This window comes from Centrocercus urophasianus, unplaced genomic scaffold, assembly GCF_019232065.1.
Source record: "Centrocercus urophasianus isolate 14NV4802_14NV808 unplaced genomic scaffold, USGS_Curo_1.0 seq_26, whole genome shotgun sequence".
NCBI lineage: Eukaryota > Metazoa > Chordata > Aves > Galliformes > Phasianidae > Centrocercus > Centrocercus urophasianus.
This window is the reverse complement of record NW_024884822.1, coordinates 10,987,509-11,100,118: the sequence shown is the minus strand read 5'-3', so window position 1 is coordinate 11,100,118 and position 112,610 is coordinate 10,987,509. Positions and strand designations below refer to the sequence as shown.

Below are 112,610 nucleotides of genomic sequence, written 5' to 3'. Positions count from 1 at the left end.
CCCCCCCTCGGCCCCACGGCCCCCAGCCAGGCACTGGGACCACCAACACATGGCAACAATGCTCCTCTGGGGGACCTTGGAGCGGTGGGTTGGTTGTTTTTGGAACGGGGAATAAAAGATAACATGCAACTGGGATGCCCTGGTGTGGGATGCTGGGGATGTGGGGATGGTGGTGGCCGGATGGGGTTCATTTGGGTGCTTAGGGGTATGGATGTGTCCTGTGCTGCTCTGTGCCCCGGGAAGGAGCCCAGCCATCCTGACATCTCCCTGTCGTACCTAACAGCTCCCACCTCTGCCATCCCATCCCCTCAGCACCCTTGTGCTGAATGCCCATGATGTGCATGGTAATGTATCTGCGCAGATCCCTCCACACACTTTGGTGAGCTCAAATCAATTTTCTGGCAATCTCTTGATGGACACAAATATAGTTTGTCTGCACTGGGATTTTTAGCAATTTGTTTTGCCTTTTTGACAAAGTATAGAGACCTTCTGGATGGAAACTGTCTTCTGAACCACCCAATCTTGTCTTGTTTCTGCCTTGGAGATGTGCTTTATTCTGATCCAAGTATAAAAATACTATGAAAATGCAGCATCTCTCATGAATGAGTTTTCCTGAGAAGATGCCCTTCTTTCTCCTTTTTTCTCTTCCAAGAATGAAAAGCCCTTCCTGTAAAGACAGCACTGCTGAGATCTGATGTTGGATTGTTTGCAAGGTACCATCCCCTTCCATCCTGCTGGTCCAACGCGGCACAATGGGCACAGCTAATGATTGCCCAGCCCTGGAGATTGCTGCTTATCTCCACTTATCTCAGCACTCACTCTTCACTGATGAGCAGCCAAATGGAAGGGTTTTCTTTGGAGATCTCTTTCATTTGGCAGAGGGCAAAAAGATCCTGGCTGGTGGCATCCTCGGTTGTTGGCATTCAGTGGGGATCTGTCTTCAATTATTGGCATTCAATGGGGATCTGCATTCTGGTGGGGCTCACAGCCGACGCTGGCGCTTTGCCATGCAGAAGAGTGCCCAAGAGATGGCTCATATGGGCATGTGGCTCTTTGTGAGGCTCTTCTCAAGGGATAAGGACATGCAGGGTGGGTCCCTCCTGGGGGGCACGTGTTCTGCTGGGAATAGCTCAGCAAAAAGCCATTTCCCAACAACAACCCCATTCTCGGAACAGAAGAGGGAAAAACCTGATGGTGCAATCCTGTGCTGGGTCCTCTGTGCTGGGGATGGGCTCCAGGCACAAACAGGTCACGCAGATCCCCCTTCTCCTGCCTGCAAATGGACGACCCCGTGAACAACGCGGGCACTCAATCTTGCCAGGAATCAGCCAGGGTCGAGCAGTGATGCTTTGGGATGCGGCGAGCGCACGGCGCTGCACGTCCCCAGCCAGCAGCCGGGGCTGGCGCTGAGTTTGGGGTCACAGCAGCTCCTGGGAAAGGCCAACCCAAAGGAAGCCCCAACGCCGGAGGGACTCGCGCCTTGCGAGCGTGTGGGTGGAGGGGAGCGGCTCGCTGACCCCTGCTTTGCTCACCTCTATTTTGGGCTCCTGCACCTCCGTTCGTGGCACTTGCGGGACTTAGTGGTTCCCCCGGGACTGGGACAGCTGCAGGGGAGGCTGCCAGAGTTGCTCTCTGCGGGGGTTTGCAGACTGCAGCAAGGCCAGATAAGCAGAGTTAGTGCTAACGAGGGAGAGGAATGTTCCGTGGGGTTTGCACTGCTCAGGCATCACCAGGATCACAGCATCTTTGTGACCTCCATCGCAAGTTGAGATGGAAACCCAAGAAAGAAGGGCCACTTGAGCCAGGTGATTTGGCGGAGTCAGCAATGAGTTCCCTGTGCCCACAAATGGGAGGCAGGTAGGGAAGAAGCAGCAGATGATAGACTCATCGAATTATTTGAGTTGGAAGGAACCTCCATCTGGTGCGACTGCCCTGCAATGAGCAGGGACCCACAGCTCCATCAGTGCTCAGAGCCCCGTCCCTGCAGACACTCAGTGTCAGGCTGCACAGGCTGTAGGTGTCCCTGCTCGCTGCAGGGGAGTCAGACCAAATAGACTTTAAAAGCCCCTTCCAACTCGATTCTATGATTCTATGACTCGCACTGATGTAGCGGAGATGCAGTGTTACGTTCCTACAGCCACTATCTGTCACCTCCCTGGGGTTCAGGCACTGTGATCAGGCAGTGGCAGAGGATGCTGCCCCACTGCTTCCCCTCCTCGCAGCCTTTCCGCCCCTATCCCACGCACTTTCCTCACCCCCACGATGAGCCCCAGTATTAAATGTGCAGCACAGAGCTCTGGAGGCAGCAGCAGGCCGGGGGGTGAATACTAATAGCAGTGAGTCCACTCGTCCCAGACTTTCCCACACATCTGCAGCCACTTAATGTGGGAATCGTTAACCCTCTGCTGACAGCCTGAACCAGGAGGAAGGAGTGAGTTTCCCCCACCTCCAACCACTTCTGGGACACCACTTTGCCTCCTCAGGCATCTCCCCATCCTGCTGAAACCACAGCAGAGATTCCGAACAAGCCAGGTGCAATGCAGGGCTTGGCTTCCTGTGGAGAATGCCTCCTCCCCAGAGCAGGGGCAGTACTCTGCCCTGCAGAGCTCCATTCCTGACAGCCTGGCCCTGGGAACCTCCCTTTCTGGCCCTCCTGCTTCCAGGAGATGGCATCACTCGATCATGGATAGCAGTGCTGAGCCCTGGGGAAATCCTGGCTGCTCCTCTTCTCACTGCATCAGTTTGGTTTCCTCTGGGAATCTCAGGTAGGGAGGGCTGGAAGGAGCCCCCCCGGTTGGGTTGGCACTGAGGGTCTCTGGGTGGGTGCAGAGGGTCCATGTGGGGTTTTGCTGCCCCTGACCTGCTCTCCTGTGGAACCCCAGTGTGGGTGATGTCCCACCAAGCTGAACACCAAAGGGCCCCCCTGTTGTGGACAGTGGTCCCAAGGTCTCTGCAGGGCCACCCTCCACTCACAGCCATGAAAGGCTTTTCCCTGGCATCAGTTCTTCCAGCCACAATCCCCTCCAGCAATACATAGGCCAAAGAGGAGGAAAAGAGGGAAGTTATCACTGGTGGATCTTTATGGCCCAGTTGTCATCCCCAGTCCACCCTGGAGCTGGTGGCACGCTGCTAGCAGGCACCTGGCCGTGCTGCTCTGTGCTGAGCCCTTCACCTGTTGCAGGAGGGTGCAGGTAGGGTGCTCATGGACCCATGGAGCCCTGCACCCACAGCCCAGCTATGGCTGGGACATGCCCAGTAGCAGCAGGAAAGCGCTTGTGTGCTGTATGCACTGAGCTCCTCAAACACAGCAGCTTTGCTGGCTTTGTTACCATTTTCCTTTTAACCCCATGAATCTGGAAAGCAATCCCACCTTCAAACCTCTTCACAGATTCATAGCTACAATTGCAAAAAACTGTGAAAGTTTGCTGTTTTATCCTCTTCTCTCAATTGCATCTTAAATCCTTTTTCCCTTCCCTTCCGCATACACTGGGACCATGCTGAGGTGACCAGCAATGTGCTGTGATGGCACAGAGGTGACCTCAGTCCCTCACCCCCTCTGGAGCAGAGGTGTGCCTGGCCTGCCTGGTGACAAGTGGATGGCCTCTGCTTGGGGACAGACGTGCTTTTGGGGCATGCATCCATAGAATCATAGAATATCCCAATGGAATGAACCCATAAAGATCATTACTTCTGGCTCTGTCTGTCTGTCCATCCTGCTTTCTGTGGCTGGGCTGAACCTGGCTCCAGGGCTCCAGGGATGGGTTTGCCCCCAGATGCTATAAATGGAGGGGGACCCAGAGCCACCTGTTCCCACCAACCCCATTTCCAAAACAGACAAATGCAGTGGAAAGCAGTGCTGGGGTTTGGTGTCCCCATCAAGGGTGATGGGGCAATTCCATTTGGCGGTTTATGGGTGATTCAATCCTTCAGCCAGGATTTGATGTGAGGGCTCAGCCCAAGCTGCCCTTCTCCTGGAGCACAAATGGCTTTAAGGACAGGGTGACCTCCTTTGGGGCATCTTCAAACACAATCCCAGCTGTGCCACACTGTCCCCAAAACCAGCTGGCATAAAGAGACCACAGCTGGTGGCATGGGGACAGCCCGATGCTGGTGACCACAGAGGGAACGCGGGGCGGTGGGAGGTTCGGATCGCCCCGCACCGCCGGGGTTCCTGCACTTTGAAATGCAACCCTGCCTTTCAATGCAAATGCTGCGAGAGGTTGGGCCCAATAAAAGCCTGTGGGCAGGGAGGTGCCTGGCCCCGGGACACAGCTCCCCAAGGCGCCCAGGTGAGCGCGGCGAAGGAGGGGCAGCCGCTGCGTGACACCCGGCCGCTTCGGCACAGAGCGGCGCAGCGCATCGGCACAGCATGAGCGCAGAGCCAGGTAGAGAAGATGTATGTAGGCTATCTTTTGGATAAGGACACCAACATGTATCCCAGTCCCGTCCGGCATCCCAGCCTCAACCTCAACCCCCAGAACTACGTGCCGGGGCCACCCCAGTACTCGGACTTCGCCAGCTACCACCATGTGCCAGGGATTAACAACGACCCGCACCATGGGCAGCCGGCGGCCGCCTGGGGCTCACCCTACACCCCTGCCAAGGAGGACTGGCACTCGTACGGCACCGCTGCCGCCTCTGCCGCCACCAACCCGGGGCAGTTTGGATTTAGCCCCCCGGATTTTAACCCCATGCAGCCCCATGCGGGCTCTGGACTCCTGCCTCCAGCCATCAGCAGCTCGGTGCCACAGCTGTCCCCTAATGCACAGAGGCGCACCCCGTACGAATGGATGAGGCGCAGCATTCCCAGCACCAGCAGCAGCGGTAAGGAAACCCCCAGCCCTACACCCGGACTCCTTCCTTCACATGGGAGCTCTCAGCTTGGAGTCCTGCAGGGCTTGATCCTGCTCTGGGAACGACCCCAGTGGGGAGAGATGTGGGGCTGGCAAGGTGGCATGGACTGAGGATGAGCGTGGAGAGCATTGGTGTACGGGTGACCCTGTTCTGGAGAATGAGAACTCTGCTCTGCACATGGGAAGTCCTTCTCATGGCCAGTCCAGGGTATTCCAGGCTCATTGTCGTGGTGGTGGGGTTCTCCTTTTGGAGGAGTGCTGTGCTGTGTGTGTAGGGTGCTGCAAGCAGTTCATGTGCACAGCTCACTGCACAGTCAGCGAGCACATAGGGGTGCTGCTGCATGCTCAGGGTGCATGCAAGCTGCGGTGCACTGGGGATGGTGCCACATGCAGGGTGTGTGTGGGTGCTCTGGGTGTTGCATGGCACACAGCATTTGCACAGATCCTGAGCCTGGCACTGGGCAGCCATACTGTCCCTGTGCCCTATCTCCTGTCCCCATGTCCCATCCCCTGTCCCTCTGTCTTATCCCCCGTTCCCTGTCCCTGTACTCTGTCCCCTGACCCCGGGGTCTTGTCCCTGATGAACTCCTGACCCCGGCGGGGTGGGGGGAGGTGGAAGTGTCTGTGCCCCGCAGCCCTCCGCCCGTGGCCGCCCCAATGCCCACTTCAAAGGCGGTGGGCAGTCCCCCCTCGGGGCCAGTCCAAATTGACACGGGCTTCGCTTTGTCATGGAGATGCTGCCGGCTCCTTTGGCATTGAGGAGAGGTGCGGGGAGAGCCTTTGTCCTGCCCTGCTCGTGCCCTTTCATGTTCCCCTCCGAGGTTCCCAGCCCGACGGCCGTCCTCTCCCTCTTCCCCTTGTCCGGGGCTCCCTGTTTGAAAATGGTGTAAAATGCCTCATTTGTTAGCTTGCTTCTTATTTCCTGGCATCACTGCTTTGAGTTGTCCCCATGCACGGTGCTGGGGATGCGATGGCCAAGAGCCACACAGTGACCTCATGATGCTGAAGGGTCTGGGCACGGCGATGCGCAGCGGTGCCCACGTCCTCACTGTCCCATCCCCTGCTCCTCTGCCCCATCCCCAGGCCTCATTCTCTGGAAATTGCGTGGAAATTGCTGTGAGACTGTGCTGGGTGCTGGGGTTGTGATCATCCTGGTGGGAGCAGGGGTTGTGGTGGGGCTGAGCATCCCAGGAGGTGGAAAGAGCTCTGCTCTGCAAGAAGGAGGGAGAGGCAGGGTGGCATTTCCTGATTCATTTTAAGCACTGAATATAACTCTTCAGGAAAATTGCCCTCCTTCCTCCTACGCATTGAATGGGAGCCCACAACTTCTGTGGGATTTGTAGGTCCAAACGTCTCAGTTTCTTCTGGGAAAGGTGAGAGGGAAAATGAAAGAGGGGAGGAAGGTATAAGAACACCTCTGGATGAAGGGAGTGAGAGGTAATGAGGGCAGAAAAGTTCCCCTGATTGAGTCACACAGCAACAGAGTGATTGAATTCTGGAAAGATCAGTTGTTGAGCAGTTTGTATCTCTTAGATTAAATGCATACAAAGGGACAAATGAGCCAGCTGTTCTTCCCTGCACGTGGAGGCAGAGAGGACTGGCAGGAGCAAAACCCCGTTGGTTACAGGGGACACCTCTGCAAACCCCCCCAGTCCTGGGGTTTCTGCTCATGAGACTGTGCAGCTGAATTCAAAGCCACGGCGCCTGCCCAGGCTGCCTTTACATAAACCAGGAGGTGGGTTTGACATAGATAAGGGTGAAATGTTTTATTGGAATCAATAAACTGTACATTAATCAGTCTGGATGGGTTATACCCCTCTCCACGCTGTGGGAATAGGAAATGAATGCGCGGGCTATAAATACAGAGAGCTTCATTGCGAGCGCTGTAAATCATCAGAGGGCTGTAAATTACGGTTCCCTCTGTCTTCCCTTGTATAAACAGCCATCAGCCATGGCGTGAAGGTGCTCAGAAGGAGCTGTGCCATGCTTGGAAGCAATGTCATGCGGGGATGGAGCGTGCCAGGGGGTTCTGCTGGCGTGATGCAGAGCTGGGAGAAATTGATGAGAAGTCTCCCGGTGACTCAGTGCAGAGTCAGACCTCATGGGGCGATGAGCTGATATACCTGCTGCTAAGAATGTGTGTGCCTCACCCAGCAGGGCCAGCCACGGCGCAGGGCAAAGCTCAGCCCAGGTAACGGATGCTAAGTGCCCCAAATTGGGAAACAGAAGGAACAAGGTGTCCCCATGCCTCCTTTCTTCCCAAGCATCAGCCTTTTTTTGCTCATAAAATCTTCACGAGCACAGTGTCAAACCCTCACGCTTTCTCCTTATTCGTAATTATTTGCAAACTTCCTTGTGAATGACACCCCTGCTCTATAAAAAGCTCAGGAAGGCGCTGGAAGCGGCAGTGTGCTGAACTTTGAAGTTCACCCCCCCCTCCCCCCCACCTCGTTAGCTATGTAAATGCTGTGTGCAGCCTCCAGGTCACTAATGAGCCTGATTGCAGCACTGTGTTGCAAGGGAAAGTGTGCCCGGACATCCCTGGGGAGGTGAATGTGAATAGGGAAGTGCAGGATGAGCAGCCATGGTGGGACCATCCCGGGGTATGGATGCCACAAGCATGGGCAGAAGGCAATGCACCGAGTGTGCAGCTCTCCGCTCTGTTCCAGCACTGTTTTCACTGTTTCTGGCTCGGTTTTCCAGCTCTGCTTGTTCAGCCCTAGGAATGCTGGAGGAAACATAAAATCCCCATAAATGAGACACCAGTCCAGGAGAGGTTTGAGATGGGTGTCGGGGGTGGCTGGAAGACATGGTCCTGTTTTAGGGACACAGCTGTTCCCCAAGAAACCCTCTGCTCTCTTGGGTCACCTGGAGTGCTGCATGCCACCAGGGTCCCTATTGGTCCTCTCCCCTTAAATTATTAACCCACAGCCTGCTCCTGGCCTCTGCTGGGGTTTGCTGAGTGCTTAGCCTGCTGGCCAAGGTACAGGTGGTTTGAACTTTCTTAGAATTGACTTTCCTTGAATAAAAAGGTCTTCCCTGGGGGTACCTACGTGATGGGCTTGGCTGGCTAATACCCCAGGATTAGCTGTGGGACACTTAATGCTCTGGCCAATGGCCAGTGCTTCCTGCAGGAGACCCTTCAAGGACGCCCACCCCAGTGCTATTAGCTTTGTGATTCTCCTGGATAAGGGGATGAATCCTTCCCCTAAGGGGTGTGAAGAGGCAGAGAATCCCAGTGCCCACCTGGGCCCCCCACAGTGCCACCAGCTTAATCTGGAGTGGGGTGGCAGCTTTGTGCCCTGGGTCTGGCTGTGGATCCACACCATGCAGGCGATGCTCCGTGCCTGCAGCCCACATGTCCCTGCATTGTGGTCTTTGACCCAGCGCTGCAGCCCGGCTGGCGGCACTTGGTGAGGTGCTCATAAAACCAAGGAGCAGCCCCTGGAATGCGCTGGTTGCCAAAATAAAGGCTTGAATCACTGCTCTTCTGGGAAACGCTTGTCCCAACACCCAGCCTGGGGCTGCTGTTCCTTGGCTGGGGAGTGGGTCTGGGCCGGGGATGCTGGGCAGGGCCAGACTGCCCTCCCTGGCCCTGGGGGTCTGAGGTCTGTGGACTCAGCTCTTCCCTGCCTGCTCTGTTTCTTCCCAATCTCTTTAGCCTGGCTGCCGGTGTCCTGGTCTATCCTTTTTGGATTTGCCCTCCAGCATATGGGCCCTGCTCTTACCGATAGCAAAGCCATGGGGCTATTTCGAAGTGCAGAGTTTGATCCTCTGTGCAGAAGACTATAAAACCACTGGGAACTGTGGTGCGGTTTTGTAACTGAAACATTCCCAGTGTGTGACATATCAAAGCCAAATGAGTTTTTATTGCCAGTGGGGTGGCACTGCTGCTTCCTCCGAGATCTTTGGCACCAGGAAGATCTCCCTGGCTTGGTTTGGTGTTGGCTGACAGCCCTGTGAGCAGCTGCTCTGGGGGCTGCAGGGCTGCCTGGCAGTGGTGGCCACAGCGAGCCCTTCCTGCAGCCCAGCATCTCACAGTGCCCATTTGTGCCACCTGGAGCAGGAGCCAGGGCAGCCTGGGCAGGGCCATCGGGTGGGGGCTCAGCCAGCAGTGCAAACAGAAAGGGGCTGGGGTAGATCCTCTCACATGGTCTTGGAAACCCAGCAGTTGTCTAAATCCAAGGGAAAAGATCTTGGCAGGATCTCATGGAGGTGGGATGTCCTCTGGTTGACAACAATAAGGGGGCCCATGTGGCTGCAGTCCTTCATTCCGCGCTGATGGCCCCATCCATCACACCACGCTTCCTGAGGTGGCTGGGAAATACTTGAAAATACTGCATGGAAAGGGGAAGTGAAAGCCCTGCCCACTGGTTCCCAGCAGGCAGGGGTAGCGGTGGGGCTTAGACTCCAAGAGTGTGGTGAGCATACTTGAGATGGATCTTAGGGGGTTCAGAGTGTGCATGGGGTGCTCAGGCTTTGGGGCCGCTATTTCCAGAAGGTTTGGGAGCAGTAACATGTTCTGGGCTGTCTGAGCTGAGAATCAGCACGGTGTGGCTGTGGTCCCCTCTGCTCAGCAGAGGGAGCATCGACCTCTCTGTGCAGGCACAGCTGGAGCACATCTGGCTGCCAGATGATGGTGACCCAGCAAGGAGGGTCCTGAGTGCTGGGAACAGACCCCAACCCTTGTTCCAGGGCTGCATCATGCAGCATCGTTCCGCTGGCTGCCCTCCCTTTTGCAGTGGGAGACGTGAGAGGGTGGAGGGGCAGTTGAGTTGCCCGTGGCTGTGACCCCACTCTGACTCCGCTCTGATTTGGTATTGCTTCTGTGACTCAGTTTCCCTACCCATATCATTGCCCAGGCTACACTGGGATAGGGGGAAAGTTTTCATAGAGAATTTTCCTGGGAAGAAATGGGAAATAGGGCTCTCATCCATGATATGTTCCATGCACTGCTCTCAGACCACTTGGGACAACCCAATCTTTCCGTGCCAGTCATGCGAAGAGCTGCTGGGCAGCAGGGCGTGCAGAGCCTCAGCTCCATCCCCACCAGCTCCTCCCATGCTGAGTGCCCTGCACAGTGCCTGGCGCCCGGATTGCCATGTGCCTGTGTCCCCAGGCCTGGGGACCTCTGCAGCTGGCAGCGGCACGGCTCTCATCTCTCCAGCTCCACAGCCCCGCTTGCTGTACTCTGACCTGATCGGAGCCCTGATGGCTGCGGTGGTGCTCAGAACGGAGCCAGGACTTGCAGCCACTGTAATTTTGAGCTGCTTTGACCTGTGAAATGGAGACCTTTGGGGAATAGCATAGGATTATACTCTTGCCTGTTTTGATCTAGCATTTGCTACAGCTGCCCTGCATCAGCCTCAAAACATCCCACCACTCCACTGCCCACCTCTTTTAGGGGGTCTGTGTCTTGTTGAAAGCCATCCTTTACACAGTCTATGGCTGGAGAGGGTGAATTATAGCCCCCTAACAGCCTCCGTCATCCTGTGGTGCCTTCCTACGCCTGTTTGTGACAGTAGCCCTGTAGGTGCAGAGCTGGAGACAGAGAGCACAGAGCTGGGGTTGGGTTTTCCTCTCCTCTGCCTCTGTTCTGGAGGGAGGGAAGCAATAATGCTGTGTCACTCAGGCTGCATGACCTCAATTTGGACACCCCAGAGATGCTATTAGTACTGTGGTCAAGGGCAGGGAACTCCTGTCTCCCTATCCTCGTCCCCATCCCCATCCCCAGGGCTGCCATGTGGAGCAGATCAGGGCAGGGGGTCTCCCTTAATGTGTCTGTGAGTGCGTGTGCACACACACTCAGGAGTGTGTCCTCTGGGGCCTGTGCAGCACATTGAAGCTATTCCCTTATCTAATCGTGGCTCAGGTGAGTGCTATTAGGGTTATACATTAACAGCAGTAACGATGCCCTCTCCCCAAGCTTTGGGCCCTGCCTTGATCCCAACGCTGGAATCCTTCCTTCTGGCCCCACGGATGGCTCAGTTTGGCTGCTTGAGCTATTCCTTTTTTCTTCTGGGGACAAGAAGGAGGAAGTTTGAATGTGTGTTGGGGCTGGATGGTGCTGGCAGCAGGAGGACCCTTGTCCCATCCATGCTACCACCCATGGCCCCCTCCAACAGCCGTGGGCCACGTCCTGGCACAGCCCCAACCCCAGATTGCCCCATCCCACTGCTCCTCAAGATCCCTGCAGGCATTGGGGTCTTACCCACAGGTATGAGGGGTCACCATGAGGAGCCATGATGGCTCATCCCAAATTTCCTCTTTCCTTTCCCAGAGCCATAAAAGGGCCACCGAGGGCGAGTTAAGCGTAACCCAGCATTGATATTCAAGGTAGCCGCATTATTCATTGTCAATAGCATTTCTTGCAAGTCCCTTTCTTCTCCTTGTGAATCGCTCACAATACATTCCTGAATTCAGCAAACATTACTGAAAACTGCAATTAGTCAAGGCGAGGAAATCTCCATCTCTGGGTTGGTGGCGAGCAGAATCTTTGCTCCCTGGTATTTGCAATGAGCACCCAGGGCTGCGCCGGGGTTCGCCAAGGACGAGCAACGACAAGAGAACAACAGAGCGCAGGCAGTGATGGATCTATTTACGGCTGCAGCAGGAAATAATAATCCCTGCTAGAATTCCTGGCAGATGCAGTATCCACAAACCGCCTTGTTTCGTTACTCTTTAATTTTTTTAACGTTAGCTGTCAGTTCCATTGCGTTCCAGCTGTTTTTTTTCCACCACGCAGTGGTATTTAAATTGCAATATCGCAAATAAGATCACTTTTCAGTCATTATCTCTTCAGAAAGGGTATTGCTTCCAAATGAAAAAGGAAAAAAAAAAAAGAATTCATATGCGAAAGAAGATATCTTGAGCCCTGGTTCCAGGGGATGCAGTTTTCATCCCTATCCATGGCACAGCCTTGCTGTACCTCCACCTCCTCAGATCATGGAAATATGCACTGTGCTGGGGGCGTGGGCAGGGCTGGACCACTGCTACCCAGTGCTGTTGCCCACTGTGTTTTTCTAATAGGAAGCAGTATTCTTGGCACCATGTGCCAGCTATCTTCTTGCTCAGGTGAAATGCGGGGTTCAGTGGAGCTCTGATGACACTTGGGGAGACCCTAGGGCAGGTTCAGGCTGGTTATGGCCAAGCAGTGCTGACTATTGAGTCCACCACAGGGAATGTTTGTGTTTACTGTGGGCTCTCCCCATCATATCTTTAATAACTACGCCATTCTTTTCTGAACACAGCGTGAGCTGATGAAAACCTCTCTTGGTGGCAGAAAAATGCTGTCACTCCTGGGTTTTCCCTCTTTTCCTGTCCTGATCTGTGTGCCTTCAACTGATGGCACTGTGGGTTTGGGCTCTGTGGCACAGAGCTGGGCTTCCTGCAGCCCTCTGGGCTGGACTTGTCCAGGCAGCGTGTCCTCTGCCTGGGCTGCAGCTCTGCTCCTCTTGAGGTGATGATCATGGCGCGTAGAATGTGGAGACCATTATCTTGGGATGTTACTGAACACCTCCTTCCCTTCCTACCGTGAACAGCCCCTATCCCCCGGTGCTTTCCAGCATGGAGAAACACCCTGGTGCTACCCAGGATAGGTATCAAACTCCATATGAGCCAAGGACTCCTATCCTCTGGTCCCACGTTCCTCCAGAGCTCTCTGTGTGCTCATGCAGTTCCTCCATGCAATCAGCGATGCTCCTGTCCCCCAGCCCTATCATCTCACCTCACTCTGCTCTCTCTGCCAGGCAAGACGAGGACAAAGGACAAGTACCGGGTGGTGTACACGGACCACCAGCGCCTGGAGCTGGAGAAGGAATTTCATTACAGCCGCTACATCACCATCCGCCGTAAGGCCGAGCTGGCCGCTGCCCTGGGGCTCACTGAACGGCAGGTGAGTGCTGGAGATGGATTTGAGAGAGGGCAATGCCATTCCCATTCTACTTCCAGCTCCCGTGGTGCCCCTGGGGTGCTCTTCCTTGTCCACGTGCCCTTTTTTTCTGCATGGCTATCTGTGTATTTCCACAGGTGAAAATCTGGTTTCAGAACCGAAGGGCGAAGGAGAGGAAGGTGAATAAAAAGAAGCTGCAGCAGCAGAGCCAACCCACCAGCACAACCACGCCAACCCCCCCAGCCGTGGGCACGCCGGGGCCCATGGGGACCCTCTGCAGTGGCAGTGCCCCAAGCCTTGTCTCCTCGTCTCCGCTCACCATCAAGGAGGAGTTCATGCCTTAGCCCCCTCCACCAGCCATAGACACTGAGAGATAAGCACTACATGGCAGAGCTTGTTGCTGAGCACCCAAAGACACCACATCCCCTGGGGCACGGTGGCTCTGTCGCCTTCCCAAGAGGCTGATGAGCTCTGTCCTACACAAAGCCCCTATGTTAGGTAGTGCTGTTCTCCTGTAGGAAACATGCGCTGGTCTCTGGCATTGGTAGCCCAAAACCAGTGGGATGAGTCTTTAGGTGATGGTGGAGGACCCTTTCTGTGGAACATCAGAATGAGCCGGTGGGTTGCTTCCTGCGCGGTCTTCCTGGTGGTCCAGCTGCCTGCTGCTTTGGGGCAGTTCTAGTGAGGCTGAACTAAAGAAAAGGCTTGGCTGGACTCAAAGCAGACAAATCTCAACTGAGATTGTCTGTGGAATCTGCCATGCCTGGAGCGAGTTGGACAGCAGGAGCTGGGTAGGACCCTCAGCACTGGGACTGGAAGGGGAATGGGGGCTCCTTAAACTGAGACAATGGCAATGAGCGTCCCCCATGTCCCCCAGCTACCATCCCCAGCTCCATCCCTGTGGCAACAAAGGACCATCGTGAGACCTGCAGACATCTGTCCTACAGATGGACCTCCCTATGGAGGTTTTGAGACCACCTTCCAGCGTGGAGGAACAAGAACAAGGTTGGCAGTTAGAACAGTGGACAACTCCAGGTTGCCCAGAAGGGCCACTCACCTACCCATGGCATTGCAGAACCTGCACAGCTCCGTGCTGCATCAAGGCACTACCAGCTGCCAGGACCATCATGGTGATGGGACATGTCCTGGTGCAAGATGATGGATTGCTGGCTTCTGAAGAGAGAGATGGGTGGGTCTGTGCTGTTTACTCCAAAACAAAAAAGGCTCTGAGTTTTGCCTGCTTTGTACTCCTCCATCTGCTGCACCATTGGTAACCAATGGCTTTTTTTTCCTCCTGGAAATCAGAGTTAAAATTCCCCTTAATCCTTCTGAATCCTTGGATCTCTACTGCCTCAGCTACCTTACAGCCCAGTTTTGGGTGCCCCAGAGGGTGTGCTGGGACACAGGAGGGTTTGAGGCTCCTACTTGGGGCTGTGGCTTCCCAAGACCAAGGTGAGGGTTCAGCGGCCCTCATGATCCTCTTCTAGCACCATCACTCTGAGCCCCAGCAGGAACAAGAAGTGGAGATGTCCCTGTTGCCTGCAGAGCCCCTTGTCCGCTCCCAGCCCATTCTGGCCTAGAACTCACAGTGTTTGGGGTTTCATACTGCACAGGTCCTTGACACCCACTGCACCTACAGCCCCTTAATAGGGTCTGCATCCCCCACCATGGGGACCAGTGACATCTCCCTGGGGCCATCACTGCTACTTTACACCAAAGGCAGACGCTGGTGTTGGCCTGGGACTTCAGCTCACAGCTTGTGTACAGAAGGCAGAACATTTTATTTTCTAGGCTTTGGTAAAAATAAAAGCGAGCAGGAGCCCTGTGAGCTGTGGGTGTGTTGCTGCCTCTCCCCATGTGCCCACATTGATGTCCCCAAGTGTGATCAGACCAGTGCCATCAGGGAGGGCATGGACAGATACCTGAAGACAGCAGCCTGGCCCCATAGCCTGATTGCAGTGTGCTGTGTGTCCATCTCACGAGGGCAGCATGGCTGCAATGTGGCACGAGGCAGCCATGTCCTGTCCCTTGGGTACAGTGGGGATGGCTAAGGGATGGATGGTTTCCCGAGGACAGCCGGGAAAAGGGTGAGGCTGGGCCTTGCTGGTGCTGGAGGCCAAAGAACAAGGCCAGCTGCCCACCGACGTGGCTGCTGCTGATTGGTGCCTGCCCGCCTCTAATCTCATTTTATGGCTGTTGATGGGCTGAATATCCTCCTTGTCCAAGAAGAGCAAACAGAGAATGAGGATATGAGATAGAGCTTGGGACAGCTGGCATCAGTGCCTGGTCGTGACAGAGCTGGCACAGGTGGTCCCCACTGCCTGTGCTGTCCTCTTCCCCATCTAATCACTGCCTATCTCCATCTCAGCCACATCAGATTTGGGGCTGCCATTAAATTCCTGCCCAAAACAGCTTCTCCAGCCTCAAAACAAACAAAGATGTGCTGGTGGGGCAGGTGGATGTGATGAAGGGTGAAGTCCTTCTGGGTAGAGGAGACAGAGGAGCAAAGGAGGGATGGGGCAGAGAGAGGGCAGAGCAATGTTTTTTTTTCTGTGACCTTACAGGAGTTGCTGTGCCCAGTGTTGAGCCCTACTGAGTCTGGCACATGGCACAGCAGGGCACTGGTGGCTAAAACAGGCTGGAGAGGCAATGGGAATGGAGCTGGTGCCATAAAGGGAAAGGCACCAGGGTGGGTGGGTCTCCTGCCCAAGGAGCGGTGTGCCATTGGACACTTTGGTGCCTGCAAGAAGATGAGAGCCACACAGAGGGAAGATGCTCTGTCACACCCTGGAGAAGCTCCCGGTGCCGTTGACAGCATGAAATTCCAACTGATACCCTAATCAGGCGCCTGCCTGTTTGCACAGCGGGGTAAAAGTCCAGCGAGCTGTGGGCTGTGCCCTTGGGTTGCTGCAGCCTCTGTGTGCACAGGGAGCAGGCGCTGGCGAGAAGAGGCCATAAATACGCCCACACAGCCAGCACCCCTTCCCCCAACACACACACAGCCCTCAGCCCCGCTGACAAAATGCATCTGCTGTGTCCCCGCTCCCATGTCCTCCCCTGACTCTCTGCCATCATGCTGGCAGTGCCGTGTCCCCGCTGGCTTTGGCATGCCCACTTGTTGGCTGTGCCATACCCATATTTGCACCCCTGGCAGGTGACAGTCACTCAATTTCAGCAGATATGGCACCTACCCTTTGAGTTGCACAGCCCAAAATTGCACCATGGCCATATGGGGACACTGGGTGGCACGGAAGAGGGACCCTGAGGGTTGTCCTCATCAAGCCCCTGTGCTTTCTGCCCATTACTTCCCCTGTGCTCACACCGCCTGCTTGCACCCTCCTTGGAGAAATCTTGAAATAATCATCAAAATAAGGCCACGCACAACAGGTGGCCAACAGCATGGCAGCCTCCGGCATGGCACAATTCCCAGCAGTGACGAACCGGAGCGCTGCTGCGGCTGCTGCCTTCCCTGTGTCCCATGGAGCAGAGCTGGGCACGGCCCCATCCTGCTGTTGGGTAACTCCCTGCCCGCCCCAGTGGAGGGCTGGGCTGTTTGTGTAGGGCTCGGCCTCTGCTGGTGATACAGGGCTGGGGCTGAGCCACGCTGCCAGCAGCTTCCCACCATGAGACTCTTCTCTCTAGGTAGATCCCAAGGGGAAAAAAAACAATGGGCTGGTTCAGATCACACAGGCACGAAAGGCAAACAAAGCATCCCTGCCCCAGCAGGAAGGGTGAGGATGGGACAATGCGCCATGCAGCTCGGCGCAGCATTCCCCATAGCATCCCAGGAGAGGGAGAAGCAATGGATCACCCAGAGGGAAGTAAAAGCTTGGAGGCTTCCCAAAAGCTATGTAAAAAAAGAGATGTTTGTTGGATGATGTATTTCGCTCCTTCCTCCTTTCCCGCTGGGAAACCCAGGTAAATGTTAGCTCTGAAAGACCCACTGTGCAAACTCAGAGGCACTTCATCTGTGCTGGGTTTTGCAGAAATGTGTTTTCATGCTCACAGCCTGATTCCTTTGGGGGAATTTTTACAAAAGTGTTTGGAGGGCTGTAGGAACATGACTCCTGTTAGATAGCAGGGAGTTTCAGGGCTTCAGTCCTAGCTCTGTCTCTCTGCATACCTCCAGCAGCTTCTGCTCAGCCTTAAAGTGGCTGGGGACACGTTTGGGTCAGGCTGAAGTACCACAAAGTGTTTGCAAAGAAATGGGGCATACACACTCCTATGGGCACAGCACAGGGAAAGTGAAACACAAGAAGGAAAGAGGCATTGCCCTGAGGCAGCCAGCAGCTCTCCTTGTGGCCCCAGAGCATGTGAGATCATCCCCTCCTGCAGTCCTGCTGGGGACATTGATACCAGAGAAGGAGAAAAAGAGTCAGGGACCAGCTCCTTGCCTCCTCACCTGGGGTTTGACTGAGCACAAAGGGGAAAAATCCCAATCTCCTGAGCTCTGGGTCTGTGGGATCCCACTCAGCACGAACATTCACATTCTAGGGAGATGAGCCGTGCTGTAGGACCTGTGCCAGGATGGCTCCAGCCCCCAACACTGAGAGGCACTGGTCCTGCCCAAAGGGACTGAGGGCTGTCCTGGGCTGGGGGCTCCAGCTGTGTGCTGCCTGAAGGAAAATCAGTGCAGGGCTGGCCAGAAAGCTGCTGGGAGCTGCTGCACTTGCCTTGCTACCACCACCCCTTGGGACATGTGGGAGCCCCGTGCTCCCAGCAGCAGGCTGTCTGAGACCTTACACATTCACGGCACATGTAAAGCAGCATCCTCTCCTCCTCGCTGCTCTGCTTAGGGCCGAAGCCCCAGACCCCCCCCCTCCAGCAGGGGTACGTTTGACAGACAGCCCTCCTGCAGCCTGCCCAGAGCCGTCTCCTCCCTCCCTCCCCGCTCAGCGTGCAGCCAGCCCCAACTCCAGGCAGAGCCTTCTGCCGGGCTGTGCCCCCCCTCCGCCCCCTGCATCCATCCACCCCGGCACCCCCCTCTGCCCGCCTGCTCTGCTCCCCCTTCTCCCTCCCTACCTCCGTCTGCGGAGTGAGAGAACAAGTGTCGGATCGGGGAGCGCATAGCAACAGGATTCTGGGATGAAGAAGATTCGGCAGCAGCAGCTCCGCAAGGTGAGAGCCAGAGTGGGAGCGCGGGGACATCGCGTGCCATCGCCCCATGGGGTGCATGGCTGGGGGCACGGATTGCAAATTGGGTGAGGGGCATTTGGAGACGGGTGGGGTTATTTTGTAGGGACTTGGTGAAGGGATGCGTCCCCAGCCCCTGCCCCAGGCAGGTGCTGCTGGCAATGATTTGTGCCAGGGATGCCCGGGAGGGTGGGCACCAGGTGCTCGGTCCCACAGTGCTGCTCATGAGGATGCTGCCCCCTGATGTAGGGAGCTCGGGTGCTCCGGGTTCCCCCATGGGATCAGGACACAGCTGGGCTGCTTCCTCCCTGCTCAAGGCTGGGGTTGAGGGTCTCAGGGGACCCAGGTGGTGCTGGATCCTGAGCTCCCCTTTTACCCTTTGGAGGCCAGTGGAGCTAGGAATCCTGATGGGAGCTCTTTGAGACCCAGCTCTCAGACTTCCCCATGCCAGTCTTGCCCTTCCAGTCTTCCCTCTGCCCCTGCACCAGGGACAGAGCCCCTTGCATTGCCCTTCCCACATGAGGCTGGGTGCTGTGGAGTGGCTGAGTGGCAATCCCAGCTCTCATGCTGCTGTTCCTGCATGTGGGTGCTGCCCAGAGCACGCCCAGGCACTGCTCTTCACCTTTTTGCTCTGCCTGCTAACAGCAGGGTAAGGATGGCTCCAGCCCGTGCCCTGCCTCCAGCTGCAGGAATGAAAACCCTAAGAGTTTTGTCCATGACAGGAAATTCCTGGGATGCTGAGACATGATATAAAAAGCCAGTGCTGGCCTGGCACAAGGCAGCAGCTCTCTGGCAGCCTTCTGCTTTGCTCCGTGCGGCTGGGAGGCAGCTCTGTCCTCTTCCATTTCCTACAAATCGCTTTTTCAGATCACTCAGCAACTGCAAGAACCATTCAAAGTTCTCCTTGTCCCTCCAAAGGCCTTTCTGAGATGTGCAAAGAAATTTCTCTGCTGCTCACGGTCCTGTTTAGCATTTACTCAGGAATCCATTTAGTCCCACAGCAATCAGCCTGAATGGAAAGCAGATGACTCTGGAGTTATTTCCCCCTCTCCGGTGCTGCTCGGGGCCCTTCACCATCCCAACCACTCAGAGCCCTGGGTGGAGGCAGTAGGAGGTGTCCCCTTCAGGTGGCAGGATGCCATGCCTGACCCTGGGCTGAGGTTTCTCTGGAGCTGTTGGAACCACTCACACAGCCCCACAACCCCAGCAGCCCCTCCTCACCTGCATCCGCTTCCTATTTGCAAGCCGGGAGTTTCAAGCCTTTCTACCAGACATATGGAAATTCCTCCTTAATAGAGATCTTTCTCAGGCTCTAAGGATTTTTGCTTTTGCATAATAGTATTTCCGTAAGGGCTGAGTGGATTTGATTTTATTTTTTTCCTACACGGGATTTCTTACATGCTTCAGGGATTATTTGGTGCAAGGGTGGGAGCCTGGCACTGGGATGTCCCCATTCCAACAGGTGCTGGGTGCAGAGCCTCCTTGTGCCATGCCACAGCCTGGCCCATTGCAGCCAGTGGATTTTTTTTCTGCAAGAGATTAACAAGCAATTCGAACTGATCCGGAGTGACTCACATGGCACAGACGCACTGTGCTCACGGCACAGAAATCTGCCTTTGGGTGGCATTTCCTCAGCCAGACGCTGTGGTTCACACACAAAATTGTCAACAAATCACGGACAAAACAACAAAATGATGCCAAAAGTATGAATCGAGGCAAAATACGATGAAAAAATCAACCTGGAGCTGGCTGGATTCTCACAGCTCCAGCTTTGTGACTGTCGAGTTTTGTAGAGGTTGAATTTAAGCAAAGCAGTTTGCAGATAGTAATTAGCACAGGATGATTTCACTGTGGAAGCCAGCTCGTATCTTACCAGAATCTCAAACACCTTTTCTTCTTGGTGCCCTTTACTTTGCTGACCTCTTGGGGGCATCCCCTGGATGCAGAGTGGTGCAGTGCTTGAGGACAGCGATGCCAGGGGAGCGGATGGTCCCTGTCTGTCTGTAACAGGTCTGAAAGATGGCAGCTCTGCATGCAAAGCACTTGCACAGAGCTGTGTGTCAGCCTCTGCTGGGAGAGAAAAGCCCTGTTATGAGAGAGGCTGAAAGAGGTTATTAGTCTTAAAAAAAAAAGGGCTGAAAGAGAGCCTCAGCGTGAGATATCCACCTGAATCAGTGAGGTGTGCAGCTCTCTGTTGTCTGGGACAAAGGTGGTCTGGAATCCTTAAATACTGCATTTTGCAATTTGTTTTCATTCAGATATCAGCCCAGGCTTTGTGTGGTGGGTGAGGATACGGGCAATCTGGGTGATGCAGTCCCTTCTGTGCCTCCCCTACCCCTGTGCTCCCACTGCCCCACCTGCCAGTGACCTCAGGGAGCACAGCTGATGTCTCAGCAGGGATGCTGCGGCACAGTCTGTCCACCGTCTGCAAACATGGTTTGCTGTGGGTTGTGGCTGTTCACTGGGTTAATTAGAGGGTATGGCCAAAATGAGGAATTGCTTAATCAGAGAGCTCAGTTAAGGAGCTGCAGGAGGGCTGCCAGGTGGCAGCGGTGTTTTGTAGCGATGGTATTATATTTAGGTCATGGTTTCACTTTGCAGCCTGAAGCTTTTCCTCCAGCCCGTACCCTGTGGTTATGGCATGCAACAGGGATGGGCTTTTAGGGGTGGCTTCTATAGCCAGGGTTGGGTTTTGATGCCAGCCTTTTGCTCAGGTGAGCACCTCAGGTTGGCTCTGGGAAGAGCTGCCGGATCACCCCACACCAGGTGGATTCATTTGGTGCTGGTGGGCAGGAGCAGGGTGAGAGCGTGCAGCCATTGCAGAATGGCTCCTGGTCTCCATGGGAACTGGCAGCAGGATCAGCCCAGGCTGGACGGAGAGGAGAAGAAGGATGAGGAGGAAAGGGCTGTGCCACCTTGTACAGAACACTGCATCCCAATGGGAAGGAGGACCCACAGTTCTGGACTTATCCTCCCACATCTGCACCTCAAAGTCTGGCTCTCTATGGTCTATGAATTCAGCAGAGATGGTTGTTTTTCCCTTTTAAGACTCCAGAAGAAGGGGAATCCTCCTGCCCTGGTCCTGGTGTCCTGTTTGCAGGGACACCTTCTTTCCTATTGCCTCACTGGAGCTGAACCCAATGCACCCCACAAGGAGAGGGCTCTTCCCATGCCATACTCACGTTCGTGTTTTGAAGATGAGAAAACCTTGTCGTGGCCCCTTGAGATGATTTCTTGACGAAACTGCCTTTCCCAGGGGGCTCTGGCCATGTGGGATGGATTTGATCCCCTTTCAAAGGATGTCAGCTTGCTTTAAAGCCATAGGCTTGATGGCGTACAGAGAACCACCAGAAAGGTGACAAACATCATCACTGTGACTTAGTGGTCGTGAATTTACACCTCTCAGAGATCCTTCCTTCCCTTCTTCCCCTGCTTTACCCCTTCCTTCCATCCCTGGCCATCCTCTCCTATTCCTGCACCCTCTCTCACTCAGCCGGTGACACCAGAGCTCCTGGTGAGCCCCAGCAGCCTGGACGGAGAGCTGGGCTCCCAGTGCCCAGAAGACAGAGGGAACTGGACGGGACGTCTGGATTTCCTCCTCTCCTGCATCGGGTACTGCGTGGGCCTGGGAAACGTCTGGAGGTTCCCCTACAGGGCTTACACCAACGGAGGAGGTACTCATGCATCCTTCCAGCCACGTCCCCTTATCACTGAGTTGGGCAGGTCCCTGAATAGACAGCCCTCGCCCATCTCGGGGCTGAGGAGCAGCAATAACTGGAGAAGATCGTGGTGTTTGTGAAAGATTTGAGGAGAAAACATTTTGTGTATGTGGGCAAAGCAAAGCAAGGTGCGAATCACACACCAGGGGCACAGTGCCCTCTGGGATCTGGGGTGGGCGGTATCGTGGGGAGCTGCTGCTGCCCCTGTCTGCAGAGTTAATATTCTGGCCCCTTCCTGGGAAGGCAGTGGGAGGTTGTGGTAAGGATATTTTCCTTTTACTAGGTGGGCTTTAGCTGTTCACTCCGCATTAATTTCGGGGTTGTTTTCCTTTCTGCTTCCCTTAGGAGCTTTCTTGGTTCCTTACTTCATCATGCTGGCCATCTGTGGGATCCCCATCTTCTTCATGGAGCTGTCACTCGGGCAGTTCTCCAGCCTGGGGCCGCTTGCTGTCTGGAAGATCAGCCCTCTGTTTAAAGGTGCGTGAGTGAAATCCAGAGCCCCCGCGGTGCTTCCATGAGAGCTGCTGGATGGGGCCATGGACCAGAATCCTCTCCCACTGTCCTCAAAGGTTAAACTCTGGGGGAAAATGGAGCTGGTCAGGCTGCTGGGTCAGTCATTTGGGTAGCTGCAAGATACGTATAAGCTACCTGTCGTCAGAGTCTCTGCATGTCCTCATCAGCTCTAGAAATTATATGAAATTGTATGAAAAACTGAGTCAGACAGTGTACAGAATACAGCACTGAAGCTAAGCAAAGGCTGTTAAAAAGGTAAGAACAAAGTGTTCAAAAAAGTTCAGATCAAACATTGAGCTGGAGCAAAACTCTCTGTATAATGCCTGAAAGAAGGTTGTAGTGTTGCAGGGGTTGATCTCTTCTCTCAGGTTGCCAGTGATAGGACAAGAGGGAATGGCCTTGAGTTGCACCGGGGGAGGTTCAGATTGGATATTAGGAAACATTTCTTCTCAGAAAGAGTGGTGATGCAGTGGCACAGCTGCCCAGGGAGGCGTTTGAGAACTGTGGAGATGTGGCACTGAGGGACGCGATCCGTGGGCATGGTGGGATGGGCTGGGGTTGGACTTGGGGATCTTAGGTCTTTTCAAACCTTAATGATTCTATGGAATAGATTATCAATTCACATGCAGAGAGGTCAATAAAGGAGATTCCCCAGCAGGTGAACCTCTGCCTTGGAGCTGGTTAACCATGTGACTGCTGAACCCCAGTGTCTGACCCTGGATATGGATGCACTCTGCTCCGGAGAGATGGCTCACTTCTTCTTTACCCTCTCCTTCCTCCAGGCATTGGCATGGGCACCATCCTCATCGTCTCCCTGGTGGCCATTTACTACAATATGATCATTGCTTACGTTCTCTTCTACCTCTTTGCATCCCTCACAAGCGACTTGCCCTGGCAGCACTGCGGCAACTGGTGGAACACTGACCTGTGCCTGGATCACCGCATCCTCAAGGTGGGGAACACCACCCTCCCCGTCAACATCTCCAACACCGTCAGCCCCAGCGAGGAGTACTGGAGGTGAGGAGGTGTGGAGAACAGGGAGAGAACAAGGATAGAAGGTGGGCACTCATATTGTGGGTGCGGTGACGAGCTCACTGTCAGCATTGGGTGTTCAGCCATTGGGACTGTGGGATGTGTCCACTACCTGGAGTTGCTTTGATGGCCTGGAAATACTTTAGAAGGAAATGTATCCCACAGCTGGACCAGCCAGGACTCACTCATAGCCAGGCTTCCCTCGCGGCTCAGCAGCGCACTGTGGACAAGTCCCACCGACTGCTCAGCAGCCTTTCTCTTTTCGCCCTAGCCGCTACGTTCTGCACATCCAAGGGAGCTCCGGGATCGGGGATCCTGGCAGGATCCGCTGGAACCTGTGTCTGTGCCTGCTCCTTTCTTGGACCATTGTGTACCTGTGCATCTTAAAGGGAGTCAAATCCTCCGGCAAGGTAAGGGCTGGATGGTCTCTTCAGGGATGTCTTCCTGTGTCTGCATTTCTCCTTGCATCTGGGAAGTGAGAGCCATAAACATTTGCTAGACATGGGCTATTTGGGGGTGGCTTGAACACCCTGACACCAACGCCGCTGGCCATGCTGCATCCCAAGGACCTCAGCACTGCAGGTGATTCTGGGTGACCCAGTGTCCCATCCCAGGATGTGCTATAGGGGATCAGGTGCACTGCTCTAGCTCTGCAGCCAGCTCTGCTCTCCCACAGGTCGTGTACTTCACTGCCACCTTCCCATACCTCATCCTGGTGATGCTGCTTATCCGTGGTGTGACACTGGAGGGGGCCTGGAAGGGAATCCGCTTTTACCTCACGCCCCAGTTTGACCACTTGCTGTCTTCCAAGGTGAGCAGGGCTTTCAGTAATTTGTCCGAGACACAAAAATGAATATTCTCCTGTCATCTCCAGCGCACAACAGAGGCAGTTCCCCTGCCTGTAGGTCTTTTCTGGCCAGCTTCTGGCCCAAAGTTCTCCCCCTCCTCCACCAGACCTAAAACATTTCCAGTCAGCAGCTTGTCTCTGCTCCACACCTTACCTGTGCTGTGCTTCCCACCCCTATGTCTCCAGGGGGTTTCCAAATCCAGGCTTCCCTTCACTTTGTTTCCCCTCAGGTGTGGATCGAAGCAGCCCTGCAGATTTTCTACTCCCTTGGGGTAGGCTTTGGGGGCCTCCTCACCTTTGCCTCATACAACACCTTTCATCAGAACATCTACAGGTAGGAGCCAGATACCATCTCCTCAAAATCGTAGCTGGGGAGCCACAAAAGCTTCAGCTGTTCCCCACTGCAGCCACAGGCAGAGAGGAGACTCTTGGTGCTGGGTTGATTCCCTCCACAAGGGAAAGCAAGTTTGGGAGAAACCCCACAGCATGACCTGTGTCATTAGATACAGGTTCCTGGTACCTCTGGAAAGTACCCACTGAGGGAGGCCCTTGGGAGAATCGCATTGCAGCGAAACCAGGGCTGGCAAGGCCACCCCAGCATGGGGCTGCTATGTTCAGAGCATTTGCTTTCTTCTCTGTAGGGACACCTTCATAGTCACCCTGGGCAATGCCATCACCAGCATTCTGGCGGGGTTTGCCATCTTCTCTGTTTTGGGATACATGTCCCAGGAGCTCGGAGTCCCCGTCAACCAAGTGGCCAAAGCAGGTGAGGTCAAACAAGGACCTGTTTTCCCGGAATCTCTGCCAGGGCACAGCAAGGAGCTGGGAAGGGGAGGTGTGGGGCAGATCTTTCATTCCCTGTAGCACCTTTAGCTGGGATGGGGATAATGGGAGACTTCCACCCCACTCAGGCACGGGGATGAAAGGCAGCTGAGGATGTCAGTGTGAGGGATGGTTGGCCCGGAAAGGGAAGGAGGAAGATTGCTCCCTGCCATGCAAATCTTAAACAGCACTAAGTGATGCCTAACAATGGCATGAACAAGAAACAGGCTTATTCTGCACCTCGACACCTTCTCCTGCCCATCTTGCAGGGCTGTGGACAAGTCCCCACTGCAGTGTCATGCTGCTGGAGCCTTCTTTCCTCCATGCCCTGCTCTGTCACCCCCTTTTCACCCTGCTGTCCTTTACCTCCCCTAGGTCCTGGCCTGGCTTTTGTGGTGTACCCCCAGGCCATGACAATGCTCCCCCTTTCTCCATTCTGGTCTTTCCTCTTCTTCTTCATGCTGTTAACCTTGGGCCTGGATAGCCAGGTAAGGACAGAGCCCAGCAGGCCAGCTGCAGTGCCAGGCATCCCAGGAGGATCAGGGAATCCTCTTTTCCTTCCCATTCAGTTTGCCTTTATGGAGACCATCGTGACGGCAGTGACAGACGAATTTCCCTACTACCTGCGACCAAAGAAAGCTGTTTTCTCAGCTGCCATCTGCATTGGCCTCTTCCTAATGGGACTGATCCTCACAACAGAGGTAAGGTGAGGGGATGGATGCACTGGGGACTGACCAGGGGTTCATCCTAAAGACAGAGACAAATATGTCAGCTAAAAAGGTGGGAGAGAGATGACTGATGGGGCTGGGTTCCCTGCGGATGTGAAGTCCCACAGGGAGTAATGCAGCATTACTGTCCTTGTACCAACCCCAGAAGAGAAGTGATGTCTCCTGAGGCTGCCAACATGGGGCAAGGGGTGTATGATCCCACAAGTGGGAGGATGTAGGTAGGATTTTATTGGGGTGCTGGTCCCAGAGATGCTGGTCACTGTGCTTGGACTCTGCAGGGCGGGATGTACTGGCTGGTCCTGCTGGATGACTACAGCGCTGGCTTTGGTCTCATGGTGGTGGTGATCACTACCTGCCTGGTAGTGACACGTGTCTATGGTAAGAGGGTCTGTCCCATGGGGACGTGGGGAAGAGCGGGTATGACAAAGAGGGGGGGTAGAGTGACAAAGAGGTATTTGGAGGGAACAGGACGGGAGCCAGCAGCCTCACAGTGTAACATGAGGCACCTCTTCTTGTTTCTCTTTCACTGGATTCGCTTCCCAGAGATATCTGTTGGACTGAGCCTGGTCCCTCAGACCAGCTGGGTCCTCCTTCCTGCATTTCCAGCTGGGAGGAGAAATGCTTCTTTGCTTCTAGAGGAAAATGCTCTTGCCATTATGGTCCTGGGAGATGGCAGCTGCTGAATCCTTGTCCCTGTCCCTTGTCCCTGTCCCTTCTCTAGGCATGAAGAGGTTCTGCAGAGACATTCACATGATGCTGGGCTTCCAACCAGGGCCCTACTTCAGAGCCTGTTGGATGGTCCTGTCACCAGCTACGATGATGGTAACCACCGGGCTAGATGGTGCTAGAATCCCTGGTGACCTCCCCTTGTCACAATTTGCTCCACTGACCTCTCAAAGGACCGCTCTGGTTCTGCTGAGACCTTTGGGGAGCTCTGAGCTGACTTGCTTTCCCCCCACCCCACAGGCACTGCTGGTGTACAACATCATCAAGTACCAGCCCTCTGAGTATGGCAGCTACCGCTTCCCTGCCTGGGCTGAGGCCCTGGGCATCCTCATGGGACTCTGCTCCTGCCTGATGATTCCTGCAGGCATGCTCATGGCTGTGCTGCAAGAGGAAGGGACGCTGTGGGAGGTAGGAGGCCCTGAAGCACCCCAAAAATGTGAACAGCTGATCCTGAGCCCCTGCCCATCCTGTGCTGTCTGATGATTTGCTGCCTGTGAAATGCATGGAGTGTTGTTCCTTTCATGCGGGGAATAGAGACATGTGGGACTTCACAGCCATTTTGCAGTAGAAAAGGCAAAACAAAGAAGCAGTGGTGCAGAAAGGCTTTGCCCAGGGGCAGGCTGTGTAGCTGCTTGCAGCATCCCAGCCTGGGTTTTACCTTGCTGCTCTCCCCTGGCTGCTATGAGCAGAGCTGCAGCGCTTGCTGCCCTCCCCAGGCTGCAGCCTTTGGAAGGAGGAGCCTGGTCCTGGGCATGATGACGTGACCAGGAACCACCTTGATGGATGCTAACCCATTACCTAGAAGGATCTAATTCTACACCATAGCCCTGCACTAACTCCCAGCTCCCACAAGCCTTCCCCACCATCCCATGCAGACCAACAGACCGCTGCAAAGCACAGAAGGGCAGTGAGGCACTTTTGCTTTCCCCAAATGCTGCAGGATAGTCTTTCGGCCCCTTCCCACCCACTCTGGAGCTCATCCCACAAAGGATATGAATGATAGCGGGGAGCACAGCAGGTGCCACGCCACAGTGAGCACCCACACCCCTCTACTCATCCCTTCACAGCGCTTCCAGCAAGCCAGCCGTCCCACCATGGACTGGGGCCCATCGCTGGAGGAGAACCGGACCGGTACATATGTGGCCAGCCTGGCTGGCAGCCAGTCCCCCAAACCACTGATGGTCCACATGCGGAAATACGGGGGCATCACCAGCTATGAGAACACGGCCATCGAGGTGGACAAGGAGATCGAGGAGGAAGAGGAGGAGTCCATGATGTGAGGGGATAAACTCTCCTCTTTACACTTTAGCACTTCAAGCTGGCTCAGGGCTGGGGAGGCTTTTAGGATCTGCTGGCCCTGCTGGACCCCTCACCACCACCCCAGCCCTGCCAGGACAGAGATGCTGCCTGTCCTGTCACCCCTAAGGTGTTTGTGTTCAGTGTGGCAAGGTGTGCAACGAGTCCATATGTTCATGTGACAATGTCTGTGCAAGCATCTGGGTTGCCCCAAGCCCTTGGCCCCAGCCCAGGGATGCTTGGTGCAGAAGGAGGCAGTCCTCTGAGTTTGTGCGTTCTCTGCTAATATGTGTTTAACTCCAGCAACCCACAAACACATGTGAGAAAGAATTTCAATATCCTAAATGCCCTGAGGAAGGTCTGTGTCAGTGCCCTCAGAGACACCCCGGCAAAACCAGGGTGCATCAGCATCCTGCTGAAATCTGACCTAATAAATGAGCAGTAAAAATAGTAAGAAGGAAATAAAGTGCTTTATAAATAAACTGGCCTGGGACATCCTGAGATTGTAGGTCCATACAGGGACAGGGCTCAGGCAAGCTGAAGAATGGGAAGAGGCTGGATCTCTGGTTCCCCATAAATGCAGGAGCTCGTGCACAGGGGTCAATTGGATCCAGCAGCAAAGCATGCAAGTGCAGCTTCCCCAGGGTACCTCCTGCCTGGGTAGAGGAAGAGGAGCTCACACAGCAACCGTAAAGGCACATCCAGAGGGGATTCCAGGTACGTGGGGCACAGACACCTGCTGCGTTGTCCAACGCGTCTCTGTTCCACTAAGGTAAAAACCACAATGAAGGATAAACAGAAAAATGAGGGCTTATGTCTGGGTTATGCCTGTAGCCCTGATGTACTGGGCTCTCTCCAGGGCGAACCTGGCACGAGGCTTTTCTGGCATGGCCATGTCATCACGTCACCCACGTGTGCCAGGCTCCACTGTGCTGCGCAGCACATAGCCACCTCGGGGAGAAACCAGCCAGCCCTCCAGCAGCACCCAGCAGCAGTCTGTGCTGCTCCTCAGTGTCCCTTCCCTCTCACTGTGGGGGATTTAATTATTGCCTTTGCACCTCTGGGTCTGTAGGGATGTTCTCCAACGTGCCTTTCTCCTGCTGCTTTTCTCTCCACGCTGGAGGCACTGAGCACAACTCAGCTTGCTTCCCAGCTGGCTCTGACCTTTATTCTTCCTCATCAGACCCCTTCCCTGGGCCCGTTGGGCTGTGGCAGTGCGACCGTGCCGCAAAGCACCTCCGTCCGCTATTCCCTGGGTTAATCATTAGAAGCCGGCCATAAAAGTGTCGCTGATGGAAAGTTCAGGCTGTGGCGGCTGGGGAGCGGGGAGGGCCTGCCATAAACATTTATGGCCCCAATGAATCCTCGCTCTAACCTTGACACTATTTGCTGAGCGGGAGGCCTCGGGAGGTCACGGTGCTGCCCAGCCACCGTGGTGTGCGGGCTGGGGGACCCCAACCAGCCTGGCCCTGTTGAGAGATGGATGTGATGGAGCAGGAGGTGGGCTTGGGCACTTCATGGCATCACTGCTGGCCATGGAGTGCTGGAGGCACTTGGAACACCCTCACAGGATGTGGAGATGGAGAATTTTTGAGCTGGGCACTCTGCTCTGGGCTCTGCGTGGCTCCATGGGGTCCTGGCCCCACATTCCCCTATGGAATCCTACAGGCTGCATGCCTGCCATCGCTTGGAGGTGCAGTGTGAAGGACGGGGCAGGGACACGTCCCCTGGGCACAGCGCACTGGGACACAGCACTGCATCCATCCCTACGCCTCCACGCGTTCCGCCCTCTGGGGAACACCCTGCTCTGCCACTGCATTGACCTTGCAGCAACACTTTTTGGCACGGAGTGACGGAAATACTGCCAAGGGGCAGAGGTTGGCCTCGGGACAGGCGCTGCCTGCTTCCCGCAGCACAGCCTTCTGCTGACACCTCGTGGGACCGCAGCACCACTGCAGGCGCGGAGCCGAGCCATGCCACGCCGCCCCACGGCTCCACATCACCCCTGAGTTCCTCCTGCTGCCCTCAGAGCAGCCCAGCGCTGTGTTCCCATCACCCTGCAACGGGGACAGCCAGGGCTGGGGGTGACGTGAAGCTGCCACGGTGAGCCCAGGAACCCAGGCTTTGCTCTAAGCCTCACTGCTTTTATGGGCAGCAACGGGGGGATGCAAACGGCCTGAGTCACTGCAGTGACGGAGAATCACCCGTTTCCATGCTCAGAAGTTGTTAGCTATTTATTGCACTTGAACACCAAGAATAAAACGGACAATTGCCCTCCCGCCCCGCGCCCGGCCCCCCCGCTGCCCTCCCACGTATCGCATCCGAGTCGAACAGTGATCGTTCCGTTTGCAGCCACAGGTTCTGAAAACAAAGGACAAGGAAACGATACCGATCCCTCCCCCCCCGCATCGAGAGCCCACAGAATCCAACGTGGTCGCACTGCTCGAAGGATTGAGAAAGCATACAAAAGGATAAAGGCTTCAGCTGCAACCGTATGGACTTACAGACACAGGGGACGGGCAGCCACCCCTCCCCAGGGCCTGGTTTATGTTGCTTGACAAAGCTTAGTATACTCTTAATTAATATATATATATATTTGCAGTCATCTTAAATAAATATTTCCATAGAGAATTCCTGTATGCATATATATATATTTTTATATATATATAATATGAGAGAGAGATCTTGATTTTTTTTTTTCTTAAACCACTGTGAACATATTTTCCCTGCTTGTCCAAAAAAAATGTTACAAAAACCCTAAAATTGTGCAACAGTTAGAAAAAGGGGACAACAACTCAAGGAAGGAAGGAGCCACTCGATACGGCCCCTCCGCACCCCCTCGTCTGTACCTAAGGGCAGAAAGGACTGTCTGCTGAGGAGGGTGGCCTCTGGGGGACAGATGGCACAGAGGCCACTATCCCCTACTGCGATGTGTCCACAGCCTGTTCAAAATCTGAGTTTCCCTGTCTGGAATGAAAGGGCTGGGGTCTGCACTTTTGGAAATGGCAATGGCAAAGTCTTCGTCCAGCTAGCAGGAGTGCGTTGTTTGCATCAAGACGGTTCTGTAGACCATGAGAAGTGTCCTGTGATGGAAGATGAAGGGTTATAGCCCAGCTCCTGGGATGATCAGAGAATTTGGTTATGGGATTTTCTGCTGGCAGACAGCTCTTGGTCCATGGGGCTACACAGAAAGTGTAGCTGCCCTTTGAAACACACCTCTGCTGTTTGCTGGTGTTTCTCAGAAGTCCATGAGCTTCAAATGCTGCCAGCTCCATCCTGCATGCCTCCACAGGGTCATAAATTCATGTTGGGCAGAGGGAGACGAGGCAAATTTGTGGGGTTTGGTGCCTGGAAAGTGGAGAATTTATTCGGGAAGGGGAAAGAGCTGTCCTGGCTGTGCCTGCCTAGAGGGAGGAGCGGAGCATTTGCTCTCTCCAGCAAAGAGCAGAGGCCCAGGGGTGGCTTCTTCTCCTTCCAGAGTGGATATACCAGCAAGACCTGAGAAATGAAGGTGTTGCAGCTGAAACTGGACCTTGGCAGTCCAGAAAGGAAAAGGAGCAGTTCCCAACTCCACCTGTGGGTCTGGGAGCCTGAGAACGCCGTAGCAAGTCCTCAGATTCAGTTATCTGCAGTGGTCTGAGAGATGGAAGAGATGACAAATTGGAGGACTTCTGAGTTTACACTGACCTGGATGGACAGACAAGTCAGGCTGTACCTGCACTAGGATATTAGGTGATCTCTGGCCTTGAGGATACTGAGGACAGGAAGACCATGGCAGTGAACTCCCTCCCAAGAAGGTGGCATCATCCATATTGCATATTGTAAACATCTCCTGGACCTTGTCATCACTTGATGACAGAACTGTGGTTGTATTGCTGGGGCAATACCAGATAGCATGCAATACAGTTGGTGCCAACAGCACAGTCTCTAGCAAGAACATCTGGTACAGATGTAACTGCAGCATCCCTTGTTCTGCAAGCCAAAAAAAAGGCTGTGGCATATGATTATGTTGATTTTTTATAAAGTTTTCCTGTAAGTTCAGGCAAAAATCAAGAAATGCAAAGGAAGACAGGCAAAGTTTTTCGCAATGGCTACTAAAAGAAAAGGTGTTGGCTTATCAGTGCTTGTTCAGAGATGTTCTGGGGAGACAGAAACCTGCTCTGGAGAACCAGGGTGAAATGGGGAGAGAAACCAGGCAGAACAGACCTCTAAAGTGCAGGTGCTTAATGCTGCCAACTTAGGCAGGTTGGGAAGTTGGGTCTTCCTTGGTCAGGCGTTGGCTTGACTGGAAGACTAGAAACAATTGGAAAAAAAGACTATACTTCCCTTAGAAGAACTGGGAGCATTTTGGGTGTTGCAAAGACATCCAGATGCCTCGCAAAGAACCTGTCCTTGGAGAGATGGCGGTAGGGAAGCCTCAAGGAAGAGAAATCACCTCCAAAAAACAGCTCAAAGCCTCTCTGGAAACCAAGATATTCTCCTCAGCCAGCAACTGCTTGAAGTGGGCTTCTAGTAAAAGGGCACTGCATCTACCCCACCATCCCATCTGTCAGGCCCAACAAACCCTACACAAGACCTGTCCCAGCCCTTTCTCCAGCACTGTCTGCTGGAGCAACTTCCCAGAGCTGTTGGCAGCTCCAAAACTAGGCTGAGCCCCACAGCATCCTGCTTTCTTGTCAATTTCACACCCATCTGCAGTACAGCTCTGACATCAGGAGGTGGGTGAGACCTTTGCCATGGCTGGCTTCAGAGCCAGTGCTGGGGAGGAGGGAGAACCGTGAAAGAGCTGAGTCCTTCCTTTAAAAATGAAAAAGGAAAAAAATAAAATAAATCAGCACTACGCAACTACAGGAAGAAAAATGGGTCTGTGAAAGCACCCCAACTCTGTCTTAAAAGCTTGTTCTCTCCCTGAATAGATATCCCTGCTTTGGGGGCAATTCTTGCAAGCCAACATAGTTCCACAGTCAACCAGCAAAGGTCCACCAAAGGCATGGGGACACACACTCGCATCCAAAGAGGACCATTGAGATTTCTTTCCAAAAAAGTCTCTCCTATACAACATTGCCAGCAACAGTCACGGTCCCTGCACAGTGAGACACAACAGAAACTTCTCACAGCCTCTCAATACCCCAACAGTTTGGATTCCTGCCCCTCCATCCAGTAGGAAAATATTTTTGCAGTCTGCAAGGACGTGGCTGCATTTTGCGAGGCAGCCATCCCTGCCTAGACAAAGAGCAAAGCATTCAAAACCACAGAAAAGGCAAAATACACACCCAGAATTTACATGGAGAAAACATTTCCTTTTTTTTTTTTTTTCCTTTTTTTCCTTTTTTTTTTTTTTTTCAATGTCCAAAACAAGTGCTTCTTTTGATAACTTCTTTGTTTTTCAACACACGCACCGTCTAGAAAGATAAACGCCATGCAGATGAAGAGAGTGCAGCTAGAAAGTCCTTGGGGCAGCAGCACTGCAGGAGCCCCATGTCAACGAGAAAAGGGCTTCCATTGGAAAAAGACAACAAGAAGCTGAAGCATTGCTGGAAAATCCACCGCCCTCACGTCTGTCAAACCTCTACCTGATGGCAGAGGGGCAGGACCAAAATTCCCTGTCCTGGCCCTGCCTTCCATCCTAAAAACCATACCTTGGTGGCTCAGAAGAGTCTCCTTCTGGGTTTGCCATGCAAGCAGCCCCCTAGGTGCAGAAGCCTGGGGACACTGGTGTCCCAGGGACACAGCTGCCCTGGTGTCGTTGCCTGCTGGCAGCCCCGGTGGGAGCAGCATGGCGTTGCAACCCCTCTCCAAATGTAAACGCAACAGAAAACAGCAACCCCCCAAAATCCCCCCACCCCCTGACCCCAAACAGTTGAATGTTTCTAGATATTACATAAAGATCCATTTCAGCAAATACTCAAAATCAAGTTACGAAATACACAGTAGGTTGTTTTCTTTTTCCTATAAAAAGGCATGCGCTCAAAGTAGAAGATAGCTAAAGGCTTGTTTGTTTCTTCAAAGCACAACCAGATTCTGCAGAGTTTTGTCACTAAAGCTTGCATTCCTCATCTTCGCTGGAAGGTGTCGTGTGGGCAATGGTGTCTGTGTCTCCAATCAGTGGCCATCTCAGCAACCTCAGCCTTTGTGCCATGGGGAGCTGCAGATGCTGCATGCGAGGGGTTGGGGGCTAGGATCCAAAGGGATGGGAGCAGGGTGTGGAGAGATTTGCTGCCCCGAGCCCACTGGGGCTGGGAGAGCTCTCTGGGCTGTGGTGATAGACAGAGGTCATCTTTCTCCTCTTTTCTCCCAGCTTTGCCAGTCCTCACTCCCAGGAGAGAGGGAAGAAAGGAGAGAGAACATCCTGGTAGCTTGCCAAGGCGCAAATCTACTTACCCTCCTGGGAAGAGAAAACACCAGGACACCTTTACTCACCCATCCACGTATTCCCCTCCTCACCCAAGATGCACAGAAGCTGAATTTTGCAAATGGTTTAAAACCCAGGTTCCCCAGCTGAGGCTGCCGGGACGCGTGAGCTCAGGGCAGCGGGCAGGGACCTTGATAGCAGCAAGGCAAAATCCACCGGCGTGCGGAGGGTGTGTGGCACTGAGCAGCTCCCCACAACCTCCTCTTCTTTGGGGAGCTGCCAGCAGAAGTGGCAATGGAGGTGGATGAAGAGTCCTGTCCCAATCTGTGGGATGTATGGGACTGCAGGGCTGTAGGGGGGCCTTTTGCCCTGGCAGGCATCAAGTGCTCAGATTTAGGTTCATGGTTTTTCTTTTCTTCGTTCATGCAGAGGAAGGGGTCCTGGTGAAAGGGGATGGAGACGGGATGTTTGTAGGTGCCGCTGAGGCCGTTGCATGTGTGCAGTGAGAAGCGAGGAGCTATTCCAGCAGGAACCAAGCAGCAGAGCCAACAGCCAAAATCCTGTAGGTGAAGAGTTGGAGGGTCTCCCCTGGCAGTCAGTCAGTGACAAATCCAGCACGGGCCATACCACACTTCAGCTGCAAAACACCAACAAGCAGAGCAGGACGTTGATTCAGCCATCATTCCAGCAGAGCATCCCTCTCCCACTGCCCTCTCATGACCACTGCCCATCTCCTCCCCACCGCAAGTCTTACAGCTATGCTCTTTGGGATAGGATCCCACCCTTCCACCTCATCTGCAGCCCCTGGATGCTCACAGGGCTTACTGCGGTAGGACAGAGGGCGCGCCAGATCTGTGGAAGTGGACAATCTGCCATTTGCCATCCCGGCGGTGCCAGATGCGGGTCTCTTCAGACTGGGCAGTGCGGGGGATGCCCCCTGCGTCCACGTACTGCGTGATGCGGATGTAGGCGATGCAGGCGGACTCATCTCCCATCAGGTGAATGTGGGGGTTCAGGATGGTCGTGTGCACAGGCTTGCTGTTCCGGGACCACACTAGAAAGAGGATAATCAGGGTAGCCTGAGGCAGGGGAAGGACTTTGGGTGGCTCCTCAGTGTGGAAGGGGAGGTCCTGGGGTTGGAAGACTGAGGACATAATAGGCTCAGGATGGGTGCACCTAGGGAGCTAGGACAAGTGGTAATGGCCTTAAGTTGCACCAGCTTGATTACTAGGAAAGTTTTTTCTTGGAAAGAATTACAGTGCATTGCAATAGGCTGCACAGTGAAGTGGCAGTCACCATCCCTGGAGGTGTGCAATAAATATGGGGACGTGGCACTGAGGAACATGGTCAGCGGGCATGGTGGGGGTGGGTTGGATTTGGTGACCTTGGAGGTCTTTTCCCTCTTTACTGATTCTATGACTAACCAAACAGCTCTTCATTCACCATCTGGGATATTCCAACCTAGCCTAAATGCTCCCAAAGCCACCCTTTCCCTCCTCTCTTCAGCAAGCTGCTAAAGGTAGGGATATAGCCAGACCATGGGAGGTAGGAAGGGTTTCTCAGGAGGCAAGGGGCAGCTTACGGTTTTCAAAGTAGAATCGGTGAAAATCCAGGCCTTCCACAAGGTTCCCCAGAGCCTCAGGCTCAAAAGCAGTCATCCCAGGATCACACATCTTCCTGCGGAGGTGGAAGGGAGAGGGAAGGGAGAAATCATCTCATTGCTTCCAGCAAGACAGACTGTCTTCAAGCAGAAGCCTGGCCTGGCCCTGCAGGAAGCCAATACACCCTTTGCCCCCAGCCCCACAAGTTCAGCTGGGACCCCGATGACACAGGTCCCTCCATCACTCAACACCTCCTGTTAAGTACTGCCGCCTTCTTCATAAGAGGTAGGAGAAAAACAGCAGGGAAAAATCAATTCTCTCTGCTCTGTATCAAAATATCTCTGCTGCTGTCCTCTGGGGCAGGGAAGCAGACCTGCACTCACTCAGATGCACTAATTAAATAGGCCTTGGACACAGAAGAAGTGTAGTCTGAGGAGCTTCAAACTCAGCAAGTAGAGAGCAGTTCTGCTTCCAAGCAGCCTGAGGCGGTCTGGGTGTAGAGATGTAATGTTCCTTCTTCCACCATAAATCACACTTGCAGTTATTCATCTTTCTGCAAACCCAGAAAATGGGCACATCTGTGCTAACAAGACCAGAGAAATGTGGTCATCTCAGTGTGAGAAAGCACGGGGTTGGGAAACCAATGTTTCCTGTGTCTCTTGGATGGTGTCCACGTCCCTCTGCCAGGTCACCCTGCCCTTGGCAGCAAGGTCCTTTGGCACTTGCTCTGGGGCGCTGAGCCCAGCCCACAACTGAGCACACTCACGTGTAGGACTCGAAGTCGCCGTTGCTTATTGCTTCGATCAGCTGCTCTGTCACCTTAATGATTTCTTGCTTCCGTACTGTTGGTTTAAAGAAGAATAAAAATACAAATTAAAATAAAAAACACCGGGATTTTTGTTTGGTTAGTTTTTTTTTTGCTAAGATTATTGAAAAGACACACAAAAGTCACTCCTAATAGAAAGGAAGACTGTCCTGTACAGAGCATCACCGGGAGACCTGCCTTGAGAGGACACGTATCCAACTAACATATCTGGCTATAGCCTATCTTGTGTTGCGCTGAGATCACTTAGTCAAGAGACTTTACAAATTAGCACCAATAAATGATTCCCTGGGTTATTCTTAGAAAGCTGATTCTAGTGGGCAGGGAGGAGAGATTTCTCCTGGAGTCTTTTCTTTGAGGGACGTTGGTCTCAAAAGAGCCCAGACCTCAGCAAGGATGCAGGAAAGGAATGGTATCATCCATTTCCAGTTTTGTGGGCCTCCTCTCTTCACCAGCAGTGTCCCAGATACTCCTGGTGGTGACCCAAAGGTGAAGCCACCTATGCTAGCAGTGCACTCTTAAGGAAACCCAAGGCACTGTGCTGATGCTGGGCTTTCCCATAGCCAAGACCTCATTAGGGGCTGCTAGGCTAGTGACCTTGGCGTACCCCCACTGGTGTACCTTTGGTGTCTTCATCCTCAATGGTGGTGTTGGTGCTCTCCGACGATTCCTGAGCAAAGAACAGAGAGGAGACAGCACGGTGAGCCCAGTCTTCTCCCCATGCCAGGAGGAGCTTGTGTGTCCGACAGCCCCCCCGAGTCCGACCCCACAGCGCTCGGCTGTGCGACTGGACGGCAGCCGAGGAAAACGCCGGCAGCTCCAACCCGTCCTCCACCACAGCTCGAGCGCAGCGCCGCGCTGGCCGAGCCCCCCCGGCCGTGTGCCAAGGGAGCATGGACTGGGCTCGGGAGGGTCTTGCAGGCACGGCGCTGCCTGTCCTACCGACGCCTGCAGGGACACAGAGGTGGGGCAGGTCCGGGGCGGCTCGGCGGGGTGCCAGGAGGGCAGGGAAGGGGCTGCGCAGGGGTGGAAGACACCATGTTGACTGTACGATAGAGATGTACAAATTAACAGCGAGGAGGAGCTGGGATGAGAAAGAGGGGACTGTGCAGGAGTGAGAGAGACCACACTGACCGCAGAGTAGGGAAAGAAATGTACAATACAACAGAGTGCTTCCAAGACCCACATGGACCACCGAAGGCTGAGACACAGCTCTTTCCATCAACAGCTGAGCACTAGACAGATTTGGGGTGGAGGGGGTTCTGACCCCCCCGTCTCTCTCCAGGAGCCCCATCAAGGCGACTCTGCTAGCGGAGCTAGAGCAATGGCTCTGCTAGCTCTTCCCAGCAGAGCCTTGCTGATGTATTACCCATAGTACCCCGATGTAGGTTGGCAAGGTGTCCCATGACCATACAGTCCCCGCAGAGGCATGGAAGGTGTTTCTCCAAGGCTCCTTGGACCGATGCAGCCTGCAGACCTGAGTCAGGAGAACTGGGAGAAACGGCATGAGAACCCATCAGCAAGAACCAGGGCTGGTTTCCCACCAGCAAGTGCCAAGTGGCCAGCAAGTGCCTGCACCAACCCTGTGAATGGGGACTGTGGGTGATACGGCTTTGAGGATGTTCCCTCCAACCCCGGTGGCCCTTCTTCCCTACCCCGAGGTAACTTCCAAAAACGGGGGAAAGCTGGAACATGTGGAGAGGCCCAGCAATATCGGCATTGAGGAAGACGAAGGACACTCACCATTAACTGAACGCTGGAACTGGACTTTCTTTTCTGGAAAAACAAGGAGAAGAGATGGAACAGGAAGAGACACAGAGTGAGAAAGGTAGAGAGCAGCACGAGAGAGGCAGCAGCTCCTGAGCCACTCTTCATGGTCCTCACGGAGGGGTAACCAAAGGCACGAGGCCAACCTGGTGCTCCTGGAGGGACGTGCCACCACACAGCGGGGCCGTGCCAGCTCCTGCCCACATTTCCACTGTCACCTTTTTCTCCTGACCTGCCACAATCCCTGCTGTTGCTCACCCCGAAGACCTGCCTAGCCCAAAGGTCTTGCAGAAGTAGGTGACTCCTCTGTTGGCTTTCTGTCCAGGCTACCAAGCCTACAGGAGCAATATGAGATGCCTAAATGCTCTGGCAGCTTTGCCACCCTCACAACGCTGTGGTTTGGTTATGAGCACCAAAATGAAGTTGTACTGACTCTATCCATGTGATGACCAGTGTGGAAACACCCAGTTGTCATCCTGGACCTTCACTTGTCTTCAGCACAGAGCTGGCTGGTTTAAAGCCAGCACGGCTATCGCTTCTTAACCCTGCGAGGCAGACACACCATAAGAAGCTGTCCTGACACAGCTCTGCTGCCCTGAATCAAATTTCCTCCCAAGAGACAGTCTTGTATATGCACATATTCATCTCCATCCTTGACCACTACCACTAGGCACTAATGCTTTGGAAAAGAAGACTCTATTGCTGCATCGCCACTTGCAATCCCAAATTAGTTCTAGATACTCCATATTTTTCATGCAGTGCTCCCCTCTGCACACTGGCCTTTCTCCACCTCCAGTTTGCAGGGTACAAATCACAGCTGGTGACAGGAAGCACCAATGCAAGAATTAGGAGCTGCAGTGCCAAATAAGCAGCATTTTACCAGCACATTTAACAAGGCACCATTTCTGCCTGTCTCACAGAGATAAAAGCAACATGCACTGTGCCTAACTCTTGGAAAAACCCATGCAGCAACACATTAGGGTGAATAAATAGGCTGCAGTAGGAAAACTAACATCCATCCATCCTCACTGCTCTTTTCACTTCCTAAATGGCTTCCACCAGCATCAATACTGAGGTTCCCCCACGCCAATGCACTGTCCTCTCCTTCACTGAGTCCTCTGTCATTCCTAACCCCTTCTTCCCTGGGACGACAGGTGTCCCTGGGGCAGGGCACGCTGCTGTGCTTCAGGAGGAACCTCAGGGGGACGTACAGCCAGAGACAGCTCCCAGCCTCTGCAAATCAAGGACAGCACACGGGGCAGTAAACTGCAGAAATTTCAGACGCAACAGAATGCAACACAAAGCAGTGACTGCGTCAAGTCGGGACATACAGTAACAGAATGCAACACGGGGCAGTGAGCTCATTAATTTTGGACGGGACAGGATGTGACATGGGGCAGTGATTTCATTAGTTCACAACGTGACAAGATGGGACACTACACAGGGCAGTGAAGGTATCGTGGCTGCTGGGACCAGAACACCTCCTGGGGACCCCAGAGCAGGGGTGGAGAGGAGTTTTTGATCCTGTGAGCGCTTTTTGTAGGGGGAAACCTCCTTGGGAGAGTGCTTTGAGCTCTCCAAGCCTGGGCTAGCACCCTCCTGGTGCCTGCTCTCATGAAGGCTGGCCCAGGTGATATCTCCAGGTGCAGACAACTCTTCCGACGACAAACCCCCCCATATGACTGGGCCCTCAGCCCCCTCCCGACCTGCCCACCCATCCATGCAGGATTCCACATCCCTGCCTTGCTTTCCCAGCGAGATGGAAGGAAGTGACAAGCTGCCAGCAGCGCACTGCCATATGCCAGGTACCTGTGCTGGGCCACCAAACTTTGGCCTCGGCAGCCAGTTTCCCAGGCTAACATTCACACTCAGTCTACTTGGAAAGCCAAGAGAGATCTCTGTTAGGATACTGGGTCAGCAAGTGGTCTTCTATCATGACACCTAGAGCTGAAATCAAGGCAATTCCTTTTTGCTGGAAAACATAATTCAGGGCTGTGCCTGACGAAGTGTCTGCAGCCACCAGTGCTTTAAAAAGCTTCTCCCAGTTGAATCAGCTATGCTCCAGCAACTCACACTGTGGCACCTCTACCTGGGACCACTGCTCAGGTGGCTGCAGAAGCAGCAGATGAGGGCTGGCAGGCAGCTTGCTGGGACTCCCGTGGGGCTGTGCAAAGCCAGCAGTCCTGCCCTGGGAGCCATGTGACATCCCACTGCCCAAGGCAATTTCCTCTCATAGCAATGTAACCCATCAGCTTCATGTTGCAGAACAATGCTGCGTGGACAGAATATTTGATTTTGTGGAGCTGCGTGCAGATTTTGTGTGGTCTCAAACCTTGCAGGCTTGGCATGCCGCAACTAGTGGGAGGGGAACAAAAAGCCATCCCCAGCCCTTTGGGGTTTTGGGCAAAGGAAGGAAGGAAGAAGGAAACTTTTGGGCAAAGGAAGGAAGAAAACAGCTGAGTGCACTGCTCTTCCAAATCCTGCAACCCTCACAACAGCAGAGTCCCTGCAAAAGGACCAGAAGAAGAAAAGAATCTGTGCTGCAATCAGAGTCCCAGAGCTCTGCCTCACAACTTGCATCCCTGCCCTGGAGCAGAGGATTGTGATCATGCAAGTTCTCCACTGTTGAGCAATAGTTTGTATCCAACAGGACAAGAAAAAGACTTTTGCATGGGCCGTTCTTCCTGCAGCCCTTCCAGCACCAGCTTGTTCCCAGCACATTGCCAAGTTGGAGTGCTCATTTTTTCCGTCTACAGCAAGCACAGGAGATGAGAACGGGGTCGAGAGGGTTAAACATCTCCATGGACCACTGTGGGGATAAGATGGTGCTGGGGGACCCTGGAGCAGCAGGACTGCTCTGAGATGGGGTGATAAGCCCACCACCAGCCTGAAGCCCCAGAACAAGCGTGTTTTTGGGGCAACAAAGCAGCAGTGAGACTCCACTATGCTCTGTTGTTCCTGGCTGCAGCACCAACCCCTTCCCTCACCATGCTGAAAAGCTGCTCCAGTGGCTCAGGAACACACCAGGAAAGCAGTGCCAACAACTATCCTTCAAAGCACAGGGTGCCTCAGGGAGCACTGGCATAGCACCAGGACCCCACTGCCAGCGCCAGGGAGCGGAGAGGCAGGCAGGAGGGGACTTACCTTCACGCCGTCATTCTTCTTGTTGCCACCGCTCTTGCCTCCTGGAGAGAGCAGGAAAGAGGTGAGCAGAGCCAGGCAGGGCACCAGCACCAGGAGGCCGAAGATCAGCAGCATGATGCCGGGCAGCAGAGCCGAGTAGCGGCTCTCGTCCTCTCACAGCCCCTCCGGCGCAACCCTGCGAGCTCAGGGATGACCTCTCCAGCACCGGCCCGTCCCACCAGAGCGGCTCTCCATGAGGGACATCAGCGTCCCCAAACGTCACAGCGAGGCAGTGGGGTGCCCCATAGGGAGCCCGCTGGCTGCGGGCGCTGTCGGCGCGGCGCTGGAATGGGCCGCCCGCCTGCCGCCCCTCTAATTTTAGCCCCATGCTGCTGGGATCATGTGCTGCCGGCCCGCCGGCCTGACAGCTGCAGCCCACATTTTGACAATGATGAAAAGCAGATGCCTTTCCAGTGCCCACCTCCAGCTGTTGGCCAAGCGCCGAACCCCCCGGCTGAACCAGGGACCCCACATCCTGGAGCGCCCGTAGGAGCAGCCCCATGCTGGTCCTGTTGCCTGCTGGGGTGGGCAGGGGGCACGGGCAGCCCCTGGGTTGCGTGGATGGGAAGTGTTAGGAGAGAAGCTTTTGGGTTTCCTGCCCTTTGATGCTTTGCGCCTTCCGTAACCGGATCCGTGCCAGCTGCTGGACTCCTCCAGCCCCACACACGCTGCCCACAAGTGCTAAATATGTCAGCATGATCTCCCCACCCCCCTGCGACAAATGCAGATGCCAATCCTGACTGTGGCCATTTGCTCCTGGCTGGGCCAGCTGCCCCTGATTCTCCCTGTCCACACCAAAACCCGGCTCCTGGAGTGTCTCAGCAAAGCACTCCAAAATTCCCATCTGAAAACAAGCCAGGCTGTGCTGAGAACTCTGCAAACTGCCACGCTCCATCCCTGCCTCTCAGTGCAGCCCTGGGGATGCAGGGATGTGGGAGAGGAGCAGCATCTCTGCAGGGTCAGCATCCCAAGGTGGGTGAAGTGGGGGGACCCTGTGCTGCTGGGGCATCTGGAGGATCCACATCACAAACATCTCCAGGAGAGAGGGCGCCAAATCACCACCTCCCCAGAGCACACAGCTGCAGTTTCAGCCCCACTGTAGCTGCTCCCCTCCTCCCCCAGCTCTGCCCTTAGGGGAGAAACCCAGAGACAGCACCTACCGGAGAAGTTCCTGGTGGCCAGCATGGTGGTGAGGATGGCTCCCTGCAACACACAGAAGGCAGAAAGGAGGGGAGTGCGCAGAGCCACCGGGTCCCCATGCTCCCAGCTCTGTGTGTCACCTGTCCCCCACACCCTTTGCTGGAAGGAAGCTGGCCCACAGGCTGACCCGACTTCTTATCCTTAACGCCAGGGCATTGGGTTGCAGGCTCTGAATCTTCCCTCAAAGATTAAAGGGATATTCAATAACCCAGGGCACATTTCAATCCCATTCTTTGCTGGCCGGGGTGGGCAGCTGGTGGCAAGGGGAGCCGCCGGGAGCGGAAATGGATGTGATTGAAATGAAAGGGATGGGGAGTTTTCATGGAAGCCACCCATACAGCAAGACTGCAAAATAACACCCAGAAAAATGCTGCTCCTTCTCCATCTGACTCTACTAACTAGTTGCTCAACGTATAATGAGATTACTTAGGACTAATTGCCTGCAGTAATGGATTACCATTTTGAAGTGCATGCCTGAACTAATTTGATTACTTGTCTGGCTGAAAAGTAATAACAGTTCATAGCCAGTTTCTTTTCTTGATAATCATGTTAGTAGCCTGCAGCTGCCCTGCTCTGTGTCACACTGCGTGCAGCCAAGTGCAAATCCACACAAACCCTGACTCTCCCCACTCAGCACCCAGCCCCCACAGACCCCACCAAGCATGCTGCAGCAGCCTGGGTAGGACAGCGTGCAAATTACCTTTAGTTTCCTCCGGGCGTTGAACTTCTTCAGGCAATCCACCGTCTCCTGTCTATGCATGCATGAGGCCACAGTGGCACGGTGCTGGGAAGAGAGAGACTTGGCTCAGGGCACACGTGTGCAGGATCCCAATGCAAACCCCTATGCCCACAGAGCTTGGGTCCCTGTGGGTGAGTGCCACCCGACTCACCGATATCCAGGGGTGCTTCAGAGCCTCCGCTGCCGTGATGCGTTTGGATGGGTTGATGGTCAGCATCTTGTTGATAAGATCTTTCGCTTCGGGAGTGACAGTGTCCCACTCAGGGGAGGGGAACTGCCAACAGAGGGATGGGTGAGGGATGGCAGGGAGCAAGGCAAGGAGCAGCAGTCCTCAGCAATTGGGCTGGTTCTCCTCCAGCCCCAGGTGGGAGCAGGCAGAGGAACTCATGGAAGCAAATGAGAATTGCTGCCAGCTGGGGAGCAGGGCTGGAGGGAGGACAAGACCCAGGATGACACCCATCTGTTCTGCAAAGTGGACTGAAAGGTGCCAATGTGTGCACTTGGGCACAGCATCTCAGTCAGCCCTCTACAACCAGAGCAAGGGAAGGGAACTCATTCCCGTCTGACTCATCCCAGTCACTCTTCTGGAGCAGCAGACTGCAGTGAGGGGGCAGCGGGAGGAAAGGGTGGTAGTGGAGGGGCAGAAAGAGAAATGCACTCACGTCATAAGCCCCAGCCTTGATCTGCTGGTAGAGGCGGTGCTGGTCTTCATCCCAGAATGGTGGGTACCCAACCAGCAGGATGTAGAGGATGACGCCTGTGCAGGAGGGGACATGGGGTCAGCAGGTGAGTGAGAGGCACTGCACTGCAGGTGTGAGCAGACCCATGCTAGGGGCCGGCCCAAATCAGGGAGAGAAACCGAGGACATTCTCGAGATTAACTTCCTTACCACAAGCCCACAGGTCCACAGCTTTGCCATAGGGATCCTTGCGGAGCACCTCAGGGGAGAGGTATCCTGGGGTGCCAGCAAAACCTGCAACAGAGAACCAACCCATCACACACCCTGCACGCTGCAAGCATCCCCATACATGGCTTGGGGGTGCTCAGCCCTCCAGGCCTGATACCACTGACCCAACCTGAGCAGGGCCCAGTGGATAATCCACAGCCATACTCACCAAACCAGGCTTGCTGGTCTCCCTCCACCTCAATGGCGAGACCAAAGTCAGCCAGTTTGACAGCAGCCCCCTTCAGTTTGGAGGCCAACAGCAGGTTCTCAGGCTGCAGGAGGAGGAGAGTGTCTCAGAGAGAACCTATGGGCTCTGCTATGACTTCCAAACACATCTGGGGGAAGGATGGATGTGGTCCCACTGCTCTGTGGGGCTAGGTATCCCAGCGCACCATAGAGGACCATGGTCTATAAGTACCTCTCTACCCACTCTCCCTTGTGTTGTTTTGCCCGAGAGCTGCCGAATCTTTCCAGGAGCTCCCATATGGCATTCCTCCCCACTCTGGAGGGTGCCAGGCATTGCCCCACAGGGTCTTGCACCACTGATGGGTCCCCACACCCTTCCACAGACCCATCCCTGCAGCCCATACCTTCAGGTCCCGGTGGACCACTCCCATCTGGTGGCAGTGCAGGACAGCTTCCAGGATCTGCTGTATGCAATGGCTGCAAAGAAGAGAAATCTCACACAAGTGCCTTAGTCACGTCCACGTGGCTGCATCTCACCCCCTGCCCTTCTCCCATCGCCACGTCCCACCTGCAGCCCTGCAGAACAGTGTCCCTCTCCACCACATCACTTGTTGGCCACCAACAAGTGAACAGGGAGCTGGGGCTATGCGTGCACCCATGGGCTCCCACAGAACTGGCACCAGGAGCTGGGGACTGATGGTGCAGACATGGTACCAGCCCAGTTTGGTCTCTAAAGAGGAACAGAGCAGCTGTGCCCGCTGGCCATGCAGCTGATGCTTCAGTCCCATTTTCCCAGCCCTGTCTAACATGGGTGGCTCTCGCTGTGTCAGTTTGCTTTATGTCAAGTTCATTAAACTCTAGCCTCACTGCATGCATGAGAAAGGCAGGGAAAAAGAATGAGGCTATGATCACTTTTGTTCCAAAACAGCTGTCTGTAAGGCAAGTCTTTACTTACATTTATGTTATTTGTGTGACACTAATAAGAGGATGCGTTGAAAGTGGATTCAGTGCAAGCAATCTGTTAATTATGATTGCTTTTTGCCTAGAAATAGGGGATATTTTCACGGAAGCAGAGGTAGCACAGAGCTCAACAACCCCTTAAGCATTCATATGGACTATGCCCCGTCCATGGGGCAAAGCCAAGAGGCACAGAGGTACTTGGAAACTGCACCCTCAGCCATCCTGCCCCAACAAACCCTCCTTAAGGCTTCCAAGCGGTGAACATCAGAGCAAGAGTTCGAATTGCAGAAAGCAGAGTGCAGAAAGCCCTGGGAAGCTGTGGGGACACGGGACACCTCTTGTCCTTTCCTGCCCAGATCCCTGCTCACCTGGCATCCGCTTCGCTGTAGTACTCTCTGGCCACGATGTCCTCAAACAGCTCCCCACCAGTGACCCTGGGACAGAACAAGGGATTCACACTGGGCGTTGCAGCAGGGCTGGGTGTGCTCACAGCATGCTCGGCCCTAGTAACCCATCCAAGTACTGCTGCCATGCACGAGGGAGTGGGGCAGGGACAGACTGTCATCTGCCTGGCATAGAATAGGATGGGATATGGGATGGGAGGAACTGGCAAAGAACAAGTCCAGCTGCCAACTTTAAGGACTCAAAGCTTGGCTCTTCCCTCTCTATGCAGAGAAGGACTTCAAGGCAGCCCACAGAAGTGCAGGGATGAGATGGGGGAGGCTGTGGGGCACATCACCTTGATGAGAGCATGCAGCAGATTAGAAGATGAGTTTAAATGGCACTCACAGGTCAAATATCAGGTAGTGGTGGCCCTCTTCAGAGATGCTGTCATGGAGCCTCACTGCAGCAGAGACAGAGGGTTATGGGCTGCCTGGGGAGCCTGGATGCCCTTTGGCATAGCAGGGATATCTGCTGGGAGCTCATCCTCCCCCCTGCCCCTCTTCCCATTGCCACTGACTGGCAGCAGCCCCACTCAGCCAAGGGCCTCCATGAGCCATAGTTCAGAAGTCACATCTAAACTGGGGACAGCCAGCAATTGGCTGAGATCCCAGCTCAGGTCAGGATAGTGCCAGGCTGCCAACCCAGCCCTGACTCTGAACTATCTCTGTAGTTATTTTTTCCCTCCTCTTCATGACCTTTCTTCTCTCCTTGGGAGCACTCCTGCTGGGGATGCCCAGGAATCATCACGGGATGAGATTCCTTGAGCAGGAGCACTCTGTCCCATCCCCCTGCCTGGCTCTTCGCCCTGCTCCAAGGGATGCCCCTGTGAGAGCACGTTGCCCTTCAGCTAAGTTTTCACATCTCAGCAGTCAGACGCACGGCAAAGGTGCAGAAAAAGGTGGGACAGAATCTGGTGTGCAAAACGCAGTCTGGCATTGCCTGCCCACATCTCACTTCACTCTGATTTCACTGGGGCTGTGTGTATTTAACCCCTCCTCACTGCTCACCTGACATCACTTTCAGCCCATTTCTCTGCACTACACCAGCTGTGCACTGTGTGGAAACATTCCTTTTAGGCTGTGGGTGTTAACGATTAGGATGCTCACCCCATTCCCTGCTCATTCCTCCCTATTGATGGTCTCCACTCCCCTATGCTCCGTCACCTGTGTTTGCTCAGCACTTCTCTCTGACACATAATCTCAGCTTTTCTGCCTTCCTCTGTTGAAAGCACCACATTTCCTTCTGTTTCATCTCATCTGAGAGGGATCTGGGGGGTATTGTGCTGGGATCTTGCCAAATCCTACCATGTTCAAAAGGGGATTAAGCAAATTCGGTGCGGATGGGGTGGTGTAACTCTAAGCAGATGGTCCGGATACATCCCCTGCTTGGGGAAGTCCCATTGCCCGTGGCTGCCAGGAGCCAAGGGTGTAATGAGGAGCAGCTGCTCTAAGTATAGCTCAGTCCTGTGAGCATCTGCTGCTGGTCATAGGCTGAGCACAGCGGCAGCATCAAACTGCTCAGTGCTAAGAGCTTTGGACACAGCACTGCTCCCCACAGTCACAGGGCAATGGGTACTCACAGCTAAAGCTGCAGCACTGGATGTAGCCAAAATGTCCCACTCTAGAATGCCTCCTGGGTAATGCAACCTGGTGAATCTGCACTGTTCCTGGCACAGCGCTGTGACACAGGGCTGCGGGTGCAGCTTCCCAGCGCAGCCCCTAATGCATGCATGGTGCAAAGCAGGAGCTGGTCCCTGCAGGCTCACGTCTGTGCAAACCCTGTCTGCACAGCCCGGCGTTCCTATGGGAGAGGAGGGCTGGGGAGGCACTGCAGGCGATTAGAGAGAGCCTCACAGCCCCTCAGTGATCACAGCATTCCAGCTTCCTCATGCCCCCAGCTGTGCTTGCTCTGATGGGATCTGCACATCCCATGCTGCTCGAAGCAGACAGCTGTTTTGTCCCCGTGTTGGACTCCATACCAGCACTGGGCACAGGCAGCCTGCATCAGTATCACCGTCGAGGCTAAGCTTTGGGATTTTTGCTGCAATTTTTTCCCTTCTCCTCTCTCTCCTCCTTGCCTATTTTTGTCTTTTGCAGGGGCTCAGGAGTTTTCCTGAAACAGCTTTTCTGAAGGAGGCTACTCTCAGATGGACGGCCGGTGGGAAAGTCTTCGCTTCCCCCTCTCCATCGCCTCTCCCACGCCGCTCTCTGCTGCTGCTCAGAGCTGGAGCCGCTTTTTGGAGCATGCAGAGGAACACAGCATCCGAGGAGTAAAAATAGTCCCCATGCAGCCCTGCTCCTCCCGCAGGGATGTGCAGCCAACTGGGTTAGTTGGGACCTACTTAGATCCCCCCTGCGCTTGGTGGGGGCCGTTCTGTACGTGACCCCTTTTGGAGAAACTTCTTCCTGATGAAGAAGAGGAGGGAGCCCCAGTGCCCACCCCACAGCCCCACATGAGGGGTGGTGGGGACGTGGCAGGCAGTGATGCAGGGTGTGCTTACCGATGTTGGGGTGCTTCAGGAGGCGGCAGATCCGAGCCTCTCGCTCCAGCTTCTGGTGGTCTGAAAGAGGTAATGGCCCCATATTAGGCTCTGGTTCCATGCCAGAGCTGCTTGCTGTGCCTTCCAGCACTCTGCAGGTGCTGCCTCACCACACCTCTGTCTGAAGGCATTTGGCGATAGCAGGAACCCAACAATGGGAGAGGTGAGGATATAATTAGGGCTGTGTCTCCCGGCACCATTGCAGCTACCTTGCAAGCTCACACCTCGCTGTCTCGCTCTGCATCAAATCAAATCTGCAACCACTGAGGTGTGAGGCTGCAGCCTTCCACATCCACCCCTTCTGTCTTTAACTCGCCTTGACTTTGGGGACGCTGCTCCTTCACCCTTCTTGGGTTTGCCTTTCCTCCACCGTAGACCATGTCTGTATGGGGATATGGGGGGTGGGTGGCTTAGGCTGTTCTTTCCATAGCCAAAGTCCACTGTGGGTGGAGGATGGAGGTGTGGAGGGAGGCATCACTGGGGTAAGCACTTCTCCAGGAGACAGGAGAGCTGCTTTCTGCCCCAGCCCCAAGGTGACATTGGGTAAATCACCCTTCCCCACTCTCTGCCTCAGTTTCCCAATCTGCAGATAGTTTCCCATTGGGTTTCCTCATCTGCAGAAATTGAGATTAACCAGCCAAGGGGAAGTGCAGCATTGCTGCTTTTTGGGAAGGCAAACTTGCTTGCTTAGAAGAAGCCAGTGGTCACAGAAAGGAGATGGGGACAGCAGTGGGGACCCAGCTCCACCTGGCCACAGGATCGTCTCCCCCACAAATCCAACTGCAGTCTGCACTCAAAAATCATTTCTTCCTCATCTGCAGTTTCTCTCCAAGCATGAGAGAGAGTTTCTCTCTTTGGTAGCCAAGCATGTCCAAAGGCACCCTGGGGTGTCCTGCAGCATCACTCCCCCCTGCACACCATCCCACCATACCTTCACGTGTGGCATAGCTGCTGGCATATCTCAATGGCACACATCCCTGTGGGACACATTCCCACGGGCCACCAGCCCAATGCATCCCTCTGGGGACAGCTTGCAGCCCAGGCAGTGGCCAATCCCATGCCGCAGCACTGCACAATGGGGAGAGCGTGGGTCTATTACCACCAGAAGCCACTGGTTCCAGCCAGCAGAGCAGCTAAAATAACCCTGAGGCTCTCTCCAGCTGACAGATGGACACAGAGACATTGCAAACCTGAGGAGAGGATGGAGAGCAGCAAGCTGTGGGGGATTTCCACCTCCAAATGGGGGTTTGGAGCTGAGCTCCTCAGTTAGGCGTCAGTGCTGTACTGCATTGGCACGCAGTGGTTTGATTTGAGGTCAGACAGCAGCTTGTCACCATTTTCTGTGCTTCATTTTTGCTTTCAGATGTGAGCAGTGGCGTCAAGGAGAGCAGCAGGAGCAGCGAGTTAATTACAGCCTCCCAGCAGGGTGCCCACTGGCAATGTCCATGCATTTAATGGCCATTCATCGAGGAGCTCAGGATGCACCACAGTGAGGATAGAGTGGGGCAAAGGTCTTCCCTGCCACCAAACCTTGCCAACCCACTGAGCACCCCCAGCACCTACCTCGGGCAGACAGCTTCTTGGTGTTGATGATTTTGGCTGCATACTCTTGTCCTGCCAACACCTTCACACATCTCCGGACAATAGAGAAAGCACCCCTGGGAAGACAAGGAGCAGAGGGAGGTGAAAGACTCAGTACAGGCAAGGACACGGGTCAGTCCTAATGTTCTGGGGGGCAGTGGTGAGGGATGGGATGGGATGGGATGGAATGGGATGGGATGGAATGGCATTGCATGGCATTGCATGGCATGGCATGGCATGGCATGGCATGGCATGGCTATTGAAAGAGAAACGGTTTTTGAGAGTGGGAGAGCAAAGTGGGTGCTTCCTGACACTGCAGTCCTTGGGGACATGGGAAGGCAGAGATAGCCCTGGGGATGGCTGCAGGATTCACCCCTCAGTGCTCTCTCATCCCTTTCAGTTCTGCTTTACCCACTACTGGCAGAGAAAGGGCAGAGATTTACCAGGAGCTCCTTGGGGACACTGGGAATGGACACAGCTGTTGCACTGCACTCAACCACTTCACTCCATGTGTACGAGCGTCTTTGCCAGCTTCAGAGCTCTCACAATCACTGCAGCAATTTTCAGAACCAGCTATGAGCGCTCACCATGGCTGCAGGCAACCGGTGCAAGATCCCTGTGGCTGCAAACCCACCGCAGCAGCAGCGCACTGCCCTGCTGAGCACAACCTTTGTACCAGGCTCCCTTTGCTGCCAAACCCTTCCGATCGCTGAAATAACAACTATCAAAAGCAATGCCACCTCCTGCTCCATCTTCCCCCGCTCCTGCTCCATGGCGAGGAATAAAAGGCTGCAGTTCGCGAGCACGCTGCCAAGCAGCAGTGGATAATTGATTGTAGTGGTGGAGGTGGGTGGAGATGGGCAATTTGGGGCTGAGTGAGATCTTTAGCAGAACAGGCAAGCAGCGGGGTGCAGGAGCCCCAGCAAAGCTGCCAGCCCGTGCAGCATCACCTGAGGCACGTGTCGGAGAGGAGCTGGAGAGAAGGAGAGGAAGGAGCTTGATGCTTCCTCATTCTGCAGTTTGATCCTGGCCTCTGGAGTAGCTGAGCTGTTCCTATTCCCATAGCCTGAAGGGCTTTAATTGGAAAGGAATTGAGAAATCCTTCTTATTCAGCTTGACGTGATGGGGAATCCGGAGCCGTGCTGCTCCTAGTTCTGTTCATCCTGTCCCACCAGGAGCCCCATCAACACTGGGTCTGGAGGCTCCTTCCTCCCCCGTGACCCATCTTTGCTCCTTTTTCCTAAAGATCCACCTTTGCTTTGTGGCAATGCAGAATACTCACAGCAGAGAAGTCCCAGGTGCTCGGCCCAACTCCAAACCCAATGTGGGGCTCCGCTGCACGATCCTACGTAGGGCTGGAGGGACGTGGGTGCCCCAAGGCTGTACCAGAGGCTAGAGACACAAGTCTGGGCCATGTCCCCACCCCAGGTTAGCAAGAGGGAAACAACGGTCCCTGGTTCTCCTGCATTGCTCCTGGATATTCTCAGCCACTGATGTCCAAGCACTGACAGCTATTCAGCCATTCATTCATTTGAGCCCAACTAAGCTATGGGGTTAGGTACAGATGCAGTGCATAGGCACAGGTTGCACAGCCCAGATTGGACCTCATCCCTGCCAGCTCCTGCCACTGGTTCGCAGCCCCATAGCCAGTGCCAGTGTCCCCTAGCCCAGGTGTGACCCCCATGCCCTGTCCCTAAGGTCCTGTCAGCCCCCCCCAGCTCCTCTGACATGGGGATGCTCCGTTCCCCCTTCTTCACACCTTCCCTGCCAGCTCCAGGCTGCGCTGCTGCCGCCCTCCCTCTCTTCAACACCTCCTCCTCCTCCGAGGCATTTTATCTCCTTTCTAGAGAGAAGAGTGTGGGCTGGGGATTTTTTGTTCCTCCATATCTTTTTTTTTTTTTTTTTTTTTTTTTTTAATGAAAACCCTCTCCTGCAGCTCTGGTAGCGGAGGGGCTGAGCGAACACTAATTGCCGCCAGCCTCTCCCTGAACCTGCTGTGGGGGCGGATTCGGAGGCACCCAAGGAGCTGCTTCTTGCTGTTTGTCCTACCTGGATGGCCGTGGGCAGGATCCTCTCCCTGCTGCCCCCGTGCTGCCCCTGCTTCTCGCCCCATCCCTTGGCTCCTGCAGGTTGTAGAGGGGGTGAGGGGGAATGTTGCAGCCCCTTGCCAGCTTGGCGTCCTGCAAGGATGCTGCAGATGCAGGTATCCCCTGCAGGAATGTGGGACCAGATCTGTGTCCTGTGTTTGGGACAGCCCCACGGGATGCATGTCACGATGGTTGGAAGCTGAAGGAATGGCAAAGGGGTTGGGAACAGCTGCCTGGCACCCCGCACCCTTCACTGGTCTTCTTTGGGTAGAAAAGAAACACAGGCAGCTTGGGGAAGGTGGAGGGGATGTGCTGATGCCCCAGCACATGGCACCAGCTCCTTGGGGCTGTGCACTGGGAATGCCATCACCCTTGCTGGGTTTATGGGCAGCCGCTGCCGCAGCGAGCCATGCAGCACTCCGTCCTGATTTCCCTTCCTGAGCTCACAGAGCGGAAATTTCCCCCTGGGAAACCACTGATTGTTGAAAGTGTGGGATGCACTGGAAACCATCCCGGTGGAAAATTCCCAACCTGCACCATATCACACTGACAGGTCAGCAAGGGCTCTGACTTGGGAGCGTTTCTCAGCCCTATACCTGCCTCTGCTGAACCAAGGGGAGGTGTCGTGGGATGCACGGAGCTGCAAGAGCTCTGGGCTGAGCTGCTCTGCTTCTGTGTCAGGGGATGCTGAGTGCTCCAGGCTGACTGGGGTGCAAGCTACTGCTGCAAGGTTTGCTCATTAATTAGTGAAAGTGGAGAAACACATCTGCCAGTCTGTCTCATCAGGTCTGGGTGCTCACCCCATCTGGCAAAGCCTCGCTGCCATCCCAGGCCTCCCCCATCACACACAGCCCAAAAGCTCCCCACCATGCTCCATGTACTGCACTGGGTCCAGCAGCATCCCTTGCGGGCACCGCTGCTCTCCCACAGAACCTAGAAAAGCTGGGAAACCTCTGGAAAACCAGGTCCCAAGCCATACCATGCCCCAGGTCCCGGGCATTCTGCTTGCAGCATCAACTGGGACTCTCTGCACAGCACAGAGCTGCTCCCCAGTCACCGCTCCTCAATCACAGCTGCCCACCAACCCCCAGCACCTGCCCCAACTGCAAGTAGATGTATGCGTCCATCAGCACACCCCAGGACCAGCGCTCTGTTCTGCACTTGTTTGCAGCAGTGACTATCTGAATGGGGAGCACCAGCTGCATCCCGCCTGGCACAACGTCCTCCCCTGTGTCAGCCTCTTGAGTTCTCCATCTTTGTCCTCTCCTTTTTCTCTCGCCCCCGTTCTGCACGCCCTCGCACGCATGGGTGCACATTTCAGCGAAGGCTGCCCGGCGATGCAGGGATGCGGGTCTGGAACAAGTTTTCATGCCTGCAGACTGCCACAGCCACACACCTATCTGACAAAGGGCACCTCGCCAGCAGCAGGGGCACCCGGCTCTGGGGCAGCAGCAAAAACGGGCACCAAAACCAAACCAAAGAGAGGCATACGCCTGCTTCCTTGTACACTCAATTTACAGCCACTCTCTCCCCACTGAGACATGGAGCATCTGCTGCCCAGCACTGAGGACATGTGTGTTGCTGGGACAAGCACACTGCTCCACCTCGGGGTGCTCAGTGCCCCCCCAGAACTGCTCCAACTGCTATCCTCTGCACCACGCACGCACCCTGATTTGCAGCAGGCAGTGCCACGCGGACCCACTGAGCCCTCCCTGCAGCAAAGCAGGGGCTGAGGCTCCTTATGGGGCACTCACACATGCAGATGGGATGGGGGACAGGGTGGGTAGATCCCCAGCTCCGAGTGGGATTTCCACAAGGGCTACCCTGCAGGTTGAGTATCCCACAGGATGAGTCAAACGCTGGGGAATCTGCACAGAGAAATTCCCTAAAGGAACCGGAGGGCGCCCACCACTGGGGCTTTCCCCCTCGGCTGTCCCGTCCCTCCTCCCAACGGGGGAAGTTACTGGGGGAGCCAGCAGCATCCTCTTCCAGGAGTGCTGGTTTTTCTTTTCCATAAGAGGGGCAGCCAATCCCTCCCCAATTCCAAAATGCGGTGCACTGGGTCTGCACCTATTGGCATGCATTTGAAGTCAGGAGGAGATGGAACAGGGACTAGCAGACCCCATCCCGATCCCAGTCCCCCCACTGCTCCCCGACGCTCCTTGCCCATTGCTTTTCCCCATATCCACTGTTTCCAGCTCTGCTCAGGCACTTCCCCAGCCCCGCTCCTGCTCCGAGTGTTGGGGGCGCATCCAAGCCCCTCTCCAACTTACTTGCCCAGTTCCTCAAAGAGCTGGTACTCCTCGGTGAAGCGGTTGCAGGTGATGGTGGCCATCCCAAGGGGCTGGCAATGCTCCCTCCCCGGTGCGGAGTTCGGAGCAAGCAGCTCTCCTCTCGCTCCCTCCCTCTCCGTGTGCTCCCGGGGCTCTCTCCTCGCCGAGGTAAATAAGGGAATATGTTTGATTGACAAGCCTGGAGATAATGATGAGGGCAATTTGTCTTCTCAGCCTCACAAGCCTTCGTCAGCATCCCCATCCCCATGGTGACCACCGCTGCCAGAAACGCCCTGTTTCTGTTGCCGGGGCAACCGCTTCCCAAACCCATCGCCCGCCCTGGGGACCGCGGCCCTGCTGGGGACCCGGCCCTGGGGGCTGCCTGGGGGGTCTCACAGCCACTATAGGGAGGGGGGCAACTCCAAAATGTAAATCTTAAAGGCAAATTGAAGGAAGTGGCAGTGGCAGAATAACTGGGGCAAAAAGGTTTCCATGGAAACCGTGGTTTCTATGTTGCAGGAGGATGCTGTCGCCCTGGCAACTGGTCCATTTCTACCTCCCCCCACCCCCAAATGCAGGTCCTGCTGGTACCCTGCACCAGAGTCCCTGGGGGGCTGCAGGGTGGGGGACGGGCTGCTGCAGAGCGGGGCGGGTGGCAGCAGATGGAGCAGAAGTGTGTCAGGCAAAGGCAGCAAAATGATGGCAGCTCCCCAGGTCCCTGTAAGCGCCCTGCCAGCAGCTGGGCTCTCATTGGGGCTGGCCCCAGTCACTGGCACCCGGGAGTGGCTTGGCCTAAAACAAAGCCAGAAGGGGAGCAAAGAGGGAAAAAAGCAAAAAGTGCTGAAAAAAAAAACAGGTTTTTCAGTTAATTAAAAAATAAATTTAAAAAGAAAAAAAAAAGAAACTGGAAAAGAGCACTAAAGGTGGTACTCAGAGGCCTTGACGGAAAGGTTTTCCCTTGAGCCCACTTTGCTGCCAACACCCCACCTCCAGCAGGCATCATCCCTTGCACCCTGTGGACTCCTGACCCTCTTTTGTCCCATTTCTGGTTGTTTTTGCAGGAGGAAAAGGAGCACTCAGAGCCCCAGCAGCAGGGTCTCTCAATGGAAGGCATTGCTTTGGGCAGATGAGATTGGTTTAGTTTCCTTCCGGGCTGCCACGGAAGGGTTAATAGGAAAAGAGAAGGCTCTAACCAGACAAAAATAGGGAGAAATCTTCGAGGGGAGAGAGAGAGAGAGAAGGAGGAGCGGAGAGAGGGAGAGAAGAAAGGAGGTGGAAGTGGAGGAGGACAGCAAGTGGCGGAGTGAGGAAGAGGAGGGGGAGGAGGAGAAAGGCCTAATGGCTTTTCCATTAATTGCACCATTACCTGCTCTCATCCCCACACCGAGCCGTAAGGGCAGGGGCCCAATACCCACCACTGGGGCACAGGCATGGGGTCCCCAGTGGTAGTGCAAAGGGGACAGGACTTGCCCCGATGCCTCCGTGCTGGTGTTGGTGCTGCTTCCTAAGCGGGGGTTTTCGTCTCCAAGCTGACTGACAGGTGCTGCATCCCCTTATCTGAAATCTCCTTTCCCACCCAGAAATCTGCTCCTTCACAGCTCTGGGATGCAGCCGCCAGCAGTGCTTGTGTCTGGCCACCTGATGGAGACCTTCACCCCCTCCTCTCCGTTACCCGCCTGCCTTTCCCGAAATACCTCCACGCACGTCCCTCAGCTCCATATGCAGATATTTCCTTCCTGCAGCCTGGCATGGGCTCTCCAGTTCCGGCCCAAGGAAGGATGCTCTGACTGAGGATTGCACACCGAGCCCTGAATGCATGGATAGGCAGCTGTCCAAGGGACTCAGGAGGACCCGGTGTGTGCCAGAGGGGCTGCAGAGTGGCCACCCCCCAGCACAGGGCTTGAAGGGGCTGACAGAGCCTGCAGCCATGTCTCACAGACATGCTAAGCACAGCTCCGAGTCACATCCTGCTGAGATCCCAAAATTACTGGGACAGTTTCACACGCAAGCTGGGGTCTGGGGGATGCTCAGTTGCTGTCCTCCAGGAAGCTAAATTCGTGGTTATTTTTAGGTGAGGATTATAAATACCTGGGTAAGGCGAGCATTTTTACATTTAAGGTTGTGTTTGCAAATGGCAAACGGTCTGTGGGCCCCAGCACTTGTGCCAGCAGCAACACAGAAACTGCTTTTGGTATGACGGGAGGGCCCAGGGCCACCTTTTCCCTCATCCCAGGTTCTGCAGTGAGAGTCAGCCCCTTGTCTGTGCTTCTCTCTAGAAAGAGGTGCCCAGGGTGCCCTGCTGTCCTCCCAGGTGGCAGTTTGCTGGGAGACGTCCATTCTCTTTCCTGCTGCTTGCATCTTCATCAGCATCACATCTTCATCAGCATCTCCATAGCTGTCTCCTTCACACCTCGACCCTCATGCCTATCCCATCTCTAATACCAAATCTCTATCTCATCACATCCCCTTTCCCATCCTCATTCCAGTTCCAATCTCCATCCATCCTCATCTCTTCCCCACCTCCATTCCCATCCCATCTCCAATCCCATCTCCATTCCCATCTCCTTCCACTCATGTCTCTGCTCTACTCCATCCTACCCCATCCCATTTCCAACACCATCTCCATCCTGTCACCACCATCTTCATCCCCACTCCCAACCTCAAACCCATTTCCATCCCCTTCCCTATGCCAATCCTCAGCCGTACCCCATTCCATCCCCTGCCCATCCCTCCACAGGGCCGTATTTTGCCCTACTTCCCAGCCCAGGGCTCACAGCACTCTCCCAAGAGTGGGACACTGAGCTCTTGGCATCCCTATGTAAACAGATCTCTGTGCTGCAGCATCACAGCAAGGCGAAGAGCTCTCCAAAGCCACTTCAGCAGCGTCTCGCCCATCAGCTACGTTAACCCTTTCCCACCTGGAGCCCATGAGCTCTCGCAGGGGGGATGAACGGTGTGAAAACACAAGATTTTGGCACTTCGCTGCTTCTCTCTCCTTGTTCCAGAGCTGCACTGCTGGATCCAAGCCAACTGGGACCATTCACGAGCAGCGGTGGGACAGGGGACAGGCTCTGCATTCCCCAGCACCCAGAGACACCTCTGCCCACTCTTCCTCTTTTCAGGAACTAACGCTTTTTTCTTTTTTCTTTTTTTTTTTCCTTCAATGTTTTTCTTCCTTCTAGAATTCAGAACGCTTTTTATTTATTTATTTATTTAAGAGAGAATTCAGACCCCAAACTCCGGCTAGACTGACTGTGCAAAACCAGCACTGGCCCCAGAGATCAGAGCTGGAGATGAGACACGACGAGCATTTTCAATGAGATATTATTGAAACCGTTTGGAGAAACATCAAACGTGTTTTCATGGAAATTTCCATTTTTGAAAAAATAATTAAAAAAATGAAATAAAGGAAGGACTAAACTTGGGCATGTTTATATAAATATGGAAATGAAAACTGTTCCACACGCCTTGCCACCGCCCCACAGCCAGCCCCACTCCTTCTGCCCACCCCAGAATCTCAGGTGAGTCTCAGTCCAAATGCTGATGCATAGATGTGGCACTGAGGGACCAAGGCTTACTGGGCAATAAGGGTGACAGGGTTAGATGTGTTGATCTCATGTTAGATGTGATGATCTCAGAACTCTTTTTCAACCTTAATGATTGTGTGATTCTCAGCATCCTCCTCCTGCCTTAAATTTGGCAACCAATTGCCGAGAGGCCTGGCCAAAAGGCAGCAACAGAGCGCATTGCTGGATGAGGCAGGGATGGAAATGGGACATTAGGGATGGGGAGGAGCTGAGTGCCCTATGGGTCCTGTCCTGGAGGGCATTGGGTGCCCTTGGGCCAGCAGTGTGGTGGTGGATGGATGGAGCAGCAGGGCCAGCTGCGCCAACAGCCAAGCCCCAGCATTGCAAACTCCTTCCCACCTCTACAAGAAGAGGCTCTCCTGCAGGATGCCTTGCTGTCAGCATTTTTTTTTTTTCTTTACTTCTACAGAAAATCCCAATTCCCTCAAATAATCCAGCTAAGAGTAAAAAAAAAAAAAAATACAAACGTGTCATTGCATTCTCTTCCCGTCCCCGTCCCTCTCACACACAGGGCTTGAAAGCGCACTGAAAGGTATTCAGTGTGCACGCTGCCAATTGTCACATCTTTCAATGACAGATTTTAAATGAATGTTATTTTGCAAAGGAAAAAGAGGGGGAAAAAAAAAAAAAAAGGAAGGAAAAAAAAAAAAAAAGCCCACACTGCTCATCCAAGAGCTGACAAGTCCTAACGGGCCTCATTTTCCAGAGACAAAAATAACTATTTTCAAAATTCACAGCAGGGCCTTCGCCTACACGCGCTGCACCAAGAGAAACCTGTGGGGAGAAATGTAAAACACATTGTGTAAATGGAAATGCACCGTGCATCCAAAATGCTTTTAAAGCTATTTACCCTCTTTCATCCGCGCCAGCTCCTGTCGGAGCGCACGTCCGCGGGGAGCGCGGGGGCACAGCGCTGTGTCCATGGCCAGGGGATGTGGTGGCACATCCTGCCCAGCTGCAGGAAAGGGGAGGGTGAAGGGATGGTGAAGGCAGGGTGAAGGGATGCCCCTCTCCATGACCACGGGGCTCCGTGTCCTGCGGTGATGGAGCAGATCTATGAGATCTTCCTGATGTCTTTCATCTGTCCTGGGCTTGGTTGTAGGATGCACAGAGAGGAACTTAGGGGTGCCTCCAGCTGTGCAGCTGTGGGATCCAACCAGGCAGAGCTGGGGATGAACTACTGGGGACCTTTGGGACAAAGCTGCCTCCCATGCATAGGGCTGTCCAGAAGCATTTGTCCTCTGCGTGCAGCAAGGCACTGCTTCCAACCATGTCCTTGCAGGCACAGCTCCAGGGCTGCTCCTGGCTGCCCCGAGCCAGTGAAGAGGAGAAGCCATGGCCAAAGGTGAGGACCTCATCACAGCAAGGCTGAGTCAGGAAGCCATCCTTCTATAGGGAAGTATAAAGGGGAAATGCCATTGTCTTGGGTTTGGGGAAGCCCTCGAGTTCCTAGATCAAGAGCAAACCAAGCAGCTTCTCAGCAGCATGCAGCAAGTCAGCAACATGTATCTACAGAGAAACACCAAGGGAAAAAATGCAGCCAGAGTGACTGAGGCTGGCCTGACGCCCCGCACCCCCACCCTTGTGCTGCTGCCACGGCCAGAGCTCACAGTCTGCATGGTCCTCAAGAAGAAGTGTCTGGCACTGAAGGGGCTGCGCACAGCCATGAACCTGTGCTGCCCATCCCTGCTGGTCTGTCTGCCCTCTCTGTGGTTGCTGGTCCGGCCAAGTGCAGAAGTGTTCGGGGTGAACCCCCATCCATCCCTCTCCCTCCATCCCACCCCATAGCACTGCCATCTCTATCTCCACCCTGGCCAGGCTGCGTCGGCGCTGGGGACCCTCCGCTCAGATGCGGTTGGACATGAGCCTGGTGTTCAGCTTGCGGAAGAAAGAGCGCAGTTTGCAGATCTTACACTTCTTCTTCTTGCCCCGACCCTTGGGGGGGTCCCCACCACCACCTTCCCACTCCTCCACCTCGTCCTCGCTGGCCCAAGGCCCCCAGGCACCTCCATTGAAGTCGGGGTGGGCGCGGGGGTTCTCAGCAGGGTAGCGCACTGGGATGGCCGTCTGGTTGTAGTGCACCAGACGGGTCAGCAAAGCTCGGACGATGTCGGGGCGCTGCTCCGAGAGGTCATAGCGCTCGTAGGGGTCTGCGGTGATGTTGAAAAGCCACACAGATTTTCTCAAGCCGTCGGTCAGCCGCTCCAGGTTCCACCAGCTGCCCGGGAAGTTGGTCAGCGTCTGCGGGGGGATCCAGTCGCTGTAACCGGGGTCCCCGGTGAGGAGCTTCCACTCCCCGACGCGGATGGAGGCCTGCACGGCCGTGTTCCAGATACCGAAGCCATCCTCCAAGGAGCCGTACTTGGCGTGGTTGTAGAGGGGGTCAATGTTATGCAGGATTTCAGTTCGCGGTGACTCCTTCCCCTCGCTGATGGCAGGCCAGACGTTGTACCCATCCAGGCCTGGGACGTTGCTCAGGTTGCCCCTGGCCAGACTCACCAGGGTCGGGTACCAGTCTGTGATGTGCACCAGTGCCCAGCTGGTCCGTCGCTTGCGCTTGATCAAAGGACTGTGGACAAAACCGATGCCACGCACACCCCCTTCCCAGTACGTCCCTTTGCGGCCCCGTAGCGGCCAGTTGCTTCCCCCAGAGAACGTCTGCCCACCATTGTCCGTGGAGAAGACAATCACACTGTTGTCATAATAACCATACTTCTTGAGGGCCCAGGTGATGTTCTTCACTGCCTCATCCATGCACGTCACCATGGCCGCGTACTTGCGGCGAGCGACGTTGCCCATGGAGCGGTAGCGGTAGATGTACTCCTTGGGTGACTGCAGCGGAGTGTGCACTGCCTGGAAGGCCACGTAGATGAAGATGGGCTCCTTGGGGCTGTGGGATGCCAGGATCTTGCTGACACGCTGGGCGTAGAGGAAGGTGGAGTACTTCCCGCTCTGGTCCCACGCCACGTTCTCCCCTTCGTGCAGGTCATAGCCGCAGACGCCCGGCCCGTCGCAGTTGTCGTAGGTGTAGTAGTCCACGTTGCCCGTCAGGGAGCCCAGGAAGGTGTCGAAGCCCCTGCGGGTGGGCAGGCACTCCTTCTTGTAGAAGCCGAGGTGCCACTTGCCCACCATGTGCGTGGAGTAACCGGCTTCCTGCAGCTTCTGGGGCAGGGTGACCTGGTCGAGGGGCAGGCAGTTGGGCTGCCGGGGGCGGATGATGGAGTGCTGCAGCCCTGTGTGGATCTGGTACCTGTAGGAAAGAGCCAAATCAGTGGTGATGAGAGTAATGCTGGGTGGGACATGGCGGCAGTTTGTGTTCTGGAGACCCCAGTAATGTGCAGCTCTCTGTGTCACACAGCCATGGAGCAGCTCTGTGCCAGATACAGAGAGCTCCTTATCATAGAATCACAGAAGGGCGCTGGCTCAGGAAGGAGGTGGCTCCATGTGCTCTTGCTTTTCCCCATGGAACTGTATGGTTGGAATAGTGCTCAAAGATGTCCAACTGTCAACCCACCACCCCCACCATGCCCACTGACACCTCCCCCCACCACATCCCTCAGCTCCACAGTTCTCAAACACCTCCAGGGAAGGTGATCCCCCCACTCCCGGGGCGCTGTAACACTGCATCACTGCTCTTTCTGAGAAGAAATTTTTCCTAATAGCCAACCTGAATCTTCCCTGGTGCAACTTGAGGCCTGCGTGCAGATGTATCCTCATCCTCTTTTGCACACCCCCAGAGATGCCTGAGCTCCCTCTGGAGCCATCAGGAGAGAGGAGAGGGTTTTGTCTGGACCCCACTGAGCTCCACCATCCCAGGCAGTAGGTGACCACATCCACAGCCACCACATCGAGGGATGCTGATTAAATGTCTCCTACAGAAAATGCTGGGAAATCATACCGGGGCAGGGAAATCATCCCAGTCTTACTCCAGTAAGTCTTACTGGTCATCCCAGTCTTACTTACTGATGGGAAAACCCCATCAGTTCCCGGGAGGCTAAAAGGCTCACGATCAGGAAACCAGGATGTGCCCAATGGGATGGAGAAACCTTCCACCCACCCTGCCCTGCTCAGTCAGACTGAGTGAGCAGCAGGGAAAAGCACAGCCTAAGGGAGAGCTGGCAGTGCAAGGGAGCATCCTTCCACCTGACAGCCCAGCAGCCAATTCCCATGTGAGAAGAAACCAACCCAAAGTCTGCAGCGTCATCCAAGCAGAGACACCTCGCCCCACCACCAGAGGACCTCATGGGCAGGGACTGCCTTTTCTCAAAGTGACTTTTGGTTGTTTGGAGCAACATTTTCACTGCTGGTGACCTGCCACGTGCTATTACAAAACCACGCACAAATCAACTCTTTACCCAACAGGGCCAGGAAGGCTCTTTTCTCTAGAGGATCTCCAGCACAAAATCATAGCATAACCCAAGTTGGAAGGGATCCATCATGAGTCCAACTGCAGCAGTGATGAAGTATCTACCAACATATGGGGATACGTGCCTTGCGACGAGCGGGGCGTGAGCCTTGCAGAGCTATGGGAGAGGAGAGGTCCGTATAGGAATGAGCAGTGGGGGCTTACCGGCCGGTGATCAGCTGGCTGCGGGACGGCGTGCAGATGGGCTGGATGTAGTAGTTCTCCAGCTTCACGCCCTCGGCTGCCAACCTGTCCAAGGTGGGCGTCTGGATGTCAGAGCCGTGGTACCCGACGTCGTGGTAGCCCTGGTCGTCGGTCAGGATGAAGATGATGTGCGGCGGGCGGGTGAAGGCGGGAGGCAGCGATTTCTCCATGGGGCTCGTAGCCACGTCGGCCACCAAGCCAGGCTTCATCCAGTCCCAGGATAAATAGCCAAAGCTGAGCAGGCTGACCAGCGAGAAGCCGGTGAGGGCGTACACAGCCATCCCAGAGCGGTGCGTGCTGCCCACAGAGCGACCTACAGCCCCGGCATCGCAGCGACACGTGGGGATGTCCCCTCCTCGGACAGCCCCCAGCTTAGGGGATGGCGGGTGGGAGTGGAGCGGGACGAGCTCCCATCGAGGCACGCTCACACGCACACAAAGAGCCCGGAGCGGCGGGGCTGGATTGCGATCGGTCAAAAGAAAACAAGCATCGCGCCGCTCCAATCAAACCCACATGCACGGCTTTCCTTTCCTCACGCGGTGATTAGGAACAGCCCCAAAGCAACTCGGAGTGCTACAAGCACTCTTTGGCTTCTCAACGCGTCTCTTTTTTTTCTTTTTTTCTTTTTTTTTTTTTTTTTTTCCCCCTGTTATTTCTTTCCAAAGCAGCACAGAAAACCCACTCCGCAGTGAGCGGCCGCCTTCTCCTCCGCCCCAGCGCCGTTCTGGCTCAGGATGAGCCGATCTTTTTACTTACACTCCCGCAGAAGAGGGTGCTAAAGTTCAAGCCCAGCGGTGCCGCGCTCCCTTCCTCACCCTTTGGGAAACAGCCGCTGTGTCCTTTTCTCACCGTCTTCTCCCGAAGAATTTCTCGACCAGCCCACACCACCATGGCTATTTTTTTCCTCTTTTTTTAATTTTTTTTTCTTCTTCTCTCTTCTCCCAAAGTCTTTCTCAGTCTGGACACTCAGCGCTGTGGGTTGGGCAGGAGGGCTGCGCAAGAGCCACGCGGGGGGTGAGGACACAGGGACGCAGCCTCCGAGGGACACCGCGAGTCCGCACAGCTGCCCGGACCGTGGGCGCAGCGTCCAGGTTTATGGGGAGCCGCAAGTTCGGCCCCTCCCCGCTCGCTCAGCGACTCCAGGAAAAAGCTGGGAAAACCCAAAGCGTGCAGGGTCCTAAGCGGGGCTGCCCGCCTCTCCGCGGCGCGGCCCCTGCGCTGCGATGCTCAGCCCCGACCCGCAGCCCCACGGCACCCGTCCAGCCCCGTGCAGATAGCGCACGGGCAAAGAAAGGAGAGCTGCAGAAACTTGTCGGGACGTCTCCAGTGGTGAAGCAGGCCGCTGCAGGGCATGCCGATAATTAGGAATATGTATGTATTATGGGATGGGGACTGCTGCACCCATTTGATAAGTGGGGAAACTGAGGTAGAGAGGGACTGGGAGTGCCATGGTCACAGACAGCCCAGGGCAGGGTTTGATGTAAAATAGGTGTCCATGCCCATACAAAAGTGCTGATCTAGGTGTAGGTACTGGGACAAGGGGCCACATTGTTGCCTCAGCGCTTTGGGGGAGTTTTGGAAGAGCTGAGAGAGACACTCCTGTGTAACTCCTTTTGCAGGGTCTGCATCCATGAGGGATCAGGACAGCACTGTGCATGGCACACCCCTCTCTCCTCGATTTTCCTTAGGGCAGGACTTGGCACAGGACAGGGAGTTTGGAAACGCACACTGTTCACAGAACACAGATCCAGGTGAGCAGTTTGGCACCATTATGTCCCTTGTGTGGATGGGAACGGAGGGCTCCCAACACACAGTGCAACCCACCATGTTTCCCCTCAACCCATGCACACCCCATGTCTGACTTCAGGACCGCAGGGCTGCTATGGCAAGGGCTGAGCGGGGGCTTTGGGATGGCTCTGCAGAGCTTTAGCTCCCAGGAGCAGCTGAGCCAGAAGGCTCCCCTCTGTTGGGCCTCCTGTCCCCTTCCCTCTGAGCCCCCTCCACCATACCCTCCCTTCCCTCTGTGGGCCCCCCACTCACTTCCCCCTCCCCCAGACTTCCCTTTGCCAGGTCCCTCCACCATCCTCACACCCTCTCCCCTGGGCCTCCCCCTGCTGTGTCCCCCCCAGGCTCTGCTCTCTTAGGTCCTCCACATCCCCTCCCCTGCACACCCCTTTCCTTGGGCTCTCCTCCTCCACATCTCCTCCCTGGGCCATCCCCACATTCTCTGCCCCAGACACTCCCCCATAGCCCTCCCATCCCATGTCTCCTCCCAACCCCACATCAGGCATGCTAGGGCACAGAAGTGGGGACGTTTGGCACTTGGCTGTGCCTTTCCCTGCAACCCTTCAGCAAGGTTTGATGAAGTCCCGGTTCATCAGTTCATCTTTCTTTCCTTCTGCTGCTCCTCTCCTCCCTTCCCCTCTCTCCTTTGCACCGCTCTCCTCCCGCACGCCTCTCCACTCTCCCCTGAATTCCTCAGCTTTGAATAATTCCCTCTTTGTAGAAAACAACTGGACTTGATGAAAAGGTGCTGCTCAGGAAGGAGGTGTCCCCACTCACCTCTATGATCCAACCCCAACCCATCCCACCATGCCCACCATGACTGCATCCTTCAGTGCCACATCTCCATACCCCTTGAACACCTCTAGGCGGAATGACCCCCCTGGCTCCCTGTGTCAGATTTTCCTAACACCTAACATGCATAAATGGTGCTGTCAGAGCAGCCCTGCTGGGATTGTTGGAGGCAGGAGATGGGAGCAGCTGGGAAGGAGGAAGAAGAGGAGGGAGAGGAAGAAACGAGAGCTCTAAGGTTCAGGTCAGGACGATTGCAGCCGGCAGCAATGCTGCTCTAGAGGTGATTAATGCATCACAAGCTCCACACATGGAAAAAGTGCTCAGGGCCTGTAGTCACTCCTCTCACTGCTGGGAACTGATGGCAGTCACTTGCCCGGTCTCGCTCTGAGATGTCTCAAGAGCTGGGAGCATCCTTGGAGAGCTTCAGCATTGCACAACAGGGAGGATTCCCCTGGCAACCCGCCTGGCTACAGCTGCTGATGTTGGCATTCTCAGTCCAAGCCCTCAGCCGCTTCGGTCCTGCATCTGCCTGGCAGTTCTGCCAGCCCACAGCAATGGGAGCCCTGTGGGGTGAGAGCTGCAGGGCTGGCAGCATCGCAGCACACAGAGCATCCCCCAGACCGAGCGCTTCCACGCACCTACAGACACTTTCCAGTTGAGACCATACCTCCACAGCAGCGATGGGTGAAGCCACCAGACAAAGGCTTCGGGGCTCCTTTTGGTGCTTTCCAGCCCAGAGCAGCACACGAGATGCTCCCCAGCCATCAGCACAAGGCGGTGAGCATTGACCGATGTCCCTGCAGCTGGCACAGCGGCTCACATTTGCACAGCTGCTTCTCTAACCAAATATTTGGATATTCACTCTTTTTTTTTTTTTTTTTTTCTTTTTTTCGTTATTAATTTAATGTGGCCTGGGGCAAGAATTAAAATAATCACAGCCCTTCCTGCTTTCTCTCCCCACCACCTCCAGCTCCGGCCGCACTCGTGTTTGGGCTTCAAGAGCATTTGCTGCACACCGGGTTATGCAAACAGCTCTCTGCATACTTCTCAGCGGCTGCGATTTACCATAAGGGCCACACAGCAGAGTTTAAAACTAAGCCTCAAATCTCCTTTCCCCCCACTCCCCTCCCCTTTTTCTTTATTTTTTAACCCTTTTCAAAGCTGGAGCCCCTTCAGCGCTCAATACTGCCTTTCTCTCGCCATCAATGAGGCATTATGAGCAGGGGAATTATTGAAAGCAGAACTCCCAGGCTGTACAATGGGAGCTCTGTGCAAGGCAAATATTGCACAATCTGTTTGCACGCTGCAGGCTCGCTGCCCTGCCCCCCTCGGCAGCCCCACTCCCAGCTCACGCCTCAGCCTCCGGACAGCCAAAACGGGACCTCAGACTGAGAAATAGGCAAGGTTTTAACAAGTCCCCTCTCTCTTCCTTCAGAGCAAGAGGCATCTGACCCAACGAGGGCAGAGGGGGCCTTGCAAATCACAGCGCCTCGCTCCCGGCTCTCAGATGTTTAAGGGTTTCCGCTCTCCGCAGCCAACGTGTGATGCATTGGCTTTTTTTTCTTTATTGGCGTGGTGAAAAGGCTGAGGCAAGTCTGGAAAAGAAGCGCGCGGTCCTGAGAAAGGAGAGAGCTTGTTATTTTGTCTAGAGGGGGAAAAGGGATCACAGGGCAGCGTGAGGCTGTGAGGAGCTGAATGCAGGGCTCTCCTGCGAGCTGTTCTGCAAAGGGAAAAGCTCAGAAGCGTTTCACTGTTGGGAGAGGGGTGTCAACAGAGCTTCTAAACACACCATCCTTTGCTCCCTGGAAGCTGAAATCAAGGGAGGAGAAAATAGCAAATTGACTTTGACTCCTGCTTATGCAACCCTCGTCATTGCCCAAACAGTGAGGATGGTTACAGCAGTGGGGAGCAGCGTGCTGCCGACGCAGGGAGCAGTCCCTGCAGCACAGCAGCAGTCCCTCTGGCAGGGGCTCAGCAGCACCACTGGATGTTGTTCTCGGAGCCAAACAGCTTTCCAATACCCTGCCCGTGTTCCTGCCATTTGCTCAGTTGAAAATAATCATCATCATCATCAAAACGCACTTAGAGGCCATCGTGCAACATTAGAGCCTTCTCTAATGTAAACCATCGCCTCTCTGGGCTTGGCCAGGGTTTGTTCCTACTGCTGCTGCTGCTCCCCTTGCTCCTCTCCTGGCTGCCTGGCACCACAGAAACAAGTAAAATCCTTAAATAAGAGTCTGCTTGTCTCAGGGTAAGGAACTTTTCTTCTGTTCTTGAACCCCGGTGACACATCTCAATGACTCTGGGGGTTCTCTTCTGAAGTCAGTTAAACATTCCTGCTCACATTTGTTCTCCTCTGGCAGACCCCAACCCATTGGCCTCACTCCCTCACAGCATCCCTCCCTTTTCCCAACTCTGTGCACTGCTGTTCATCACCTTCTCCTTCCCTCCCCTCTGTAATGACTGGCATGCTCACTTTGAAGAGCTGGATAGGAGCCTATGGGTTTGGCGTGGCTCCTTCCTTCCATGCCTTACAGCAAGCTTTCCACTCCACTTGGGTGCTCTCCTTCTTCCTCCTGCCCCAGGCATGAGTTTCCAGGCTCCAGATCCAGCCCTGCACAAGCCAGGCTCTCCCTTGTGCCCTGTGGTGCTGCTGGAGATGCTGTATACCATGGGTTAGGTGTGAGGAACCCCCCTGAATTTGGTTGGGAAGATGGAGAGCGCTGTAGACAGATGGTTTGTGCCTTGTCCCATCCATTCTCACAGTTCAAGTTCCATGGGTAGATATGGTTTTGTCCTTCACCCTGACAGAAGGTCAAGCTTCATTTACAATAACAATAATAAAACTAAAGAACAAAACAAAACAAACCATCAGTTTCCTTACCTCCAAACCCCTTTGAAGCAGAGAAGGACCCAAAGTGGCAGAAGGAAGGATTTTAGCATTTAACATAGTTGCTTTCTGGCCCTGCTGCAGCGTGACTCTGGCACTGGTTTCCCCCACCTATTGGTTTTGGACTCCCCACCCTCATTCCTGAGGCAGTTTATCACAGGACACGCAGCACCCCCCAACTCCTCAAAGCACGCAGGGCACAGGCATCACCTCCAGCCTCACCCAGCTCCATGAAAAGGCACAGTTCTTCCCAGCACCACCTGGGCACAGACGCAGCCCCACGCACCGCAGTGCCACACTCCCTCCCATGGCTGCAGGCACCCCCAGCTCTCTCCAGCCCTTTCCATCTTTCCTTCCAGGTGCAGCCTCTTCAAAGAGCTGCATTCTGGCTGGCAGGGATGCAAGGTCCAGCAGCGAGATGCTTTCCTAACACACGGGAAAGGAGGGGCATAAAACCCCCGCACTCCCCCAGCTTGGCACAAGTGCTTGCAGCACACAAGGAGCCCTTTCTTGCTCAGGGATTGCCTGCTTGTTTATAGCCCTGGCCCAGATCAGAGCAAGGAAAACACACCTGTGTGAGCCAGCCGGGCTTGCACCTGCGAGCCACTAGGGGAGTGGTGCCTGTTTGCCCAGGATGTGTTTTCTTCATGTCCAACTTCTCCCCACAGCACCATGAGCTGCGTTCTGCTAAGGGCTGCTGTAGGTTCTGCTTGCTGGCAGCGCGTTGGAATAGGCAAAGAGCCCAATTAGGCACTGCATTGCTTTATACAAAAGGTATCAATAACCCAGCAGAAGAGCTGAGAGCTCGCTCTCGCTGGAGATGCCAAGAGCGCAAATTGCCTGCTTGTAAGAGAAAGGCTTAATTTCCATAGAACATGACAGATTAAAGTGAGAGTGGGTGGGTCCATTCTATTATTCATCAGCACTCCCTGCTAGCAGGAGGTGCCGTGCTGTTGCTTTGAAGTTTCTTCGAAGGCATGGGGTGCCCAGGGCCGTCCTGTTGTGGTAGAAGGCACAGTACCCAGAGATGGAGCTCCCCCCACCCCGGCACTGCGACACAGCCCCACTGCTGAGGATGATGATTCCCAGGCATGAGTCAGAGCAGAAGGTCCTCGTTGAAACCCGGAGACCTGGCAGAATTCTGGACCCTGACCAAGGGATTGCTGTGCTGTGGTGTTAGTCATGCCCAAAGGCCAGCAGAGCTTCCTCTCTCATCGCTGTGCGGTGAGCTCTGTCAGCCCGGAGCGCATTCTGGAGGTTGGATTCCTCACTCCTGAATGGGAAACAGAGCAAAACAATGAGAGAAAAACCAAATTTCCATCAGCTGCATTTCTCAGGGAGCGTTTCACTCAAGTGGAAAGCTCGAGGAGTGATTCTTTGGCACTTTTCATTTGCAGCTAAACCCTGCAAGAGGAGGAGACTTGGATACTGTAAGAAAGTCTGTGGGGCAGCCCCCTGGTGCAGCAGGGTGGGGGAGGTGTATTTACCCCCACGTGGGCAGCAGGGAAAGCACCGTGTCCAGCACAGAGCAGCGGTGACCAAGCAGAAGGCAGCGAACCCAACCGTGGTGGGCTGCCACCGCTAAGGGGACAAAAGGATACCTCATCTCCTGCACTGCTGCAGGTAGAAAACCTTTATTATTAGCCCTCGGGTATGTTTTCCTGAACGTTTCTGCTAGAAACAAATCCCTTCTTGGGCTGTTGTCGCAGGATCTGCAGCGCTGTGCCCATATCTCCATCCCACCCATTGCCACTGGGGGTTTTCTGCTCCCCGTCACGTGCAGGGCGGGTGTCGGGAGGCTGAGAGTACCTATATCGATGCTGCAGAGGGTGATTCATTATGATCTGCAGTAATCCTGAAGCTATACAAAATCGCTAATAATAGGGCTTCGAAAGCGACACGTTACCCGAGATAAAAACTGCCTGCAGCCAAACCCAATCCTGCTTTGCTGAAACTATAAATAAAAAGGTATAGCCCATACTCAGCTCCCAGGAACGAGAGCAGAAGGTGCAGCTCAGCCCAGGATCTGAGATTGGGATTGGGATCCTGCCCTAGGAAAGCACACACGAGTGAGGCAGATGCCTTCTGTTGGTTCTGGAACGGGCAGAATAGCAGCCCCGCCGCCGCTGAGGCCTCGAAAATCTCTGTGCCATTAACACCGCGTGCTGCAATGGAGCGCGGCGCTGACACGGCCAAAGTCAACAAGAACTTTGCAGGGATTTTAGTGGCGTCGGGGGCAGCTTCACGGCTGGAGCCAGCTGAGGATTTACTGTCACCATTTTCACCAAGGACCGTAAAACTCAGCGTGCCGCAACTTGGTCGTTAACGTTGGCTGCAGGCTTTCAAGATTCTGCCTTGGGAAGAGCGTCGCTCCTCTCTTTCATCCCTATAGCTCTGCCCGCAGACCGGGGCGATGTTTTCTTCCCTGGGGAAGGCTTTATACTGCATCCAGGGCACAGGTTGGGGAAGGAGTGGGTCTGCCCCACCTCTGCCCACTTCCCCACCGCGGCTCCAGGGAGGCTCAAAGGAGCCCTTCTTAGTTTTTTGTCCAAACAAATCGCGCAGCGTTTCACACCGACCACTTTAAACGAAACCAGACTGTTTAGTCCAAGTGATTACTCATAAGCAGCATCTAATTACTTCGAGTATTTGAAGAGAAAATAGAAAAATCTCCTTGGAGTATGCAGTGCAGCTTCGAGGAGAGCCCATGAACGCACGTCCTCCTTCCCCATTACAGCCTACACCAATACACCCCATGTCCCTGGTCCCCACACACACCACAAAGCTCTCAGGGGTGTGATTGGCCCTTTTTCCATCTGAGCAAATGCTCCTGATGTACTCTATCAGTGCGTGCACTGGTGCAATTCTCCTTCCTGATACACCCTGTCAGTGCGTCCACTGGTGCAGTCCTCCCTCCTGCTATACCCTGCCGGTACACACAGCAGTGCATGCACCAGGGTGAGATCCAACCCCATTCCTTAGGAGAGCAGCTGATCCCAGTGACACAGCGAGCTCCCACCCAGCAGCCGATAGGATGGGGGCTGCCCTCCTGCCTGGTGTTCTGCAGGCGTTCCCAGGCCAGCATTGGATGGGGTTAGGAGGGAGCTGGCTGGAGATCAGCGCCAGAGATGTCATCAAGCCCACACCCACTGCTCTGGTCTCCTGGGATGGTGGAGGATGAGATTCAGCCTTGGAAGCATCCCAGAGCACTTTAATCTTCTGTCTCAGATGTTGCCTCGGGTGGCTGCTGTAAAAGCAGAAATGCAGAGATGGCTGTACAAGAAGCTTCTTGTCTGTGTTGCTCACTGGGGATGCCCTGGCTGGAAGGCAGGAGAGGGGACAGGGGTGGGCAGTGGAACTGCTGCTTCCCCCAGGAAAGGCTGCAGGAGCTGGGATCTGCCCTGGACTGCCCATGGGGACAAAACACTACGAGAAACCCAAGCACAGGGGCTTTGCAGATGCGCCCAGGATGAGCCGCCTGGACAGCAGGAGCTTGAAAGGGATGTATGGAGCAACTCCGAGCTCCAAGGCCACAGCCAGCAGCAAGTCAGCAGCATGAGTGGGCAATGTAGGAACAGAAAGGCCCCAAGCCCCAGCAGCCAGGAGAAGCAGGGCAGCATTGCGTTGCCTTCGGACATTTTCGTTTTTCCAGAACTACTCTGAAACATGGTATTTGCATTAGACCACCAATACAGAGCAAGGGTGAGGTTTCTTTCCTTGCCTGCTGCAGCAGTGGTTGGGAATTCGCCCCTCTTTTGGCAATGGGAACACGTTGCTGATGCCAGCACCAACGCTAACTGAAACCAGGTGGAAAAAGAGTCCTCAGCTTCCCAGCACCGGGATCCCATTTCCAGCCAGCAAAGCCTCCAGCAGGGATTTCCAAAAGCCTCTGGTCACCAAAGGGCAGCTTGGTCCCCACTGGGCTGAGCCCTGCACCAGCTGGGGACATCCCTGCGTTTGTCCAAAGCCACACCGCGCGATGGGACTCTGTCACCCTCTTGTGGCTACAGGGGCTGACGTTGGCTGGAAACGTCCCACCCAATTCCCAACCCACTCAAATCTCAGAGAGGAAATCAAAGGCAGAGGGAGGCTCACTCGGCTCTATCTGAAAGCCATTGTGATGATGTCCAAGTTGCTAAAGAAACTTGGATAAAACCCCAGAGATTAACAACAGCTCAGGGCTTTTCTGCATACTGGAGTTTTGTCTGCTTCCAAGAGAAACATATATATGTGCTTCGGTGGAATTTCTCTGTACGTTTTTTGGCGGAGCGGCCGCAATAAATCCCTTTACTGCAATAAGATAAGGCAAGGATCCCTCTGCAGTTCCCCAGGAGAGGCTGGAGATGGCTGTCCAACCCACGTGTGTGTGTTATGCCTGCATGAAACTTGAGCTGTTCAGGTACACAGAAATCCATCTGCACGGTGCAGATGGAGGCAGCGCAGGGTACATCCCAATGGAGCTGCTCCACACCCCAAGCTGCTCCCTCCATCCCTTCCTTTTCCTGCCTCCCAGCTTTTGACATGAGTTAAAGCAGCAGAGGAACGCCTGGTGGGGGAAAAATAATCCCCCAAAGCTCCGGTTCAGGAACGCAAACACGGCCCCTGTCCCACTCCTTCCAGGTAGAGCTGCTGCAATCTGGGTAAACACAGCAGGGCTGCCCCAAGTGTTGGTGTTGGCTGCACTCACCTCGGGGCTGCCAGGGCTTTGAGCAGGGCTATGCTTACAGCTGGCCCTGAGCAGGGCTGGGAGGGGGGAGTTAATCACAACAGCCCTTCTGCTTGCTCCATTGACATAGATCTGAGAGAGAAACGAGGAATTAAAGGGTTCACTGCTGCCATGCCAGTAGGCACAAGCAGTTGGATATACCCAGTGATGTATTTCCCATCTAGATTGCTAAGATTAAGCATATTGCAACCAAATTTTAATGCCACGTCTTCTACTCATTAGAGTTCTCAAATCTGTTCTCGCAGCTACACAAACTAAAAGGCTGCTTTATATTCTGTAGGTTTAGAGGTGACTTTTTTCCACAGTTAATTAGTTTGAAGCTAACAGGGCTGGGTCTATTGGTTCCAGTCATGGAGCCATTGGGATACGCATAGATACAGATATAGTTTTTCACTTCTGAGCTGCTGTTTCTCATCTGGCAGCTACTGAGTCAATATTATTTGATGCCGGTCTGCTTGCTTAGGCGAAATGACCCGACCATCCCTAGCAAACCCCAGCAGCAGGAGACCACATCACAGCCCCGGGGTTTGGCTCTGCATTCCCATCCCAGCAACACGGCCATGGGGCCAAGGGACAGGCATGGGGATATGGCCCCACTCCCCATAGGGACCGCAGGTGAAGCTGGAGCTGGTGAGGATGGCTCTGCTGTGTCAATCCCATTACTGGGGACAGAGTCCCTGCACCTTGTGTAGGAATCCTATAAATGTAACGTGGGAATGCAGTGTCACGTATAATCCCTGCACAACCAAAGGCAGCCTGGAGTAGAGGCTTCAGAGGGCTCAGCTTTGCCTTCACAAATGTGGCTGGTTAGTTAGCTAATATCACTTGGACAGCCAGGTCCTGGAGGGCACCTGCTGCTGGTAGATGCCTAAAATGACCCTGATTGTGTTTGGGAAGCGGGAGGCAGAGTTGCTTGAGCGAGGCCGAGCCACAGCGGAGCCATGTACACAAAACAATGCCATGATTCATCTGAGATTGCCATAACCCATCACATTTCATCAGGATGCTGTGGCATTTAAAATGGCATTTCCTCCCATCTGTTGTGCATTAGCAGACAAAGAAAAGGAGGAGGGGGAAGAGAACAGCTGAATAAGAGAGGGGAGAAATGGGATTCTGGAGTGAGGCTGTTCCTGTGGCAGCTCCTCGTGAAGCTGTGGGTCGAGGCAGGGGAACTCATTGCAGACCCTCAGCCCCACGCTGCCCCAGCTGCAGCCCACGCTGCTCCCCTGGGCACACAGCGAGGGATGCTGACAGCCTGGGTGACTCAAAGCCTCGCAGAGCAGCACCTGGCAACCCACTGTGCACACAGAGATGCACAATGCTGGCTGAGGGCTGGTAAATCGGGGGCAGGAGGAAAGCAAGTCCTTCAGGCCCACCGCTGTGGCCATTTCCTCCTCTTCTCCTCTGATTTCCCACTGCCTGCTCCCTTCCCTCTCTCATTTTCCCTTGGAAATAAAACTTCTTTCTTCATCCCAACTTCTCCCTTCACAACACCCCATTTCCTCTCACTCTTTTGCTCCTGTGCTCTCACCTTCTCCCCCCCCGTCCCTTTGCAGTTCCCTGCCCTATTCCTTCCACCTCCATCCATCTCTCTTATGCTCCCCTCATCCTGCTCCATCCCCATTTTCCTGCAGGAGCATCCCAGCAGCAGAACACCAGAAAAGCCATGGAACAGCTGCCCTAGAGATGCTGCGTGAAGCATCCTGGTGATCTTGCCTATAATGGGGTACAATATGGGTCAGACTCACATTTAGGGACAGTGGTCTGATGCTAAGACCCACCAGAGTCACCTGCTGGTGGTGACGATGCTCCTGTTCCCAGACAGACAACCCACCCCTTGGACAGGGGATCCAGCAGAGGCAGAATGAATAGTTGGAGGAAGAAATTCCTCAGGCAAACATCTGGGACCACTCGGTATCCTGACCCCATAGATTCTGTGCACCATACCAGCATCCCTACAGATCCAGACCCCATAGATGCTGTGTACTACGCCAGCATCCCTAAGGATCACAACATCTCTTCACTTTGTTTCATGCTTTTCATTCCCCAAAGCAGCAACAGGCAGAATCAGCCCCATGCCTGAAAACTACACCCAGCTGAGCAGCACCAGATAAAAATGTACACGCATGGCAGAGGATATGTTCCCCATGGCTACATCACGCTAATGCTGCAGACTTGTAAGTGGACAAATACACAAAAATGTTGCTTGTAGCTTCACGAACAGAGAGCAGAGAAGTGTCCCTGCAAGCCCAAGGGTCCAGCAGACGTGCTTAGAGACTGTTAGCTTCCATAGGGCGCAGAGCAGGAATGACGGCGCCGTGCAGCTGCTAGCAGCTCCCCAAGCCGGGGTTTGGCCAGGACACAAACAGTCATTCAGAATGGAATAGGTGTGGACAAGTTTTACCCCAAGCAATAAGCAAATAGCATGTGAAAGTGGCAGCGAGCAAAGCTGTCAGCTTGTGAGGCTGAGGGCATGGAGCGGGCTGTGCGGTTATTAGCAGACTGAGCTGGCTACTAAATCACAGCCGTGTTATCCCCTGTCTGGGTTTGACACTTCTTCCTCCGATCTATTCGTGACTCAGTGTCTTGGCATGGAAAACGCATACCCGAGAGGTTAGCTTTTGAAATCCACCAGGGACATTTCACCTTCCTAAAATAAAGAGTGGGCAAAATACTTTCAATGTCCCTCCAAAAAAATGCAGGAAAAAAAATCACTCCTTAATAAGAGCGTGTTGTTGGGCCTCAGCTGGCTTCAGGCTGAGGTCAATTTTCCTATTTATAATCATGCAGCTGTTTGCTGACTGAATAACTGTATTTATTATTTGGCATGTTTACCAAACGCCTCAAATACCTTCTCTACCTGTAATTGTGGTGCAGAGTACATATATATATATTTCAGATTAGTTCATTCAAGTGGCTTGTGTTACTACCAGGCCCTGCGCTGTGGTTTCCTAAGGGTATTCATGGCTTGAAGGTATCAAACTTTGGACTCGGGTGACCCTGAACTGTAGCAGACACTTGAGGAAAAAATGGAGTCCGTTTTTAAAGTCATTTGCCTGTGGGCACTCCAGGGTTTAACATAAGAAATGTGTAGATGTGGTACTTAGGGACACAGTTTAGTGGGCAGTAGGTGGACAGTTGGACTAGGTGATCTCAGAGGTCTTTTCCAAACTTAATGACTCTATGATCCTATACTCTACTTGCCATGCTTGTAAAAAGCACCTTCTGAACATGTTTTCTCTCCATCTACGTTCAACTCTGTCTTCTTCCTTTCCACATTCTACTGGAACTGACCAAAACCAAATCCAACCCCTTTTTCCTGTGACATTAGTTGGGAGAGCTTTGTTGCCTTGGAGAGATCCTCTCCTTTCTGCCCAAAGCGTGGGCATCCCTTCCTTCATCTGTAGATTCTTGCACACCATGGAGTATGCAGGGATAGAGGTGGAAGAGGTTGGGTTGGTTTTTCCAATTCCAGAGGCCCCTGAAGTCATCTTCTGCAGGCATTTGCTCCAGGCCGCATTGGCTCTACATGCTCTGCCCTGGTCAGTCCACCACGGGATAAACGCTTCAGGGCTTTCTGCCCCAGCATGCTTTCCTTACCTGTTTTTTTCCCTCCTTAGCTGGAGAACTGGGTCTCCAAAGCAGATGCTGGCTGATAAGCCTCATGCCTTTGTGCGAGGTCATCCCGGAGCAAGGGAATGCTGTCCTGGTCAGTCACAGCATCACCCTTGCAGGGATGCCACAGCCACATTTACAGCGAGCTTCTATGACTGCCTGTGCCGGAGGAGGTCACCCCTAGAAATGCCTAGCCACGTCTGTGCTTCATTTGCAGGAGCTGTAAACCTGCCACCTGGCTGGTGGCTTTATTGCTTTGGATGATGCTGGTGTCAAAGAAATTTGGTGCGGGAGCCAATTGGAACACAGTCAGTTTTATATTTAATCTTTGCTATAAAGGCAAATAAAGGTTCTGTATTTTGAGTGAGTGACAGACAAGCCACGGTCATTATTAAACCTTCTAAAAATAAACCTCTGCTGAAGTGACAGGAGCCAGATTTTTCCTGGAAAGTATCAGCATGGGGAGGGGGTAACAGGGCAGCCCTTCTGCAACGCAGACTGCCTCCAACAGCTGCACTGTGTCAGGAGCTCCTTCTTCTCATTGTTTGCTTTGTTTGCCCCCAGAATGCCTGAGCAGATCCTTGCAGCAGCTTCATGTCTATCCAACAGTAAATCACTCCAGAGCAGTGAGGCCTCTGTCCCCACAAGAGGAAAATTTAGTGGCTGTTGCTGAAGTAATCACTGCCTTGTTGGTTATCAGCCCGTCCTTGTTGTGGGAGGTGTCTGATCTCCTGCTGGAATGCAGCAATGTAAGAAGCATCAGCATGCATCCCGAATATCTCTTGAGCTCCCCGGGCCCAGATGGTGCCTGGGTTTTTGCTCCTGAGCACAGCTCTGTTTGCCCCAGAGGTTCCCCCTCAGCCTGGGGCTGGCTGGAGCTCCTCAGGAGAGGCTCGGTGCCCGGTCTGGGTCCCCCTCAGCCAGCCCAGTTCACTTCTGGATTTGGCTTCAGGCCTCAGCTACGCTCCCTGTCCAGCTTCGGGCGCCATCGTGGCTTCCCAGGGTTACCCTGCTCAGCTCAGTGGCCACAGTGGGTAAGACACAACCCAATCCCAACGCAGCCCAAACTCAACGCAGCCCAACCCCAACCTCAGCTCTAAACCCAACCCCAACGTCAGTGCAACCCAACCCCAACGTAACTCAACTCGCACCCCGCAGCATCCCAACCCCAGCCCCAGCAGCCACTTCCGGCACTACATTTCCCAGGAGGCCGCGCGGCCGGAAGCGGACGTGACGTCGCTCAGCGCGGCACGCGGCGCCCGGGGCAGCGCGGAGCTGGGCCGCGCCATGGCGGCGGAGGGCCGCGGGCGACGGGAGCTGCTGGCCCTCATCCACCAGCACCTCCTGCGCACCGGCTACGCGCGGGCGGCCCGCGAACTGCAGGCGCAGCTCGGACAGGTAAAGGGGCCGGGCCGGCTTCGATTGGGCTGCGCTCGCCGTGAGCCCGAGGGGCGGCGCGGTGCGGCGCGTGTGGGGCCGGGCTCACGGGCAGGGTCTGTGCGCGGGGTTCGCGTGGCCCGGGGCGGCATCGTGGGGTGCTGGGAGCAGAACCGGGGGCTGACGCGTGTTCTCTGCTCCTCAGAAGTTGCTCCCGTCCCTGGCGACGTCGCTGGAGGAGATCTTCACGCACTGGGAGAAGTGAGTGGGGAGGGAGGGGGCCGGGCCGGGGGACACGTGTGTCCGTGATTTGCGGGGCTTCCCCTTTGTGTGGTGGCTGTGGTCGGCAGCCTTCCTCCTGTCCTGGTTTCACGTGGTAACGTTTCCTTAGCTTAGGGATAAGTTGTTGCTTAGTTTTGAGATGCTGTTGATGCTGGGATCAGAGGCATGCTTTGCTTTCCCCGTCTCTGTTTCAGTTCCCTTACCAAGCCACGTGCTTTACACGTGCCTATTGACTGCAGGCAGAGTGAGCTGCACATGGAGAATGGGCAGAGACTCACAGTGCCCTAAGCAAAGCACAGGTAGCACCTGTATCTACCTGAAAGGACCTTATAATCATTTGAGTTGGAAGGGACCCTTAGTAACCAACTGATCCAACTCTCCTGCAGTGAACAGGGATACCCACAGCTCCATCAGGTTGCTCAGAGTTTGATTCAGTCTGACACAGAATGTCTCCAGGGATGGGACATCCACTGCCTCTCTGGGCAGCAAAGGATCTCCTGCTTCCAGCCAACCCTCTCATGCCCGTACTTGTCCATCCCAGTGACTTCTCACATCATTTTCCAACTGAGTGCTTCCTGTGAACATCTGCAGCACGAAGCCTCCAGCTGTGTGCAGTGAAATATTATTTGTTCTCACCCTCTGCACTTTGATGCAGAGTTTGGTGCCTATGCTGAGAAGTGATTGAGTGAAAGCATTCCTTTGGCTGTACCCCAGCCCTGGGAAGCAGGCGTTAGCTGAAGAGGTGTCTCCTGCTAGGATGCCTCATGCCTTGGTCTTGTTGCTGCAAGAGCAGGAGAAAGCTGGATCTAGGTAAGAAAGGAGTAGTGTAAGAACCAGGATTTACAGTTCCTGCCTCCATCAATATTTTGCTTTCTTGGGTGTTGATGCCAACCTTCTTCTGTGCCTGTTGTCATATTACTTTTAAACCCAAGGGATGACAGGGCGCTCACACTGACTGATTCCTTGTTCTCTGGTGTCACCCTTACCTTCTGATTCCACACCACAAGTAGGCCTTTTATTCCTTGCTGGCCCTTGCTATGTCTTCTACATGAAGGATGTGTTGACTTGTGGTTTAATTTATCCAGAAAGTGTCCTGCTTGGCTCAAATGCACTTGCCTGGGTGAGCTGTGATCCTCTAGTCTTGTCACTTCATAGGCTAGAAAATACCTTTCCTCAGACTGTGCTGCAGCTCCTTCCCATCTGACTGAGACCATCCTCTGTGCTGTATTCCAGAAACTCTTTTCAAAGCCAGCCTAGTAGCTGGCATTTGCAGTTTAGGAGCAGCCTTCCTGCTGGGCCTGTTTGTTACTGGGGGATGCTGGGTGGGTGAGGGAGGCTGCAGAGCTGCTGAAGTGGTGGGAATGCTGAACAGGTTCAGCCCTGTGCAGGAGGAGTACATGCAGCCCTCAAAGGCTGCTGCAAAACGAGCACCTGAGGTCACTACTGCTCTCCTGCATGCGATGTATGGAACCCCTGGTCACACATGGCAAATCCTTGGAGTGATTTCTGTTGTATTACCAGCTGCTGACAAATTGGGCAGGCATTCCTCCCCTCCTTGGGAGCTGTAGAAGAATGACACTTATTTGTCCTTAGGCTTAAGGCTGGCTTGAGAGTGGATGATGTTAAATTTTCCTATTTGTTCTTCGTATTTCCCTTTTTTTGACACAAAATCCATTCCCCTTAGAACTCCTTCAAAAGCCAGGAGAAGAAAGCTGAGCGATGAGGAGGCAGCCATCCCAGAAAAGATCAGAGTTCCTGATCCTGTGAGCAGCTCTGAAAGCTCAGAGAAAGAAGAGGATGAGAAAGAGAAGACGAAAACTGGAAATGGTAAGAGCCTGTAAACTCCCTGAATTTCACAGAGTAATAGTGAGGGGTTCTGTGGAGCAGTTCAGTTTGCTTGGCTAGAGAGAATGCTTGAAAATCAGTGGCTATTCCCTCATGCTCTTAGGACAACAGATTCATCACATTTATCAGATTTATCTCATGTAGAGTTTTTGAAGAGCGCAGATGTATGCTGAGGCCAACAAAAACCTTCTATGATTCAGTGGGGAGGGAAGGGATTGGATATTGTAGCTTGGGTGAAGCCTCAGGAAATAAGCCCCAGCTGTCTGCTTGGCCAGCAAAGAAAGGTATTTTCACAGATGAGGACCTTTTTATTTGGTCTGGACAGCCCTTGTACTGTTGACATGGGAGGCATTGGCTTGTGCAGCCTAACAAAAGCCCACGTGCCTCAGGTGTTTTAGCTCAATCTCACCTGCTGTAATACATCCCCTGGAACTGTGCAGATTGTGTCTTGGCTGTGGTAGAAGCAAGGCACCTACGTGTTGTAAGAGTAGTGGCTGTGGAGCTGAGGCAGGTGTAAAGATGGGCTCTGCCCTGCCTGCTGGGAGACTTTGCAGAACAGGGACTGTTCTGATGTAAGGAGGTCTGTCTTCATTTCTCTGTCTCTCTCCTGTGCAGTAACCAGCATTTCCCCAGTCAAAAACTCAGCAGTGAATGTAGAAAGCAGTGAAGATGATGACTCCTCATCAGAAGAGGAAACGCCAAGTGGAAAAGGTGCAATTACGGTAAGGGGATGCTGTCTCCTAAGTGTTAGAACTTGTCCAGATGCAAAATTGCTGCTTGAGGTAATGCCGTGTCCAGTTTAGCCCCTCATTTTTTCCCATAGACTTCTAATTTCTTTTGTTTTCTGTAGGTGACACCAGCTGTGGTGAGTGGCAAAGCTGCCAACTCCTTGCATTCTCCTGTTAAACCCACTGCTCCAGGCAGTAAAGTAGCAGCGTCCTCTGCTGCAAACAGAACTGTGCTCTCAAATAAGCAGCAGCCCAGTGCATCAGTTGTGACCCCAGCCAAGGCTGGGCAGAAACTGCCTGGTCCTGGGAAACCTGGACGAGCTGTAGCAGCCGTGAGCCAAGCAGTACAAAGCAAAGCTCCAGTAACGACCAAAGCACCGGAAAGCTGCAGCAGCAGCAGCTCATCAGAGAGTGAGGAGGAAAAGGAGACACCGACTGTGAAGACCTCAGCCCCCAAAGTGGGTAAGGAGCCTGCAGGGCAGGGTGAATGCATGTGTTGTGCTCTGCCTTCACCACAGATCAGATCCCTGCCATATCATAGCATGTTGCTTTCAGTTCCCTTGCTGGAAAGCTCAAAGCAGTTGCTCCTGGGGAGACTGCAAGAATACTGCAAAGCAGGCAGCTCTGGAGCTCTGTGGGATGAATCCAGCATGCTTGCTTCCATTTTGAGTAGCAGATGTTGTGCTAAGGAGTCTGTCTGCATCTCTGTCAGCATTGTGCTCTATAGGGCTGGGGGTGAATGTAGCATATCTGAACAAGATGCAGCACTAATGCAGTAGACACTTCCAGCTGAAGACAGGCACTTGAGCATCTTTGGTTGCTATTGCAAAGTGATTATTTTAGGGTATTTTGTTGTCTTTAGGGGGGAATCTCTTTTACTGCTTTGTTTGTTGGGGGTGAGGAATGTGTTGCAAAAGCTCTTCAAATGGTCCTTCTCTTGACTTTTTTCAGAGGAGGTTCAGCCAGGCTAGGGTGCCCCTGCAGGGAGCTGTGTGTAGCTGGACGACTCCCTGCATGATCAGAGAGAAGTCAGAAAGGGATTTCTCATCTGCCTGTATTTGGAGGAGCTGTGTTTGTGGGTAGATGCTTGCCTGGAGAAGCAGTTCTAGCAGGCAGCTGATGCTTTTGGAAAGACTAGGCTCTCTTCCCTGCAAATCTCTCTCACTGCTGCTTGTTTTGTTTTCCGGACTTCAAAAGCTGCATTAGCATCGTGCTCAGGGAGCTGAGAACAGGCAGCAGCTGTGTTGTCTCCCTTCTCATGTTTCAGAGCTGAAGCAGGCAGCTGAGGAAGCTGAGAGCAGCAGTGAGGAATCAAGTGATGAGACATCATCTGAGGAGGAGCTTGCGACCACAGCAGTCCAGGTAACCTCTCAGAGTCTTCGTCCCCAAGAAATCAATTCCCTTCTCTTGAAAGGGAGAGAAAATGCTGCAGTGCTCAGTTCTGTGAGAACATCCCTTTCATCCCTGGATGCATAAAATCCCCAAATCCAAGACCACAGAAACATGCTGTGTAGCTGAGAGCTCCACTAATCTCTGTCAGCAGCAAATGCTTCATTCCAATTCCTCCCAGTGCCTGAAGTGGAAGGAGATTCTTTGATCTGTAGGAAGTGATTAAACACAACTGTACAGATGTGACTTGCAGAAGGAGGACAGGTTAGCCAGGCTGTCTATGGACAAGTGGCTTGCTTCAAGTGCTCAGTTTTGTAGTCTGAACGAGCCTTTCCTGATCAAAGGCAGTGTGGTGACCTTGCTTAATACAGATTCTGCAATTATGACAGAGCCAGTTTCTTCTCTCCTAAGTGTGTAAGAGTCTCCTTTTCTTCCTCCTGTTCCCAGGCACAACCAGCTGTTAAAGCAGTGCAGGTTAATTCAACACCTGTGAAGAGTGCACCTGCTACTTCAGCGTCCACCAAGAAGAGCAGCACAGTGAAGCAAAAAGCAGTGACACCAAACCAGACTGAGCATGGCTCCGAAACGGCTCCAGTGGCTGCAAAGCCTGATGACACCTCAGAGAGCAGCGACTCATCAGACAGTGGAAATGAGGAGCCTCCATCAGTAACCCAGGTGCATCTGTCTGACACTGTCCTTGCATGCCTCTCCAAGGCTGGGAATTGCCATGGTTGGATTTGTCTTTCAGCTATAAGTTACAATAAATGGCATATAATTTGGCAAGCTAGCACAGCTTAGCTTCCTTCCTGTGGAGAGATCTCCAACTAGCATTAGAGGTGACTGGTAATATCAGAAGGCTGATGAAGAATGTCTGGTCTTATTTCCTTATCTTGGGATGCTGTCCCCAGGCAGCTGGGTGAAAGGATTGCTTGTCTCTTCTTCCAGCTGCTGACCTTCCTTCAGCATTTGTCTATCCCAGGGGGCTCTGAAATCTTTCCTTGATTACAATCTGAGGAGATTAATTATGTAACCATGGAATTTGCCTTCTTTCACACTGTCCTTTCTTGTCTTGTCCAGTCAAAGCCATCTTTAAAAACCTCCCAAGCCATCCTATCCCCAGTGAAAACCACACCAGCAGCATCACTCTCCAGCAAAGCTGCTCCAGCAAAAACACTTCCACTGTCCCAAGGGAAGCAAGCACCAAAAACAGCAGTGCTAAAGCAAGCTAAAGCCACGCCAGGAAGGACTGCTGCTCCTGCAAAGCCAGCTGAAAGTACAAACCCGGCAGAGAGCACTGACTCTTCAGGCAGTGAAGAGGAGGATCTGCCTGTGCCTGTCAGCCAGAAGGTGGGTGATGGTGCATTCAGCTCACACGGGCTGCACAAAGCAGTCGTTCAGCCATTAAATGCTACCACTGATCAGTTCAGGTTGATGATTAGACTTGATGATCTTGAAGGTCTTTTCCAACCTAAATGATTGCATGATTCCTAAGGATTCTCAGGATCTTCCATGTGGGACACCATTGCAAGAACTGTTGGAAAACACAAGCTCAGCTGAGGAGCAGTGTCCCAGCAGCAGCATCTGTGTGTAGGGAATAGATGCCAAGTGCCTCTTGGGAACTAGTCTGATTCTGACTGATTCATTGCAATTGTGCCTTCCCCCTCTGGAGTGGGCCTTGTGAGGGGTTGTCAGTGGTTTGGTCTTGCTTGATTCTCCTGTGCTATGCAGTTGTTTAGAGCTCTCTCAGGAGCACTCAGACTAAAGGCAAATCCCTTTGTGAAAGCATCCTCAGCTGTGAGAGCATCCTCAAGTCCATTGTATGGATTCTCACTGCATTGACTCTGAGCTGCAGAGCCTTTTGGGAAGCGCCCTGAAAACAGTGTTTTGGAGATGGTAGTTATCATCTGCTGGGGAGGAAGGGAATCCAGGGGCAGAGCCTCACGTGTCCTTACAAGGAGGCTCTTTGTCAACCTGTCCTTTCAGTATTGACAGGCAGGAGCCAGAGAGGCTCTGCATTTTTTGTCTTTATAGCCTTGGTCTGCTGAGGTGGGTGGAGGGGGATGCTTCTCTAACAGTTGGCTCTGTGCTGCTCTCTTCCTGCATTATTATACATAAAGATTCAGCTTTGAGTGGCAGGAGCAGCTATCTTGATAGCTGGGTGTATAATCAATGAATATACAGATGTTATAATTATGAAATAAACAAGAGAGTTTGGCTAAGCAGTTATTATACCAAAAAGAGAATAAATAAGAGTGCTTACCTGTGTCCTGGGCTTGCTGTAAAACTCCAAAGGAAGGACCTCTAGAAAGGGATCCTTCCCCACTGGTAGTCAGCTCTTATATGGGTCTAGCAGAGGTGGAGCCAGGTTTCACCCCTTCCAGCAGCACAGATGAATTGCCTTCACCTGTGCTCCCAGGGCTGACTCATTGCTCACCTCAGGTGATCAATCAGAGGTTCGGGCTGTGATTCAGCAGCTCCCATACACTGGGCTATGAAGGATTCACTGTAAAACTATTGAGACTCGTCCATTCTAGAAGGGGTGCCGTTGAAGGACAGACTGGGGTGGCTTTATTTTCCCCCTGTGCTGGGTTGAAGCTGGCAGCAGCAAGTACTGTCTTGCCAGTGGCTGTTTAACCACTTCAGCATCTTCCCTCTTGCAAAGTGGCAATTACCCTTCACTAAACGTAGTTAGCAAAGAAGAGCTTGTCATCAAGGGAGCTCTATTTTTGCCAAACAGGCTGTTTCTTCTTGTGTTAGTAGCCTGAAGACAGGGACCTTAAGTGAAGCCTGAAGATTAAACCATTAGGCTTAGCTGTGTCCACAGTCCTGTCCTCCCTGTCAAACTCTTAGCTCATCCTCACCATCTGCTACTTGGGCATATGCTAACCACTGACTTGCTGTATCCTGCAACTTCCTCTGGCTTCTGTGCAAGATCCAAACAGATACAGAGCGTTGGAAGCTGCTTCATCTTTCCCTGTGGGGGTGGATTAGCACAATTAAAATGAACATCATGCCTAAATGGAACTGCTTAATTGGTATGTTTACCCCTGAAGACTCAGGAATATTTAGTCAAAGAAGTTGACAAGGTGTTTGCTTATTTTTGGAGGGGAGGTTGGTGGTGGGGGGACAGAACAGACTGACCTTAAAGAGCCGATGAGCTGCCTTTCTTTTGGAAATGTCAGTTCTGCTCTGCTTTCCTCTCTCCTTAACACTGTGGGCCAAAGATGGCACACAAGCCCACCGTGGACAGGCTTCTGTTTCTGCTTAGCAGGACGGGGTGTGAGCTGCATAAAGACACGTGCTGGGAACTTGTGTCACTCCTGAGCATCCCAAAGAAACCTACACAGACTGTGCTGGTGGAAGTTGTATCTGCAGGTTTTTGTCTTAGACTGCAGGTCCTGTGCAGGGAGGCCAGATCTCCCATGAGCTGGAAAGTCTTTCCCTCCCCGAATCCTGTCCCTATGCTCACTTGCAGATGTCAGTACTCCCTTCACTGTGTCGTGACACAGCTGAGCTATTGATTTCAGTCCTGATACGCTGGTGGCACTTCTATGGAGGAATGTGATTGTTACAGTTTGCTCATTGCACGTGGCTTGGCGTTGCTTCCCCCTCTTGTCATGCAGAGCTGCATGATGCAAATGGACCCAGTGGAGTGACAGATGGGTTGTGCAGGAGCTGAGTCATCACTCGTACTGATCCACAGGCAGCTCCTGGTTTGGGGACTGAAGAAGGAGCAGGAAAAATGATTTCCTCTTAAGTTATTTTCCTCCTCTCTGAGTTACTGCAGTACCTGTGACTCTAAGCTGTCAGAACCCCCTGCCTGTGTTACTCTGCTCAGCCACGCTGCTGGCCTGATTCTGTCTGGAGCCATGCCATGGGACGTGGTGGCCGTCAGCCATCTGGCAGTGACCAGGATCAGGTGGATGGAGGGACCTTGGCTTCTGCCCAGGAATATGTGAGGAATCCCAGGGCTGTATAAAGGCTTATAGTGGTTTCTCTGTGGATGCTGTGTTTGTTCAGTGCCAGGATTCCTCCATCTAGTTCTTCCACAGGTCTTTTCTAATCTCTTCTGAAGTTAGAAGGCAAAGCAGCCCTCCTGCACAGGGATAAGCCAGTCCTGGTGCTGTGAAGGTCTTAAAAGGGAGCAACTGGGGTTTGATCTCGATGGATTTTTGCTTTGCACAGCACTGCCTGGGAAGGAAAGGGAATGGAGCTAATGCATTCATGTAGACCATGTGAATTCTAGTGCTGTCTTCAAGCACTTCTCTCTTCAGCACTGCAAGTCTGGCCTCTCTCCTGGAGATAGTGACTCACTGGAATCAAAACAAAACAGACAAGTGGGGTTTGCTGCCCCCCCTCCCAAGTGCTTTTGGAGGTTTCTGTTTCTCTAAGCAGAGTCAAAATGTGCTTGGCTTGTTCCGAGTGCTGTTCTGTAATGGGATAAACATGCAGATGCTGTTGTCTGTTTAGTGTTCGGCTTGGAGATGATAAACACTGCCCCAGTGGCAGCCCTCTGTGGGGCTGTGCCAGGAAGCACGATAGGCTCCATCGTCCTGTGAGGCGGCTGGGCTGCTGCTCTCGGCTGCTGGCCATGGCTGGTGGAGGGTTGAGAGCAGGCAAGGCTGGGTTTGCAGCATCGCAGGACTGGGAAATGGGGATGGCAGGGGCTGTGCAGCAGGGCAGGAGTCTGTCTTACCCTCCTGCAGCAGAGCCCGAGGCACGGCACCAAGCAGTCTGTCAGCATGCGGGTTGAAGGGGGCTGCCTGCTCTGCAAAGCGTGATGCTGCTCTTTGGCAGAACAGCCCAAAGATGAGCGATGAGCGGAGTAAACTGAGTGGGTGCAGAGCACTGTGAGCTTGGAGAATATCTGCGGGTGCTGCAGCTCCCAGATCTCTCAGCAGGCACTCTCCCTCTGTCACTGCTAGCCTCCAGCAGTGTGCAGGAGGGACGTCTGCAGCCTTTTGCCCAAGCTGCGAGAGTACATCCCAGTTGAGCTGCAGGGTTCTTTTTTGTACTAATACCATATTCGTGGGACTGTGTTTCTTTTTTTGTTCAGAGGTTACCAGAACAGCCTGGGTCCGTTCCCAGCCTGAGCCAGGCTGCTAAAGCCACGACTCCTCAAAAGGCAGTGGGAAGCACCTTGAAGAATGAGAGCTCTGAAAGTGGAAGCAGCGACTCATCTGACAGTGAGGAGGAGACTCCAGTGTCACAGATACAGCCTGCACTGCCTGCTGGTGAGTCTCATGCAGTGACCAGGATCCCTCACCTTCATCCTCGTGGTTTCCTTTTCTACCCTGCAAATGGAACCGCCTAGCCTGTTGATGATAACTCTTGTTTTCCATGGCTTTCCAGGACAACTCTTTCTCATAGTAACTATCTCACATGCCTTTTCTGCAGTGAAAAGCAATGCTACGCCCCAGCCAACAAGTGTGAAGAAAGCACCGGCACCCACACCAGCCCCAGCCCCAGTTCTGCATATGGCCAGCAGTGATGACTCCAGCGAGGAGTCGGATTCTGATGAGGAAATAGTCCCTCCCACACAGGTAAAGAGCTGCTGACCTGCTGAGTGTGGGTGTGAGGAGGTATCTCAGGACTGTCAAAGGTAGTTGAGTGGGTGGTGGATGGTGCAAAGAAGAGCCCTTTTCTCAGCTGGATCAGGGTTTCTTGGCAGCATCCCTGGGTCTCAGTGACCCCATCTCTGGATGTGCATTTCGGCAAGCTTGGTGTACATGAGAGTAGTGAAGGGTGTGAATATTTTGGCAGGAACACGACTAGATGTGTGAGGCCAGAGCTCCTCTGGGTCTGTGTTCCTTTTGCCCTACTCCAGGGAGTTAAACAGACTGGAAAGGCAGCCAAGTCCTTGCAGGCAGAGTTTTTCCATGAGCTGGGTAGCTGGATTTCCCTGTTTCCTCCCAAACCCTTTGCAGGGGATGCAGCTGGTGCTTTTTGCTGCTTACCATGCCTCAGTAGGCTGGACAGATTGTGTTGAAGGGAGGCACAGTGCACTTGCTGCCTTTCAGCCAGAGGAAGTCAGACCCCTACTTTTGAGAGTGGAAATGACCCTGTGTCTGTGCCAAAGGCACTCCTGAGTGTTCATGAAGCCAATCCCAGCTCTCAGCTGAGTCTCTTCATGCCATGTCTCTCTCTCCATGCTGGCACTGTAGGGCTATAGCTGAGCTCTGTGGGGGCTTGAACTGCTTCTGCATGAAGTTATTCTGGGTGTCTCTGCACCCCTTAAGCCCAAGAAAAATCCATGTGAGAAAGCTTTGACTGTGGGGTGTGGTTGTCATTCCTACATGATGGGGGCTTGGGTGCTCAAAGGAGCTGGAGAGAGGGCTGAGTGGCCAAGTGCACTTCTTGTCCTATTTGTCTACACGTACATATCCCCTTCTGGCCAGCACCCTTGCTGGGAAAGGGAGAAGAGGAGCATTCAAGGAAACCCTTCCCCATGTTGGCTATTGCTATGGCCAATGGAAAGGCTGCTTCCTACCCAACTGGTTGGGAAGCAGCCAGCCTGAGAGTCCTTGATTAAAGCTTTTTATTTATAATACCAAGACTGTATAAAATAATGCAGTTGCTGCAACTTGAGCTCTGTGCAAGACGGCTGAGAGCTCTCATTGGCAGTTCTCTGTTTTGTGCAGCCTTGCCTTCTTTTCTGAAAGCCAGATGTTGTGTGAGAAATGTCAGCCCACAAAGACCCAGCTTGTCAGAGATGGTGAGAGGGAGGGCTGCTCACGTAGCCTTATTTGTAACACAAACCAGGAGGCTGTGAGTTCCTTTGCTGCCCCTGCTGCCTCCTCTGCTGGGGTTTGTGTCTTGGACCTGATGTCAGTGTCTGATTTCCATGCCCGTGGCTCTTCTATTTTTAACTTCTCTTACGTTAAGTTTGATGAGATGCTTCAAGTGTGAGGAAACACAACTGCTTCTTGTTAATTTGCTCTTTAATCCGTGACTTGCTTGTGGACCTGAAGGCAGATTCGACCTGCAGTTGGTGTCCTTGTTTTATCTCTGTTGCTAATTAACCCTGAATGTGTTGTACCAGTATGTAAGAGAGTCCAGGCGCCTGCTCTGCAAAATAGAGTCTGCAGTAACAATCTTGCTAGTGCTGCCCTGGATAGATATCTGTGCACATCGTACTCTGTCTGTGAGCCTTCTGTAGGGCTGCTTTTTTGGCACCAAGCTAATGCAGTAGGCACGTGCAGGGTGCTGGCCATGCATGAGAGCTCACAGTAGACAAAGCTGACCAGTGAGGAAAGCAGAATAAGAGCATTAGAGCTGTGCTAGATGGAGGAGGTAGCAGTGGATTGGTGTGTGCTTCTGTCTGTTTTCTCTCCAAGTTGTGCTCTGTCCTATTTTTCTTTCATATCTATTTTAGACTCTATCCCAGCAGAACATCAAACCAACCAAGGTTTCAAGCACAGTGGCTGCCAAGGCTAATGCCACACCACCTTCGGGGAAGGGAATAAAAGCACCTCCTATCCCTTCAATTTCCAGAGTGTCTGAGAGCTCAAACAGTGATTCCTCAGAGAGCAGCACAGTGGTGGGAGAGGTAAAGACAGAGGAGATGAATGTGGGGAGCTTCCCTGGGGAGAGTGGGCAGAGGGGGTGAGCGAGCTGGAGCTTGAGGCTGGTGCATTGTCCTCTTCTGCAGGAGAATGCTCAGGAAGGGGGAAGATTGCTCTATTAAAATAGAGAACCACTGTTGTTGCACTGATATTGCCAAGCCCAACTGTTCTAGGCTGCTTTGTCCAGTCATGGGCATGAGCAAATATTCCTTCTTCCATATGCATTTCATCTTTCTCTCCTTAGGCTGTTCCTCCTCCTTGCTTGAAGCAGACAACTCCCACGGGGAAAGCTCCTCCAGCCAGTCCTGCTGCCCCGCAGGCTGCTTCCATCCTGAGAAGCCCCACTGCCAAGTTGAAGAAGCCAGGCCTGCAGCCAGCACAGGATGCCAGGCTGAGCCAGACTGCACTGCTCACCCAAGCAGAGGAGAGCTTGGACAGCAGCAGTTCCTCTGACAGTGACGAGGAGACACCCAAGCAGCCTCCCAAACCTGGTCAGTTCTCCCAAAAAGATGCTCTCAGTGCTGTGGGCCAGGCCAGCTTTTTGTTCCCCTGTAGGAGGCGTGGCTCCTTCACATTAGTGGTTGGAGAGTGATTTCTTCTCTCCAGCTCTGCAGAGGGCTTCCCTTTGTATGGAGAAGGCCTGTTGGTGGCAATCCTCACGTGCTGGGTAGGTGAACTAGCCCTGAGTAAGCAGTGGTGGGTTTAATGGGGTGAACTGTGCTTCTCCAGCAGGGCTGCTGCAGAAACCAGGAGGGACTGAGCCAGATGACAGCTCCTCGTCAGATTCCAGTGAGGATGAAGAGGCAGTATCACAGGTATTGTACCTGAGCAGGCTGTGGGATCCATCTTGCAGCTGACTCCTGAGTAGCAGAGAAAAGGTTGTTTTCCACCATAGCAAATGGAAAGCTGGGGTAGGTTTGCTAGGAGGAAAGTGTAGTGCAGTGAGCAGGGCTTTCTTGTGTGGGAAGGCACAGGCTTTGAAATCTGGAATGCTTCCCCAGGCAGCCAAGCCTTGGGTTCAGAGCTTTCCCTGCAGATGGGAGGAGCTGATGCCTAGCAAGGGTTAAAACAAGACAACTGGTGCGTAGTTCCAATAGCAGCAGGATTTTTCCCCCTTCTTATTTGTAACTTAACCCCTGTCCAAACCATTAAATTCCCTCTGTAAGTAATGTGCAGGGCGTGCAGCACATCTGCAGTGCATTAGCTGTGCGTGGGTGCACGCTAATGGCCAGGAGCCTTCCCCAAGTCTGCTTTACTGGGTGGGAACAAAGGAGAGACCCTATCACCATCAGCTCTTGCTGTTGCAAGCTCAGGGTCCGTCTGTGCTAGCTCCCTCTCCTGGCAGCCCTGCCTTGCCACGGTCTCTCTGCAGAGCTGACTGAACCACGCATTATCACTCTGCAGGTGGCCAAAGTGGGGGCCCTTCACTTGGAGTATGGGTACAATATCAACAGAGAGAGATCTATGTACCTGGTGTGAGGGATGCTGCTCTGCTGTGTTGTCTTCTCAGTGTGTCTGTGCTGTTTCAGTCCCTCCTCACAGGTTATGTGAGCCTCTCCAAGAGCCCAGCAGCACCTCAGACACCAAAGACGGTTCCCCCCCAGCCTGTAGGCAATGCAGGGCAAGGGAAAGCAGCTGTGAATGCCAACAGCTCCCTCGCCAAAGTCTCCACGAAAGCAGCCCCAGCTGACAGCTCCAGCAGTGACAGCAGTGACTCTGACACGGACGTCGAGCAGGTGTCTGCAAACCACAAAGCAGGTGGGTCCTTTGGCAAGGCTGGGAGTCTGCCTGGCACAGGAGCAGAGCTGTGTTGGCACAGGAGAGTGACACTGGGACCAGGCCCTGCTCCCGTAGTGTCTCCACTGCAAAACCCAGCGTGGGGTGCTGCTGCCGTCTGCTGGCTTCCCCTGGCCATGACGCAGCTATTTCTGCTGCAGCTGGGATGGCCAGCAGATTTTTGCTTTGGAGGGAGAACTGGGTATTTGTCTTCAAATGCGTATTCCTCTCCTCTGCTAACTGTGGTGTGGGAATGCTCCCAGAGTTGTCATCTTTCTCGTCACTTTTTCTGCAGAAAGCAAACCTCCTCTGGGCCAGGAAGCCACAGGAGCATCCAGCAAAGAGAAGGGGGCAGGAAAAATTGATGCAAGTCATGCCAACCCCAAGCATTCCCCATTCAAGAAAGCCCTGGCTGCGAAAGAGAATGATGTTGAGGCAAAAGAGACGCAAGCAAACCCATTGCCATCTGCACTGCTTTCAACCCCACAGCCAGAGGAGTCAAGTTTGGGGAGTAAAAGTGAGGTCACCACTGCTGCTGGAGCTCCTGCAGTGCAAACAGCAGAAGGGTTGGAAAAGAAGAAGAAAAAAAAAGAGAAAAAAGAAAAGAAGGAAAAGAAGAAAACTTCCTCCACAGCAGACAAGGCTGTGAAAACATCTAAGGGCAAAGACAAAGAGAACAAAAAGCAGAAAGCATCTCAGAAACGGAAACGGCCAGGAGAGGATGGGGCTGTAGGACAGCCCAAGGAAAAGAAGCGGAAAGGACAAGCTAGCGAAGAAGTGCCCAAAAAGAAGAAAAAGAAAGCAGCTGATGACCCAGAGAAGCCGCCAGACAGCAAGGAAAAGAAAAAATCAAGTAAAAGTAAGTTTCCATGTTGTGTGGGGCTGCATTTGCAGTAGGTTCTTGCAGCTGATGGGTGCTCAGCCTCTGTTGCAGGGCAACCACCTTCCCATTAGCCTTGTCTCATTCCTTTCTGGCCCACTCAAAGCCAGTGCAAGATTTTCAACTCCCCATTTCAGTATTTTTTCTGCATTTTCAGCATCAGGTCATACCTGATGCCTCTGTCCCACATCCAGCACAGCACGAACCATGTAATACTTGCACTGATCCTTGCTGTTTGCAGAGCAAACTGATGTCCCTATGCAAATGTCATGGGATGACCTGTCTCATGGTTTTCTCCTTTCCTGGTCTTTACAAGGGCTGGAAGTATCCAGCTCAGGGCTGGCAGAGGGTTGAGGTGAGTCTGTGCCGAACTGCCTGAGGCCTCCTTGTGCACCTTGTGATGCCTGCCCGTCTGCACTGGGCTAACACGAGGGCATTTTTTTATCCTTTGCAGCTCAGAATCCATTTGCAAGTCATAGCTATTGTGGGCTTCTTCATGAGAGAGAAAGAAGATGGAATGGGTGGGCCAGATCTGCTGGGCTTTCTGTTCTGCAGAGATGCACCCCTTCATTTTGGAGGAGACAGCCTTGCCTGTCAGCCTCTGTGTGGGCTGTTGCACAGACATGCACTGGAGCTTCTTGGTACAGTCGTGCTCAGCTGAGACTTGTGTCCATCTGGTGCTGGTAGCTCCCCTTGCTTTGGTTTCTGGCACGCGCTCAGCTGCCCCAGCACTGAAACAGTTCCTCAGGGTGGTTGGACAGCAGCAAGTGGGAAGAAGGGCATCTTGCCTAATTCTGCCCACACGTGTGCAGGGATCAAACTAGTCAGGCCTGAGGGTACTGGGGTGGGCATGGCTTCCTTGTGGCACAGCTCTGCTCTCACCCAGAGATACTGCCATGGATTGAATGTGATCAGAAACTCACCAGGAATGCCTCCTCCTCAACCAGGAGCTCTTCATGTCCCCTCACAGAGGTCTTAGTTGGCTTTTCTTTCCCAGAGAAAAAGACAGGAAAAGAAAAGAAGAACAAAAAGATGCCCACAGAAGGGGAGTCGGCAGCAGATAGCTTTGCTGAAGTTCACAAGAAGAAGAAGAAGGTATGTGGGAGACCTGGGGCAGGGTGCCATGGGAACAGCCATTCTGAGGAGCACTTGTAATGCTCATTCCTGCAGCATGTGAGGCTGGAGGGGAGCAGAGCCGTGTCCTGGCCTTGCTGACGGTACAGAGCCTCAGTACAAAAACCTGACCTCTGGTTGTTTGGGATTGGGGTGGATTGAAAAAAGGCTTTTTCCTGTATCCCCCAGGGAAGATACTTTCCCTTGAAAGGAACAGACCCTGAGGCCCTTTTGTTTTCAGGGAGCTTGCCTGAGTAAGAGCTCTTCCTTCACTGTCTGTTCATCTAGCTGTTGTCAGCAGGAACTGGAGCTCCTGAGGGCTTTGCAGGCTGTTGCATCCCTTGCCAACGGCTGGGAAAGGGTGGCAGAGAGAGACAGAGGGCGTTCCTTGTCATCGATCTGTCCTTGGCATCTGAGGAGCATCTGTGGCTGTTGGCTCTGCTCAGTACTCCACGTTTGTGATGCAGATACACTGATTTATTTTTTACCCTTTCCTTTTTAGAAGAAGAAAACGGCTGAGCCGGAAGGATTGTTGTGAGAAGGTACATGGCCCGTGAGAACTATCAGTCGGTACCTCTGAGCGGCGGTAACCTTGGCCAAATTCAGTGCTCCTGAGCCAGTCTTGGGAAGACCTTGTGTCCTCTAACCACCCACTGTGTGAGGCAGCCTGGCCCTGTATTAGAGAGCCAGGGAGTGGAACAGAATAAGGGAAGTCATACAGAAGCGTGCTGGCTTCTCTGGATGTTTGACCTCAACTCTTTAGCTGCTGAAATCCGGATGCCCAGCCTAGATGTTGCTGTCCTCTGTCACCAGCAGAGATAAGTGGCCTCTGGCAGCGTCTGTCTGTCCTGGCTGACCACAGGGAGCTTGGAAAAGTCATGTGGATGAGCTGGTGAAGTTCTGGCCATCTGGAAGTGGACCAGATGAATCTGCCTCCACTCTGCTCAGCTGTACGGCTGTTCTCTTCACTATCCCTAATTCTCTTAACTCCTTTCCCCAAAGGTACCGCATCCCTGTGATTAAGGATTTATGGGTGAAGATCAAACAGAAGAGTGGAAAAGGAAGCTCATCAGCAGAATTCCCACTTCTTTTTCTTTTATAAATAATAATTTATATCTTCTTTTAACTGTGACTTTTAGAGCAGAGTGACGTAACTTTCTGCCTCCTGTCCTGCTGGGGCCCAGAGCTGTGTTTATTGCCCTCCCTGACAGCTCACATGCTGCACTAAGAACCGAACCGAGGGAGATGGTTTGACCAGAGAAGAGCCTGCAGAAACTGCTTTCCTCCTAGCTGACGCCCAGCCACCTTTTTTCTCTTCACAGAGTTATATTTTTAAGAGAAACTTCTACTCTCTTTTTTCCTTCTGTGATTTGTGGTGTCAGACCTTTTACTACCTATGGAAGAGAGCTCTTTGGGTTTAGTTTTTATTCTAACAAACACTGACGGCAATAGTTATTGTGTCCCTGGAGTTGCACTGAACAGCTGCGTCCACAGCTGTTCTCAGCCAAGGCTGCATTTTTTTGTTTCTTTTTTTTTTATGGAATACAGAATAAAAGAAGAACGGTGAGACTTTCCTTTGCTGCATCTGAGGGACAGGGGTAGGAAGGCCTTTGGGTTGGGGCTGAGCTGGCTGGGGGCAGGAGCTGACTCCACAGGATGCTGCAGGTAGGAGGGGAGCACCCAGCATCTAAACCAGGCTCTTGGGCACATTTTCAGCCCCTGGGGGGAACTGAATTGCTTTCTGCAATGTCAGTGGTGAGGAAGAAGAGGGAGCAGACCCTTCTGGCTAGGGCTAGTAGCATGGTAAGGAACAGGAATGCAGAGCTCAGCAGTTTTCTTCCCTTTTCTTTCTTTTTTTCCCCCTGAAATTGAATTTATTTTTAATGGTTGCAACCCAGTTGGCATTACTGCACCACTTGAGTTGCTTACAAGGCTTTCATATTGAAAAGTTTATTTGAAATAATTAGTTTCTGATTTCATTTGTAAAGGAAGTATTGGATATGTGCAGAAAAACTCAAACACCCCCTCCCTCCAAGGTGAGCTCCTCTTCCCTTTGCTGCCCCCTGTGGCTGTTCCTCAGATGAAAGTTGAGCATCTATCTCTACTACAGTCTTCAAAAAAAACAGAAATAAAACCCAAGAAAGATGAAGGAAGGTTTAAAGGTTTAGTACTCTTAACAGGGCTCCAACCTACAGGGGTTAGATAAGCTCAGGGAGGTTCTTTTGCTGCTTTTAATGTTTGTTCAGTGAAAGAAAGCATTAGTGGCTCATTCTTCAGCAGGGGTGATCTCTGCATTGCTGGGAGAGGTGTCCTGGGGGGAACAGGAGAAGGCTGGGAGCCAGGTGGTGCCCCTCACACAGTGCCAGTTGCAGCTCACATCCCAACAGCAAAAACAACTGGGGCTGCCAGAGCCGAAATCATTTTCCAGCTCTACCCCCCGGGTCAGTAAATGGAGCAGTCACACTGCAGCCCCAACCAACTGGGGTCCACCCCAGGTCCTGTCCTGCAGCAGGGGAAAGGATGTAACTGAGGTCAGGGCAGGAGCTCTAATTGTCTTTGGGAAAGCAAGGTAAGAGCAGAAAAATGGAGCAAAAAAGGTGGGCTGAGATGCTGAAGGCTGGATGGGCATCCACAGGCGTCCTCTTCTACTTGGCTTTGAAGGGAAGAGAGGAGGGAGTCACCAGCTGGCTCTGAGTCCAGAGGGCCTTGTGCCCCTGTATCAGCGTGCTGCCAGCAGCCCTGCTGTGGGGAACTGGCAGAGCAGAGCTCCTCCAACCCCCTGCAGCACATCAGTCCCAGGGCTTCTTACCTTTCAGCATGTCCACCCCGGAGAAGATCATCTCCTCAGGCTCTGTCGGGGTGGGTGCTGCAAAAGGACAGCAGCAGCTCAGTGCCACGGCCTCATCCCTCACCTCACCCAGGATGGTGAGCGGTCAATTTTGCCCCCTCCTTGGCTCTCAGTTGCCCCAGCCCTGGGCCCCTTCTCTCCCTGCCTGTTGCTCCTCCTGCCACCTACCCGAGCAGTCCAGCTCTCCCCGGGTGACAGTGCCCTCAATCCTGGTGCCATTTTTGTAGCAGCACCAGCAGTAGCCTATGCTGGCAAAGCACTGCTTGGGCAGGTAGTCGCCGTTCTCATCGCATTCGGGGCGGAAGCGACCCGGATGGACACCACCGAAACTGGCCTCTGCCTGGCACTTAGTTTGCACTAGGGTAATAAAAACAAACGGGACAGGGTGAGCACCTGGGACCTCAGGGCACGTGGAAGATCCTATTAGGGAAACCAGCTTTGCTCAGGAGTGTCACTTCATTGGATTTCCCCAAGGAAACCCATCTACCTTAATGAGAGCCAAGGGTAACGATCTCCCCGAAGGGTGATAGTGACAGAGAGGGTTGGAACTGGTGCTTTGGATTTTGGGACATGGCTGTTTCCAAAGGCCTCCAGCAGGAGGCTCAAGGAAGAAGAGGCCCTAAAGAGGGCAGGGGACAGCAGTGTCACTGCTGTGGGAGTACACTGCTCCCAAAGTCTCAGCCCTGACCTGCAGCACCCACACCCTGATACCTTTCTCTGCTGGCATTGCATTCTTCTCCTCCACCTCAGGGCCTTTGGCCATTTCAAAGAGCAGCCACTTGTGCATCCAGGCCTCAAAATCCTGAGGAAAGGGAAGCAGAGGGTGAATATGGAGAGGTCCTGAGCCCAGCAGGCAACCGGCCCACCAAGCGCCAACAGGACTCACTCCTGGAAGGGAGGGGTAGGAGAGAACCAGCACTCACCTGCCAGTCCATAGCACTCATGGTCTTCTTCAGACGCTTCATGTTGCCCAGCATGTCATCATTCAGCTCTGGGAATGTCTTCCTGGGGTCTGCTTTCTACAGAGTGAATATTGCAGTGAGAGATGGCAAAGGAAAACAAGGAGATAAGGCAGGAGGGAGCACTGCTTGTACAAGCACTGCTGGGACCAGAACTCTACCAGCACGGAGCCCCAGGGAGCTCAAAGCATGCAGTCTCATTATCTCCTGCAGAGCAGAGGGCAGCTGTGGAGCTCAGGTGGGTGGAAGAGCTTACCAGCAGCAGGTGCCTGACTTGATCCTCAGTCTTGTTGCTGCGGGGTTTCATGGCCTCCATGGGCTGCAGAGAAAAATCACAGAATGGTTGGGTTGGAAGGGACCTCACAGGCCATCCTGATCCTGTTCCAACCCCTTGCTGAGGGGGCACCTCTTACCATGTTACCAACAGAGGGGGCAAGAGGCAGCACCTTCATGGCCATAGGCACGTTCATCATGGACATCGCCATCTTGTTTGCTGGCTGGGTGCCTGCCAAGGACAGAACAGTGTGAGGGGCACGGCCAAGCAGGGTAGCTCTGGCTTCCACCAAGCCCTCAGTATGTCCTGGGGTTGGTGGTCTAGCAGGACCCAGCGCCCATCCCCAGCCCTGATGATGCTACTGACTGGTGGGCATCCTCCTCTGCAGCGACTCCAGCTTCAGGCTCTGCGAGGTCTTGGTCAGCTTGCTGATCTGCCCGCTCTGCTGGTACACATAGTAGACAGTGACGGCCTGGCCAGCGATCAGCAGGGCCACCAGGATGGACACCGCCGACAGCGCGGTTCTGCGGCCGAGGGTGGACCTGCAGGACAGGAGAGGGAGCTCTTGTGGGGCCAAACACCAAAACAAGGTGCCCTGTGGTCCCCAAGCCCCACGGTGCCACTGAACCCAGACTGCTCCGAGCAGCGCACCCAGAGAAACACAAATCTCTTCTAAACGATGAGCGTGACATCAGCGCTTGGGTGGCTGCCACGCACTGGGAACCGAAACCACAGCTGTGAGCAGAGGGGCTCGGCCACGTGCGCAGGGCTGAAGGGTGCAATTGCACATGGACACCAAAGAAAGGCAAAGGAAATAGAAAATGTCTCCTTGGCGTGGCTCTGAGCTGTGTCCTGCCCCCGGGAGCCAGCCCTGCACTATGGAATAAGGCACCTACAGGTGCTGCCCGGCAGAGTCTGGACCTGGCCATGCTGCCAGCCTGTCTGCCCAGAGACTGATGATGTCAGTGCTGCTGGGATTTTTGATTGGCTGGAAGTGTTCGAGGTGGGCCCCCCCCCCCACCACCCCCACACCCAGCACAAAGAGTTTGGGACACAGAGGGTGACTGGGACACGGGGGTGCTGTAGCATTCCAGCAGGACCCTGCAGCCATGCTGCATCCCCACCCACTCCATACAGCCAAGCTTGCAGTCCATCAGTTGGGCTGTGCCCCCCACCCACTCATAACCACAACACGAGCATATCTGCCCCACATCCGTGCTGAGTGATCCCCCATGCACCCCATAACCGTGACACGAACCTGCCCACCCCACAGCCACGCCATGCCCCAACCACCCCACAGCCACTCTGCGACCCCCTCAACCCCACAGCCACACAGTACCCACTCTCAGCCCCACGCAGCACAACTCCTCCACCCCACAGTCACACTGTGTGCTCCCCACTCCCGCCACCCATATCCCTGTGGTGGCACCTCTCGTTGTTCCCAACAGGGAGCACCCCACTGCTGCTATCGGAGGAGATGAGGTCTCGCTGCTCCTCAGCCATGGTTGCACCACTGCTGCCCGATGGGGAAATGAGAGCCCCACAAACTGCTGCTGGAAATACCCCAACTAAGCACCCCCCGCCCTGCCACCCCCTGGGAGAGGGACAAAAAAAAAGCCCCATTGGCTGCTGGCCCTGCATCACCTGTTGCCAGGCAGAGTTCTGTGCCGAACGTCTCTGGTCCACAGTTGATGCCAGGTCCCATCCCGAGCACTGCTGCTGCCGCGCTGTGGTCTGCTGCCTGTGTCATGGGAAGCATCTGCTGGTGTCACCGGTTAGCGGGCACACTGCCCGGCTCCGCTCCATGAAGTTTTAAGGCTGGAGCAGGCACAAGAAGGCTTCTTGAGCAAATCAATCCTCTTCCCTGGGGCAGCACAGGAGCTCCTGCACCTGCAGGGGTTGCTCAGCAAAGAGACGCCTTGTTGGCTGAAACCTGCTTGAGGAACAGAGACTCATCCACAAAGAATGGGGCAGGGACCCACACAAGACACCTCTGCACCCTGTTCTGAAGGCATTAACAGCTCACATCTTCAAAACCAGCAACACACCCTCAGCGTTTAAAAACAAAAAAAGCCCATAAAACTGCCCTGTGCCATTTCCAGCCCTCCCTCGCCCAGCCAGCAGCTGGGGCACAGAGTTTGCACAGTTCTGGCTGACGCTCAGCTCCTTGCAAGGAGAGAGGGCTGTGAGCCCCCAGACAACCTTGGCCCAAGGGGTGCCAAGAAAAGCAAAGGGGAACTCAGCAAGTGAAAGCAGCACGGATTTCACCGACCTCTGCTCTGGGCAAGTTTTTCTCTTTTGGGTTTTTTTGAAGACATCTCTGCACAAGGCTGTGGCATTTAAAATTTATGTCAGTAAGTCAATGGCTTTCCCAGGAAGATACTGACCTTTGCACCACTGTTCCTCTTTCTTCACTGTTTCCTGCACCCCATGGCAGCACCTGCATCCAGCACTGTGGGACCTCTCATCCGCAGAGCAGACAGAGTCGTGTCTCTGTCCTGCTCACAGGCACCTAGGAGCTGAGCCCAACACTGCTCCCAACTAAGGCTCCAGCCATGCAGCAGTCAGCACAGCTGATTTATGCTGCCCATGGACATCATGCTGCTATGTACAGGGGGAATCAGCTGTCTTTTTAGGACAAACCAAGCCTCCCAAATATCTGGGATAAGGAGCAGTCTTATGGCTGAGTTGAGACTTGCATGTCACCCACAGGGCTTGACCTGAGCACAGCAATTCTTCCAGGCACGGAGGAGGAAATAACCTTGGGGGCATTTGCCTGTCGTCACGTGTTACCAGGCAAAGCCTGCACTCCACAGCCTCTGTTCTGCAAGTCAGCCACAGCAGCACGTTCCTGGCAACATGCAGGACTCGTCGCCCTGCAAAGCGACACGGAGCATGCTGCAGAGCCAAAGCCACAGCATTCACAGACCACAGACCCACACTGCCATGCGTATCAGTGATCAGCTCGTGCTCTGGGGTGTTTTTGCAGGGCTGGCAGCACCACGCATGGCTGCAGCAGCTCTGCTGAGGCAGGAAGAGGCAGAACCCACAGAGCTGAGCCCTACTGGCCAGCCAAGTGAGCCTTCCTCTCCAGGAGGCCCGAGGCGTCCCTGTGTGCTCCCACCACCGCATGGCTGTGCCCTTCTCTTCCTCACTCACCATTTCTCCCTGGGAGTTCTTACACCAATCTATGAAGCTGTTTCTAAAGACGTCACACCAGCAGAGAAATAACAGCAGTTTTCACAGAGTCACATTTTGCCATTCAGCCCCCAACCCCTGCGTTACGTTTGGCACAGTGGGAATGCCCTGCCCACGGCCCAGCACCGAGGCTGCAACAAGCAGCAGGGGGGGGGGGGGGGGGGGGGAGGTGAGAGCCGCTCAGGCTGCTACAGACCCTGCAGAGCTCCTACTATTGGGGATGAAGGGCCAACAAAGCACATCGCCTTCCTGCAGGGGGCAAAGCTTCAACACCTGTGTGAGCCAGAGCAAACCTTCCTGCAGGGAGGAAACGCAACCCCAAGAGGGGCGTTAGGTCTGGACTCACCCTGCCTTGGGTTTGACATAAGAGCTACGCTGTTTCTTCAGCAGTTTGCTCTGTGAGTAAAGGAAAGTTACACGGGACACTGCCCATCAGCCCTGAGCCTCTGCGTGGGAGGGATCAGCCGTGCAGACAGAGCTGCTTCCCCTCACGTGCCCTCCAAGCACCAAAGAACCAGACGCCTTTCTTTTTCTGGGCCTGCAGGGGTCAATTAGATGTGACACGGTGGTTGTGCTCTGCCATGGTTTCCAGCTGCTCCTCACAGACCCACTGAGCAGCAGGGAGCTGGAATCAATCACAGAATGTCAGCTCTGCCTTCAGAAAGTCTGTTAATTTGTAGAGACCTTCAGCAGCGCATCAGAACGTCTCAGCCTGACATTCCTCATCTCGCGGGCAGCACAGCTGGCTGAGAAAGCTGCCTGCACCAAGAGATCGGCACTCCTGCCTGCCTCCCATTTACATTCCCCAAGAGCCTTACCCAAAGAGACACCCGGTGAAGTGGCCCCATTAACAAAGTAGCACCAGAACAAGGTTTAACTGTGAAAAGGCACCATGAACAGAGCTGTGCTAGCAGTAACACAGCCCTGCTCCCTCCGCAGCACCGGGCTGTACTCAGCCCCACACTGGCTCAACTCCTCTTGGTTTTTCAGCACTTTCTCAGTGCAAAGTTTAAAGAACATTTCAAATACAGGAAAATAGCTGTTTACATAGCTGCAATAATGCACTTTTAAGAGAGAAAGGGAAGTTGATTTCTAAAGCTTTCCACAGCCACATATAAAATTACAAATAAAACACGATGGCTGCGCCAAGAGAAATGCTGGCTTGGGAACACGAGCCCAGGCAAAGACTTTTTTTCCACAAAAAGGGGAAGTCATGTATTAAGCAACAGCCTGCAGAAAACCCAACCCTGGTTAGCTCGCTCACAGGCACAGCTTTCTTTTCCACAGCAGGGACACCTCTAGAAGATCACGACTAACTCAGAAACCACAAACATCCAAGTAGTTCTGGCTATGAAAACTAAGACGCGCCATGGCTTCACATCGGTCTCGTTTCCTCCGCTGTGAAATACATCCCCTTTCACAGCATGGGAGCTAGAGCTCGAGCTGGAGACGAGCCTTGACAGGAGCAACACACCCTGGATCTCATTCAGGCTGGGCAGCTCTGCTAGAACAGAGCCTGCTTTGAGAACACAACAAAGCTGCTAGTCACAGCACCCTTCCTGCTAACGAGGAAGGCGGGTAGGTAAAGGAATCCCATGAAGTATTTTGAGCTGCAAAGGTGTTGGAAAGAACCTACGACAAAGCAGTGAAGTTCTCAGATCTGAGATCTTGAGGCTCACCTGCCATGGAGCTGCGCTAGAATCCCAAGCTCCTCAATCCTGATAAATACCATCACTTAAACCCAACCACAAGCATTTCTGCACAACCACCTCACAAGAGCTGGGTGAGCTCACTCACTCCCTGCTGAGCCAGAGTCCCACTGAGAAGCGTGGAATTACAGAGGAGGAAGATGATGACGAGCACCTGAACCACCTACTGCACACTGCATTGCCCAGCAACTGCACAGCACAAGGCTGACCCACGTCAAAGCAGGCACTTCTGTACGAGGGCTGAAGTCATCATTTCTTGGGGGAAATTTTGATCGTTTCAGCTCCCTTGAAAGGCAGAATCTATTTTAGCTGTCAGCTTGATGCTACAAGCATAAACAAACTCAGTTATCTGAAGCTGTACTTCTCAAATACCACATGCCAGTACGTCTTCCCTTTGTACAAAATCCTACTATAGCCAAAGAAACACCAAAAACAAGTGATTTCAAATCATGGCGAGCCAGGGAAAGCACTTTTAAAAAAGGTGGAAAAGGACATTAATTAATCCCAGATGATGGCAGCACATTTAGTGGAAAGTAAACATTAGTGCATGAAGCAGGGCAGGACCAGGAAGTGAAGTCACTTTTCTTAAACACATCTGGAAGCATAAGCATACAAACAGCAGAGCTGAGAGCACTAATGCCAGTGCCTTCCTACTGTGTATTCACACAGCACTCTGTTATGGCAGGACTAACAACCTCACCACAGACAGGAAGCCCCACTTCAGAGGGCAATTCAGAATAAGCTGTTTGTGGATGTAATCAAACTAAAGCTGCTCAACCTCCAAGCAGCATTCAGTAAGCAAACGCACAGACGAAGTTTATAAGAGAGCTTTAATGACAAAAGGTGCAGCACTGTTTACAGACGACGTCCACGGCGACCACCCTTTCTGCGAGTACTGTCAGAGGGGATGGGGGTGACATCCTCTGTGGGAGAAAAAAAAACAAAACAACCCTCTGTTACCTGACAGAGGTACTCCAAGAAACCAACTGGGCAAACCCACACGACCCACGCAGTCACCTCGAGCAGCCTGTCACTGCAGAACGGTCTGGAGGAGGCAGGACATCTGTGAACTCACCAAATGAGTTCAACCCCAAGGCTTTTAATGCCTAGGATGCAAACATCCCCATCTCCCAAATCAGTTAAATGAAGAAGCCACAGCGTTTCTAAAGAAAAAGTTTGTGCATGATGTAATTTTAAGGGCAGCCAATGCTACTGTGCCTTACAACTTCCCTACAGGGTTTGGTGATCTCCCTCAAATAGTTCGAGGAACTCAGTTATTTCTGAGTCACAGTCTTAAACCAGGACCAGCACAATACCTCTGGGTAACTAAACTGCTGCTCTGGAAAAGAATAAAGTTACATCAGAGGCCCACCACCATCTCAGTGTACAGCTGAGGTTATTGTGCAGCCACAAGCTGGGTATCTGGAGTCAACTGACGCCACCTTCTGGTTAACCTTCACTTACAGGAGATGCGTTTGCTTACACTGAATTACGCCTACAACAGCATCCGACAAAGGCTAAGCAGAACAGCCCCAAGTCAACCTGTGACACCAAGCACAACAATCCTATGGAATATATGCCCACAGAGCTCCTTCTGCTTAACAGTCCCTCAAGAGCTTTACAGAGCAGCAAGGCTTTACAGTGACACACAGAGACACGAGTGCCTACGTATCACACCCTCCATTACTCACCAATGCGGCCGATCTTCATCCCAGATCGGGCCAGAGCTCTCAGAGCTGACTGGGCACCAGGACCTGGAGTCTTGGTCCTAGAGAAAAGAATCACAACTAATAATCATAACTAACAAATAACTGACATTAAAAGAAAAAAAAAAAAAAATCACTTCCCCCACTCCAAAATACCAAATTCACTTTCTTCCTCTTCCAGACCCAAACTATTCACACGCTGTCAGGCACACTTTATTGTCACTCTATGGTAACATATCCTCAAGTTTAAAAGCATCTCCCTTTCCACTGCCACAAACAAATAACAGCACACCCAAATCCAACCAACTGAAGATGCCACTTCAGAACAGATTCCAGATGCTCAGTGAAAAGCAATGTCAGCCAGACACTAAACAGTGTGAGACACCCTGTGTCAAAGCCAAACTCACGGGGCACATTTACACTGCCAACTTGGCAGTGCAAGAACAGAAGGACCACAGGATGATCAGATGTAATCTAGCCTAGTTCCAAAACCAAACTCACTCACTGACATACCTATTCCCACCAGTAGCCCGCAGCTTGATGTGCAGAGCAGTGATGCCCAGCTCCTTGCACCTCTGGGCGACATCCTGGGCTGCCAGCATAGCTGCATAGGGAGAAGATTCATCTCTGTCAGCCTTCACCTTCATGCCACCAGTCACACGGCAGATGGTTTCCCTGCAGAAAGAAAAGAACCTATTCAGAAAAGAAGCAGTCCCCCTTTCCTTCCTGCAAAACAGCCTCCAGGTACTGACAGAACCAGGTACCTATTTCTGCAGACGTTCTTGTAAAATGTAATTTTTCTTTTCAAAAGTGAAGGAGCCAGGTACGCAGTAAGGTGACCAGTGTGCAATACTCACTTGCCAGAGAGATCAGTCACATGGACAAAAGTATCATTGAAGGAAGCAAAGATATGGCAGACACCAAACACATTTTCGCCTTCAGCAACCTGAGGTCCCAAGCTGATGACCTGCTCTTCCTTCTTCTCCTTGCCCTTACGAGGTGCCATTTCTGAACAAAAAGCAGAAATATTTCACATTTGCATCTTTCCTGTATACCGGTAAGATGTAGCACACAACTGCTTAGCAGGGCTGCACTTCACAGAGGGAACTAAGACTTGCTTTATCTCAGCTGTTTTCTGCATGTACTACAGCAGCAGAGCATGAGGAAACCCTTTCCATGATGACCAGCACCACTGGGGACTTCCCCTCACTCATTTACTTGACTTAATGGAAGTCAAGACCACACACAACAAAACATTTATTACAGATCCAGACACCATCACAAAGCTCTCTTGCTCTCCAGAGCTTTTGAGTACCATCAGGGGCTCTTATGTGTAATAAGCCACCTAACCACACCACTGGGTCTAGCTCAAGTGGTGCTTCTGCCTCTGAAGACTTCACTAATGTAGAGGCTGGCAAACGTGGCATGCCAAAGTTTTTGAATAGGTGCCTACACATCTACTCCTACTATACTCTGTTGTCAAAAACAAGCTCTGAGGCCTTCTACCAGGACAAAAATGTAACGATGTTATTAAGGAAATCAGCTCAAAGCACGACCTACTTTTATCCCAAAGTTCCAGCCTGACGGTTCTCTATCTATAGAGAGCAGCACTTAAACCTGATTGTTAAATCGGGGCCTACACAGCCACTCCAACAAAGCTGCATTCCCTTTCTGACACGCATAGTGAAAGGCTCCACAACTACTATCCTGAACTAAACCTGAAGCTCACGCATCCATAGAACTCAGTAATATCCACCTCGCTAACCAATCAAAGCAAACGCTGAGCCACCGCCTCAAACCAGGACAATCTTCAGAGCGAGGAACCCGCTTCTGTCCGGCCGCCCCCTGCCCCCGATGGGATGCCGGCCCCTTCCGGGCACACAGCTACGCCAGCTCCAGGCTCGCCTGAGGCCTAACGCCGCGCTCGGCCGGCCCCGCTTCGCCGGTACTGAGCGCGCTGCTCCACGCAGCCCCGAGCCGGGGAAGGCGGGAGACGAGCAGGGACGGCGCGGCGAACCGGAGGAGAGAGGATGGCGGCGGATACACCGCAACGCCGCGCTCACCTGCCCGTCTGCTCCGGCGGCCGCCGCTGGAAAGGAAATGACTGGGGTCAGGGGGCGGGGTTACCGCGCTCACCCGGAAGTGGTGGCGGCAAGGGGCAGCTTCCGCCAGTGTCCGCCGGCACAGAGATGTTTTTAGTATCGCTGGCGCAGCAATTTGCCGCTATCTGCGTGGAGCTCTGCCGGTCCCGTTAAAACCATAAATAAACATAAATAAAGAACCTGATGCCCTCCCCTCATGTGTCCCTCCCCAAGATGGCGGCGCTCTCCCCTCATGTGTCTCCTCCCCAAGATGGCAGCGCCCACCCTCAGAGTCCCCTCCCCAAGATGGCGGCGCCCACACGTCAGATCTCCTCTCACCAAGATGGCGGCTTCATCTTTACAAGCGATCCCATCCCGAGGGGAGTCTTTCCTGAGAGCCTTTTTCTTTCCTGTTCGAAAGGGCTGTGCTATGTACCTAAAGGGATCCTTCTAAATGCTGCTAAATGGTGCTGTACGCCGTGTCTGTGAGGCATAAGTTCTCTCCCAATGGGACGGGGCCGTACCAGGTGCCCCACACGTGAGGGCTGCTCTCCCCGGCGCTGCTTTAGCACCAGTCCTGCTTCCTGTTCTCTGTCTTACTGCCACGGAAGGCCATCAGCCAGCTCCTGTTCTAACCTGGTACAAAGCGCTCAGCATGGCACTGCCAATTCCAGTTCAGTGAAGCAAAGTGAGAATGTGAGAAAGCAAGTGCTTATAGGATAACTATGTCTACCAGTACTTTCCTCAGCTTTGTCACATCTGTGCTCCTGACAGAGGTGTGCTGGGAGAGCTTTAGAAAGGCAGACACCTGGCCCCAGGCAGGCTGGCATCAGGCCTGGAGGCCGCAGCAGAGCTGGGCACCAGCTGCTCCTCTTGCACTGGTGGTGGTTGGCTGAGCACAACCGTGTCCCTGCATCTCACAGAAATCCAACTGGTCCCCCAAAAGTTCAGACAGGAACCTTTGTTCCAGTCCCCTGCAAAAGCCTGGAGTAATTCTACAGGACAGCATTGTTTCTACACCAAGACTTCATTAAGCCACTACCTTAGTGGCCACAAAGACTCCTGAGGGTGTGGGCATGCCTCTGTTGAAGCCGACAAAAGCTCACACTGTGCAAGAGGCCTGAATGGAGAATGGGAGATTCTGCTTCACTCCTAACCCATCCTGCCATCAGGTGACTCCTAGCTATTGACAGCACTGGGTCTGAGCTTAATGTCTTCATCCAGAAGAACAGCTACCACTCTGCTCAAGGCTTTTAAGACCTTAAACCCCAAGCTTAATGTGCAGCGACCTTGCCTGACCCATTAAAGAAAACCAAACAGACAGACTCTACAATCAACATCTCTGTTGACACTGTAGACCTTCAGCCACTTTGTTCAGCTGTCTGATGCCAGGAGGCTCGTGGATGAAGCTTACCTGCTAATGTAACCCAGCTGTACACACTGCTTTGTGCTAAGACAGTTCTGCAGAAATGAAGTAGGTTTCTAATGCTGCTAATGTCTTCCTTATTTCCTCTAAGAGCTGGATGCATAGCATTTTCTGTCATTCTCACTGAAGATTTATAAGACTTTGGGGGGTATTTCAGAATACCCGTAAGAGGGATGTACCTAGATATTTTAATATGTGGAAGTCTTCAGAGCACTTTCTCTTAAGGAGCTAGTGGGAGAGATTTAAATACACAGAATTCTCAGTTGGGAGGGCTGATGTAAGTGACATAGACTGTAGATGTGAACGATGGCGCAGAGATTCCCTCATAAAACAATTATCAAGGGAGATTTCTTCCACCTCTACAGCAAATAGAATGTAAATGTGTAAAATTTTACATTAAGGCAATCCAGCAAGTGAATATTTAAATCAGTTCCTACTGATTTAAATAGGGCTCAGGAGATAGATGGGAAACATCAAAGACCTTTGGAAAAAAGACAGATCCTGACATAATAGCATTTGCAATATGCTTTCTGGGCCTGATCCTGCTCTGCTTTTATAAATACCTCCTCAATTAAACCAGAGGAGAAGCAGATGGTTGCAGATGAGGTATGAGGGAGGCTCCATACAATTGTTCCATTGGAGGGATTGCACAATCTGAAAGCCTGAAAATGCTTTTGCAGGGAGTCAAACGTCTCTGCCTGGACAACAGAACTTGCTGCTGTCTGAACCCCTGTAGTGCCTGGTGCTTTTTTTATCACATATGAAAAGAGGTCAGTGCAATGAACGACTGATGCTGAGCTCCCCTGGACAGCACAGCTTTGTTTCTGATGCTGTTGCTGCACCAATGTGTCCCAGAGAAGCAGCTTTCCACGTGCACAGCAAGGCTGGTGTCTTTCAGGATATCTTTTCTCTTCTCTAGTCAAGCATGCAAGGTCCCTCCTGGATGCAGCCCTCCCAGCTGCCACTGGGGAGAATAGGTTTGTTCCACAGTGCTCCCTTCTTCCCTGCTCCTCCCAGCACTGGGCTTCCCCCAGGAAAGATTTCTGTGCCCACAGATGTCACGATAACACCCACTTGACCCTGTGGGCCATCTTGCCTGCTCCTCTCTTCCTTAACAGCTTGCCGCTCCATCAGGGATCTTCCTGTTTAAATATTGGATGAGAGTCTTTTAAAATATACATTGGGAGGGCTGCTGTAATTCCAGACAGGGGCTCCAGTGACATGGGCTGTGGATTGATTTGGCTGAAGGGGAAACGAAGAAGCCGTTGGCCTGCACAAGGCTAATTTCCCCCTGCCACCACTGCACTTACCCTGCCTTCTGCTCTGACAGAAGTCTTGAGGACACAGACTCTTCTGCATCCCATTTTAACTCTGATACGAGCTATTGTTTCCCACTCTTTTGCCTTTCTTCCCTTGCATCTCACCTCCATGAGGATTTTTCCATTCCTTTTAGCTGTTTCTCCAGCATAGCCCTGTGTGCGTGTACAGGGCAGACAGCAACGATCTTCCCTGAGGCTTGTGCCCGCTCACAGATGTCCTTGTGGAACAGATGCAAGCCAGAGGCATGGAAATGGGCAAGCTTCCACTGACAGGGTAACAAGCTGAAACCAGGGTTCCAGATGAGCTTCTGAAAAAATCCAACAACCCAGCAGTTTGAAATGCTGTTCTGCCTGCAGTCCCAAAGCAGCTGGGAGGCAGTCTGCATCAAGTCCCTTAAGGCACTGTGTGGGCTGGGGTTTTTCCACTCCTAGAGATGAATTCTCAATTCTCTATTCTCCCTTCCCATAGGCGTTGCATGAGTCCTGATGTGTTTGCAAGGGAGCTTCCTGCCTTTTAGAGCACTTCCAGGCCCTGAATGCTGCCCATGACAGCACGTTATATAGCTTCCAGGACCAGCACTGAGGACCTTCCCAAACTGGGATGAGTCACAAGTGGAGCACCCAGCATGAGCTGCAAGGACTGTCCCCCAGCTTGGCCGGAAGGATGCTCAGGCCACTGTGGGGTCAGTGGCAGAGATCGTGTGTATTTGCTTTGAGAAATCCCCAAGATTTAGCTCTTTAATGGGTAATTAAAATTCCAGCTGCTCCTTGTGTAAAGGCCCATGGGAAACCACAGACATAGTGATGCTGCAGGCAGATTTCATAACTCAGCCAGTGACTAAACAAAATGGGGCCCAAGAGCCAACAAAAATAGCAGTGCTGCTCTTGACCCTACATTCTGCCCAGGTCCTGGCATAAACCAGTCCCGGCTGGGACGAGGACAGCAGGAAGCCCTGGCCTGACCCATGAAGCACCCGGCTCGGGGCTTTCCACAAGTGGGAATTTTTGGCACTGCAAGGCTGTTGTTCCTGGGGATGTGTTGTTCCCATGAACCACTTGCTGAGTGCTGCCACTGCACTGACGGCCCCACTGGTGGCCTTAAAACAGATGGGAGAGGCCAAAATGTTCCCTGGAGGCTGAACTCTTGCCATGTGCCTATGGAGCAGGGTCTGCATGTGGGGTTGGTGGGCAGCAGCTCCATGTCCCTCGCAAGGGAATTTTTCCTCTGATAACACTTATAATGAGAAATTGAGGTCTTGAGTGCTCCCATTCTTGGGTGAACTGAAAAAAAAAGTATTTCCTTCCTATTAAGGCTGTTGGGGTTTTTGGCATTAGAAATGCAGTTTGTGCATGCACACATGTAAAATGATGTGTCAGAAACAGGCATAAGAAGATGAAAAAAAAGAAATCTCCAACGCTGAAGTTAAAGCACTTAAGGAATTGGCAGAGACTTCAAGAGCCAGTTTTGCTCCTAATGAAGTCGGTGGAAGTGCTGCTATGGACTTCAAGGGGGCCATAATTCGGCTGTAACTCAGTAGGAAGCTGGAGGTGTTGATTAATAAATTGGAGACAACGCAGAGGAAAGCTGCTCAACTTCTTGCTAACAGATGTGCCGAAGAAGAGCCTTTAAGTCAAAGTATGCAGGGAAGAAACTGGTTTTTCTTACATTTGCAAACAGAAGATAGGAAAAGAAGAAAAAAAAGCTATCTGCTATTCATGTAAAATGGTAGAAGTGGTATTAGTAAATACCAATGTATTTCTAAGCAGCCTTCTGTTCCCGGCGAATAGGTCACGCTCCTGAAAAAATGTATTAGCAGATGCCTGAGCAAGTGTTCAACACATTCCTTTTTCTCAAAAGTCAGTATTCAGTGGAAAATGTTACCACTGGAGATTGTGGATTCTGGAGATTGTCCTCAGTTTGGTGTATGCCTTTCATTACTCATCCTTGGCTTTTTGCTCGATGATTTGTACATGAGTCGCCTCTGTTAGAATTCTGACAGAGGTTAGCTTGGCCTCATAAAGCTATTCGTAGCTCAGATCCATTTTCAGGCTGAGTTTGCAAAACACTTAAGGCTGAAAAAATTCCTTTAACATAATTTACAGCAGCTCACAGTTGAAAAATTTCCTGTTTGTTCCTTTTTACTTTCTGAGCTTTCAAGTAACTTTGGCTTAGGGAAGATATTCAGAGATCTTCAGAGAAAAAACTTGTGAGGAAAGTGAAATGTTTAAGCATAAGAAGTCTTTGACTTCAGTGGACGCTTTGGAGGAAAATTTGCAGCCATAATTGTCTGTGATTCTTTTTGTCTTCTTCTCTACTGTTTCCTTTTTTATTTGGGGGGGGGAGGGGGGAAGAGGGGTAGATTGTTTATTTATCTGCTTGTTGCATTTGATTGGAATTGCTTCCTTGCCTCCTGTTGAGTAGGAAGCTCTCCTGGAGTGCATTGCCAAAGCCCAGCTCCAGACAACCTTCTGCTGCATCCCATTCCCGTGGGCTGGACCTGAGCTTCCTGGGGTCATCTTCATGCCCTGCTGGGCACGTCCAGCCCCTGCTGCTGCCCTGGGGTTTGGTAATGCTGAATGGAGCACAGACAGCCCTGCAGGCGCAGCACGAGTTTGTCATGCCTTGGAACGGATGTAGGGAGATCTCAGGAAAGATGTTGTTGTTCTCAGCGTTGCTTTGAAATGCCTTGGCAAGGCATTCCCCTGTCGTTCACAAGCACGTCAAAATCCAGGATGGGATCTCAGAGCTTCGGGGATAGGTCAAGAGGGTGCAGAGCTCCCGGCTGTTCCTTCCTCTGTTATGTCTCAGTACTTCATTTCCGAATCAGCTCATCCAGCTTCATGCATTTCCTTTCATCTGAGTGGAGCCCACGTTGCTCTGTGCCCTTCTACATCACCCCCCCCAGCCCCAGAGCTGCCCCTCAGAGATGCACCCAGACCTGGAAGCAGGCTCTCTGCAAACTGGCACATAGAACATGGGCAGCCCCATAGGGGCTGTCACACAGTGTGTGCTGGTGAGCCTCACCTAGGCATTTCACACAGATGATCATCTCAGGCTCCCTTCCCCTGGGAAGGGGTGTTGGAAGGCACCTCTGGGGATCACCGAGTCCAACCCCACTGCTAAAGCAGGTTGCCTATAGGAGCAGATGAGCTGTTTGAAGCTTGTTTTTCCCCTCTCTGAGGAATGAAGGGAATTTTGCGTATGTGCACGCAGGTCTGGGATGCAGCCAGCCCTTCACTCAGATGTGCACCTTGAGCTTGTCTTGGAGTCGGGGTGGAAGAGCTTTGCGATGAAGCAGCAGTTCATCATCCAGCCTGAGTTCTGCAGCCGGGGAGGAGGATGGGGACGACCTCAGACTTAATTGGCTTCAAAAATCTGACACACACACCAGGAGAGAGATAAAAGGATGCTTTGTAGGAGGGAGCAGCCTGACATGCCAATTACACCGAGCGCACTGCCGGGGCTGTACCCTTCAGGACATCCCATCACATGGGGAGGGAAGGAGCTGGTAGGACATCACTGAGCACATCAAACACATCCCAGGCTCAGTGAAGTGTCAGTGTGCCTTTGTTGGAGATTATGGCACAGCTGAATTGAAAAAAAACATCAAACAAAACCTGTACACAGGGTTCTGTACACGGAATCATAGAATGGCTCAGGTCGGAGGGGACCTTACCGATCACCGAGCTCCAACGCCCCGCCGTGGGCAGGGCTGCCAGCCACCAGGCCTTCAACCCTGCAGGGATGGGGCACTCGTCTGGGCAGCAGCGCCAGCTGCTCACCGCCCGGCGTGACAGCGCTCAGCGCTCCGTCCCGTCCCGCAGGGCAGCGGCGCCCTCCCCGACCCCACCGCGCCGCCGCTGGGCGCCGAGCGCCGGGTGCGAGGCCG

At 53.4% G+C, this 112,610-nt stretch overlaps 7 protein-coding genes across 10 annotated transcripts; 3 read left to right on the top strand and 4 right to left on the bottom strand.

Annotated features, from left to right (window-relative positions):
- The first annotated feature begins 4,273 nt into the window (after window positions 1-4,273).
- Window positions 4,274-14,572, top strand: CDX1 (caudal type homeobox 1). The gene is made up of 3 exons (XM_042826620.1): window positions 4,274-4,824; window positions 12,602-12,747; window positions 12,882-14,572. Exons 1-3 carry the CDS (start codon window positions 4,395-4,397, stop codon window positions 13,086-13,088), a joined length of 783 nt encoding a protein of 260 aa, XP_042682554.1. The 5' UTR covers window positions 4,274-4,394; the 3' UTR covers window positions 13,089-14,572.
- Window positions 14,573-17,734: 3,162 nt separating this feature from the next.
- On the top strand, window positions 17,735-27,993 carry SLC6A7 (solute carrier family 6 member 7). Its single transcript, XM_042826298.1, has 13 exons — window positions 17,735-17,862; window positions 21,371-21,551; window positions 21,942-22,073; window positions 22,892-23,126; window positions 23,413-23,551; window positions 23,818-23,952; window positions 24,219-24,322; window positions 24,630-24,754; window positions 25,186-25,511; window positions 25,817-25,916; window positions 26,260-26,360; window positions 26,505-26,672; window positions 27,332-27,993. The coding sequence occupies exons 1-13, from the start codon at window positions 17,830-17,832 to the stop codon at window positions 27,542-27,544; spliced, it is 1,992 nt and encodes a 663-aa protein (XP_042682232.1). The 5' UTR covers window positions 17,735-17,829; the 3' UTR covers window positions 27,545-27,993.
- A 6,138-nt stretch (window positions 27,994-34,131) lies between these two features.
- CAMK2A (calcium/calmodulin dependent protein kinase II alpha) lies at window positions 34,132-54,319 on the bottom strand. The gene is made up of 19 exons (XM_042826197.1): window positions 54,242-54,319; window positions 49,864-49,958; window positions 48,262-48,321; window positions 46,107-46,161; window positions 45,686-45,751; window positions 44,762-44,834; window positions 44,341-44,443; window positions 44,115-44,198; window positions 43,888-43,982; window positions 43,377-43,499; window positions 43,187-43,270; window positions 42,447-42,489; window positions 41,248-41,288; window positions 38,080-38,112; window positions 36,958-37,006; window positions 36,280-36,355; window positions 35,495-35,589; window positions 34,729-34,966; window positions 34,132-34,549 (listed from the first exon to the last, which is right to left on the bottom strand). Exons 1-18 carry the CDS (start codon window positions 54,301-54,303, stop codon window positions 34,734-34,736), a joined length of 1,470 nt encoding a protein of 489 aa, XP_042682131.1. The 5' UTR covers window positions 54,304-54,319; the 3' UTR covers window positions 34,132-34,549; window positions 34,729-34,733.
- A 4,208-nt stretch (window positions 54,320-58,527) lies between these two features.
- On the bottom strand, window positions 58,528-63,030 carry ARSI (arylsulfatase family member I). The gene is made up of 2 exons (XM_042826398.1): window positions 62,399-63,030; window positions 58,528-61,078 (listed from the first exon to the last, which is right to left on the bottom strand). The coding sequence occupies exons 1-2, from the start codon at window positions 62,716-62,718 to the stop codon at window positions 59,674-59,676; spliced, it is 1,725 nt and encodes a 574-aa protein (XP_042682332.1). The 5' UTR covers window positions 62,719-63,030; the 3' UTR covers window positions 58,528-59,673.
- A 14,502-nt stretch (window positions 63,031-77,532) lies between these two features.
- TCOF1 (treacle ribosome biogenesis factor 1) lies at window positions 77,533-94,767 on the top strand. 3 transcript variants are annotated; one of them, XM_042826114.1, is made up of 17 exons: window positions 77,533-77,643; window positions 77,828-77,883; window positions 79,589-79,731; window positions 80,365-80,471; window positions 80,600-80,939; window positions 81,745-81,839; window positions 82,314-82,541; window positions 82,944-83,213; window positions 86,923-87,100; window positions 87,264-87,409; window positions 89,676-89,922; window positions 90,164-90,246; window positions 90,961-91,189; window positions 91,503-92,066; window positions 93,085-93,182; window positions 93,703-93,742; window positions 94,340-94,767. In XM_042826114.1, exons 1-16 carry the CDS (start codon window positions 77,533-77,535, stop codon window positions 93,736-93,738), a joined length of 2,931 nt encoding a protein of 976 aa, XP_042682048.1. In that variant the 3' UTR covers window positions 93,739-93,742; window positions 94,340-94,767. The 3 variants fall into 3 exon arrangements, with proteins under 3 accessions (XP_042682048.1, XP_042682047.1, XP_042682045.1); XM_042826113.1 differs by having other exon boundaries at window positions 94,203-94,767; XM_042826111.1 differs by having other exon boundaries at window positions 93,703-94,767.
- Window positions 94,768-95,350: 583 nt separating this feature from the next.
- CD74 (CD74 molecule) lies at window positions 95,351-98,841 on the bottom strand. Of its 2 annotated transcripts, XM_042826115.1 has the most exons (9): window positions 98,711-98,841; window positions 97,648-97,823; window positions 97,421-97,512; window positions 97,264-97,326; window positions 96,972-97,067; window positions 96,760-96,850; window positions 96,217-96,405; window positions 96,010-96,066; window positions 95,351-95,853 (listed from the first exon to the last, which is right to left on the bottom strand). In XM_042826115.1, exons 1-9 carry the CDS (start codon window positions 98,782-98,784, stop codon window positions 95,846-95,848), a joined length of 846 nt encoding a protein of 281 aa, XP_042682049.1. In that variant the 5' UTR covers window positions 98,785-98,841; the 3' UTR covers window positions 95,351-95,845. The 2 variants fall into 2 exon arrangements, with proteins under 2 accessions (XP_042682049.1, XP_042682050.1); XM_042826116.1 differs by lacking the exon at window positions 96,217-96,405 and having other exon boundaries at window positions 98,711-98,835.
- A 4,159-nt stretch (window positions 98,842-103,000) lies between these two features.
- Window positions 103,001-106,061, bottom strand: RPS14 (ribosomal protein S14). The gene is made up of 5 exons (XM_042826117.1): window positions 105,958-106,061; window positions 104,752-104,902; window positions 104,408-104,569; window positions 103,880-103,956; window positions 103,001-103,111 (listed from the first exon to the last, which is right to left on the bottom strand). Exons 2-5 carry the CDS (start codon window positions 104,898-104,900, stop codon window positions 103,044-103,046), a joined length of 456 nt encoding a protein of 151 aa, XP_042682051.1. The 5' UTR covers window positions 104,901-104,902; window positions 105,958-106,061; the 3' UTR covers window positions 103,001-103,043.
- Between the last annotated feature and the right edge of the window lie 6,549 nt (window positions 106,062-112,610).

Bases quoted from the DNA above. Each gene is read 5' to 3' on its own strand.
- CDX1 (XM_042826620.1), top strand. From the start codon at position 4,395: ATGTATGTAGGCTATCTTTTGGATAAGGACACCAACATGTATCCCAGT. The intron at 4,825-12,601 runs GTAAGGAAACCC...TCTCTCTGCCAG, and splicing joins TCCCAGCACCAGCAGCAGCG to GCAAGACGAGGACAAAGGAC. The intron at 12,748-12,881 runs GTGAGTGCTGGA...GTATTTCCACAG, and splicing joins TGGGGCTCACTGAACGGCAG to GTGAAAATCTGGTTTCAGAA.
- SLC6A7 (XM_042826298.1), top strand. From the start codon at position 17,830: ATGAAGAAGATTCGGCAGCAGCAGCTCCGCAAG. The intron at 22,074-22,891 runs GTGCGTGAGTGA...TCCTTCCTCCAG, and splicing joins GATCAGCCCTCTGTTTAAAG to GCATTGGCATGGGCACCATC. The intron at 25,512-25,816 runs GTAAGGTGAGGG...TGGACTCTGCAG, and splicing joins GACTGATCCTCACAACAGAG to GGCGGGATGTACTGGCTGGT.
- CAMK2A (XM_042826197.1), bottom strand. From the start codon at position 54,303: ATGGCCACCATCACCTGCAACCGCTTCACCGAGGAGTACCAGCTCTTT. The intron at 49,959-54,241 runs GTAAGTTGGAGA...TTGTCTTCCCAG, and splicing joins CTCTTTGAGGAACTGGGCAA to GGGTGCTTTCTCTATTGTCC. The intron at 43,500-43,887 runs GTGAGTGCATTT...CTCTGTTGGCAG, and splicing joins TCAAGGCTGGGGCTTATGAC to TTCCCCTCCCCTGAGTGGGA.
- ARSI (XM_042826398.1), bottom strand. From the start codon at position 62,718: ATGGCTGTGTACGCCCTCACCGGCTTCTCGCTGGTCAGCCTGCTCAGC. The intron at 61,079-62,398 runs GTAAGCCCCCAC...TCTTTCCTACAG, and splicing joins AGCCAGCTGATCACCGGCCG to GTACCAGATCCACACAGGGC.
- TCOF1 (XM_042826114.1), top strand. From the start codon at position 77,533: ATGGCGGCGGAGGGCCGCGGGCGACGGGAGCTGCTGGCCCTCATCCAC. The intron at 80,472-80,599 runs GTAAGGGGATGC...TGTTTTCTGTAG, and splicing joins GTGGAAAAGGTGCAATTACG to GTGACACCAGCTGTGGTGAG. The intron at 81,840-82,313 runs GTAACCTCTCAG...TCCTGTTCCCAG, and splicing joins TTGCGACCACAGCAGTCCAG to GCACAACCAGCTGTTAAAGC.
- CD74 (XM_042826115.1), bottom strand. From the start codon at position 98,784: ATGGCTGAGGAGCAGCGAGACCTCATCTCCTCCGATAGCAGCAGTGGG. The intron at 96,851-96,971 runs GTGAGTGCTGGT...CCCTTTCCTCAG, and splicing joins TGAGTGCTATGGACTGGCAG to GATTTTGAGGCCTGGATGCA. The intron at 96,067-96,216 runs GTAGGTGGCAGG...GTCCTTTTGCAG, and splicing joins GGGAGAGCTGGACTGCTCGG to CACCCACCCCGACAGAGCCT.
- RPS14 (XM_042826117.1), bottom strand. From the start codon at position 104,900: ATGGCACCTCGTAAGGGCAAGGAGAAGAAGGAAGAGCAGGTCATCAGC. The intron at 104,570-104,751 runs GTGAGTATTGCA...TTCTTTCTGCAG, and splicing joins GTGACTGATCTCTCTGGCAA to GGAAACCATCTGCCGTGTGA. The intron at 103,112-103,879 runs GTGAGTAATGGA...TTTCTCCCACAG, and splicing joins GATGAAGATCGGCCGCATTG to AGGATGTCACCCCCATCCCC.